Below are 129,767 nucleotides of genomic sequence, written 5' to 3'. Positions count from 1 at the left end.
ACTCACAAAATTCAGCCCCTCTCACTTTCCAAGACAATTGCTATGGGGAATTATGTTCCCTGTGCACTTCCCTATGTGCTAATCTGTCTTTTGCCTTTCTATATGACTGTGGCTCCCTCCCCACTACCATGGCCACCATCCATGTCTCTGCACTTCCTACCTTCTTTCATGTGGCCTCTTCTCTAACTTTAGTTGTGGAGTTTGTTTTGCCAGTCTTCATGTTGATTTCTGGGGTATTTAGTATGATTCGGGAGTTATGTAGTTGTGTTCATGGGATGAGGCAAGCCTAGAGTCCTTCTACTCCATGGCCATCTTTCCCTTTCTTGAACATCTTTTTTAAGTGTTTAATTGTCTTTTAAAGAAGTGTCTGGAGAAGGACAAATGATTTCACATCAGCTACATTTAGCCTGTCATGAAATGATGTGGCCACTGATATGGAAATGGGTAGATAGACTCATCTTCTTCCCGAAAAAGGCTAGATATACTTGGCATAAAGGACTGGCCAAAAAAAAGGCCCTTTGTATATGCTAGCACTCAGGGGAACAGATACAGAATGCACTATATACTATATTGTTGTTAATATAAAAACTATATTATATAATATATATACTACATCCTATATGTTATACTTATATACTATATATATATATACACGTATATATATATATATATATATATATATATATATATATATATGATCAGTATATTTACATAGTTCTTCTATCTAGAGAGCCAGAGTATACTAATGACTTTCTAATGTATATTTCTTTCCGAGCCTTAGGATACATTCATCCTAGATATTTCCAACTGAATATGGTGGCCACAGAGCCATTTATTTACATTTAAATATCAACCTTCCCCATCTTAGTAAATGGTTTTGCAATCTACCTAGCCAATCAGACTGAAACCTAGAGTTCATCCTTGATTATTCTTTCATCTCAGCTCCAATCCATCTATATACTCCATTAGCTCTACCTCTAAAATGTACTTCCTGAGTCTGACTACAGTATTCCCTCCTTATCCATGTATCCATACATTACAAAACCCCCAGGGATGCCTGAAACTGCCAATAGTACTGGGTTCTATATATACTATGTTTTTATCCATACATACCTCTGATAAAATTTAATTTTTAAGTTAAGTATAGCCGAGATTAATAAAAGTAGATAATAAGAAAATAGAACATTATAAAAATATACTGCAATAAAAGTTATGTGAATGTGGTCTCCCTCTCTTTCTCTTAAAATATCTCAGTGTGCTATATTCACCCTTCTTCTTGTGATGCTGGGAGATGATAAAATGCCTGTGTGATGAAATGAAGTAAGGTGAATGATGCAGGCATGTGACCTAGGGTTAGGTTACTACTGACCTTCTGATGAGACAGCAGAATGAGGGCCATGGCTGACTGGGGGTAACTGAAACCACAGAAAGTGAAACTGTGGTTAAGGGAGACCACTGTACTTCCTCCCATCTCCACCGTTTAAGTCTGGACCAGTCTGCCATTATTTCTCACCTCCAGTAAGGAAGCAACTTCCCATGTAGCTCCTTTGCTTCCTCTTTTGCTCCACTATATCCACCTTCTGCCCAGAAACTAACGTAAATGAGAAAATGGTGTTGCTTTGCTTAAACCCTCAAATGGCTTCCTTTAGCCACAGGAACAGACACCAACCTGTTTCAGGGATCTCAGAAGCCCTGCATTGCCTACCTTTTGCCTCTCTCCGATTGCTTCGCCCTCCACTTTCCTTTTTTCAATATGGCCAGGCTCACTGGCTTTTTATACCTAAATAGGTGAAGTATACTTCCAATCAGTCCCTCTGCATTTGATGTTCCTCATAGTTAGAATGCTCTTCTCCCAAATCATTGTATGTATGCCTCCTTCTCATTGTTCAGTTCTCATCTCAAAGGGGACCTCCTTGGAGAGCACCTATCTGCCCTTCTTTCACATTATTTTATTTCTAGTATCCATTAGTAGTTGAGTTCATCTTATATTACCTTATATTACCTTCTTTGTTCTTGTCTTTCCCCTCTATGGGGACAAAGATATTAATCTTCATCATCAGTGTATCTCCAGCTGTAGAAACACCCTTCACAGAGCAGAACTCCAATAAATGTTTGTTTACTAGTTGCTATTTTAAAAAAAAATAATGTTTATTAATTTTTGAGAGAGAGAGAGACACAGAGCACGAGTGGGGGGAGAGACAGAGAGAGAGGGAGACACAGAATCCAAAGCAGGCTCCAGGCTCTGAGCTGTCAGCAAAGAGCCCAACACAGGGCTCAAACTCACAGACCGCAAGATCACGACCTGAGTCGAAGTCAGATACTTAACCAACTGAGCCACCCAGGCGCCCTAACTATTTGTAATTTTTAAGGATCTGACGGTATTCTCTACGGTATAAATATTTAAACAGATGCCTCTGACATGAGTAAATCTTTGATTAACCTTATATATAAACTTAAATAATTTAATTTTTAATAACTCGCTATTTAAAGTGTACATAACTAGAGTGTCACTGAGATCTGTAGGACTTTAGTTCTCTTAATGCCTTCCGTTGGATGTCAATCTGCCATTGAGAAAATCTGTAGTATTATGTATGTTACATGTGTCTTTCTCTCATACCCTAGGCATTGAGATTTGGAACTTTTAAGAATCTTGAAGTTCACAAAAGTAGAAAAGTGCAATGTATTAGTAATAGGTGTTAAGTTTAGGTCTTCTTCAATAGGTCTACTGATATTTTTAAAAACAATGTTACCTCCACTCACATAGTTTATTTGCCTGTGCCTCAGTGAAAATAAAACATGTTAAGTTGCAATCTAATCACCAAAACAGGAAATGTATTGATAAAGCATCTAAATTAAATTTAAATTCAGCATAAAACATAGCATACTCCAGAGTTACCTAAGGGCAATAATAGATGTTATTATTCTAAGAACGCTGACCCTGAAAATATAGTTGCACACAATCAAAACTGTGAACTGGAAAATATCAGCATGCAATCTGTATCAAAAGAAATATATTTTAAACTTTAATAGTATATAAGTAGCTGAATTTTTTGTTTAGTGGCAAAAGAAACCATAAAAGTATCATTTTACACTCAAATAAGATGTTTAACATTCCCAAATGATTTTCCCTTATGTACATACTGACAAATTCCATAACTACATTAAAATTAAAACTGTTGGGGTGCCTGGGTGACTCAGTCAGTTAAGCGTCGGACTTCAGATGAGGTCATGATCTCACAGTTCATGGGTTGAAGCCCTGCATCAGGCTCTGTGCTGACAGCTCAGAGCCTGGAGCCTGCTTCAGATTCTGTGTCTCCTTCCCTCTCTTCCCCTCCCCATGCTCATGCTCTGTGACTCTCTCTCTCTCTCTCTCTCAAAAGTAAATAAACAATAAACAAATAATAATAAATTTGAATTAAAATTGTCATTTCAATAGATCTGTCTCTGTACTGTGACTTACAGAACTGAACAATGAGCAGAGAATAAAGGCTATGCATCCAAATTTAGTATTAGAATTTCTAGAAATGTAACCCATCTTAATGGGAAAATAAGTGAAGCTCACATCCTCTCAAATTGAAGCACTCATCCCTGCAGCTTGCTTATGGAACTGCAGATTAATAGATGTAATACTATCCTCCTTTGATTAATGGCATGGGATAAGTGTAAATTCATGTGATACCATTTTGTAATGGTGATTCTTAACATCATTTTCAGAGATTTGAAAAGTTTTTTACACACAAAGAGATTTTTTTGATGTTGAATTTCTCTTATGATGGTCAAAACAGTCAAACATTCCATATGTATTAATATGATGGAGTTTTTCCTTAAAAGAAAACAAAAACAAAAACAAAAATAAAAACTCATGATAGCACAGCAACTGCTGAGCTTCTGGGACTTCTACTGGTTTCACCAAGTTCTGAAGATTGAATCCAATTATCTGTAAAAACCCCAGGGTTCTTGTCAGAATGATGTGCTTCTATTTCTTCTAAATTATCCCTAGGAGTTCATTTGCAGGACCACTATTCCGAGTTAAGTCACAACATCTATTTTGTGAGAGAGGACAGGAGTAGTAAGTGGGAAAGGCGATGTGAATTTGCCCATTGGAAAAAGGAAATGTATGTTCTTATGTGACACAAAATACCCATGGGATGAAACATGGGAGAGCCAGCACTTATCCTGAAGGCCAGGACACAGAAGCAATAAGAAATGCTCCAACCACATCAGTTCCTTTTGATTTCTCCACTTAAATAGAGCATCTAGCAATTTTTACTCATAAAAAGAAACTATCATGTAATAAACAGAATAATTTTTTCAAATCATTATTCCAACATCTTTATTATTCTGTTATTATAGTTTAATTCATTATCAGTATTGATGAATAAGCCTAGAGATCTAATGTATTGCATGATGATTATAATCATACTGTATTAGATACTAGAAATTTGCTATGAGAATAAATTTCAGGTGCTCTCATAAAAAATAGTAATGATGCAAGATGATAAATTAATTAGCTTGACTGTAGTAATCACTTCACTATGTATACATATAGCAAATCATCATAGTGTATACTTTAAATATATGTGATTTTAATTAAAAAAACAAAATTAAAAAGTACTGTGTCTGTATTGATGATTATATTCATTAATTCAAACCTTACCATTTGCTTGCCTCTTTTAATGTATTATCTAATATATAATAATTTACATATGAATCAGATTTAACTCAGAGTATTTTTTCCCTTTTTGAAAAAGCATACTAGATGTAATTCTGAAAACTCATTGGAGTCCTGATTTGCCTTTGCTGAGAGTGGGGTTCTTTTTTTATTGTTAAGGAAACATACAACTGTCTATGTGCCATGGGAAGGGAGAACTCTGTTTCTAAACTTGACAATGGAAAAACTATAAAAGGTCCATTTTCTGTTCACAGTTCATCATCACATATGAAAATATGCTCAAAATATGAAAATGTTGCCATGAAAAAAATTAGATTAAAGCATTCAGCATGGAACTGTGAACCATTTTGATAAGTGAATTAGGCCAGGGATTTCAGATGAGAATATCCTATAGATCTGACAGTTCATATTTAGACTTGGTGATTCTGAATAAGGTTTAATAATTCAATTAGAAAAATAACTCTCCTCAATGAAAACTGCAGCAGCCTCTCTGAAAAACAATATAGAGTTTCCTCAAAAATTAAAACTAGAACTACCCTAGATACAGCAATTGCACTACTAGGTATTTGGCCAAAGGATACAAAAATACAGATTCCAAGGGGTACATGCACCCCAATGCTGCTTTTTTTATTTTTTTAATTTTTATTTATTTTTGAGAGACAGAGACAGAGCGTGAGCAGGAGAGGGGCAGAAAGAGAGAGGAACACATAGAATCTGAAGCAGGCTCCAGGCTCTGAGCTGTCAGCACAGAGCCAGACATGGGGCTTGTGACCCATGAACTATGAGATCATAACCTGAGTCAAAGTCCGGAGCTTAAGTGACTGAGCCACCCAGGTGCCCCATGCACCCCAATGTTTATAGCAGCATTATCTATAACAGCCAAACTATGGAAAGAGCCCAAATGTCCATCGACTGATGAATGAATAAAGAAGATGTGGTAGATAGATAGATAGATAGATAGATACAATGGAATACTACTTGGAGATGAAAAAGAATGAAATCTTGCCATTTGCAACAATGTGGATGGAACTAGAGGGTATTATGCTAAGCGAAATAATTCAGTGAAAGGAATTCATTCATATGATTTCACTCATATGTGGAATTTAAGAAACAAAACAAATGAATATGGGAGAGAAAAGAGAGGCAAACCAAAAAAACAGACTCTTAACTATAGAAAACAAACTGAGGGTTATCAGAAGGGAGGTGCATGGGGGGATGGGTTAAATAGGTGACAGGGATTAAGGAGGGCATTTGTTGTGATGAGCACAGAGTGCTGTATGGAAGTATACACACTAAATTGTACACCTGAAACTAATATTACACTGTATGTTAACTAACTGGAAATTAAATAAAAAGTTGGAAAGGAAAAAAAAAAAAGAAACACAAAAAATTTTAAAAATAAAGAGATCTCACACTCACACGCACACACACAAATTCCCCTCTATCCTAAGATTAAAAACATATGCTGCTTCTCAAACTTGATAATATATACAATGACTTTTCTCTTTTTTCTCTCTATAAGTACAGGAATATGTTCTCTCTCTCTCTTTTTTTTTTTTTTTTTGTAGAAAAATTTCATCTTAACCACATGGAGGTAACTGAATTTGAGAATGTTGAAGCTTAGCTAGCAGACACATTGTTTTGTTTTGAAGAGTACTTAAGCCAGAGACTATTCTATTTGTTGTTGCATTCCAATGAATTTGTAAGCCCCAAAGAGCACCATAACAAGATAGATGGGTGAAAATGAATAAATCAGATCCTCAATTATTTCCAAGTCTGTCATCTCAGAGCACTAGATTCCTGAGGAAAGGGCGTGGTCATTTTAAAAGAAGTAAAAAGTTATACTAGTCTCTGTTCAATGTTGCAAATGGCCAGTGTACTCTGATACCAGTCTTGGACTCGAAGGGATGTCAAAGCCAGTACCTCTCATTTAGGCTGAAGCAACATGATTTAATGCTAAGACCTTGGCTCTGGGCTTAGACTTGCATCTATATCCCAGCTCTCATATTTATTGTCTCTGTGCTCTTCTTTAAAACTCTTTTATGCTTGTAAAATGGTGATATTAATACAGGCTGACTCAAAGTTTTTGTGAGAAGTGAATTAAAAACGTGCATTAAAGGGCTTACCATAATCTTTGACAGGATAGGTGCTCAAAAAATAGTGGCTATTATCACTGTCTGGCAGTTACATATAATCACGTTAATTAGGATATCAATATCTACACTAGTTCATAGTTACTAAACCACACAACTCTTTATACAATTACTTGCTTCTTCTATGATTAGTGAATTTGAGATGATTAGGTGATTTATTAAATTATTAAGCACAAAATAAGAGATTCATTATTACAGCTTTTCCCACTTTTAAAAGCATTTATATAAATAGTCTAAGACAAATAGTAGTTTCTTTGTAAACATGCTAAAGGCTACAAAAGTAATAAATCCCAAACAAATACCCTGAGGCCATTTCCTCCCATGTTTGATTACACATCTGGTTCTTTCTTAGCTGTTGTTGTTTTTGTTACTTTTTAAAGTTTATTATTATTTTTTTTTAGTTTTGAGAGAGAGTACGAGGAGGGGGGGGGGAGAGAGAGAGAGAGAGAGAGAGAGAGAGAGAGAACCACAAGCCAACTCAACATTCAGCGCAGAGCCCCACATGGGGCTCAGTCTCATGACAGTGAGATCATTGACCTGAGCCGAAATCAAAAAGTTGGACATTTAACTGACTGAGCCACCCATGAGGGCCTTGTGGTTCCTTCTTAATTTTAACTGAAATTCTTGCTTTAATTTGACCTTTTATGGCAGGGCCCCCTCCTCAAGGAAAGAAAAAAAGAAAAGAAACTTCAAGGCAACCTGGCTATATGTGTATGTGACAACATCCCTCAGGACTTCGTAACATAAACCCACTTAATCAGATTGCATGTTTGTGTGTTACCATATATGGGAGACAAAGAAGTAAAAAATATATTAAAAAAACTATGCCATGTGGCGTTCAGGGCTCAGTTCTTTGGGTAAGAACCCAACTGAGCATGCCAGTAGGAATAAAGTTGCTTCCTGGAAAGAAAAGTCTCAGTGTCATGACTCTGTGTGCTAGAATCCTGCTACACTTTCTTCCTCCTTCTTTTCTTCCTCTTTTTTATTTCTGTTTTTTATGAACTTGGAAAAGACAAACTTCAATATTCAGAAACTAAATATAAAGCTGATTACCTCGAGTACTATTTATATCATATCCCAAAATGCTAGTTGCTAAATCAAATGATGTAAATTGTTTCTATCATTTCTTTATAAGGTTTTATTTCCACTGCTATCATTCATTCTTAAAGCTTTTCAAGTTTCATTTCATCCTTTTAAACAAAGGTAATCAAAATAGGACTCAGATTTCTAATGGAATGAGAGTTTAACCAATACGGAATGGAAGGAAGGATCAATTTTCAGACCCTTAGTATTCGAGTCTTCCTTACTTTACTTGGTGTTCACTTTCCTGGATATTTGTTTTTCTTTTGATTCCTTCAGTAGACTCTGTCTTATTTACATTGTTTCTTACTCTTTTGGAGGTTATTATTCTATCTCTGTAATGTGGATATTTATTTTGATCTTATAATAGTGAATTCACTTTATTTTAATGTCCTCAGACTTGATTATCTAGGTATGGATTCCCCTACCTACAGTATCATCAAGGATTTTGGATACAAAATGTCTGAAGACAGTTAACTCCTAAGATACATTTAACTAGATGACAGCTATCATGTATTGAGTATTGATTTTATGCGAGACACTTTATAGTGATGATCTCATTAAATCCACTTAAGAAAGAAGTGAATATTATACCCATTACCCAGATAAGGGAAAGGAGGCCAAGGACTGCATGTGTAGTGAGCACAGAAATGGCCTTGGAGATCATGTCTGTCTTCTGACACAAACCATTTTTCCAAATAGCAAGGGACATTTCTGCCCTCTTTTCCTCCTCTTTTCTCCTTTCCCTTACTATCTTCCTCCTCTTTTATTCTTTTTATACCTCCAGACTCTTGTATGTTTCCTTTTACTTTTTCTTTATATTATTCAAGGGCAAGGACCTTAAACTCAAATAATTCCTAGACTGAAGCTTCATTTTATTACATTGCCATAAACATATGTTCCATTCACTAAGTATCTTTAAATGAATCAATGAATAAAATAAATGAAACTCTAATGTCACCAAAATGGTGGAATAGGAGACCCCAGCCTCCATCCCCCCACAATGATCATTCATTAGACAGCAATCTATGAACAAAAACAGTTCTAGAAGAGCTTTGTAGTCCACTTAAGAACTTCAGCAACATAGGAGAACAAAAGCTTGAGAGTAAGTGCATAAAAAGGGAAAGAAAAACAGGTTCACTTGCCTACATTATCTCAACCCCAAAAAACTAACATTGCTCAATGCTGAAGGGAACTGTCCAACTAGAAAGGGTTGTTCTCACCCGCAAAAGGAGGGTGAGCATCTGAGGTTCTCCACCCTTTCAGAGCACCACACAAAGGACCTGCTTCAATTTCACCCCACCCAGAGGACAAAAAAACCTCAGATGTATAGAATAGGCTAGGAAGAAAAAAGATAAACAGGGGCTACTACAAGTACCAGCCACACAGTGGGAGCTACCTCTGTTCCCAGTGAGGGGCACTGCAAAATTCCCAGCAGCTTTCACCAGTGAAGAAACTAATTTGCCTGCAAATTTCACCAGTTTTTGCACCACAAGTATTTATCTTTGCTGTTACTAGTGGCCTCAGTCCCTCCTGCTACCCCACTCAGAGACCAGGACCCTTCCTGGCAGCCAGCCCAGGCCTCTGCAGCTATGTAACTGCTAGGAAGGAGCCTGATACAATAGATACCATTGATACAATGGAAAACAAAGGGGGGGGGGAGAGAGGACTAAACAAGTATACACGGACAACTTAGAAGAAATGGATGAATTCCTAGAAACATACAACTTACTAAGACAGAATCATGAAGAAATAAAGAATCTGACCAGACCAATAACAAGGAGATTGACTCAATAATCAAAAACCACTCACCAAAAAAAAGTTGAAAACAGATGACTTCATGGGTGAATTCTGTCAAACATTTAAAGAAGAAAGAAGGCCAATTCTGCTCCAACTTTCCCAAAAATTGAAGAGGAAGGAAAACTCATAAACTCGTTTTATGAGGCTGGAATACCCTGATACTAAAGCCAGATAAAGATCCTATTAGAGAATAAAACTACAGGCCAGTATCCCTGATGAATATAGGTGCAAAAATTCTCAACAAAATACTAGCAAACTAAATTTAAGAGAACATTGAAAGAATCATACAAAATGGACAAGTGGAATTTATCCGTAGAAACAAGGATGGTTTAACATATTTTCCCAGAGTATACATGATTTTATGTTGATTTTTATATCTTCAAATTTATGGACTACTTAAAATAACCTCTGAAAATCATTAGTAAATTTACTGTGGTAATTGTTTTTAAGTTACTGTGCATCAGACGGGGGGCGTCTGGCTGGCTCAGTGAGTACAGCATGTGACTTTTGATCTTGGGGTCATAAGTTCAAGCCCCACATTGGGCATAAACTTACTTTGAAGAAAAAAGTCACTGTTTATCTGAATAAATGTAACTACTATCTTTTTTTAAATATTTTTTAGTGTTTATTTTTATTTTTGAGAGAGAGAGAGACAGAGTATAAGCTGGGAAGGGGCAGAGAGAGAGGGAGACACAGAATCCGAAGCAGGCTCCAGGTTCTGAGCTGTCAGCACAGAGCCTGATGTGGGGCTCGAATCCATGAACCATGAGATCATGACCTGAGCTGGTCAGATGCTTAATTGCCTGAGCCACCCAGGCATCCCCAATGTAACTACTTTCTAATTTGACATCACTTATGCAGTCGTAGAACCCTGTTTAAAAGCAAACTATTATAACATTCATTACTAAGGTAAGGAAGCTCAGATGGCACTGCTTATCTTATTTTTCATCTTCCCCATGACAGCTTCCATGCATCTAGCTTAAAACAAACTCTTTTTTTTGCTTACTTTGAGATGAACAGGAATATACACACTCGGGGGACTTCTCAATATCATAAATTCAGAGAAGGTTTTGGGGAAAAAATTGATCTTCTGAACAATTGCATCATATATCTTACAAAAACACTCAGAAAAATAAATGTGCCTTGTCCATTCTATAATCCAAGATTGGCTGTTATTGGTAAAGCTAAAAATCAAAACATGTGGAGATTCATGATTAGATCCATCTTAAATGAGGTTTTAAAATATTCTATTGCTGGGGCACCTGGGTCGCTCAGTGGGTTTAAGTGTCCGACTTTGGCTCGGGTCATGATCTCATGGTTTCTGAGTTTGAGCCCCGCATCAGGCTCTGTGATGACAGATCAGAGCCTGGAGCCTGCCTCCGATTCGGGGTCTCCCTCTCTGTCTCTGCCCCTCCCTTGCTCATGTTCTGTCTGTCTCTCTCTCTCGAAAGTAAATAAACATTAAAAAAATAAAATATTCTATTGCTCATTTGTTTTTAAAATGGTTATATACTATACGGAAGAAGTAAAATATAAATACATACATACAGAGTTTCTCCTGACTCCAAACCACTTACTGAAATGTGACTCCAAACCACATGGCAGCATAACCACATAGTATTCTTCTTTGTTCTGGAAGATTCCCTTATTGCCTACCACTGTCAGACCTGGTAATGTAAATGGGATTAATGCAATACATTCTTTTTCTGTGATCCTGTTGTTCATTTGGTTGCTTGGTGACTAGCCTTACATTGTGTTTGAGCACATTTTATACTACGGAAATTGTGGTGGATAACTTGATTGGAATAAGGCAACAGACTATACTGAGACTTCTTTAATAAACTGAATGTCAAGGGAGTACAAATACTATTTGTGAAGTACATGAGCTCAGTGACTTGACACTATTCTATCAAGTACCCAGAGATTGATCACAAGTGGATCAGAATTAATAAAAGTAATTTAAGCAGCTACTGATAAGTATCTTATCATCTTCTTTCTTGGAATATGGACATCTTTGCTTAGCAAGGATGGTTAATTTTTGGCTCTGTCATTGAGAACACCAGGTGAGGGGCAATTGATATGTTTCATTCTGAATAGTCTTTATGCAAATAGGATGTGTTGGTCCCTAGGACTACCTCATCAATAGTCTATCTGGATCTTCTTCATTATTTAAGAACTAAGGCATGGCCCTTCCCCACTTTATTTCTATCCCCAACCACATTGTTATGCAATAGTTGAACACTATGAAATTATTGATGTTTGGCTACTTATACCACAACAGCGGCAATTTTATATGGTTCAGCCAAATCTATTTCTATTGAACTCACCACCTAGTACCTGTTTTAGATAATGTTCCAGATAGATTCAAGAAATCTGAGATTATTTTGAAAAACTCTTAAATATAACAACAAGAACAAAATAAACTTCTAATATATAACAGTGTGTGTCTGTGTGTGTGTGTGTGTGTGTGTAGTTCTCACAACATATGAAATATTATAGGAGTGTGGTAAGGGGAGGGACACTACCAGCAGTTTCTAACACACTCACTATGATATGTTTTATAATTTTGATACTATTTTTACATATAAAATTTCCACAAGTTCATTCAAAATAAGAGCCTTTTTGGTTACTTCCTTTGCATTTTCCAGGAGGCCTTGGCAATGGCTTTGTTCAAATGGCAGTACGGCATTTTGCCTTCACAAAAATCACTGAAATCCGCTATGGAAGCTATAAAACATAAATCATATCTCTTGTTATTCTACAACCAGATAAACCTTGCAGTTTCTTTCACAAAAGAACCTAGCATCCAGTATGAGTGTCAGCTTGTGGAGTGATTCAAATTACCTGTGTTTAAATTGGCCATGTTAATCACAGTGTCTTGATGTAAGCTGTTTATGTGTTTGTGTGTCCATGGGGAGTGTGGGGATAGGGAATTATACTATTAAGGAGTGGGGGGAGAAGAAACACTACAATGCAGGTTCTTAAATCCCTACATTAGGAGCTTTTCTGTTTGGTCACTGATCCACAGTCACTTGTAGATTCATTATTTCTCAACTCTAATCATCTTCTCCTTTGAGAGTTATCACTCTCTTCTTCTTATACAACTAGGAAAATATGCAGAAGCAAGGACTCTGAGTTTCAAGAGACCTTCCAGAACAATTGCCTAGCCAATTTTGAGAGTTGATAAAGCACATTTCTGAGGCAGGATATTTCTAGAGACCAGCCTTCTGAGTAGGTTAACAGTGGGAATTAGAGTTATTATAGACAAATGCATAAATGTCCTACTATCCAGGTTCTATGTGTTTTACAGGACACTGGCAAGAGCAGCAATAACAAAACAGCAATTATAATTGATTGAATCATCACTGTAATTTATGTGATTTGCTTATGTTCACTACAAACTTAGGAGAGAAATATCATTATCATGCCCATTTTGTAGATGAGAAACCTGAGAACCAGAGTAGTGAAGAAACTTGCCCAAGGTCACCATAGTAAATGGTAGAGCCAGGATTGATGTCTGGTTTACTCCAATGTCTAAGCTATTAATTATCATATTATGTGACTGTTCTGATTATCTATTGCTATATAACAAACTAATCTATTGCTCTATATCCAAAAACCAAGTGTTTGAAATAACAATAATAATTTATCTGCTCATAAGTCTGCAATTTGGGCTGATCTCAATGAGGATAGTTCATTTCTGTAGCATTAAGTGGGTAGCACATCGGGGGCTGAGGGATCCATTTTCAAAATGGCTCACTCACATGGCGGATATAATAGTTCAAGCTGTTGTCTTCTCTTCATGTGGGCATCTCTACAAGGCACCCAAGGATTTCTCCAACTACGCTGGCTAAATTTTAAGAGTGCCCCCAAAGAACCAAGGGGAAGTTGTGATGACATTAATGGCTTACCCTGATAAGACACATAGCTTTAGTTGTGCCATAATCACAAATTCTACCCCTTCAATAGAAGGCAACACAGATATTATCTTCCTATGGAAGACTGTCAAAGTTATATGGTAAGAAGAATGTGAGTTGAGTGATACTAGGCCAGCCATTTTTGAAGATATAATCTACTGTACCTATCTATTTGCACCTTTGGAGAATTAATAACCCCTAAGTATATGTGTAGATCCTGAGTTTTCATTTAAATAAATTCTACTTTTACACATTACAAAGCAATTTACATTACAGAAAATACAAGTATAGATTGAAAAAAAAAAAAAAAACTAAGAAAGACTCCCAAATCTCACCCACCCAGACATACAATGCTACACACATTTGGGGATATTCTTTCAGTCCCTCTTCTATATGTTTGGATATATGCCTGGAAGACACAGACATATACCTATATGATATGCTCACACACACAAATACATATATATACACATGCACACACACACACATTTTAGTCACATTATTGATCCTTAATCATTCTTCCTCTCAGCCATCAGAACCACACATATGAGTTCTATGTTCAGCCTTTTCCCTTACAATTTAGGAATGGCCATTATAATCACTAAAGTCTGTAGTACCTGATCCCCAGCAGGAAAACCTAACACTCTTCATTTACTTATAATTAATAGCCTTTCATCTTCCTGCCTTCCTGCCTTCCTGCCTTTACTGTTAAATTCACAATCAGTACTCATGCTGATAGGAGGGTCTTTGGACATAGCTCATTACATGGGCCCTACAGACAAATATGGAATTTAATAAAGGATATGAAATCAATTCATTAATCAAATTACTTACTGCAGAGCATGCTAGTATTCTACAATTAGACCACTTGAGACCAGAATATTGGGTGGAAATTATAATCAGGTAGTAGCTACACTATGGCTAAATTTAATAGATAAAACAATACACTTAGTGACTTAAATACATATTTCCATTTTAATACATGTTAGATCTATCCATGTCCAAGAGAAAGTGTTGATAAACTTTTTCTATAAAAGGTCAGAAAGTGGACATTTTCAGTTTTGCTGATCATATGGTCTCTGTCACAGCTACTCACTCTGTCATTGCAGTGTAAAAGGAGCCATAGATAAAAAGTGAATGAATGAGTGTTGCTGGATGTGGTCAATGGCCACAGTTTGCAGAGCCCTGACTTAAAGTTATGCATAATTTAGGATATTTTTATCTGAGCAACACTGAACTATGACTCATTTGCTCCAAACCACACAAAAGACTACCCATATTGCATAACAAGAAGTCCCAAGGAAGATCAGTCCCAGGTTGCTTATAACCAGCCTTGTCTCAAAGGTCTTAAGTTCTTTTCATGTTTTTTCTCTGTCACTTTCAGTATGCAGTCTAGCTAACCCCAAGGTTACAATATGCCTGCTAAGTTTCCATGTATCACTTGTAAATACAATGCTTTCTATCCAAAAAAGATACATTAAATTCTTCCCATATACTAGTTTGAAGTTTGGGAAAGAGCTCCACATAAGAAATGTAAAATTGAGAATGCTTTCATATAGATGGTATTAAAAATATGAGAGTTGAGATCACAAAAAAAGAGAAAATAGAGAAGAAAGTGGAACGAAGGGCTTAGACCATTAAGAGGTTGCATGCAAGAGGGAGTTATATAGCAAACAGAGAGGGAAGAAGCAAGCAGTTAGGTAGAAGTAAAGCCAAGAGAATGTTAAACTGTGGAAATCAAATTTTAAAAGTTTATCAAGAAAAAATAATTATCAATTATGTCTAATTTTCTTTTAGGACAAATTAGATGAAAGTTGATAATGGAACATCAATTTAAAACGTAATTGTGGGGCACCTGGGTGGCTCCATCGGTTAAGCATCTGACTTCGGCTCAGGTCATGATCTCACAGTTCGTGGGTTCGAGCCCCGTGTCTGGCTCTGTGCTGACAGCTCAGAGCCTGGAGCCTGTTTCGGATTCTGTGTCTCCCTCTCTCTCTGCCCCTCCCTGCTTGCACTCTGTCTCTCTCAAAAATAAATAAAACGTTAAAAAAATTTTTAAACATAATTGTGGTTATTGGGGACATTGACAAGGTAAGTTTTAGGTGGAGTGGTGGGGACAATATTCTGATGAAAATAGATATAAGAGAGATTGGTAGGAGGACAATTGAAAACAATTTTAAAGACAACTTTTTTGAAAGATAAAAGGGAGCAAAGAGTAGTACTTGGTGGAGAAAGTTAGATCAAAGAAGAATTTTTTTTCCTTAAAAGAGTATATTTAAGGGGCGCCTGGGTGGCTTAGGTTAAGTGTCTGACTTTGGATTTTGGCTCAGGTCATGATCTCACATTTTGCGGGATTGAGCTCTGCACTGGGCTTTGCACTGAGACTGCGGAGCCTGCTTGGGATTCTCTCCATCTCTCTCTGCCCCTCCCCACTCAATTTCTCTCTCTCTCTCTCTCTTTCTCTCTCTCTCTCTCTCTCTCAAAAATGAATAAATAAGCATTAAAAAAAAGAGAGCACATTTGATTCCACATGGGAATGACCCAGTAGAGAGAGTTAAGATCTAATGACACAGGAAAGCAGTGGTAGGATGACTGGAGCAATGTCCTTGAACAGAGGGAGAGGTGGCAGAACATGGTGCACACATGGAGGTTTGGCTTGTGGAGGAGCATAGAAAATCCATCTTGGGTAAAAGATGGGCAAGGAGTGCAGTGTAGATTCCACTAGGTAGGTATATGTGGTAAGACTTGTTTATGGCAGTGGTTTATTGAGTGTTACCATTTTATCAGTGAATGAAAACAAGGCATTATCCTTCTATGCATTTGCTATGACTTGATGATAGCAGATTATCCCTTCCCACTCTTGAGACGCAGGATTTGGCAACATGATGAGATTTGCCCAAGGGGACGTTAACGAAGACGTGAGCAGAGGCTTGAAATATGCTTGCACTGTTGGTCTTGTTCTCCTGACTTTTATTCTAAGAATATGTTTCAGTCAGCTGCTGGTCTAAGCATATGACACACAGCAGACATAGAGCTGACCTACAACTCTGAGTCAAGCACATCCTGAGCCCAGCTTAGCTGAGAAAAATGAGCTGACCTGTACGTGCACAGAATAAATTATTGATGTTTTGTCTCTGAGTTTTGGAGTCCTTCTATTAACCAAATAGTTGACAAATTTATCAGCAAGACATGTTGAATACCTATCATCTATTAAAATTTACCTCAAAAGTGAAATTTTGCATTAGCCGTCTAACAATGACAATCCTTCTCTGTATGAAAACTGAGACAGAGTCAGTAATAATGAATTTTTAGAATTATGTCACTACTTGACCTCAAAACTATCCACTTTAAAATTTAAGGACAAAAGACATTGCCAGGCTTACAAAGGCTGTTTATTTTTGAGTAGAAAAGTTTGAGAATGATGAGAAAATCAGGCATAAAAAACAAAACTGAAGAAGTGATTTTTAACCTTTTTAAAAAATCCTTATTTATTTTAGAGAGAGACAGAGACCAAGTGCGAGCTGGGGAGGGGCAGAGAGAGAGGGAGAGACAGAATCTGAAGCAGGCTCCAGGCTCTGAGCTGCCAGCACAGGGCCTGATGCGGGACTCAAAATCACGAACTGTGAGATCATGGCCTGAGCCAAAGTCAGCCGCTTAACTGATTAAGGCACCCAGGTGCCCCAGAAGTGATTTTTTTACATCTGGCATATATTGGCAAGGGTTCTAAAATTGGAAACTATTCCAGTAATGGCCTAGATGATCTTGAGCAAATCACTGAACAACTTTGCTTTCAATTGTCCTTCTGTACAACATGAATAGATTAGACATTCTCCTTTGATTGTTGATATAAAATTCTGACCAATTTTTAGCATGTGAATAAGAGACAACAAGGATGAGCTCCTACTCTCAAAGTAAGGCTGTGGGATGGAGATGGTACTAGTAAAAAGACCCCTGTCAATGGCCAAAGACAAGTTAAGGAAGATCACAAAGCTTTATTTTTCAATAAAGACTACAGGGTGATTTCTGTTGGAAACAGACAAAGTGAGAACTTGCTTATATACTTCTTTGATACAATCTATCTTCCAACATTCATTAAGTAATGTGTTGGCAACACTCTTCTTTGAATGCACAAGCCAAAGTTCAGTATCTAAAACCGCCTAATACTTTGACACAACAATTCTTCTTTACCACATTTTTCTTACTTTGCACCGTAAACTAGTTAAGAGGGGGTCACACAAACAAAGACTGGCACACTTCTTTTTCTTCTTTTTGCTCTCTGAAAAGACAGCCATAATTCCCAAGTAATATTGTCCTTCTGTGTAAGACAAATTATGAAGGCAATAGGTCACAGAGCTCACATCTATAACTTTGTGAGGCAGACAGGGCAAGATAATATTACCCTCAGTTGAGAAAAGTAGTCTACCTTCAGTCCTATCTCATACCTCTGCTATAGCTATATCTTCCCCATTACTTCCATCCATGCCTACTTTTAAGGTCACAGCTCAAATACTACCCCTTCCAAGGATCTGCTGTGACTGCTTCAGCTATTTATCACCATTTTGGTATTTTAAGCAATGGTGTATTTTTTTTAATAGTATAAAAATATGTAGTTTAATTATGTATTATTACAACAGAGATGATGCATGCCCCCAATACCATTCTTTCTTCTTTTGTCCTTCCTACTAGTAGGTAGAACTATGTGACTGAGATCTAACCAATTGTATGTGAATGGAAATGTGTAGACACTTACAAGCCTGGTTCATAAAGAACTCATATATGTGATCCTCCACATTCTTTCCACATCTCTCCTGATACAGGCGAACACTATACCCTTGACGTTCATGTGTTGAAGATAGCAGAACCACAGGGTAGAAAAACACATGGTTCCATGAATTATGACAGAGAGAATAGCCACCTGCCAATCAGGGAATCCACTTTTCCATTTTAGACTTTATGTAAGAAAGAATCATCTACTATGTAATGTCACCATGATTTTGTGGTTCATCACTTTAGCTTGCATTATAGTGAGTAGTATAAAATTTAGTACTTTGAACTGGGCTTCTACTTTAACAGTGGACTAAAATATTTGTCTTTTTTTTTTTTTTTTAGTGTTTGATATGTGTGTAATAAAGAACAGATAGAGGATGGGAGAAAGCGATTATGCTTTGGGGAAATATTTGGTAAATCAGATGTTTTTTCTTACATGGAAAGTAGATGACAGATTCTCAGAGCCATGATTCTAGAGAGATTTCTGGAAAGAGTGAAAGTTTTGTATATGTTGGTTACTTCTGACTGACCATAGCAAGAAAAGAACTGGCCAAAGTATTGTAGGTTTTCAAGCAAAGATCAAAGGGACTTGAGATCAAGGGTCATATGGGATCAGGGGAAAAAAAAAAAAAGAATCCTGAATCTTGAATAGTATGAAATGAGAATAAAAAGAGATTGAAATTCAAATTCAAAGTCCCAGTAAAAATTCTCAGTTGAACAAAATGTTCCAGCCTTGAAGTTAATAAAGCCTAATAAGGAGATACTCTCCCACCAACTCTATTGGTTGAAAGCTTAAGATAAAGTATAGAAACATTGAAAAGAGCTTGCTCTACCAAAAGGGTGAAACCTTTCATGATATTTAATCGCTCGAAATGATGAAGTAGCACAAGCTTCTAATGACAATAAGGGGATAGCGAATCAAAAAGCAGTGATTTTCAATTATAGCGAGAGCACTATACACTGCTAATGCTAATCCCTCCATAGGTGTTCTGGGAAAACTCTGACTCCAAAATTATAGTGCCAGCCTCCTGCTTTCCATTGCCCCCCACCCCAATACTTCTTTGTCACTAACAAACTCGTGATTGCCAACCTTGATGGCATTTTCAATAATTTAAACAAATATTTTTTGAATCCACCCCCTGTGCTGGGTGCCATGAATACAGAGATTAGTGGAATATGGTTCTTGTCCTCAAGAATCCCCTGCTCAAGGAAGGACATTGAATCCAAGTCAAATCTGAAAGTGCCCTATTAAGAGATGGATGGTAGCTAGGCTTGTGCTAAGCATAGCATAATATATGGGGTTGTCAAATCACTGTGTGGTACAACAGAAACTAATGTAACATTGTGTGTCAACTACACTTTAAAAAATTGAGTTACCACAACAATAAAATTACTGAGACTCTAGAAAATGTGATCAAACAGATAAGGGGGTAATCTCAAAGGTTTTAATGAAGACTCGGAAAATCTACTGTGTCTAATAGTTTGACAGCAGGAACCACCTTGAGAACTTCTGCTTAGAAAAAATTCTATAGAAATGTTCTACAGCTTAATAAAAATTAGGTCTCAGTTAAATCAACATCAGCCATTTGTCAAAGGCAACTTGCTTCCAGATTTTTTTTTGAGAATTTCCCATTAAACGCTTGTTTAGAAAGCAAGTGGATATAAACAAAGATGGAAACATCGTGTGCAGGCAGGTTTTGCAAACTGAGTGATTAAAGAAATGCCTGATACATAGGATGTTTTACGTGTAGATGCCAACATTTTATGATTATCTCTTATCCATAGTTAGGCTGCTTGAAATTTTCCAGCTTGTGCATACTCCCAAAGTCGTATTCTAAAATCCTAACAGCCTAATTATGGGATAATTCCTTTTGGCCAGTAAATTAAGCTACATATGTCAACAGAGTCAAACCTTTCATCACTGACAATTTAGAAGTTTTGTTTTCTGAGGGAGGAGCCAAGATGGCGGAGCAGCATGGAAGTTTTTGTGTGTCTCACGCCCATGAAATACAGCCAGACCAACACTAAACCATCCTCTACACATAGAAAACTGATCGGAGGATTAACACAACAATCTGCCCAACCTGAACCACAGAATTCAGCAGGTACGCAGCGCAGAGAGGTGAACTTGGGGAGCAAGAAGGCTCAAGCAGGAAGGGAGGCGCTTTTGTGAGCAGAGAGAGGACGGAGACTAGGTGGGGGGAGGGCGGGTAGAATACGGGAAAAGCAGCCCTCCCCAAAAGCAGCCGGAGAGAAAGTGGAAAATTGGAAACAGCCGCAGGGACTAAACTAAAAAGGGAGAAAGGAGAAAGGAAAAGGTTTCAATCCCATTAAGACTGTAAACAAGGGGAGCGCAAAAGCTGCAACCCCGCAACTCCATACCTGGCGGTGCTCTGGTGGGAAGGGCGAATCCCCAGGAACAGAGTGGGGTCCAGGAGGTTCTCAGGCCACACAGGGAAAAGCAGTTCCACTGCTGGAAGGACATTTGGTAGAGACAGTTGAAGCCACCTGGTCCCAACAGACCCCAGAAAACGGCCACATTCACTGGTGCTGGAACAAGGTCATTGAGGGTGAAGCCTGGTGCCAGATGTGTGTGGTGATTTTCCATAATCCCTGAAATGCTGCTGCTACACTATCTCATGAACTTTTTCTGGGGCGGGATGGCACCTGGCCGCAGTCTCAGGGCTCCAGTAGCAGCAGGGACCAGCAGGCGTTCCTGGGTGCAGCCGATATTCGGCCTTTGCTCATTTGGCCATTGCTCAGTGAAACCCTCCCGCAGAGGGGCGGAACGGGTCAAAGCCGCAGTCCTTCAAAAGTAAGGGGCCGGGGAAAACAGCCGCATCTGAGACAAAACTCAGGAGAGAGGTACTGCCGGGGGCCTGGTCATGGAGAGTGAAAAAGCGGGGAGTGGATGAGAGCTGAAGACAGAGGACAGGTGCGTGATTGCTGATCTGGGAGAACAGACTGGGTGGCTGGATGGCGCCAGTTTTCACCGCTCCCGCAGATGCGCAGGCGCACCAACGAGCACCGCAACAATGCACCCCCAGTAGGCTAGCAGCGCCATCTAGGGGAGAGCAGAGCTGTTACACTGAGCCCTGACCAACTGGGCCAACTTCACTCTTCAAGAACACAAGTCTCCCCACCGGCTTAATTTATGGACTATAAAGAGCTACATAGAATGACTTCTAGGGGAAAACGAAGCAATTTCAGTCCCACTTCAATCTGTTAGCAGGTTCATCTATTCAATTTTCTTTCTTTTCTTTTTTCCTCTTTTACAATTCTTTTCTTCTTAAATACAGAAAGAGAAAAAACTCATTTTCATTTTCAATTTTTCTTAAACATCTCTGCCTTTAGTTTTTATTACTACATTTTTTACTTCTGTGTAAATTTTTTTCAAATTCTACTTTACTTCCATCATTTTATTTTAGTCTACTTCAGTGTACTCACCTTTTCAAATTTTCAGTTTCCTTTTTTTTCTTTTTCTTCTTTTCTCTTTTTCATTTCTTTTCTTTTTCTTGAATGCAGAAAGAGAAAAACTTCATTTTTACTTTAAATTTATTTTTAAAATATATTTATTTAATTTTTATTACTATAGTTTTTTGCTTTTATGTAAATTTTTTCAAATTCTCTTACTCCCATCACTTTATTTCAGTCTACTACAGTGTATTCATTTTTTCAAATTTTCAAATGATTTCTTTTTTTTTATCTTTTTTCTCTTTTTCGTTTCTTTTGTCTTAAATACAGAAAAAACGAAAAAATTAATATTTCTTTTTAATTTTTATTAAAGATATTTTTCTATAATCTTTTTCTACTATATTCTCTAATTTTGTATATCTTAGTCTACTTTAGTGTATTCATTTTTTTCAAATTCTCAACCGATTTCTTTTTTTTCTCTCCCCCCCCCCTTGTTTCTCTAATCTTTCAAACCACTTTCTACAGCCAGACCAAAACACACTTAGGATCTATCATCAGCTATTCGATTTGTGTGTGTGTGTGTGTGTGTTTTTAATTTTTAAATTTTAATATTTATTTTATTTTATTTTATTTTATTTCAACGCTTCTACCTCATTAATTCCTTTTCTCCCTTCAAAATGACAAAACGAAGGAATTCACCCCAAAAGAAAGAGCACGAAGAAACGACAGCCAGGGATTTAACCAACACAGACACAAGTAAGATGTCTGAACCAGAATTTAGAATCACGATAATAAGAATACTAGCTGGAGTCGAAAACAGATTAGAATCCCTTTCTGCAGAGATAAAACAAGTAAAAAATAGCCAGAATGAAATTAAAAATGCTCTAACTGAGCTGCAATCATGGATGGATACAGCAGCAGCAAGGATGGATGAGGCAGAACAGAGAATCAGCTATATAGAGGACAAACTTAACGAAGCAGAAAAAAAGAGGGAGATTAAGGCAAAAAAGCACGATTTAAGAATTAGAGAAATCGGGGGCAGCTGGCTCAGTTGGTTGAGCGTCTGACTTTCGTTCAGGTCATGATCTCGCAGTCTGTGAGTTCGAGCCCCATGTTGGGCTCTGTGCTGAGGGCCAGAGCCTGGAGCCTGCTTTGGATTCTGTGTCTCCCTCTCTCTGACCCTCCCCCATTCACGCTCTCTCTCTCTCTCTCTCTCTCTCTCTCTCTCTGTGAAAAATAAATAAACTTAAAAAAAATTAAAAAAAAAAAAGAATTAGAGAAATCAGTGACTTATTAAAAAGGAACCATAGGGGTTCCCCAGAATCACAGGGGTCCCAGAGGAGAAAGAGAGAAATCGGGGTAGAAGGGTTATGTAAGCAAATCATAGCAGAAAACTTTCCTAACCTGGGGAAAGACACAGACATCAAAATCCAGGAAGCACAGAGGACTCTCATTAGATTCAACAAAAACCGACCATCAACAATGCAAATCATAGTCAAATTCACAAAATACTCAGGCAAGGAGAGAATCATGAAAGCAGCAAGGGAAAAAAAGTCCCTAACTTACAAGGAAAGACAGATCAGGTTTGCAGCAGACCTATCCACAGAAACTTGGCAGGCCAGGAAGGAGGGGCAGGATATATTCAGTGTAGTGAATCAGAAAAATATGCAGCCAAGAATTCTTTAACCAGCAAGGCTGTCATTCAAAATAGGAGAGCGAAAAAGTTTCCCAGACAAACACAAATTACAGGAGTTTGTGACCACTAAACCATCCCTGCAAGAAATTTTAAGGGGAACTGTCTAAGGGGAGAAAAGATGAAAATATATATATATATATATATATATATATATATATATATATATATATATATATAAATACCAAAAGCAACAAAAGATTAGAAAGGATCAGAGAACACCATCAGAAACTCCAACTTTATAAGCATCATAATGGCAATAAATTCATATCTTCCAGTACTCACTCTAAATGTCAATGGACTCAATGCTCCAATCAAAAGACATAGGGTAACAGAATGGATAAGAAAACAAAATCCATCTATATGCTATTTACAAGAGACCCAGTTTAGACCTAAAGACACTTACAGATTGAAAATAAGGGGATGGAGAACCATCTATCATGCTAATGGTCAACAAAAGAAAGCTGGAGTAGCCACACTTATATCAGACAATCTAGACTTTAAAATAAAGACTGTATCAAGAGATGCAAAAGGACATTATATCATAATCAAGGGGTCTATAGACCAAGAAGACCTAACAACTGTAAACATTTATGTGCCAAATGTGGTAGCACCCAAAAATATAAATCAATTAATCACAAACATAAAGAAACTCATTGATAGTAATACCATAATAGTAGGAGACTTCAACACCACACTCACAGCAATGGACAGATCATCTAATCAAATAATCAACAAGGAAACAATGGCTTTGAATGACACACTGGACCAGATGGACTTAAAAGATATATTTAGAACATTTCATCCTAAAGCAGAATATACATTCTTCTCCAGTGCACATGGAACTTTCTCCAGAACAGACCAAATACTGGGACACAAATCAGTCCTCAACAGGTACAAAAAGATCGAGATCATACCGTGCATATTTCCAGAACACAACGTCATGAAACTCGAAATCAACCACAAGAAAAAATTTGAAAAGGTAACAATACTTGGAGACTGAAGAACATCCTACTAAAGAATGAATGAGCTAACCAAGCAGTTAAAGAAGAAATTAAAAATATGTGGAAGTCAATGAAAATGATAGCACCACAACACAAAACCTCTGTGATGCAGCAAAGGCGGTCATAAGAGGAAAGTACATAGCAATCCAGGCCTTCCTAAAGAAGGAAGAAAGATCTCAGATACACAACCTAACTTTATGCCTTACGGACCTGGAAAAAGAACAGCAAATAAAACCCAAAAACCAGCAGAAGACAGGAAATAATAAATATTCCAGCAGAAATTAATGCTATTGAAACCAAAAAAACAGTAGAACAGCTCAATGAAACCAGAAGCTGGTTCTTTGAAAGAATTAACAAAATTGATAAACCACTAGCCACTTGGATCAAGAAGAAAAAGGAAAGGACCCAAATAAGTAAATTCAAGAATGAAAGAGGAGAAATCACAACCAACACAACAGAAATAAAAACAATAATAAGAGAATATTGTAAGCAAGTATATGCCAATAAAATGGGCAATCTGGAGGAAATGGACAAATTCCTAGAAACATATACACTACCAAAACTGAAACAGACAGAAATAGAAAATTTGCACAGACCCATAACCAGTAAGGAAATCGAATTAGTAATCAAAAATCTGCCAAAAAATAGAGTCAAGGGCCAGATGGCTTTCTAGGGGAATTCTACCAAACATTTAAGGAAGAGTTAACACCTATTCTCTTTAAACTGTTCCAAAAAATAGAAATGGAAGGAAAACTTCCAAACTCTTTCTATGAAGCCAGCATTACCCTGATTCCAAAACCAGACAGAGACCCCACTAAAAAGGAGAACTAGAGACCAATTTCCCTGATGAACATGGATGCAAAAATCCTCAACAACATATTAGCCAACCGGATCCAACAGTACATTAAAAAAATTATTCACCACGACCAAGTGGGATTTATACCTGGGATGCAGGGCTGGTTCAATATCCGCAAAACAATTAACGTGATTCATCACATCAATAAAAGAAAGGACAAGAACCATATGATCCTCTCAATAGATGCAGATAAAGCATTTGACAAAACACAGCATCCTTTGTTGATAAAAACCCTCAACAAAGTAAGGATAGAAGGATCATACCTCGAGATGATAAAAGCCATATACGAGCGACCCAACGCTAATATCCTCAATGGGGAAAAACTGAGAGCTTTCCCCCTAAGGTCAGGAACAAGACAGGGATGTCCACTTTTGCCACTGTTATTCAACATAGCATTGGAAGTCTTAGCCTCTGAAATCAGACAACACAAAGAAATAAAAGGCATCCAAGTCGTCCAGAAGGAGGTCAAACTTTCACTCTTCACAGATGACATGATACTCTATATGGAAAACCCAAAATATTCTACCAAAAAACTGCTAGAAGTGATTCATGAATTCAGCAAAGTTGCAGGATATAAAATCAACGCACAGAAATCGGTTGCATTCCTATACACCAACAATGAAGCGACAGAAAGAGAAATCAAGGAATCGATCCCATTTACAGTTGCACCAAAACCCATAAAATACCTAGGAATAAATCTAACCAAAGAGGTGAAAAATCTATGCACTGAAAACTATAGAAAGCTTATGAAAGAAATTGAAGAAGACACAAAGAAATGGAAGAAGATTCCATGCCTTGGATAGGAAGAACAAATAATGTTAAAATGTCGATACTACCCAAAGCAATGTACATATTCAATGAGATCCCTATCAAAGTAACACCAGCAATCTTCACAGAGCTAGAACAAATAATCCTAAAATTTGTATGGAACCAGAAAAGACCCCAAATAGCCAAAGTGATATTGAAAAAGAAAACCAAAGAAGGAGGCATCACAATCCCAGACTTCAAGCTATACTACAAAGCTGTAATCATCAAGACAGTATGGCACTGGCACAAGAACAGACACTCAGATCAATGGAATAGAATAGAGAACCCAGAAACGGACCCACAAACGTATGGCCAACTAATCTTTGACAAAGCAGGAAAGAATATCCGCTGGAATAAAGACAGTCTCTTCAGCAAGTGGTGCTGGGAAAAATGGACAGAGACATGCAGAAGAATAAACCTGAACCACGTTCTTACACCATACACAAAAATAAACTCAAAGTGGATGAAAGACCTCAATGTGAGACAGGAAGCCATCAAAATCCTTGAGGAGAAAGCAGGCAAAAACGTCTTTGATCTTGCCTGCAGCAACTTCTTACTCAACAAGTCTCAGGAGTCAAGGGAAACAAAAGCGAAAATGAACTACTGGGACCTCATCAAAATAAAAAGCTTTTGCACAGCGAAGGAAACAATCAGCAAAACTAAAAGGCAACTGACTGAATGGGAGAAGATATTTACAAATGACATATCAGGTAAAGGGTTATTATCCAAAATCTATAAAGAACTTATCAAACTCAACACCCAAAAAACAAATAACCCAGTGAACAAATGGGCAAAAGACATGAATACACACTTCTTCAAAGAAGACATCCAGATGGCCAACAAACACATGAAAAAAATGCTCAACATCACTCATCATCAGGGAAATACAAATCAAAACCACAATGAAATACCACCTTACACCTGTCAGAATGTCTAACATGAACAACTCAGGCAACAACAGATGTTGGCGAGGATGCGGAGAAAGAGGATCTCTTTTGCATTGTTGGTGGGAATGCAAGCTGGTGCAGCCACTCTGGAAAACATTGTCGAGGCTCCTCAAAAAACTAGAAGTAGAACTACCCTATGACCCAGCAATTACACTACTAGGCGTTTCTCCACGGGATACAGGTGTGCTGTTTCAGAGGAACACATGCACCCCCATGTTTATAGCAGCACTATCAACAATAGCCAAAGTATGGAAGAGCCAAATGTCCATCGGTGGATGAATGGGTAAAGAAGTGGTATATATATACAATGGAGTATTACTCGGCAATCAAAAAGAATGAAATCTTGCCATTTGCAACTACGTGGATAGAACTGGAGGGTATTATGCTAAGTGAAATTAGTCAGAGAAAGACAAAAATCATATGATTTCACTCATAAGGACTTTAAGAGACAAAACAGATGAACATAAGGGAAGGGAAACAAAAATAATATAAAAGCAGGGAGGGGGATAAAAACATAAGGGACTCTTAAATATGGAGAACAAATAGAGGGTTACTGGAGGAGGTGTGGGAGGGGGGTGGGCTAAACGGGTAAGGGGCATTAAGGAATCTACTGAAATCATTGCTTCACTATATACTAACTAATTTGGATGTAAATTTTTAAAAATAAAAAATAAAGTTAAAAAAAGTTTTGTTCTCACACTGTCATCTATAATTTAGATAAGATATGGATAAAAGCATGGACTTCTGAACTCAAATACTGCCTATACAGCTCACAAGGTTGTTTGACCTTAAGCAAGTCATTTAACCTCTATCTTCTTTATCACAAAATAGGGATGGTACTGTTACTTTCTGCTTGGGGATGTCGTATGAATTATGTATGGAAAGACCTTAAAACAATGAAAGCTATTTTTTTCTCTTAAAATATTTCTCCTTTTCAATTCAACCTTGTCCTCAACTCATGGAGTCCAGCTCAATATCTGGCGTTCTAATTGATTTTAGATATTCAGATAAATTTTGACACTAAGTCTGGAGGCTGGCATGGTCCCAGTTCACAGGGGCTCTTGTTTCATGATGAAGAAAGAAATATAGACACTTAATTTTTGTTCTTTCATTTCACATCTCTATCTCAGTGCCTAATAAAGTAGTTGGGGCATGGTAAATGCTCAATAAATATTTGTTAAATTAATGAGTAGATGAAGAATATATAATATAGACCAGGATATGATAAATATAATGGTAGTACAAAGAAAGCAAATACAGAGAAAGGAAAAATGAATCACTTCTCATAATTGTATATATATGAATGGAGAGTGGCTTAGTGAAAAAATAATTCCATTGATCCACTAAGATGATGATGAGTTTCCTTTATCTTTCTATTTCATATTAAAATTATCTAAGATCTTAATGAAATCCTATGAATTAGTTCAGTCATCTCCAATATACAGTTTGACATGGTTTTAGACTGTAATTAACACCATATTTTACCTGCTTCATTTAACATTAATAACTCTAAAAGTAAATTTAGTCTTGCACCAGGGTCAACCTTGACATTTATTCTAAAAGATAAATTCAGCATTTTCAATTAAAGATATTCACCTTATATTTGGTTTATTATCTGTCATGGTGTTGGCAGTGAGCCTGTCTTCTCCTGTATGTAGCCAATGAGGAATAATGAATTAAGCATTAGCTTTGGCACCAAGAGACTTGAAATCATTTCTTTGTTGTTCCATATTAATTCTGTGACCAAAGGAAAGTCATTAAATCATGCTGAAATTTTTTCTTACATGTAAAATGAATATTTAATTATAATATCCTGTTATTACTACTCCAGAGAGTTTCTTAAAGGATTAAATTAAATAAAAATAAAAAGTAAACTTTAAAGTAAAAAATATATATAATAAATGTTAATAATTAAAAGCATTTTATAATAACAATGCTAGTAGTAATAATACTGTTTCTTATAAACTTATGAATTTTCTTTAGGAATTCCCACTGTAGATTTTTTTGGAGTGGCTGTGTTTACCTATTCTCAGAAGTATGTTGGGATGCTAAGGTCCCCATCTCTCACTGTGTAATTATTAAGGAAATCTGGAATAATTCATGTGTCTACTTAATGCTGGCCATTTGGGGGTCAAATTTGAATATGTATTTGTTCTTGAAAAATTGGACATTATAAGCAGGGTGAATTCAGGTCTTGTGAGGCCTAAAGTTTATGTAACTTGGGGGCTGTTTTAAGAAAGAGAATAGGCAATTATGAATACAAAATGAAGTATGCAATTTAATATAAAATTAGAAAGAGAAAATAACTTAGAACAAATTGCAAATTAGAAAAAGGTAACTAATAACACTGAAAAAAGTCACCAAAAACAAACAGAAAACACCGATGATATTTTCATTAATTACCTACCTGACATACCTTTATACTGTGTAAATATCTATAAGCTCTCTGTATCTTGGTATGAGTAAAATTTTATTCTTTTCCTATAGAGTGAATAAAAGAAAAACAGTGTTTTATCTAGTATAGTTTATTTGAATTTGTTTTGTATTACTGATACTTTTTAAATGTTTATTTATTTATTTTGAGAGGAAAAGTGAGGGCATGTGAACGGGGAGGGGCGGAGAGAGAGAGGGAGAGAGAGAATCCCAAGCAGGCTCCACACTGAGCCAAAACAGCTCAGGTCATGCTCACAGTTCCTGAGATCAAGCCCCGAAATGGGCTCTGTGCTGACAACATGGAGCCTGCTTGGGATTCTCTCTCTCTCTCTCTCTCTCTCTCTCTCTCTCTCTCTCTCTCTCTCCCTCTCTCCCTCTCTCCCTCTCTCCCTCTCTCCCTCTCTCCCTGTTTGTGTGCTCTCTCTCTCTCTCTCTCAAAATAAATAAATAAACTTTAAAAATAGGTAAATAAAAGTATAATTCACATTCTCAATTCATTATATGACAAAAAATTTAGAGTCAGAAGATTTTAGGTATGTTGTCAATTTTAGGAAAATCTGTAGTGTCTTAATATATATACAATATTTGGAAGAACTTTCCACAAACTAACTCTTGGCTCTCTGTGTATGAATCAAACTTTAGTTCTGTTCTATCCTACACATACTTTTGGTGCGTGGAATAGGCTCCTATTGTGCACCTTCATTTTAAATCACTGATGGAGTTGATACAGAGCAGTAAAAGTATTCCTAGAAGTCATTCCTATACTGGGCTGGGAATATCTCACTATATGTGCATATAATTTTGAGCTGTGTAATTATATTTCACTAAACTCAATCTAAAAGTGTCTATCATTCACTTTCCCTTTAGCTAGATCACAAAATTCTCTATAGTCACTCCACTGCTCTCAACATGAGGGGAACATGTGATAAGATGTGAGTTGGAGACAGCAGTCTAAATTACATGTGGTAAAAATATTTTCTAAAAATATACGGAAGGTAAAATGGTACAGCCACTCTGGAAAACAGTTTGGCAGTTTCTTATAAAACTAAACATGAAATTACCATATGACTTAGCAATTGTACTCTTGGGCATTTATACCAGAGAAATGAAAACTTATGTTCCTATAAAAACCTATACCTGAATGTACATTACAGCTTCATTTGTAATAGCCAGAAAAGGGAAACAACCCCAATGTCCTTCAGTTGGTGAAACAAACTGAGGTATGTTAATAACATGGAATACCCCCGCGGGTTGTAGATAAAATATTTTTATGTGTCTGCAGAGTTGGGGCTCTCTGAATACATTTGGCTGAAAACGTGAGATCCGGGGCTGAGCAAGCCTTGAGAACTTAATTTACAACCGTCAAGATAGTGCAGGAACCCCAGGGAGATCTAACTAACTCCAGAGGTATTCATTTACATTTCAAAAGAAAATAAAGATCCAGAACTTGAAGATATCTCTAGGTCATAAAAGTCAGAGACACCAGAGATTATCTGCATTTGGGGAGCGATATTTACAGTACAAAAGCTACAGTGGGAACCCAGGGACCTCTACATCCTCTCTCTAAGGAGCAAAGATTTTTCTCTCTCCTTTTAAGAAGAAAGAGGGAGAGGGCGCCTGGGTGGCTCAGTTGAGGGTCCGACTTTGGCTCAGGTCATGATCTCACGGTTCATGGGTTCAAGCCCCGCATCAGGCTCTGTGCTGACAGCATACAGCCTGGAGCCTGCTTCGAATTCTGTGTCTCCCTCTCTCTCTGCTCCTCCCCCGCTCATGCTCTCTCTCTCTCTCTTTCAAAAATAAATTTTAAAAAATTTTAAAAAAAAAGAAGAAAGAGGGAGTCAGCTGTCTCTCTTGTACACGCGCACACACACACACATGCACACACACACACACACACACAAACACACACACAGAAAATCTATTTTATTCCATCCTTCCTCAATGGCATAGACTTTAGAGTTTGTCTGTATACAAATTTCGACCTTGCTTCTATCATGCTGTTACAGGGGTAAGAATTGGTGGGTGGTGTCCACATCATTGTTTCATTTTTAAGTGAATAATGTTAATCTGTCTCTGATCCAGAATACTTCATGTGCATATTCAGGACAAAATTAATTAAGATGAACACCCAAAACTCAACAACATTCACCAATATGAAGCAATGAACTGTTGAAAGATGCAATGACTTAGATGTATACTGAGGGAATGAAGCTAAGTTTAAAAAGAAAAAAAAATGTGGATCCCATAGGGAACATTCTGTATGGTTCCATTTGTATAACAATCTTGAAATAGCAATAGAGATGCAGAACAGATGAGCGGTTCCCAGGAGTGGGTATAGAAGGGAAGTGGGTATTGTTACAAAGTGTACCTTGACTGTGACGGGGAATACGGAAACCTACATATGTGATAGAATTGCATAGAACTCAGCGTGTGCACACACACACACACACACATGAACACACATACAACTGGTGAAATGTGAATAAGATCAGTGTATTCTATTGCTTTGCAAGATGTTATCATGGAAGGAAACTGGGTGAAGGAAGCACAGGTTCTCTCTGTTATTTATTATAACTGCATGTGAATCTACAATTATCCCAAATAAAAAAACTTCAATAAAAATAACATGAGCATGTGAGCCCAGCAACAGTACCCCTTTGGGGCCTTGGAAAGGCTGCATCCCTGAAGTTCATGCTCAGTCACTTTATGGGTAATTGTTTATGAGCACGAACCTGGAAGCATTGTGACCTATCCTGATCTGGTTTGACCTTTACACCAGTGCAGAGCTTAAATGTAAACTCCAGGAGGGAAGGATATTTGTATTATTCATCACTGCATCCTCAAGAGCTATTAAGGTCTGGTATTAAGCAGACATTCCAGAGAATTCATGAAGTTAAAAAAAAATCAACTGCATGTATCCTGATTTTATCTCAACAGTGCCTGGCTATTTGGTTCTTACCTATTCATACCATACCATTAGAAACCTCTAAAATAATGTATTGTGAAATGACTTATCATCAAATAAATGGGGTGAGTCCTAGGTATATGTGAAAGAGTTCTTATCCACTCCCAATACAGTGGTAAAATACCTGTAAAGTGATTTAATTTCAGACTAGGAAGAATGTCTCAAGAGTAGGCTTACAGATTCTCTGAGAATACCACCAGAGAACTAGCCCACTGAAATGTTATTTCTGTTTCCTCCCCCCCTCCCCCCCCCCCCCCCCCTGCCTTTTCTCAGCCAGCAGGCTTATCTTGGAAGTCCTGGGACTACATTCCTTAACATCTTTTGAAATTTGTGGGTTAGGATCAACATTTGAGAGGGATGAATATAAAAGCCTTAGAAAGGTTCAGTAACTCGTTCAAGGTCTTAGCAGTGAAGTTGACACTTGAACTAAGGATTTTCTTTCTCTAAAATCTATGATAATTCTATCATGAATGAACTTGTGAGCAGCATATTTACAAAAGTATTTACATCTTTAGTCCTATGATAAAATATTTCCCCCTCATAGGGTACTAAAAAACCCAAAACCTTATAATGGAGTTTGGTTTGTTTTTGCTTTCTCATTTTAAAGAGAACATCCACTAACTTAGGAAAGCTCAAAACATTAATTTTTAGAAAGATATACACAGCAGTCAGATATGATTACTGTTTCTTAATACTTATGGACTATTAACTCTGGGGCAAAAACAAACTAGGCTTTTCACTTTGTGAGGATGTCTGAAGGATGAAAACAGAAGGCAGAAAGTAGTGAGTAAAGGGGAGTGAGGAAGGCTCAGCCATTCCAGAAGGAAGTGAAGGGACCCAAAAGAAGTGTCTGGAGAAGCAAAGCAAAGGGGAGCACCTAAAGGAACTCCAAAGAAGGGTGGCAGCAAGCTTTAGAGAAGGTTATTATAAAAATGACATCGATTGCAATTGACTGACAAAACTTTCAAAGAGCTAAAATAATGAAGTTAGTTTTACTCAAACTATTAAGACAAGAAGATGGAAGGGGGAAGAATCGGAGCAAACGTGTTCTTTCAGAGCAAATAAAAGATGTGATGAAAATAAAGATCACAGCTGAACCAGTGATCAGAGACTGGTGAGAAAGACCTGGGGCCTGAGCGGAGTGGAGCTTATGTGCACACCACCTGCCTACTTCATGCTCTCTAGACTTTGAAAACTGAAGTGTGGCCTTCGTGATCATCTTCTCCAGCCTCCTATTGTGCTCCTCAGGAGATGTGCTTCTAGGAGGGGAAGTGATTTACGCAAGGTCACATTTTAAGGTCATGGAGTAGAGTCCCAACCTTGTGTGGCTCCAACATCATCTTTTTTTGTTGTGTCATAATGCCTGCTATTTTCCACTCGGATTTAAATGGCAATTAGTGTAATTAAATTTATACACCCAGGTACATGTACACACACACACACACACACACACACACACACACACACAGGAAAGAATAGAGAAGTCAGCTGATTTATGGGAAATGGCTCTGTCCAGTCTGTTGTAGTTAGTTGTTATGATGTTACATGCAAGGATGTGCACAAGGATAGGAGTTATCCCATGCCATGACCACAAATACCCCCTCATGTTCTCAAGGCTATTCGGTCTTTTGGAGCATGATCTTTGTTCTCCCCTGCCTCTCATACAAACATGCTTGTGATCTAGAAAAATAAACTGTGGGAACTTTAATTAATACACTGGATTGACATAGACATGAAGCAATGTAGTGAAATGGTTACACCAAGTGCCTCAAGTACAGATAAAATGGATTCAGTCTGCAACATCCTTGTATTAGCTGAGTGCTTTGGGGCAAGTTATAAAAGATATTTAAGTCTTGGTTTGGGAGCTTATAAAATGCAGATGATAATATCAACTCCATATAATTGTGAGCATTGAATTAAAGCCAATATATCTAACAGGCTTTGCAAAGAGCTTGGCGCAGTTCTGATGTAGAGAGAGTATTCAGTAAATTGGAGAGATTGTTACTGCTGTGAATGAGAAGAGATGTTTCCCTGAGAGGATGAAATGCTTCTATATCCTTCCCCCAAAACAGGATAATCCAGTCTTATGTCTGTCCCTATTACTTCCAAACCAAAGGAAATTAGAAGGCAAAAAGACTATCTGAGCTATTAAATAACCTTCTTCAGCAAATTTCAACTCTTTAATAACAAACATATGAACAGAGTCCCAAGACCCTCTTGTGCTTTCTATCTCCGGAGGCTACCAAGAAAGAGAGAGAGAGAGAGAGAGAGAGAGAGAGAGAGAGAGAGAGAGAGAGTTGGGGGCGGGGAGGGAGGAAGAAAGAAAAAAGAGAGAAAGAAAGAAAGAAAGAAAGAAAGAAAGAAAGAAAGAAAGAGAGAGGGAGGGAGGGAGGAAGGAAAGAAGGAAGAAAAGAAAGAAAGAAAGAAAAGAGAGACAGAAAAGCAGGCAGGGAGGAAGGGAGGCATAAAGGGAGGAGGGAGAAAAAAGAAAGAGAGACAGAGAGAGAGAGAGAGAAAACCTCCACAAAACTCCTTATCTGCCAGTCATTTAATTTCTATTTTCCCTTCCTAAACCCTAATTATCTCTTTAGTCTAATTAACTCCTGTAGAGGGCTCTGGAGACAGCTAAGCAAAGAGAAGCATTTATTTTTGAGGTAAAGCAATTTTTGTTATCCTTTTCAAAGCACTAAAGCACCTCTCTAAATTCAAGGCTTAAGATGAGTACCTCTCACTGCAGAAACCAAATCAAGCAATGTGTCCCTGCTCAGGACTGATCCTGAATAATTTTCTGACTTCTAAACAGATTTAAAGTTCAAGCAGTACAGTAAACCTCAAACATACCAGAGTGTTGGCAAAATTTTTCTCAACTAACCCAATAGCCACTTGATTTACAGTTAAATCCTTTCCTGTTCTAATACTTGTAGCCCACCTAAAAAATTAACAACCCCTTAGTATGGAAACATTTTCATTGGTATATTCTTACAACTCTCTGGGTAATTTTTAAATGAAATTTTCATTTATAACACTACTTCAGATTGAGTGGTCACGAGAGTTCTTTTTAGAGATGGTGACATTTAACCTGAAAACTTAATGACAAGAAAGACACTAGTGATGTAAAGTTCAAGCACAAAAGCGGAAGTGAGCTACGTTTTAAGGACCATAAAAGAGCCAGTGTGGTAAAATATAGAGGGGAAGGGGAAGGGGAAGAGTGGTAGGAGATGGTACTGGGGTGGGTAGAGATCATTGTGGCTGCTGTGAGGAGAATGAATTGTGGCAGGGAAACTAGCTGAGAAGAGTTACATTTGTGAGCATGAAAAATGATGGTGGCTTGGCCTAAGGTGGGCATATTGGATCAAAAATATATATTGACTTGGGATGTAGTGCTGGGAAGAATCATTAGGATTATTGAATGGAGAGGGTGAGACAAAGTGAGGAATTAAAGATGGCTTCTAGATTTGAGACTTCACAACTACAGGGGCAGTGATGCGATTTATAGAGATATTCATGTTGAATGAGAAGTAGAATATTACATTTGGCTGTATTCCCCCTGCCACCTCCCAGCATTTTGTAGGATAACTGAAATATAGATATGTTGTTGACATCAGGAATTCATACATTTAACTAATATAAAACAGCCTTAATTCAATGGTTTGCGTGTATAACTCTGATACATTTATCCCCATAGCTTATCCTGAGAGGCAGGATTTCAAGCTGATTAAGATGTAGACTCTCTCATGAGGCTTCCTTCCCTCCAAATTTTCCTCTGCTTACCTCAGTGACCTTGGGGGCTACTTCTTAATCTCTTCCTTCATTAGTTTCTTCTCCTATGAAATAAGAATTGTTAATAGAATGCATCTCGTTGGTTAAGATTAAACATGTTAATGGCTGAAACTTCAGGGCAGTGCTTTACATAAAGGATGTGCTGAAAAATATGATTATGATTAACAGTACATTTCTTACCATATGAGCATCCACTAGCATATATTAAGATAATGTTCTTTCTTTAGGTTTATTCTCTGTTTGCTCAGGGTGTGATACCTAAGGGCTTCCCTCCCTTCTCATCCTCTGACACCTTTCCTGTGGCCACGTTCTCTAGGTAACATCTTCATTTAATTATAAAAATAGCTAGCACTGAATTGTTAATTCCCTTGGACTAGTAAGGAATGTTTATATACCATTTAAATTAATTTATCTCATTAATCCTACAAATAGGCTTTTAAAAATGTTTATTTATTTATTTTGAAAGGGAAAGAGCATGAGCAAGGGAGGGGTAGAGAGAGAGAGGGAAAGAGAGAGAATCCCAAGCAGGCTCCACACTGTCAGTACAGAGCCTGATGCAGGGATTGGTCCCACAAACTGTGAGATCACGACCTGAGCTAAAATCAAGTATCAGACGTTCAACCGACTGAGTCACTCAGGCAACCCTGAAATAGGTTTTATAATCCTCATTTCACAAATTTAAAAAAGAAACTTGAGGTTTAGAGAGGACAAAAAAATTGTTTCAAGCAGTAAGTAACTAGAACTTGGACCAGCCTCAGAACTATATGAGTACGTGTGGACTTTAAGAACACAAAACAAATGAACACAGAGGGAAGAAAAGAGAGAGGTAAACCAAGAAACAGACTCGTAACTATAGAGAACAAACTGAAGGTTGTTGGAGGGGAGATGGATGGGCAGATGCATTGAATAGGTAATGGGTATTAAGGAGGGCACTTGTGATGAGCACTGGGTGATGTATGTAAGCGATGAATCACTATATCATACACCTGAAATAATATTACAGTCCATATTAACTAACTGGAATTTAAATAAAACTTGGAGGAAAGAACAACAATGATGAATGAAGAAGTGTGTTTTGATCACCTCCTGTGGCCACTTCTAGTTAATTTTCAAATCTTGTATCTCACACAGCAATGGACAGCCATATGTTTCTTTGCTCTATCCATCAGAATGACCACATTACCCTTTATGAGATGTTGCCCCATGCATCTCTGACCTGTCCACACCTCTGCTGGTCTTTTCTCTCAGCCACCTTACCCATCCTTTTCCCTATGGCAGAAATTCCCACAATGCCTCTGATATCCATCCCATAAGTTGACGTCCTTGTCACCCTTTCCTTCCCCCCTGACAGGAATGTGCCATTTCACCCCATTCTGGGCCTTTTTCATGCATCTTGGCTATGGAAATGGTATTCAGGACCCCTACTTTGCTTTATAGATGGTCATCCTAGCATCCATGAACATTCCCTGAATACTGACAGAACCTCTTAAGCACAAAACCACAGTCATGAATGTTTATTTGTACAGAATACTACTTGCAAAACTGAAGTTTAGAAAAGTTTCTTTTTTTCACAAGGCAGACAGAGGAAATTAGTTTTATTTGTTTGTTTGCTTTTTTTTTGGCGGGGGGGGGGGGCTGTCTCTTGAAAATATATGTGAAAATACATGTTTAGAATCAATAAGCCTAATTGATAATTTTATTGGAGAAAGACTAGCAAAGTGGATGGGGTCCAACTACTTGAGCTCTGTTTTCATTGCCTGTCTCACCCACATCCCATACCCTAATGAACTAGACAACTTTTTTCAATGCTATCCATCAGAAGACAGAATAAAATTATAGAAATACAAGCTCTCTGTGAGCAAAATGTTTAAATGCTGGAGGACTTTAAAAAGATTCATCACCTCAAGAGTAGGTATAGAGGGCAGAGTTAAGGCAAGACAGAGAATCTGGTCCTGAGAGGTGGGGAAAGAGCTACAGTAACAATGTCACTTAAAAGGAATGTTCTAGTGTTCCAACAAGAATTCTCAAAGACATAGGGAAAGAATATAATAAGACAGTGGAAATTCTGAAGTGGAGCAGGGTAGAATTACATATATAAATTTTAAATACCATATGCAATATTTGAATATCATTTTATAGCTGGAAAAATTATGGTTATTCTCATTATGTAAACTATGGGAATGTAGAGTGCAGAGAAATCTTGACCAACGATACATAATTCAAATAAAGCCTGAGAAACACTGCTTTAGAGGAACTATGTGCTTAACTAATTGACTGACTCCATAAATAAATCATTTGATTAAAAGTTACCATTGAGTATATTTTCCTGCTCAGAGCAGGCAAAGTTATAAATTGCTCAGCAGAATCCTTGTGATAAATTATTATTTTTCTGTAAGAGAAGAGATAGAGAGAAAAGAAAGGCATGAGCCTTTAGAATCCTCTTATCCTAAACTAGTGCCCCATGATGCTTGCACTTAGCATGATGAATAATCTTTGATTATATGAATAAAGTCAATTGAACAAAAAAGAAAGCAGCCATGTAATGCATGCTTGGAATAGGTCTCATTGAAGAGTCTGGTGTTCAATAATGCCTGGATCCATTGAAATAATTTCCTGCAATTATCAACAAATCTGAAAGTTCAGTCTCTTTTTTCTTTAAGACCAGGGGTACAGTATAGCCTAGTAGTAAGACCTATGCTTAGCACTTGACTTGAGTCTACCAGGCCTTGACTTCTGGTTCCACAGCTTGTCTGCTCTGTGACCTTAGTGAAGTAACTTCAGCCCCTTACCTTCACTTTCCGGTATGTAATACTCAGAGAAATAGCAATGACATTACAAACCAGTTGTGAAAATAAATTGAATTAATGCAAGTAAAATATTTACTATATTGTCTAAACAAGTTAAGCTCTCAATACATTTTAACAGTAATCATCTGCTCTCTTTTCTCCTTTACATATATCCTGGAATAAATGAGATATTCCAGTAACATGTGGCTCATGTATTTTGTCTCCTCTGTAAGACCAGCATTATCCTATGATGAGAACCCCACTTGATGTTAGAATATCTAGGATTTGAATTCTTAGTCCAAAATGTACTAGATGTATGAGATATGAGACTAGGAGTGTCATACAATCTGAGTCTTAGTTTTCTCATTTGTATTGGAGCTTTTGAGTTAAATGACAGGTGAATAACCAGTAAATACCAAAAGAATGCCCTCTTCCTTTATTTAGTCTTCCTTCCCTAAATATTATTGGCATCGTAATATTAATAATTGCAACAAAGGTTTAATATTTGACTATGAACTCACAAAATTCCAAGGCTGCTACCTTTTCCTCATTCAGTGTTTGGTGATTTCTTAAGGCAAGACAGCTCTGAATTATCAAATACTTGTATACTAATCTTCTTTTCATGGGATTTGAATTAGAATATTTCTATAAAAAAAACAAATGCTTTATGTAAATAATGCTACATATGACATAGAAGATGAAATTATACTTCTCCACTAAGCTTACAGTAGTGACATTTTTTTTTGAGGCTCGGCATACGGTTCCAAAATTTTAGTAAAATCTAGATACTTTCAGTTAATGAGGGGACACTGAATATTAAAAAAAATTCAAGATCTTATAAAGAAAACCATGCTCCCAGTTCATCTTCTATCCTCATAAAAGTATAGGTTTCTAAATTTATAGTTTTCTTTTTTATAGCCATAAATTTATAGGTTTCTTTTTTTAACTTCCAAATAGGATTTCTTTGAAGAATGAATTTTATGCCTAAAGGTAAAAGTTTGAAGAACACAGAATATGGAGCTAAACCACATTTATATGTCTCTATACCTTTTAATCTTGTTTTCTTCCTTGAGTTCAGTTGTCTGTTATCACTTCTATTTTTAGATGTGTGTCTCTATCCGTTTCCCCTTCTACACTGCTTTTGTGCTTGCGAATTGTGAAATGCTAAGAGACAGAAAACCACATACATGTACCTGCTGATTAAAATTCAAATATCTGAGCAAGCTTCTAATGAAAACAAACCAAAGATTAGAAGCTTTCTAAAATATTCAGATGGACACTCACATATAATGACAATGATTATAATGGTGATAAATTAGGTGTTTGTAATTATGTCCATACATTGTTTCTCCTGCTAAATATTAAACTTAGTGAAGGCAGATACTATTCTCTGTATGTCATGTTATGTTTGTTTGTTTGTTTAATTGCACATGCTGTGCTTGACAAATAAAAAACTAAGTATTTTTGTCAGACTAGTTTCTATAGGGTTGAGATTGACAAACTCAGTAAGGGCTGTTTATCCATTTCTGTGAATTTAAAAATATTAAGACATATATCCATATAAACTGTCCATGATGTATCTATTGCATGTAATATTTGTGAAGTCATTCCTCACTTGTGGCAAATATTTATCATATGAGTGTGGATTTGATATGAAGAATAGGCAAACACTCTCTAGTTAACACTACAGACTATAGCTAGTGATTGAATTGGATAAATCATTAAAATGAATTTTGAGGTACGGTGACAAAGCTATTGACTTTTTTAGGTTTCTATAGCTTTTGACTTGAACTTAACCCATATAATCTTAAACAAAAATAGTGTTTGACTTTTTTTTAATCAAAAAAAATGTTTAATGTTTATTTTTGAGGGAGGGACAGAGAGAGAGACAGGGAGACACAGAATCCAAAACAGGCTCCAAGCTCTGAGCTGTCAGCGCAGAGCCAGCCCGACTTGGAGCAGGAACTCAAGAACCATGAGATCAACACCTCAGCCAAAGTTTGAAAGTCCAACGCTTAACCAACTGAGCCACCCAGGAACCCCAGTGTTTGACTTTTAACTGAGGATTACTTGGATATATTCAAAATCAATTTGGATGTTAAAGTGATTGAATTTGTTTTTCAAGAATCTTACTACTTGTAAATTTCCAGCTTCACTCTGGAATTGTTTGATCTCTGAAGATTTAAGTCGTAAGTTGCCACAGTAAAATATTTTAGATTCCCTTCATTCCAAATACAGACTACCCAAGATATAATCAGGAAAGATATGAAAATTTCTTGTCTTTTTATTAAAATTATATCCTTGGTAAGGGCTAACTTACTTATACATATTGAACAGATATTACCAATACGATAGCAACAAGATAATGCCTAACATGTACTAAGCTATACAAGTTGTAATATTTATTATGCTCTGTAAACACTGTATTAGTATCTTCATGTGAAACTCCCTTAGAGTTCTTTAGGTGCTTACTGAAAGGAAAGACAGAAGTGCTATTTAGGCCCAGGCTACTTTGTCGTAATGTAGGGCTATCAGATTTATCAAATAAAAATATATCACACCCCGTTAAACTTGAATTTGAGATAAACAATGAATAATTTATAACAAGAATTTCTGTGTATGAAATAAAAATAAAAATAACTTTATAATTCTTCTTTTTAATGTTTATTTATTTTTGAGAGAGAGAGAGAGAGAATGAGAGAGGCTGAGCACAAGTCAGGGAGGGGCAGAGAGAGAGGGAGACACAGAATCTGAAGTAGGCTCCAGGCTCTGAGCTGTCAGCACAGAGCCCAACGCGGGGCTCGAACTCACAAACTGTGAGATCATGACCTGAGTCAAAGCCAGGTGCACAGCCGACTGAGCCACCCAGGTGCCCCAAAAATAACTTTATAATATGCAATATTTGGGATATATTTACACTAAAAACTTTGTGTATTTCAAATTCAAATTTAATCGGGCATACTATATTTTATCTGCCAATCATGTTTTTTAAGTTTTACTGAGATATAATTCATATACACTTTACCTTTTTCAGGGTACAATTTGATGAGTTTTCAGATACAGTGTTTTAAAATCATTATCACAATCAATTTTAGGATATTTTCATCATCCCCAAACAAAACTCTGTATCCATTGGTAGTCACTGCCCAGTTCTACCCATCCCTATGCCATCCCCTGGCCCCAGACAACCACTAATCTACATAATCTACATTCCACATAGAGATTTGCCTATACTGGATATATCATATAAATGGATTTTATATATATATATATATATATATATATATATATATATATATATGTGTGTGTGTGTGTATTTTAATTAGCTCCTTTCAGTTCTCAATGTTCTCAAAATTTCTTTATGTTGTAGCATGTGTCACATAGTGTGTACTTTATTGCTGAATAATATTCAACTCTATGGATATACCACATTCTGATTATTCATTAATTAGTTGATGGACATTTGGGCTTTTTCCACTTTTGGACTATAATGAATAACTCTGCTGTGAACATTTGTGTACAAATGTATGTAAGACTAGAATTGCTAAATCATATAACCCCATATTTAACTTTTTGAGGAACTGATCTCTCTGGAGATCTTGTAGATATCTGTCACTCCAGTGTCCTGCTTCTGAGGAGTTCTTGATCCTTGCTCACTCCTTTGCCTATTCTGCAATTCTCATTTTTGTTTTCCTTTTCAGGTAAATACTATCACTCCCACATCAAAAAAGAAAACTAAACAAACACGTTGTCATAAAGTCATGTGTTAGTAAGATTTTATCAAAGTCACGGTGAGCAGAAGAGGAACTACATTGTCATGAATCACAGTCAGCTTAAAACTCAGTTACTAGCTAAGCCCGTTTTTAAATCTCTCTCTGCCTTTCTCCCCTGTAGAAACTTGGCCTACGGCCATTTTAATTTGAATCACTTTTACCTGTTTGACTTCTGCTCCTCCTTTATCACAGATCTCTACCCACTTTTTTTTTTTTTTTGCAGTTTATAAGTAAACTGTAATTCTGCCTCATCCCATGCCATCCAGACTGTCCTAACGAATATATCCATTAAAATGATAAGTTTCTCTTCCTAAGACATTTTCTGTGGTAAAGTCCAAAAATAACTATGTTGTCGTTCTAGCAAATGGATATTTTCCTTGAGCAATAACTATTTATGTTCACACTTATGGTTCATTAGGTGAGTGAGAGATTCGAAGTATCTTAATGGTCTACATGTAGAGTGAAAATAATACAGAGCTGAATAAGGTAGGGTTCTTACCTTCAAACAACCCACATTGTTAGGAAGGATTCGTTCACTATTAATGAGAGAAAGTAAAATGATGAGTAATGTATTACAGGCATATTAAAGAAAACCATGAAAACCTGGAGATTTTTGAATAAGTGTTTTTGTTGTTATTGCTTGGCCACACTTTCAACTCTAACTTTAGCTCAAATATTCAAATAGATACAATTTTAAAACAATGGCACATACAAATTAAACACCTTGGAAGCCCAGAACTAGAAAATACATTTGTTCTGGGTTCCAGGATTAGAGTAAACGAAGCCCAATGCCTTAGCCTAATGAAATAAAAATATGTGGTACGTTGCTGGGGTGTGTATCTTAAATAGCCTGGTACTAAAGCTTCCAACGTTTCTTCAATGGCAGAGGGAAACAATAGTTTCTAAGACATTGGCAGTTTTCTCTTGGCTAAACCACTAGACTTAGTTCAATGAGTTAAAATAAAAAGAAGGAAAGAAAAATCACGAACAATGAAAATATGATAAACAGATTCCAGCACCCACTTTTTAAAAAATGTTTTTTTTAATGTTTATTTTTGAGAGACAGATACAGAACGTGAGTGGGGAAGGGGCAGAGAGAGAGGGAGACACAGAATCTGAAGCAGGCTCCAGGCTCTGAGCTGTCAGCACAGAGCCCGATGTGGGGCTCGAACTCACAAACTGTGAGATCATGACCTGAGCCAAAGTAGGACACTCAACCGAGACACCCAGGTGCCCCTTCCAACACCCATTTTTTTTTTTTTTAAAAAAAAGCTGAGCGGAGGGAGGAACAAACTAAGAAAGCTAACAAAATGCAGTGTGGACCCTCACATCACACAAGATGCAATAACAGGGAGTGAACAGACCCTCCCGCCCTGAAACAGCCAAACACTGGGAAAAGTGCCTTGAGGAAGACTTTCTAGACATTGGATACCAGGAAAGAAAGAAAGGATCCCTGACAAGTGGAAGCTAAATGCAGCGAGCTTCAGGATTGCCCCAACCTACTGTCTGTAAAAATCTCCAGGCAGCAATACAGCGAGGGAACCCAGGCAGATTACTGAGAGAACTAAAGAGCATGTGGTTCTGAGAAGCCAAAGGACCAGAATTCACAGAGCAGAGGACTGGAAAGGAGAAAGCTGCACAGAGGAAGAGCTTTTCCAGAGTTTACTCAGGGGCATCTCTTGAGTATTCAACTGAGTACTGACACACCTGAAGACCGGAGAAAAAAGAACACAAGGAGATGTAGAGGCTCATATAGGAAATTGCTCCTTCCTTCTTATGAATATTTACCTTACCTTGTTCCTTATTAGGACATTTCTGTAACTTTGAAACTCACAATGTATTTGTTTATATTGGCATTTCACCTAGTAGGTGATGAGTGCTTTGAATGTGCAGAATTAAGCATTAATTCAAGTCAATATATATTCTAGGATATATACAGGAACCAGTATCATTTGTGTTCCTTTGCAATTATATTCTGAATTTCTGTTAATTATATTTCATGTCTTCCTTCTTCTCTTAGATCACTTTTTTTTTGCTCCCTCTTTTGCTTTCTAGATAATTTTCTCAAATCTCTTCTTCACACCGCTGATTTTCTTTTCTCCAGTTTAAGTCTAATCCTATTTGCTTCTGATACCATTTTAAATTTTCCAATGATATAAATTATGATATTAAATGTTTTGAATTTCTGTCTTCTAGTTTGCCTTCTTCTTGGTTTATAGTCTGTTAATTATAGGTAGTCATCTCTTGTTTTTTATAAAGACATAAAGACGTGATTTAAAATATTCCTTGGGAATATAATTTTTAGACCATTTTCTTTTTCTTGGGAAAACCTTCTAATGTGAATTTCCACTTTATTTTTTGATACTGTTTATGTCTTATATTTTACTTCAGATTTTTTTTAAGTTTTTGATTTTTTTCGTCTGTTTTCACATTCTGAGTTGGTCACCAAATAATCCAATACTTCTATTTACAGAAGAAACATGGGCTCTTCCTTCTCCATTTCTGTCCATATGGGCAATTTTCCCATCAGAGTTTAAACTCGTATAATGGCTGATATATGTGCTTTTATAAATTCTGTACTTCAGCAGCCTGAAAAAAAGTGAATAAAACTGTCTCCAGACATTTACAATCAGAGAATTTTGATCTTCCAAGCACTTGATTTATATCTTGCTTTATTTTGTTTGGCGAGTTTACAACAACGGACTAGGGCCTACATCTATTGAATTGGAGGAGTAAAATAAACGATCACTTTTTCCAGACTTCCAATGTAAAACCATGCTCCTCTAAATCCAGAGGGAACTGAGTCTGCTACTACAAGAGGGAGCCAAAGAAGAATAGTGATAAGAGGCCATTTGACTTTCCTACAAAGTCAGTTCAAGTTTTAAGTGCATTGGGTTTGAGGCAGAGAAAAGGGCTTCAATCATGGTGGCTCACATCTCACACAAAAGCTACCTGTGACTCTAACCTTTGCCCCAAACCGGAAGTATAAACATTGGAGTTTTTCAGAATCGCCCCTCTCACTTCTCACTATTCTCACTCACTTTCTGATGTCTTCCTTCAGCTGAATCTCAACTTTACTGGTAGTCCTTCTCTGAAACATACGGAATGTGGTTGGCATCATGTCCTATTTTTTTCTTTACTGTTCTTTAGTCATTTCTGACAGTTTTCGGGAAAAGAACTAGTGAGCCTGTTTTTATACTCTCTTTTTCCCCCAGAGAATTCTACTTGATTTTTCTAGGTAATACATTTGAGATTCCTCATCTTTACCATCAAATCAACTCCATCAGGCAAAGTGGTAATAATCATGATTTAAATGCATTAAATTTGAAGAGCCTATTCATTTTAAGTAAATTATAATCTGAATTGAGTTTGTGATTTTGAAGAGCAATAGCAGAAGTATTTTGTGTAAAACAGTGGTACTTAACTTTTGTCGACAGGCAACACAATTCTGTCAGTATTGACTCTCGTTACACACTGATTTTCAACACTGGAGGGGTCAGGGTGGTGGCTGTATAATTTAGAAGGTCAGTAATAGAGGCTCTGCTATTCTGGAAGTGGGGAATGAAATCATGCTCCTCCACTTGAGATTCACTGAATAAAAATGTATCTTTTTCCAGTATTATTCATATCACCCTTGGGATATAGTCTTGATACCCAAATGAAAAGATAATGGCAGAAATTAGGTACCACATGGTTGAAGTGACAGTAATTGGAATTGCCTTAGAGAAGGCAAACTTTAGTGATATGAAAGGATAAACTGTGTATTTGTGAAGATGGCGTAAATCCATTCAATATGGACTTGGATTAGAGAGTTAGCGGTTAAAGGGTTAGTGGGAAAACTTTTGAAGAACATAGTCTATTTTAATACAAAATAAAGATACTTCTTGGCCAGTATTTTCTGGAAGTATATAATACAGGTTCAGAACATTGAGTATTAATTACAATGGGAATTCAAGTGCTGGGTTAACAGTTGTCCAACCTTGAATGTATGAAATTCTGTAACATGAAATAAGACACGAAGTATTAACTGGGGATAATTAATAAGCAAGTTGAAAAAGGAAATGTAGCAGAAGTCTTGCACAGAGTCCGCACCAAGGCTTTTCTTTCCAGGGAACAACTTTATTGGTGCCAGCACCGCTCGGTTGGGTTCCTACCCGAAGAACTGAGCCCCGAAAGCCACACGGTCTAGTTTTTTATACATTTTCTACTTCTTTGCCTCCCATATATGGTAACACACAAACATGCAGTCAGATTAAGTGGTCTCATGTTACAAGGTTGAGGGATGTTGTCACATAGACAGGTTGCCTTGAGGTTTGTTTGTTTGTTTTCTTTCCTTAGGGGGGGGGAACCTACCACAGAAATAATACGAGATTAGAATAAAATCTAAATACACTGTCTTCAGGGTTTTAGGGTGTCTTCACTGAATAAGAAGAGTCTAGTTTCATCATCTAAATAATAACAACTGAGAGAAGGTTGTAAAGAGTACTTACTGAAGACTTTTAGGAAATACTTAAACAGTGCCTTAAAATAATGAATTGCAGACAGAACAGATGACAGATTAGAATAATTGCTAACATTTCTGTATTGAAGAATATATTCCCATGTGGATTGTATCAGAAAGATGCAGATATCTTTACACTATATAGATTTGCTATAGAAAAACTTTTAAAGAGATTTAGAAGAATGGTGATAAGGTGAAAAATAATTCAGGCATAAAAAAGAATATCAATAATAAAGATAAATAGAAAAACTAAAATATATAAAAACATCACCAAATAAGAAAAGGAGCAACAGGAGCTAAGTAGAATCTCATTTGCTCAGATCACACATTCTATTCCTATCGCCTTGAAACACCAAGAGCTGGATGTTTTATTTCTCATGAAAACTATATTTGCCTTACGGGTCTCTGGAAATACCCAGTGTGCACAGAGTAGCAGCCATAACACGCTGTGTATGACAGAATATGGTGGCACAGTTTAATGATTTTATCACTAGGTGTGTTTATTACTTAAGGAGACAACTTGTTCACGTACTATATTAAAATATGCTGTGGAAGCTTGGGGTGGCAGAAGGGTAGATGTTTAATGTGCTGTGTTTTTTGAGCTTACTTTGGCTGGATTGTGTGTTCCATTTCCGGATGAACGTGTAGAGACTTGTTTTCCATTCTGCCAGAACCAGTTGCTTAAGAGATAAAAATATATCGACACGCTAGTCTATCCTCAAGAAGCTCATGGTTGCCCAAACAAAGGAATACAAGTAGTTACACAAATATAAATAAAAAGAAACTATACAAGAGAAAAAAAATTGTATAAGGCAGACCACTCAAGGAAAAGTTTGGGAAGTACTACACAACCTTCATTAAGGAGGAGATATTTGAGCTAAGCCTTGTTCAGTCTTTGATAGATTTGAGGAGATAAGAGAGCAGGATATTCCAAGTCAATAAAAAAAAAAATTGAATTAAATTAAGGTACATGGACAAGCAAACCCAAACTGGATGAGGAACATTAAGTAAATCAAGTTGCTGGAATTGAATGTTTAATGCCTTTACTTATAAGCAATGCTATTTTGAAATATTTCTATTCACAGATTTTTGATAGTATCAAGCATCAACCTCTATTCTCCAAAATCTATTTTCTGTGCAAAATTGGTAAATTTTATCAGCACTTTGTTTTATTGTCAATTAATATCATTTGTATCAAGCCATGTTTAAATTGAAAATCTTAGAGTTATTCTCATTATCTAAAAAAAAATTCTACTCTTAAAATACTGTGCACACACACATTTTATCATGCCACATGATAAAGTTCTTTATCATACAAGAACTTAAAAAAAAAGAATCCTCAACCACAAAGTCTATAAAAAAGCTTCTAAATTAATCCAATAATGCTTTTTAAAAAATAGTATGTATTCACTAAATAAATCAGACAGGGGGCGCCTCGGTTAAGCGTCCCACTTCGGCTCAGGTCATGATCTTGTGGTCCGTGAGTTCGAGCCCCATGTCGGGCTCTGTGCTGACAGCTCAGAGGCTGGAGCCTGTTTCAGATTCTGTGTCTCCCTCTCTCTCTGACCCTCCCCCGTTCACGCTCTGTCTCTCTCTGTCTCAAAAATAAATAAACGTTAAAAAAAAATAAAAATAATCAGACTGAAAATGACAAATACTATATGATTTCATTCATTCATAGGATTTTAAAAAGCAAAACAAATGAACAAACAAAAAAGAGACAAAAAATTAGACTCTTAAATACAGAAAACTAACTGGGTGGAGGGACACATGAAGTAGATAAAGGGAATTAAGAGTATACTTATCAGGGTGCCCGAGTGGCTCAGTCAGTTAAGTGTCTGACTTTGGCTTAAGTCATGATCTCATGGTTCGTGGGTTCACGCCTCACATCAGCCTCTGCCCTGACAGTGAGAAGCCTCCTTGGGATTCTCTCTCTCTCTGTCTTTCTGGCCCTCCTCCCACTCATGGTTTTTCTCTCTCTCAAAATAAATAAATAAACCTTAAAAAAAAAAAAAAAGAATACACTTACCATGGCGAGCTGTGGCTATTGTATAGAATTGTTGAGCCATTATATTGTATACATAAAACTAATGTTAACACTGTATGTTAATAATACTTCAACTTAAATAAATGTATTGAAAGTATTCAATGTTGGCTTCACTTTTTTATGAACATTTATGAATAAAAATATTAATATTAATGAATAAAGAAAGCAAAGTATTGACTATGAATAAAAGAAGCAAACACAATGATTGAATACTTTCCATTTCTTTCTCAAAAAGAATTGGGTTATGTACCCAATTTGCAGAAGCAAACTGCTGATCAATATTTCTCATAAAGCAAGACAAAATAGAAATCTACACAGATAATTTTTTTTAAAAACCCACTTAGGAACCAATCACAGTGAATTAAACCAAATTATGCCTTTTGTAAAAAACAAAACAAAACAAAACAAAAAACAAGTACATTCTCTTCACTGATGCTTCTGAATTATTTTGAAAAATTATCAAACTTCAAGAAACCTGTGTAAAGGAGATAGTGAGCTTTGAATATAATTAATGAGGAAAATAATCGCACTTTACATTGAGCTCACATGCTGTCATCCCTAGTTTGTAATTATATTGCACTAAATGTAATGAGCAAATGTACCAAAAATAAATCACTAGAGTAGAGAATTAACCAACTGGCTTCTCCCAAAAATAAAAAGCAACTCAGTGAAAGAGGTTTGAGTATTTTTTCTTTATGTAAGTTCTTAACCAAATGCAGCAAATTTGGATACTTAATAAGAACAGATTGCAGCACATTTTACAATTCGGCAATGTCGATAAAGTAAATGTAAGTAACTTGCTAATCAAACTAAAGTCAACCTTACTGTATTTTAGAACCCATACCGAGCACTGACTTGAAGCTATGAAAGAGTTTTTGGTCAGAGCTATAAGGGATATAGTTTTTTTCCTATTGCATCCATATTTACTAACATACATGGGATTATTCAAAAAACTGTTGAGTAGCTGAGTGTTTTGAGGCAGACACGGTGCTGGGCACTATTAATTATGAATTTTAAAAAAAGAAAGAGGGGTGTCTGGGTGGCTCAGTCACTCAGGTCATTATCTCGCCATCCTTGAGTTTGAGCCCCACCCTGCATCAGGCTCTGTGCTCAGCTCAGAGCCTGAAGCCTGCTTCAGATTCTGTGTCTCCCTTTCTCTCTGTTCCCCCCCTCCTTGGAACTCTTGTCTCTATCACTCTCAAAAATAAATAAACATAAATTTTTAAAAAAATTTAAAGAAAGAAAAAAAAAAGCTTTATAAAAGAAAGAAAATAGGTAGAGAATAACCCTTATCCTCCAGGAGTTCAAGATCTATGAGTTCAGGATTTATAACCTTAAGTGTTTTGGAGACTATAATGTGTAACCCTCTGGCTCCTTTCCAGGGCCCAGCTGAATCTAGAGCAGCCTCACCCATATGTAGGTAAATCACAGCTGGAATTCCTACCTTCACATGGTTCTCTGTGAAGGAACTGTTACAAAGTAGGCCCCTATATTGGCTATATTCAAAATAACTAAAAAAAGTAATAATAACATTCTAAAATGGGTCCACCTATAAAAGGGCTTCCATGAGTATATTTTGTTTTCTTTTTTTTTTTTTTTTTTAGTTTATTTATTTAATTTGAGAGGGAAAGAGACAGAGACAGAGAAAGAGAGTGAGAGAGCAAGAGCGAGAGAGATGGGGGAGGGGCAGAGAAAGAGGAAGAAAGAGAAAATCCAAAGAAGGCTCCGCGCTGTCAGTGCAGAGACCAATGCAGGTCTCAAACCCATGAATCTTGAGATCATGACCTGAGCTGAAGTCAAAAGTCAGCTGCTTAACCGACTGAGCCACGCAGGCACTCAAGTATGTTTTCTTTTAGAGTTGTAAAGCCAATGAACTTTTTGGGCACTTTGACCATCCCTTCTCTACAACTCCTTTCTCTTATTGTATTGAAATTGTGTGTCATGCCAGGATCCACTATGAGAATGAAATCTCTGAAAAACATTTTTTGATCTTCCATTTGTAACACAGTGTTTGCCATACCATAGGTGTCTAACAGTTGCTTAATGAATACAAGAGTAAATGCATGAGAGAAGGAATTACTTCATTTAACATATCAAATAGTAAGATCTTAGTTTCCTCTTTAAATATACTCCAAAAAAAGAATATGTTATAAATCTACTGGGTCTCCACAAGGCAGGAGTGATGGAATGAGTACACTCTTCATTTTGTAGTTCCAGGAATTATCATGCAGGGACCACAGAGCCAGAAGGTGAATGGAGAAAATGCTTTCTTTGGGTAAACAGATCTCTCCCTATACCACAAACGGCCATAGAGTAAATACTCAATAAACAGGAGCTCTTCTTATGAACAGTTACACTGTAAAATAAAATAGGAAAATGTAGGGAAAGGAGCAATTACATCTGCCTAAAGGTATCCAGATAGGCCTCAAGGAGAAAGTACATTCCAAATCTTAGTAAAAGGGCTACGTGGGAATTCCTCAGGAAAGAAGTCCAGGTACTCTAGAAAAATAAACTTGATGGGCAAAGATATGGACACGGTTCTATCTCCTGGTGTTCATCATCCCCACCTGTTTAGTGGACATAACAGACATAGTAAGCATCTACCTAATATTCCATGGGCTGCCCCACCTCTCCTTGTAATTAGATTGAGTAAACGAAACTGGGTGTTGATCAATGAATCAGGCAGGGATGATACAAGCTTTTCCCAGTCCTGTTCTGCCCCTTGAAAACATCCTGGGTGAAACTTCAGCTCCTTTTCCCCTTGCCAAGTTGATCTAAGAGTCTATATGCTGAGATGATTGAATCATAGGTTTGATGGAGCCTACATCCCTGTGTCTCAGAATGAAGGCAGCCCTTCACTGGCATACATTCGGCCCTGCATGAACAGTTAAAATATTTTTTGTGTGAGGGCTAAGCCACAGGGCATGGTAGATGTAATTTTCAATATGGAGTCAGACAGTTCAAATTCCAGTGTACTTGATCCAGAGATCTCAGTGTATTGCAACAGCTAGCATTATTATCCTGACTAATGAAAATAGCCCCTCTATAACCCCTCATCTTTACCCTTAATGCTGAACATGTAATCTTCCCACTCAACAGCTGCAGAGAGTTGAACAAAATTGTTTCCAAATTAAGAGAGATTACAATACAGTAAACCACAGGCTAAGATGGAACTAAATGGGCACCTTTATAAATACCTGCATTCTACCTTTTCACTGGTGGAAAATAATTCAGTCCTTCAATGGCGAACATCAGAGGACTTTTCCATTTAGTAATTCATTAACTTCTAAGTATTAATTGCAAGGTTTTCAATAACACAGATGGATTATGAATAGAAAATAGGCACAAAGCACAATATATTCAAAATAATTAAATTGTTATGGCTTTTCAGGGCAGTGGAGCTATTAAAATATAATTTTTTAAAAAATGAGACTGGAATGAGAATGTGATTTCACAGGCATAATTTGAAATAGTACAAGTACTTATTCACCATGTGCAATTACTTGTAAATACAAATTAGAGGGAGATGTGGCACAGTTAAAGTACAGTAAAATTAGATTTATGGAGCCTTTCCTAATGTGCAAACAAAAAAATAAAAGTGTCTAACCACTTCGTTCATTACAATTTTTATAAACCTATGCTAACCAGGGGAATGTGATATACCATGAATAATTCAGAAGGTAAAGCCAAATAAAAATAAAAGTTTGTGCTAATAATCCTTCAAAAGGAGATTAAACAATTGAATCAGAGTCCACCCAGAAAAACAAACTCTCATTCATACAGAGATCATTTAGTACTGGTACAAGTTACCCAAGCAGAGCATAGGTGATGACCAAACTGAGAATACACCAGCAAATGACTAATACAGCTTTTCTTGAACTTTTGAGGGGAGTGGGATCCAATTTTGCTGAACCCCGGCATCACTTAGATGGATACCTTTTAAAAAACTTTCACCCATTTTGATCTGTGTATTATTTTAACACCTTTCAGATGAATGAAATATGACCTGAAGAACTAAGTGATATGCTCAAGTCACCAGCTAGCAAGTGTCACAGCTGGAATTTGAACTGTCTGACTCCATATTGAAAATTACATCTACCACGCCCTGTGGCAATGGTTCGGATGGTTGGGAGAAGGGGGCTAGACCAAATTTGGAGACTTTCCCTAACTCTGAGTTTCCCTAATAATAATATGAACAATTTCTTTCATAAAATAACCAATTAATAGCACCATCCCAGGCTGTTATTTTATATCCTCATAAACACAAACCTTGTAACTGAAATAAGGTTTAGCTACACAGATGGAGCGCATTCTAGAAACTAAGGAGGCAACTTGCTTAAACAACAAAGGGAAACCCCATGATTTTACTTGTTTGTTTTACACCCAAGCCTATACTGTCAGTCTCGGAAGTTACAAAGTGGTGTACTTTCTCAACTGACTTTTTCAAGTTTTATGTTCTGCTTGTCTCTGTTCCCAACTCGAAGTTGCAATTATCTTCTATGAGGATATTTGGGGGAGGAGTTATATTAATTGTCTGAAATTAAATTTTTGTTAAGGGGTTTTTAGGAAAGATTATTTGCTCAGCATTCTGATAAGAGATCTTTTTCGAAGAGATCAAAGGACCTGGAAACCAAGGTTTATGTAGAAGACACTGGATTAATACCAAGCTTCAATAACCTGCTAAACCCACAGAAATTCTAAGGGTCTCTCGGAATAATCAGTAAAATCGCTTCTCGGCCTTTTGGCTAAGATCAAGTGAATAATCGGTAAAGATTTTAGTGAAATTTGACAGAATTGGACTCTTAGTTAAAATCTCTTCTTTCCAAAAAAAAAAAAAAAAAATCCGCTATGACAGACTGTATAGAACTGCTCTGTCTTTTGAGCTACCCAGTGGGATTTTTTTTCCTGTGCAAGAAGAAAGCTAGCTTCAGGGTCTAACGTAGCTCTGCCTCCATGCGCCTTTGTCTTTCTGCAGTGGCTACTTCCATTACTGGAGTGGAGTTCACAGGCATCAGGCTCCGTATGTATGTAAGTAATGGGAGTATCATGGAGCCATTGATCTGGAAGGAACCAGCTCTCTCATCATGGAAATAAAAAACAAAAACAGAAACAAAAACAAACAACCAAAAACCTAAGCTTAGTTGTACTCAGTCACTGGCTATTTAGGGATATGCTTCCCAACATCTACTCCTGGGTATTCTTTTAACTACGCTATACCCGGCTTTAAGCATTTTGATCAAGCAGCTTCTAATTAAATGTAATTCTATTCGAAAAATTAAATGTTGTTGTTGTTGTTACCCGGGGAATTCTTCCATTGGCCTATAATCACTCTTTAACCTAAATTTCCATTGAATCTTACTGAAACATCTCTGCTATTTTCTTATTTTGTTTTTATTGTCCTTTCTTTTACCTCTCCCTAATCTCTTTTTCTCTGCTATAATTAGTTTTATATTTCTTGTTTTCAAAGAGTTTCCTTTTTTTGAAGTTTATTCATTTATTTGGAGAGAAAGACAAAGTGAGAGAGCAGGGTAGGGGCAGAGAGAGGGGGAGAGAGAGGATCCCAAGCAGTCTCTGTACTCAGTGCAGAGCCTGATTAGGGCTCAATTCCATGAACCATGAGATCATGACCTAAGCAGAAATCAAGAGCCAAACTCTTAACCAGTTGACGGAGCCAACCAGCTGTGTCTCAAAGAGTTTTCTTTAGTGAATACAATACAAAATATATCCTGTATTTAATTCACAGTATCTACTTCTGTTTCTCCACTAGAGATAATCTCTAGTGCAGATAATATATTAAACTTTGATGTTTTGGCGGTTTTTTGGCAGGGGGAGGGGGCACTTCCCCAAAAGTGTTTCCACCTAATACCTTTATCTATACCTATCTCACTAAAAATTAGTTAAAAGTTTAAAGCAGAAACATTGAAACATTTTTTAAAGCTATACAACTACATACAAGAACTGCCACTCACATCTTTTCAAAATAAATAACTTGTATTTTAGCAAGCAAATCTGAGACTTGTGATTCAAAAGTGGTGTGACTGTTTTATCCATTTTTCAAATGGCTGCTTTGATAAATTATAGATGCCAGTTTTCTCAAATGCACTAAAATGTGTCTTATAAGCATCTTTCAGCTAAAAGATATGTACACATACTCGCTCCAACAACCACTGGCAGGCTTGCTTGGAAATCTGGTAGAACGATGCTGTTACCTCCTGCCTTTGCAGTCAACTCCCTCTGGGTAGAGTAACATGTCAAGATTACAGTTTACGATCCCAAAGGCACAGAACATTATATATTGGATCATTTAGAAGTCTGGCCCTTTAATAAAGTGTTTTCCAACGTAACCATGCTGTAAAGGGCTTAAATTACATTTCTCACCATCCTTTAAATGGTATGTAATCCTTGAGTAGATGGCGCTCCTGGGACACACACATACATGAGTTTAGCTTACTTTTAGGGCCCTCATCCAATGAGAGTGAGAGAAATGCTCCTTGAATTTTTCAGCACTTTCTGTTTTCATGAACTATTAATGCAGTGTTTTAGAAACTAGTTTAATTAACAGGCAAGAGCAGCAACAACTATTAGTTCTGCTGCTTGCTTCTCATGACTGAAAAAGTTCCATAGCAATCAGATTTCTTCCCTGAGTCTGAGAAATGCTCATGAACGCACAGCCAACACATTTAGGGGAACTGTTCAGAAAGACTTGAACTGAAATGAAAAGTTGATGAGCCTAGTCTAGAATAAATGAAGTAGTTACCACCGGCAGTTAAACTAGTATAGGCTCAAGGAGAATTTGATTTTGGTAGAGGTAGGAAGTGAAAGTCTAAATTAGAGAAAGAGGGCTGAGTCTAAAACCCGGAGGAGAAATCAGTCAGTTTAAATGGTAGGAAAGCCAAGAGGGTCACAAGCTAAGAAGCTGATCAGAGTGGAACAGAAACTAGAATATGGCCTGAAGTTGTAGGACATATATATGTATTGTTGTGGTGTGAGCGAGTCTGCACACCTGAAGACTTCAGGGGCAAGGCAGATGGTCACTTACAATCACTACAGAACTCAAAGATTCTTCCATGGACTCATAAGTCCATGGGGACTGTGACATAGTCCTTCTTAGTGTCATCTCTTCTAGCTGTTGCAGTATGTTTGACCATTGCATATGAAACTCATGATGCTTGAGAGAAAGGAACAATATCTCAGGAGGAGAATGTTCTACTCTTGCTATCACTCATTAGTTCTGGACACCCCGTTTAGCCAGGTGAAACTCTGACACCGTTATCCAGCTGCAGAACACGCTCTGAGCAACATCACTTAAAAAAATGAAAATCTGAGGCATGCCTGTGTGGCTCAGTTGGTGAGGTATCTGACTTTCGCTCAGGTCACGATCCCATGGTTCATGAGTTCAAGCCCAGCGTTGAGCTCCGTGCTGACAGCTCAGAGCCTAGAGCCTGCTTCAGATTCTGTGTCTCCCTCTCTCTGCCCCTGCCCCGTTCTGTCTCTGTCTCTCTGTCTCTCTCTCACAAATAAATTAACACTAAAAAAATAAAAATTTGAAAAACACAAATCATACTATCTACTGTAAGGAAAAGAGTACTGCTTAGGGATATAAAAGGTTCTAAAAACATGAATTATTTTTCCTCTTTTCATGCAGTAATTTATATGCAATTGAAAATTAGAAAAAGGATGAAAATACGTTGGATGGGAGAATATAGAGAAAGTAAGGAATATAGAAAATGCCAAATGATAAGGACGCATGTTTAAAAAGAAACAGAATGAGGGCAATATCTCTCATAAATACAGATGCCAAAATCCGCAACAAATATTAACAAACCGAATCCAACAACACATTAAAAAAATCATACACCATGATCAAAAGGGATTTATTCCTGGGATACAAGACTGGCTTAATATTCACCAAACAATCAGTGTAACATGTCACATGAATAAGAGGAAGGATAAAAACCATATGCTCATTTCAATAGATGCAGAAAAAGCATTTGACAAAGTACAACACCCACTCATGATAACAACCCTCAACAAAGGAGGCTTAGAGGAAACATAGCTCAACATAACAAAGGCCATATATGAAAATCCCACAGCCAACATCATACTCAAAGATGAAGAACTGAGAGCTTTTCCCCTAAGGTCAGGAAAAGGACAAGGATGTCCATTTTGACAATTTTGATTCAACACAGTATTGGGAGTCCTAGCCACAGCAATTAAACAACATAATGAAATAAAAGGCATCCAAATTGAAGTAAAGCTGAGAAGTAAAACTCTCACTATTTGCAGATGACATAATACTATAAAGAGAAAACCCTAAAGACTCTACCAAAAAAACTACTAGAACTGAGAAATGAATTTAGTAAAGCAATCTTGAAAAAGAAAAACAAAACTGGAGGTATCACAATCCCAGATTTCAAGATACGCTACAAATCTATAGTGATCAAAACAGCATGGGACCAGCATAAAAATACACACATAGATCAGTAGAAAAGAACAGAAAGTCCAGAAATAACTCCACAATTATATGGTGAATTAATCTTTGACAAAGGAGGCAAGAATATACAATGGGAAAAAGTCTCTTCAACAAATGATGTTGGGAAAACTGTCCAGCAACATGCGAAAGAATGAAACTGAACCACTTCCTTTCACCCTACACAAAATAAACTCAGAATGGATTAAAGACCTAAATGTGAGACCCAAAACAATAAAAATCCTTGAAGAGAGCACAGGTCATAATTTCTCTGAAACTGGCTGTAGCAACATTTTCCTAGATATGTCTCCTGAGGCAAGGGAAACAAAAGTAAAAATAAACTATTGGGACTTCATCAAAATAAAAAGCTTCTGCAAATTGAAGGAAACAATCACAAATCTAAAAGGCAGCCTGCTGAATGGGAGAAGATATTTGCAAATGACATATCTGATAAACAGTATCCAAAATATATAAAGACCCGATACAATACAACATCAAAAAACAAATAATCCAATTTAAAAATGAGCAGAAGACATAAACAGATATTTTTTTTTCCAAAGAAGACATCCAGATGGCCAATGAACACATTATATGATGTTTTACGTCATTCATCATCATGGAAATGCAAATCAAAACCACAATGAGATATCACCTTACACTTGTCAGAATGGCTTAAATAAAAAACACAAGAAAGAAGTGTTGGCAAGGATGTGGAGAAAAAGGAACCCTAGTGCCCTCTGGGTGGGAATGCAAACTGGTATAGCCACTGTGGAAAATCGTATAGAAGAGGTTCCTCAAAAAATTAAAAATAAAACTATCCTAGATCCAGGAATTGCACTACTGGGTATTTGCCCCCAAAATCCAAAAACACTAATATGAAGGGATACAGGCACCCCTTTGCTTATAGCAGAATTATTTACAATAGTCAAACTATGGAGCAGACCATGTGTCCATTGATAGATGATTAGCTAAAGAAAAGATGGTGTAGGGGCACCTGGGTGGCTCGGTCAGTTAAGCATCCGACTTCAGCTCAGGTCATGATCTTGTGGCTTGTGAGTTTGAGCCCCGCATCAGGCTCTGTGCTGACAGCTCAGAACCTGGAGCCTCCTTCAGATTCTGTGCCTCCCTCTCTCTCTGCCCTTCCCCTACTCACACTCTGTCTCTCTCTGTCTCAAAAATAACTAAAGCATTTAAAAAATTAAAAAAAAGAAAAGATGTCATATGTATATACATATGTATACATATATATGTATATATATATATATATACATATATATGCAATGGAATATTATTTAGCCATAAAAAGAAATAAAATCTTGCCATTTGCAACAACATGGATGGAGCTAGAGTATAATGCTATGTGAAATAAGCGAGTTAGAGAAAGACAAACAATACCATATATATGGAATTTAAGAAACAAAACAAGTGAACAAAGGAAAAAAGAAATAGAAGGAGAGAGAGAAACCTGGAAACAGACTCTTAACTGTAGAGAATAAACTGATGGTTACCAGAGGGGAGGTGCTTGGGCGATGGGTGAAACAGGTGGTAGGGATTAAGGAGGGCACTTGCTGTGATGAGCACTGGGTGATGTATGGAATTGTTGAATCACTATATTATATATCTGAAAGTAACTTAACACTGTATGTTAACTATACTGGAATGAAAATTAAAGACAATACAAATAAAATATTACATAACACAGAATTTACCATCTTATTCATTTGCAAGTGTATACAGTTCAGTGGTGTTAAGTAAATTCACATTGTTGTACAACCATCATCACCAGCCATCCCCATAACTCTTTTCATCTTGTAAAGCTAAAACTCTACACCCATTAAACAATAACTCCTTATTCTCCCCTACCCCTGCCCCTGATAATCACTATTGTACTTTCTGTCTCTATAACCTTGACTACTCTGGGTACTTTGTATAAGTAGAAATCATACAGTATTTGTCCTTTTGTGATTGGCTTATTTCACTTTGCATAATGTCCTCAGGGTTCATCCATGTTGTAAGATGTGTCAGATTTTCCTTCTTAAGATTAAATAATATTCAATCATATGTATGTATCACATTTTTTTCCCATCCATCAACCCATCGATGGGTACTTGGATAGTTTACACCTTTTGGCTATTGTGAATAATGCTGCAGTGAATATGGGTGAGCAAATATCTCTTTGAGATCCTGATTTTGTTTAATATTTACTTTCTCTTTCTCTGGGCCTAGGCAGTAATGTACTTTCTATTGTCCTGGATTATCTAGACATAAGGAAGTACAGTATCAGAATCTCAATGGATGAAATTTGGGACAACAGAAAACCAATAGGTAAGTTTATTATTAAAATATATCAGAATAGGGGAGCCTGGGTGGCTCAGTGAGTTAAGCATCTGCCTCTTGATTTAAGTGCAGGTCATGATCTCATGACCCCACGTTGGGCTCTGCACTGACAGCAAGGAGCCTGCTTGAGATTCTCTCCCCCTCTCTCTGTCCCTCTTCCACTCATGCACAGTCTCTCTCTCTCGGTATCTCTCAAAATAAATAAGTAAACACTTACACAACAATAATAATAAATATAAGAGCTCCCTGTATGTTCTTGATTGCGTTTCTCAAATTTTAATTGACACATACTCACTGCTGGGTCTTCATCCAAGAACTATTGGTGAGCTAGATATAAGATCCATAATAGGTGTGCAAAAGGTGCTGTGCAAGTATTTGTAGGAAATAATGGTCTTCACTACTAACTCTGGAAAGTTTCTAAAGAAGACCGAGTAGGGGCGCCTGGGTGGCGCAGTCGGTTAAGCGTCCGACTTCAGCCAGGTCACGATCTTGCGGTCCGTGAGTTCGAGCCCCGCATCGGGCTCTGGGCTGATGGCTCAGAGCCTGGAGCCTGTTTCTGATTCTATGTCTCCCTCTCTCTCTGCCCCTCCCCCGTTCATGCTCTGTCTCTCTCTGTCCCAAAAATAAATAAACGTTGAAAAAAAAAATGAAAAAAAAAAAAAAAAAGAAGACCGAGTAGGAGTTTTCCAAGCACTTAAGCAGAGTCCAAGAAAAGGTATGTATCCTTGACAAAAGGCAACATAAGGACAGAGAGGATTAAATCACTTCAGAGAATGAGAAATAAAGAGCAGACTATTATAGCTAATAAATATGCTGCCAAACAAAATGTTGTGCAAAAGGATAAAAGGCCGATACACTGGAAGTGGTCTTGAATGCCATGTGGACTTGTTATACCTCAGCTGCTAAAAAATTGGGCCATTTATTTAAGATTTCAATGCAATAGAAATTTGTTGCTCACATACAGTTTGCCCAGTGTGATTCAGATGAGCAAGGTCGTCCTTTATGTGGTTATTTGGCGGTGCATTACTCCCCCAAAACGCAGAGCTTTGCCACTCCCACTCCATTCCGTCAGTCAGAATGAGGCATATGCCATCACCCCTAATTAAAAGAGAGAGTGCACTTTAGCTGTGCACTCAAGCGCAAGGGAGAATGAATTTATAATGTTAAAGTACATGTATGTAGCCAGATAAGCAAAGTGGAGCTTTAAGAGTTAGTTTTTTTAAGAGGGAATAACAGGAGAAAAGTCAGAGAGGACATCTGTGCTGTGTACAATGAACCAAATGAGCTGATAGTGCTCTGTGATGATCTTGTTCTCTGTTGACATCAGTGTAGAATATGATTGGCCAAATGCCAGTTGTGTTCTCCCTCTTGTCACTGAACCAATATCATTTGGTGACTGTCATACAACCAGCATCAAATAACTAGATATTTTACTTAAGTAGCCACATTGTCATTGCTCCTGGGAAGCTAACTTCAAGCCCCTTTTCAACACCAGTACAACCGATCTGACTTTATTTTAGATTCTAAATTTCAAGTGGAAATGGAAAACAATGGAATTAGATCTCCTCCATGACAGGCCAAAGGATACAAGAACAGAGGGGAATCTGAGTACTGAGTGACTGGATTTTATTGCTTTGGTTTGTTTTAACCTATATGATATTTTGACAACTGTTTTTCTGTAACTTCTAAAAAGAAGGGCTAAACTTACTATGTGGTTCAAGATATCATTTTCCCATCTGCAAACATTTGGACACACCTCTACCTAGGCTCTTAGAAAGACTTCTTTCTAATATCTTTGAAAGACATTCAAAAATTGAAAGTATTTGTCTGGATTAATGTAGAGAAATTCTAATGGGTCAAAGAATAATAATGATGTTACAATGATTAATCTAAATCTTACTCCTAGAACATTGCCCAAATCTTCACTTGTACTGATTGTGAAATCCTTTTAAATACATATTCATTTTTAAAGTGTATTTACTTATTTTGAGAGAAAGAGACAGAGAGAGAGACAGAATGAGCAGGAGAGGGGCAGAGAGAGAGAGAGAGAGAGAGAGAGAGAGAGAGAGAGAACCCCAAGCAGGTCCATTCTGTCAGTGCAGAGCCAGATGTGGGGCTCAAACCCAGGAAGCATAAGATCATGACCTGAGCTGAAACCGAGTCAGATGCTTAACTGACTGAGACACTCAGGCACCTCAGCCTTTTACCTATTTAAAGACAAATGTGTTCCCTCTAAGTTATGCCAGATAAAAATCTAAATATCTATATTTATTTTGACCATTTTCAAATGTCATGGGTGCGAGGGCCCTCACTATCCCCTCAACAACTCCTGACTAACAACATTCCACTTAATATTTGCTGGCAAATATAAGCGTCAATCCTCCAGATGTGGGCTGAACTTGGTGTAGAAGCATAAGACTATTTCCTTCTTTTTTAAAAAAAAGATGAAGTATAATTAACATACAATGTAATGTTAGTTTTAGGTGCACGGCATATTGATTGGACAATTTTATACATTACTCAATACTCACCAAGGTAAGTGTAGTCATCATCTGTCACCATACAGATAATATTAGTATACATAATACTCACAATTAGTATCAATTGTAATTAATATTACCATGTTATTATTGTAACACTATTACAATATTATTAACTATATTCCTTATGCTGTATTTTCATCTCTGTGACTTATTTAGGATAATTTCCTTCTTTGCCTTAGACATCATATTTAAAAGAACTCAATCCAAATAATATTACAATTTTATATTAGCTCATTATATTGTTGATGCATTTTGAATATTAGTTTATGTTTTCATAGATGTTCCTCCTGTCATCCCAACAGCTCTAAATGGTATGTCTCTTATTTCATAGATGAGATCACTATTAATGATGCTAAACATTTTTTCTCCCTGTTCCATAACTTCTAAGAAAATCCAAGATATGAAACCAGATTTGTTTGCATCTTTGCACTACAAACTATTTCTTACAGTTCTTTCCTCCCTCCCTTCCTCATTCCTTTCCTTTATTCTTTCATTTATTCAGCAAAATTGTGAGCATAAATTGGATCATAACTAGAGTTCAGTCAAGTAAAATATAAAATATCTTTCCATGTTTCTAAAATGAAAATTATGTGGTTTTCTTCTGTACATATCTCTAGAGACACAAGAATTCATCTCAGTAGTTCAGATAGATTGATAAACGATATGACCTTAAGATAGGTCTTTCTTGTCTTTAATTATGGTGCTTTTATTGGATAAATAGTTTAATTACAAACAGTGTAGAAAATACTACTTATGTTTAATTCACCAATTTTAAGCATGAGCTACTTCACATTTTCAAATATTGCCTGATAATAACATAATTTGTTCTCATTACGTAGGCTAATGCTTTGCATCCTTCTCAAATCTCAGAAGGAAAGGGATTCAAAGTCTTTCATTTCAATGATGCAAAGTGTTCTTGCACTTCAAAATTGATATAAAGTGATCAGACAGATTGAGATATATTTTTCTGAATAATACCATCAAGGAACAAACTGCACTTGAAAGGCACTGGGTAACTGTTAGCATCAAAACAATTTTTTTTTTCATGGACTGTTTCTGGTTAGTATGCTTCCTCTCCTGATGTTCCACCGGATATCCAAAGAGATAGGAATAGTCATGTCAATTACTTGAAAAGAAGGTAGATTCTGTTTCATAAATCCATGTAAATCTGAGTCATTTTCTATGAGACACTCATTAATCTCAAGCTAGTGCTATGGAATTGATTTATAATCTGACAAAGAAGCCCACCATGACGGATGCCCAGAGCTACAAAATAAACCTGCACTGCATTTCATGATCTACATGTTGGTTCACAAATGCACTGTGATGTTCAAGGACTGATTATCCTTATTTAGCAGTGACATTATTCTTCTCAAGCAATATCTTGTACTTTTCTACTTATCTGTCTTACCCTGGCTGATCATCTGAGTACTCTTGCATAATCTAGTGAATAAGCACGCTGGGAAAAGTCATAAATAATTGAATATTATGGATACAGTTGTTTGCCTTCTTAACAGCAAAATAGTCCAGTTTTGCTCCTTGTTGGCATCACCTGATTGACGCTCAATTTCTATATGTGTAGCTCCCCCACTGCCCTGTTTTTTGCTTTTCCTAAAATGCCCTTTTCTATTTAGATTTTAACTGCTCTATAGGACAATAATGAGCTAGGAAGGTTTACTGGACTTGGAATTTCACTTTCATATATGATCACTCTTTAAAACATCTCTGGACATACTTAAACTCTGTCTACCCTGTGAGTAGGGGCCCTGTGATGCCGTAGGCCATGAGTAGGGTGACCATATATTTTATCTTCTAAACCAGGACCAGAAGAGGACAGAGTATTCTATTTGAAATTAGAGTAGAGCAATAAATGTACACAGCCAACTGGGGTGTATGGTCTCGTAGATTGAGGGAAAGAGTCCAGATGTTGGGTTCAGACATTGATTTGAATCCTAGTTCTGCCTCCTACTGTCTGCATGACCTCATGCAAGTTATTTGAATTCTTGGACCTCAGGTTCTTATCTAAAATTAGAATAGTGCTTAGGCTTATCATGATATGTGAGGATTAAATTAGATAAAAGGCCAAAAATAATGTCTAAAATTAAAAATGTCGTTATTAAACGTACCTATGGTTATTGTTACCATTTATATTCTTAGTACTCACAATAGTATCTGATATATGGAAAGTTTTCAATTAAACTATGTTGATACACTTACAAAAGAATAGATGAATGAACGTGTACATCAAGAACTGAATTTCAGTCAGAATCAAATAAAATTATGGTTACTTTTTATGAATAATCATATGAGTCACAGAAGAGCTGGTAAACACAAAGAATGTACCAGGAAGCAATCAAGCCAGCCTTCAAGAAAGTATAAATCAAATTCAAATTAATATTATTCAGTAGAAAATTAATCTGTTTCACTTCTAAATGTGTATTAAACCTCAGGACAATTTTAATTGTGATTTCTATTCACTTGAGTTAAGCATGTAAAAGATTTTTTTTATCATTTGGTTATCAAATATTTTTGTCATTGTAACTTTTCTGTTTTAAAACTGTGTGAATTCAGGCAGGCTAGCTTATATTGCTTAAACAAATAAACACAACCCAACAAGGATTTATTTATCATGCGTACAAAGTGCACAGTGGTTCTGCAGGACTCAGCAGGGCAACTGTCCTGTCATCCATAAAGTAACTGTGTGACCCAGGCTGCTTAGGTCCGTCCCCTGGCTCTATCTTAACATGAAAATTCCTCTCTGATCTGTTTGATAAGGGACAAAAGATTGCCGCAAAGGCTCACCTCTGTAAATAAGTGTTTCAGCATGGAAATGTCACATGTTATTGCTATCACAAGCCATTGGCCAAAACCAATCATATGATCCCACCTAGCTACAAAAAGACTGAGAAATACATGCCTCTCAACTGTCCCGTAGGAACAGATAATCAATATGTGTGAGCATTAAAAATTTCTAGCATGGGGCGCCTGGGTGACTCGGTTGGTTAAGCATCCGACTTCGGCTCAGGTCATGATCTCGCGGTCCGTGAGTTCGAGCCCTGCATCCGGCTCTGTGCTGACAGCTCAGAGCCTGGAGCCTGTTTCAGATTCTGTGTCTCCCTCTCTCTCTGCCCCTCCCCTGTTCATGCTCTGTCTCTCGCTGTCTCAAAAATAAATAAACGTTAAAAAAAATTTAAAAAAAATTTCTAGCATAGGTGTGTTATCACCAATTTTGAAGAAAACTATAGAGAAACAATTCTTTTAAATATAGCATCCATCAAGACATTTTGTCTGTTTTGTGAATTAATTTCTTCCTTCATCAAGGTGTACATAGTGTACCTTATATAATAGCTATGTTGCATACTTCTTTATTTCTTTAATGTTATAACGTAATATGTATATATATCTCCCCAAATAGTCAGAATTATAATTTTAAGAGTTGTATAACATTCCATTCAGTTAAAATACCAAAGCTATTAAATCTAAACATATAATTTGTTTCTACTTTAAGCTATTAAAGTGCTGGAAAAATATTTGAATTAGTTAAGAAAAGCAGTAAAATATTAGAAATACATGAGGATGGGACTTGAGTAAGGTTAAAAAGACACAAAAACCTTGAGTTATACCAATAATGGAATACTTTGATATTTTAAGCAAGCAGCAGTGATATACCAAACTATAGTCATGCTGAAATGATTCGGAGTAGTTGTGATTGAATTTAGCAAATGTTTAAATATATAAAATGAAAAACAGAAAAGAGTTTTAAAATGCTAAATCTTCATGCCCATATTAATAACACCATTATTACATGGGAGCAAGGGTCAGCTGACATTTCATTGTGAACATACCAAATTTTGATTTTATAATTGACATTTGGTTATATCTTATTTTTTTTTTTAGTTTGGCCACCCATATCCATTCATCCCTGTTTTCTTTCATAGATACTTCCCTACTCACTCTTGGTCCTTAATATCTGGCGAGGATGCCACCATACACAGCTCCAAAGCAAAGTACGTGACTGAGGCCTGGGGTAATTAGGACTTTATATCCTCTTGCCACAGTGTGGGAGGACAACTGAAGTCAAATGAGAAGCATATTCACTTTTCCCTATTAGATCTTAAACTTTGGGAAAGCAGGTGACAGAGCATCTGAATCCAGTCTTCAGATTTTCATAAATTAAGTTTTGGGAAAAAGAAACTACAGTTTTTGTGGCATTTTGGCTTTGCTTACTTCTTAAGATCCAGATTAGACACACCTACAAAATAAGCCACTTCAATTCAGACTCCACACACACACACACACACACACACACACACTTCATTTGTATTATTTATTAAAATTTCACATATACATAACTTGGAGATTAAAGTAGTTTTATGTTCTATTTGAAAACTTGCATTTTGAGGGCCAGGGCCAGGCCACCCCAAGATGGCCAACTTTGGTATGAACACTTTGAGTTAAAAACAATCCAAACCCAACAGATCCAGAAAAATCTCTTTACCCATAACTGCCTGCTTTACCAGCAAGAGAGCTATTAACAGAGATACCTCTTTGTATAAGAAACCTATCTGCATAATAGGACACTTTTGTTTTCTAAACATCTTTCAAGTTCATGCTAATGGTCTTTCTCTTCTTTGTATTCCTCAGATCCTACACTTCTCCTTATTGCCTGTCTTTAGAATTTCCATGTTTGTGTTCCTATAGGAACACTATTAAATTTGATTTTCTCCTGTTAATCTGTCTCATGTCAATTTGATTCTAAGTCCAGCCAGAAGGATCTTGAAAGGCAGAGGAAATTCTTCTTCCCCAACACAGTCCTACATCTTTTTCTGCCTCCCCACTCATTTCCATCTCCCCAGATGCAACATTTTCACTTCTCTTCTGAGAAGTTTGGAATTTCCTTCTCTTCAAATTCATTGGAATTTACTTCATGTTTCTAAATAATTAGGGTATATTGTTACTTCTTGATTTTACACCAATAAGCAATGGCTTTGGATTTATCATTATTATGATTATATACCTTTTTCACCTCCTATTGCTACAAAAAAACACTCCCATATTTCTAAGAATTATGGCATAATTATAGCAAAATACACAATGTATCGATTATTATAAATATGTGTATTAGTCAGCTACACTGCCATCACAGAAAATTTATTTTCTTCCAGTTCACGAGGCTGAGAGTCTGAGATTAGAGTGCCCACATGGTCAGGTCCTGTGGAAATCTCTCTGGCTTGCAGATAGCTGCCTGCTCACTGTGCCCTCACATCGCAGAGAGAGAGAGCTCTGTTGTCTCATCCTCTTCTTATAAGGGAACCATCCCTGTTGGATTAGGGCCTCACTGTTATACCCTCATTTAACTTTAATTACCCCCTCAAGGTCCAATTCCCAAATGCACTCTAACTGGGGGTTAGAGCTTCAGATAAGAATTTTGAGGAGACCCAGATCAGTCCATAGTAAAATGTAAACCATGTTCACTGGGTATATATATCTTCACTGTAAGGTCTGCTCATTTAGCCAACATGGAAAAAAGAGGAAAAGAGCAACATAACTAATGCACTCTTTAGAGAGGTAATAATATTAACTTAATTGAAACATTTTTGTTCAAACACATATTACTCTATTTTTAATAGTTTTAATATTTATTTCATTGAAGCCTTTTCTCAAGAAAGGAGAAAATAAAAGGCAGGCACATATATTTCTTTTCCCTGCTTTAATTGTTTCCATAGAGATGTAGGGTTCTCAAAGTTTCCTTAATCATATCGTTCAGGTTAAGAATTGTTTCACATGTTAACATTTTATTGTGCTGCAAGAATATCACAGGAATTAACAGAGATCACTAATACTTTTTTTTTAATTTGGAAACAAATTATTCATTTAATAAGACTTTCAAATGTGAGAGGTAAGTTAATCTTTTAGAGCCTAGGTACATAGAGTTGGATTAAGTTTTATTCTTAGTTCTTCAGTTCTTGCATGACATTGTTTTATTTTGTTTAATAAATGAACACAGCTTCAGATAATCATTACTGATTACCTAAATGTATCCAATATTCCTCCTTGTCCCATCTTACTGCAGCCTCCACAAGTAACTATGTGTATTTGTCACTTGCCTATTGTTGTTGTTGTTGTTTTATAGGTCTCTGACATAATAAGGAAATGGAAACAATATTTTTCTTAGGTTTTCTTGACTTTGTGCTTGATCATAGAGTGTCATGTGGCATGCAGTATTGGGGAATTTGTTTTTTTCCCTCACCATCATGTTACTGAGATTCATCCATAGTATTTCACATATGCCTCTGATTTATGACAGTCCACTACACGGCTGTACTAATCTATTTATTTATCTGTCCATGGGCATCTGGCTCTGGATTCCCAGCTACTATGTAGGCTGCCCATTTTGGGGACTTGTATCTCAGCTATCTTGGCCCTACCTAAGAGGATCCCACTGCCAGTTCTGCTCTCACTTTTGGTCACCTCAGCCTTGACTCTAGGATGTCATGCACCAGGCTCATAATGCTTGTTTATTGCTTTTTGAAAGGATAAGTATTGGGATGCCTGGGTGGTTCAGTTGGTTAAGCAACCAGCTCTTGATTTTGGTTCAGGTCATGATCTCATGGCTCATGGGTTTGAGCCCCAAGTCAGGCTCTGTGCTGACAGCATGGAGCCTATTTGGGATTCTCTTCCTCCCTCTCTTTCTTTGCCTCTCCCCTGCTTTCTCTCTCTCTCTCAAAATAAATAAACACTTAAAAAAAGAAAAAAAGAAGGGATAAAGATTATGAGCCATGTTGCCATTAAGTAGGATTGGACTATACATTCATCCCTCACTTTTTTTTTTAAGTTTATATATTTCTTTTGAGAAAGAGAAAGAATGTGAGAAGAATACAAGCAGAAAGAGGGGGAGAGAGAGAATCCCAAGTAGGCTCTGCACTGCCAGCACAGTGCTCTATGCGGGACTCAAACTCACGAACTATGAGATCATGACCTGAGCCAAAGTCAGATGTTTAACTGACTGAGCTACCCAAGTGATCCTCATCCTTCACTTTGAATAAGAGTATGCCCAGATTACATTTTGGCAAAGTTGGTATAGCACTGAATATCTTCCTTAGAAAACTAGGCATGCTTCACTGTTTGTGGTTCTTAAATAAGTGGTTCATAGCTATACATTACAACCACCTGGTCTATGCCTGCCCACAGCCCCAGACATCCTCATGCAATTTACCAAATTACATTAAAGAGGACCAAAATTAAATGCTTATATCCATATTTATTGATAGGGAAACTTGATATCATTGTGGAAGACATTACTAGTGATCATCAGTATTCTTTCTTTTCTTTTTCCTAGAAACCTGAATAGGTCCATATGACCAGATCCTGTGAAAGGGCCCAAATGTGTTATTTTGGATGAAATGTATTAAAGATACTAATTCCCTAATATTATCTAATAGCCTGTTGATATAAAAAACTCAGCACTTATCTCAAAAATATATTTTGTACCTGGCTTGGGTAAAATCCTTGCATTGCTAAAGTTGATTGCTGGGTTGAAGTGGTAACTGAATGACGGGTGCCTGGGTGGCTCAGTCAGTGAAGCATCCGACTTCGGCTCAGGTCATGATCTCACAGTTTGTGACTTAGAGCCCCACATTGGGTTCTGTGCTGATAGCTCAGAGCCTAAAGCCTGCTTCAGATTCTGTATCCTTCCCTTTCTGTGCCCCCCCCAACCCTGCCCCGCTTGCAATCTGTGTCTCTCTCAAAAATATATACACATTAAAAATTTTTTTTAAAGTGGTAACTGAATGATTTCTTAGTTATATACAGTTATATTTCCCTTTCTGAAAAAAATCCCCATGGTGTTACTTTGTAAATTTCTAAATCCCCATCAATAAGATAGTAAATCATTTTAGCATTGATTCTAATTTTCACCTAGGTTGCAGCATGATAATTTTCTAATGTTTATAGTTTATTTACATTTACTATTATGTTTTATCATATAAAGCTTTTTTTCTCATTTATTGGGCTATTTACTTATCAGAAATACAGTCCCTATTACAAAAAGCAGTAAAAATTCTAAGTCATTTCTCTTTGAAACCAAATTACAAGAACAGGAGTTTGTTTAAATGTGTCTTGATCTAGATTCTAGAAAAAAAAGTTTTACACACAGTTAATAGGTTGCTAGTTTACTATGATGTGCCATCTAAGGAAAGCAAAGGTGTTGGAAAAGGGGACTTAGGTAGGGAAAGAGGGAGAGCATAGTATGTGAATTATCAAACTGGCTACTGTTTGGCATGAGCAAGCTGACTGCTAGTTTGTTTGGTTTTTGAGACGCCAAGTAAACTACTTTGTCTCAGACCATCTATCCAACAGGTAAAAGAGATAATTTACCCACCAGCTTCCATCTCTCATCTTTAAGACTTACTGTTGACATGAGAAAAAAAATGTGAGCTGTTGTGGGCTCGTGTGCCCATGGAGTTGGTCACCAACATGGCTGAGACAAAAGAAGTGGACAAGGGGGCTTCAGATATTGCGACAACTGAGAAGACCAGACAGAGTTGGCACAGAACAGGGGACTGACACAAAAACCCACCTCCAACTGACAAATTTTATTTCTGGCTTATTGTCTCTCTCCTCTCTTACTGTCTCATTCTTTCTCCTCAAATCCTGTCAATAATTGGATTTGTATAGAGATATAATATATTTTTATTAACTGCAATCATTTTTTGGATGCTCAAATCATCTACAATGTTGGTCAACGTACATGGCTTCAAGCAGGATCTGGTGTCATTTTTGACACAACTCTACAGATTTTTTGGAACTTTCCATTCACAAAAAACATCCTAGGCACCTTTGTACTCTCCTTTCCCCAGATTGGGAATCAGTTATTTTTCTATGGAACTCTAGTTCCTTTTAGTGCCTTTTAGAATGGCAGGAAGGAATCAAACACTAGGCTTAGATAAGCTCACTGTTTGAATGACATTGCTTTCAGACCTGGGTACATAGTTAGAAGACACTTAGAAGATGTGTTTTAAAATAATGAATTCACACTGATAAATACAATTCAATTTTAGTATAACAGGAGGTTCACTTAAATTATTTGAGTTTTCTGTTTTTGAATTATATCTACCTTCTCTAGCACTGAAAATCGGGACTCAAAATAATTAATATACTTAATTGCTTTATCTCATTATATAAAGGAAACAGTTTCAAGATACAATCACCAATAAGACTACTATTAATTAAATCACTGACTAAGATGAAATCAACCTTTTTATCTGTGCTTACAGTACATTTCACTAAGGATACACAGTCAAAATTGTATGCTGTGAATTCCCATTCTTTGTGTGGTTACCCTTAAAACTGATAAGCAACTGGGTTAACTTGTTTCCATTTATTCTTAATCTCAAGAAATTATTTTGTTGTTTTTTTTTTCTTGAGTAGTAACACATTTGTATGATCCAAGAGTCTAAACTATAGAGATTGTTATATAGATTCTTTCCTCTTGTTTATATCCCTGCCCTAATCACTCTATTCTTTACTTCCCTCCTTTATTAGTAAATTTCCCTACATATCAGCTATCAGCAGGTGAGAAGTGAGAAATGAGTGCTAGCAGTAGGTGACAGGAAGGTTTTAGAGTAGCTGTCCAGGTTTCTCAGCTCAAGGGCTCCCTCTTCTGTAAAGCATCAGGAAGTTTACTTAATAAATGTGCTTTGTTCTTCGAATTTCCAAATCTTTTCTTCTTCTTCTTCTTCTTCTTCTTCTTCTTCTTCTTCTTCTTCTCCTTCTTTCCCAGTTGTTCTGTCCTGCTCATTTTTATTCTCAGCTTTCCTCCCAGTGGTTATACTAAGGATGTGCTCTCCTCTCTGAGTGACATTGTATTTGCTGGGTTTTCCAGGCTCTGCCACTGCTCATGCTACTGCTGTGTTTCTACCACTTACCACAGCAGCCTTTCTGATGCGCCCTGGTCCTGCCTCACAATTGTTAACTTCCAGTCTAAGCCTGCTGCTTCAAGTACATCCCTGTCCCCCTATATGACAGCAAAAGAGGATTCAGTAGGCAGAAAGGGAAAGGTTTGGACCTAAGGTCCCTGGATGGGGAAATACACATATTTTGGAACAATGCTGGGAGTATCTGACACAGAAACCCCCTTGGGCACAAGGTTCTTCATAAGAAGTTAACAGATACCACCACTCCCCCTCAGGTTTCCCTCAGGAAATTGACAAAAGACCTGACTAAAAATAAGTGCACCATAAAACCTATGACCCACAAGGGACAGTATGTCCATAGATCACTCCTCATACAATGGAAATGAGGCAATCAGGAATGGACAACCCAGCAACTATATTATCAAGCCAATAAGGGTAGGACCTGAGAAGCAACAAGAAGGAAGGGAAGTGGAGGGTGGCGTGGGGGGGGTGGACCAGAACCTTATAAATCAAGGACCCTTGACTACTGTCATGGGTATTCAACTTCAAATGCCCCCTCTTTGTAGAGAGAGCTTTCTTACTTTCTAATCTTATACTCTAATACACTTTTGCCTGCTGCTCATTCCATGTTCATCTCTTCATTCCTTAAAGAGGCAAGACAACAAATCCCAGATATTGAGGTAAAAAATCCTGCAACACCTGCATACACACTTTTTTATGGGGGTCGGGGTAGAGAATGAAATTGTAGGTTTTCTTCACTTGAAGATACTGATGGGTTTGTTAGTAAGAGTATGATAGGGAAAGACAAGATAATACAGGCAGAGAAAGAAAGGTTAGGACCTGAGGTCTCTGGGTGGGAAAACACATACTTTGGGAGTGTCTGACCATGAGCAAACTCTCTAACAGACACCAACCAATTCCCCTCAGGTTCCCCTCCAGAATTTGACCATCAAAATACTTAACTAAAATAAGTAAACCATAAAACTTATGTTATATGAGGCACAGTATGACCATAGTCTGACTCCTCACAAAATGGAGTGGAGCCAATCAGGAATGGACAGCCCACTACCTAAAGTTATCCAGCCAATAAGGCCAAAACCTGAGAAGGAATAAAGGGGAAGGGAAAGTGTGGGCGGGTGACCATAACCTTATTAAAAAAAGACCTTTGCCTATAGTCCCTATGCCCCCTCTCTGTAAAGGGACCTTCATACTATTCTTCCTTTCTGATCTTATACTCCAATAAACGTTTGCCTGATGCTCATTTTATTTTGTGTCCACCTCTTCATTCTTCAAAGAGGGGAGACAAGGAACTCAGGGAATTGAGGTAAAGAATCCTGCGACAGGAGGGGAGGAGCCAAGATGGCGAAACAGCATGGAAGTTTTTTTTCGCGTCCATGAAATACAGCCAGACCAACATTAAACCATCCTCTACACATAGAAAACTGATCGGAGGATTAACACAACAATCTGCACAACTTGAGCCACAGAATTCAGCAGGTACGCGGCGCAGAGAGGTGAACTTGGGGAGCGAGAAGGAGCAGGAAGAGAGGTGCTTCTGCGAGTGGAGAGAGGATGGAGACTGGTGGGGGGGTGTAGAATACGGGAAAAGCAGGCCTCCCCAAAAGCAGCTGGAGAGAAAGTAGAAAATTGGAAAACAGCTGCAGGGACTAAACTAAAAAGGGAGAAAGGAGAAAACTGAGGGTTTAAATTCCATTAAGACTGTGAACAAGGGGAGCACAAAGGCTGCAACTCCGCAGGTCAATACCTGGTGGTGCTCTGGTGGGAAGGGCGAATCCCTAGGAACACAGTGGGGTCCAGAAGGTTCTCAGGCCACACGAGGAAAAGTGGTTCCACTGCTGGAAGGACATTTGGTAGAGATTGTCGAAGCCACCTGGTCCCAGCAGACCCCGGAAGGCGGCCACATTTGCTGGTGTGGGGGCAAGGTCCTTAAGGGTGAAGCCTGGTGCCAGATGTGTGTTGTGCTTTTCCATAATCCCTGAAATGCTGCTGCTACACCATCTTGCAGACTTTTTCTGGGGTGGGCTGGCACCTGGCTGCAGTTTTGGGGCATCGGCAGCAGCAGGGTCCAGTGGAAGTTCCTGGGTGCAACCAATATTTGGCCATTGCTCATTCGGCAATTACTTGGTGAGACCCTCCCACAGAGGGGCTGAACGGGTCAAAGCTGCAGTCCTTTGAAAGTAAGGGGTGGGGAAAACAGTCGCATCTGAGACAAAACTTGGAAGAGAGATACTGCCTGGACCTGGTCACGGAGAGTGAAAAAATGGGGAGTAGACAAAAACTGAAGACAGAGGATGAGTGCTGATCTGGGAGAACAGACTGGGTAGCTGGGTAGTGCCATTTTCACCGCTCCCGCACATGCACATACACACCTATGAGCACTGCAACACTCCACAACAGTAAGCTAGCAGCGCCATCTAGTGGAGAGTGGAACTGTTACACTGAGCCCCGCCCAACTGGGGCAACTTCGCTCATTAAGAACACAAGTCTCACTGCCTGATTAGTTTATGGACTATAAAGCACTACATAGTCTGACCTCTAGGGGAAAATGAAGCAATTTCAGTCCTACTTCAAACTGTTAGCAGGTTCATCTATTCAATTTTCTTTCTTTCTTTCTTTCCTTTTTTTTCTTTCTTTTTTTCCTTTTCTCTTTTACACTTCTTTTATTTTTCTTGAATACAGAAAGAGAAAACATTCCTTTTTATTTTCAATTTTTATTAAAATATTTTTCTTTAATTTTTATTACTATATTTTTTACTTTGGTATAAGTTTTTTCAAATTCTATTTTACTTCCATCATTTTATCTTAGTCTACTTCAGTGTATTCACCTTTTCAAATTTTCAAACGATTTTCTTTTTTGTCTTTGTCTTTTTCTTTTTCATTTTTTCTTTTTATTTAATGCAGAAAAAGAAAAACTTCATTTTTACTTTCAATTTCTATTAAAAATATTTTTCTCTAATTTTTTCTACTATCTTCTTTACTTTTGTATATAGTTTTTCAAATTCTATTTTACTCTCATCATCTCATTTTAGTCTACTTCAGTGTATTCATTTTTTCAAACTCTCAAACAATTTCCTTTTTTTTTTCCTTTTCTCTCATGGCCCTTTTTTCCCCTCTAATCTGTGAAACCACTTTCAACACTGAGGCCAAAACATACCTAGGATCTAGCATCATTTATTCGATTTGTGTGTGTGTGTATTTTTAATTTTTAAATTTTAATATTTTTTTAAAATTTAATCTTTTAATTTTAATTTTTCTACCTCATTAATTCCTTTTCTCCCTTCAAAATGACAAAACGAAGGAATTCACCCCAAAACAAAGAGCACAGGGAAACGACAGCCAGAGATTTAACCAACCAGATACAAGCAAGATGTCTGAACAAGAATTTAGAATCATGATAATAAGAATACTAGCTGGAGTCGAGAACAGATTAGAATCCCTTTCTGCAGAGATAAAACAAGTAAAAAATAGTCATAATGAAATTAAATATGCTATAACTGAGCTACAATCATGGATGGATGCAGCAGCAGCAAGGATGAATGAGGCAGAACAGAGAATCAGCGATATAGAGGACAAACTTAGAATAATGAAGCAGAAAAAAAGAGGGAGATTAAGGCAAAAGAGCACGATTTAAGAATTAGAGAAATCAGTGACTCATTAAAAAGGAACAACATCAGAATCATAGGGGTCCCAGAAGAGGAAGAGAGAGAAATAGGGGTCGAAGGGTTATGTGAGCAAATCACAGCGGAAAACTTTCCTAACCTGGGGAAAGACACAGACATCAAAATCCAGGAAGCACAGAGGACTCTCATTAGATTCAACAAAAACCGACCATCAACAATGCAAATCATAGTCAAATTCACAAAATACTCAGGCAAGGAGAGAATCATGAAAGCAGCAAGGGAAAAAAGTTCCTAACCTACAAGGGAAGACAGATCAGGTTTGCAGTAGACCTATCCACAGAAACTTGGCAGGCCAGAAAGGAGTGGAGGGATATATTCAGTGTAGTGAATCAGAAAAATATGCAGCCAAGAATTCTTTATCCAGCAAAGCTGCCATTCAAAATAGAAGGAGAGAGAAAAAGTTTCCCAGAAAAACAAAAATTAAAGGAGTTTGTGACCACTAAACCAGCCCTGCAAGAAATTTTAAGGGGGACTCTCTGAGGGGAGAAAAGATGAATGCATACATATATATATGTGTGTGTATATATATATATATATATATATATAAAATCATAAATATACATGATATATATATCATATATGACATATGATATATATCATAAAAATATATATAGATATTCATATATATATTTATAAATATGTATGCAAATAAATAAATAAATACCAAAAGCAACAAATATTAGAAAGGATCAGAGAACACCATCAGAAACTCCAACTCTACAAGCATCATAACGGCAATAAATTCATATTCTTTCAGTACTCACTCTAAATGTCAATGGACTCAATGCACCAATCAAAAGACATAGGATAACAGAATGGATAAGAAAACAACATCCATCTATATGCTGTTTACACGAGACCCACGTTAGACCTAAAGACACCTTCAGGTTGAAATTAAGGGGATGGAGAACCATTTATCATGCTAATGGTCAATAAAAGAAACCCGGAGTAGACATACTTATATCAGACAATCTAGACTTTAAAACAAAGACTGTATCAAGAGATGAAAAAGGACATTATATCATAATCAAGGGGTCTATAGACCAAGAAGACCTAACAACTGTAAAAATTTATGCACCAAATGTGGACGACCCCAAAAATAAATCAATTAATCACAAACATAAAGAAACTCATAAATAGTAATATCATAATAGTAGGAGACCTCAACACCACACTCACAACAATGGACAGATCATCTAATAAAAAAATCAACAAGGAAACAATGGCTTTGAATGACACACTGAACCAGATGGACTTAACAGATATATTCAGAACATTTTATCCTAAAGCATTGAATATACATTCTTCTCCAGTGCACATGGAACTTTCTCCAGAATAGACCATATACTGGGACACAAATCAGTCCTCAACAGGTACAAAAAGATCAAGATCATACCCTGCATATTTTCAGACCACAACGTTATGAAACTCGAAATGAACAACAAGAAAAAATTTGAAAAGGAAACAAATACTTGGAGACTGAAGATCATCCTACTAAAGAATGAATGGGCTAACCAAGCAGTTAAAGAAGAAATTAAAAAATATATGGAAGTCAATGAAAATGATAAAACCACAACACAAAACCTCTGGGACGCAGCAAAGGCGGTCATAAGAGGAAAAATAGATAGCAATCCAGGCCTTCCTAAAGAAGGAAGAAAGATCTCAGATACACAACCTAACTTTATGCCTTAAGGAGCTGGAAAAAGAACAGCAAATAAAACCCAAAACCAGCAGAAGACTGGAAATAATAAAAGATTAGAGCAGAAATTAATGCTATCAAAACAAAACAAAACAAAACAAAAAAAAAACAAAAAAAAAAAAAAACAGTAGAACCGCTCAATGAAACCAGAAGCTGGTTCTTTGAAAGAATTAACAAAACTGATAAACTACTAGCCAGTTGTACCAAAAAGAAAAAGGAAAGGACGCAAATAAATAAAATCAAGAATGAAAGAGGAGAGATCACAACCAACACAACAGAAATACAAACAATAATAAGAGAATATTATGAGCAATTATATGCCAATAAAATGGGTAATCTTGAAGAAATGGACAAATTCCTAGAAACATACACTACCAAAACTGAAATAGGAAGAAATAGATAATTTGAACAGACCCATAACCAGTAAGGAAATCGAATTCATAACCAAAAATCTGCCAAAATACTAGAGTCCAGGGCCAGATGGCTTTCCAGGGGAATTCTACCAAACATTTAAGGAAGAGTTAATACCTATTCTCTTGAAGGTGCTCCAAAAAAATAGAAACAGAAGGGAAACTTCCAAACCCTTTCTATGAAGCCAGCATTACCCTGATTCCAAAACCAGACAGAGACCCCACTAAAAAGGAGAACTAGAGACCAATTTCCCTGATGAACATGGATGCAAAAACCCTCAACAACATATTAGCCAACCGAATCCAACAATACATTAAAAAAATTATTCACCACGACCAAGTGGGATTTATACCTGGGATGCAGGGCTGGTTCAATATCTGCAAAACAATTAACGTGATTCATCACATCAATAAAAGAAAGGACAAGAACCATATGATCCTCTCAGTAGATGCAGATAAAGCATTTGACAAAACACATCATCCTTTGTTGATAAAAACCCTCAACAAAGTAAGGATAGAAGGATCATACCTCGAGATGATAAAAGCCATATATGAACGAGCCAACACTAATATAATCCTCAATGGGGAAAAACTGAGAGCTTTCCCCCTAAGGTCAGGAACAAGACAGGGATGTCCACTCTTGCCACTGTTTTTCAACATAGCATTGGAAGTCTTAGCCTCTGAAATCAGACAACACAAAGAAATAAAAGGCATCCAAGTCGTCCAGGAGGAGGTCAAACTTTCACTCTTCACAGATGACATGATACTCTATATGGAAAACCCAAAAGATTCCACCAAAAAACTGCTAGAAGTGATTCATGAATTCAGCAAAGTTGCAGGATATAAAATCAACGCACAGAAATCGGTTGTGTTCCCATACACCAACAATGAAGTGACAGAAAGAGAAATCAAGGAATCGATCCCATTTACAGTTGCACCAAAACCCATAAAATACCTAGGAATAAAACTAATCAAAAATCTATACACTGAAAACTATAGAAAGCTTATAAAAGAAATTGAAGAAGACACAAAGAAATAGAAAAAGATGCCATGCTCCTGGATAGGAAGAACAAATAATGTTAAAATGTCGATACTACCCAAAGCAATCTACATATTCAACATGATCCCTATCAGTGTAACACCAGCAATCTTCACAGAGCTAGAACAAATAATCCTAAAATTTGTATGGAACCAGAAAAGACCCCAAATAGCCAAAGAAATCTTGAAAAAGAAAACCAAAGCAGGAGGCATCACAATCCCAGACTTCAATTCCCAGATTACAAATCTGTAATCATCAAGACAGTATGGTACTGGCACAAGAACAGACACTCAGATCAATGGAACAGAATAGAGAACCCAGAAATGGACCCACAAATATATGGCCAACTAATCTTTGACAAAGGAGGAAAGAATATCCACTGGAATAAAAACAGTCTCTTCAGCAAGTGGTGCTGGGAAAACTGGAGAGTGACATGCAGAAGAATGAACCTGGACCACTTTCTTACACCATACACAAAAATAAACTCAAAATGGATGAAAGACCTCAACGTAAGGCAGGAAGCCATCAAAATCCTCGAGGAGAAAGCAGGCAAAAACGTCTTTGATCTTGCCTGCAGCATCTTCTTACTCAACATGTCTCTGGAGTCAAGGGAAACAAAAGCAAAAATGAACTACTGGGATCTCATCAAAATAAAAACCTTCTGCACAGTGAAGGAAACAGTCAGCAAAACTAAAAGGCAACCGACAGAATGGGAGAAGATATTTGCAAATGACATATCAGGTAAAGGGTTAGTATCCAAAATCTATAAAGAACTTATCAAACTCAACACCCAAAAAACAAATAACCCAGTGAACTAATGGGCAAAAGACATGAATACACATTTCTCCAAAGACATCCAGATGGCCAACAAACACATGAAAAAAATGCTCAACATCACTCATCATCAGGGAAATACAAATCAAAACCACAATGAGATACCACCTTACACCTGTCAGAATGGCTAACATGAACAACAACAGGTGTTGGCGAGGATGCGGAGAAAGAGGATCTCTTTTACATTGTTGGTGGGAATGCAAGCTGGTGCAGCCACTCTGGAAAACAGTATGGAGGCTCCTCAAAAAACTAAAAATAGAACTACCCTATGACCCAGCAATTGCACTACTAGGCATTTCTCCACGGGATACAGGTGTACTGTTTTGAAGGGACACATTCACCCCCATGTTTATAGCAGCACTATCAACAATAGCCGAAGTATGGAAAGAGCCCAAATGTCCATCAATGGATGAATGGATAAAGAAAAGGTGTTATATATATACAATGGAGTATTACTCGGCAATCAAAAAGAATGAAATCTTGCCATTTGCAACTATGTGGATGGAACTGGAGGGTATTATGCTGAGTGAAATTAGTCAGTCAGAGAAAGACAAAAATCATATGACTTCACTCATGAGGACTTTAAGAGACAAAACAGATGAACATAAGGGAAGGGAAACAAAAATAATATAAAAACAGGGAGGGGGACAAAACAGACGAGACTCATAAATATGGAGAACATACTGAGGGTTACTGGAGGGTTTGTGGGAGGGGGGATGGGCTAAATGGGTAAGGGGCACTAAGGAATCTACTCCTGGAATCATTGTTGCACTACATGCTAACTAATTTGGATGTAAATTTTAAAAAATAAAAAATAAAATTAAAATAATTAATTAATTTAAAAAAAAAAGAATCCTGCAACAGGAGTGGTACTCAGTAGGATTTCTTAAAGGATTTTTTGTTTTTGTAGCATTTTAAGGAGAAAACATGATGGGATTGGAGTCAGAGCTGTAACCATGCTCCTATAGGAACAGGGAACTCCCAAGGATTTTCAAGGCTTTGCCATTAGAACTATGTCTCGCCGCTCTGGAAAGCAGTGTGGAGGTTCCTCAGAAAATTAAAAATAGACCTACCCTATGACCCAGCAATAGCACTGCTAGGAATTTATCCAAGGGATACAGGAGTACTGATGCATAGGGCCACTTGTACCCCAATGTTCATAGCAGCACTCTCAACAATAGCCAAATTATGGAAAGAGCTTAAATGTCCATCAACTGATGAATGGATAAAGAAATTGTGGTTTATATACACAATGGAATATTACGTGGCAATGAGAAAAAATGAAATATGGCCTTTTGTAGCAACGTGGATGGAACTGGAGAGTGTGATGCTAAGTGAAATAAGCCATACAGAGAAAGACAGATACCATATGGTTTCACTCTTATGTGGATCCTGAGAAACTTAAAAGGAACCCATGGGGGAGGGGAAGGAAAAAAAAAAGAGGTTAGAGTGGGAGAGAGCCAAAGCATAAGAGACTGTTAAAAACTGAGAACAAACTGAGGGTTGATGGGGGGTGGGAGGGAGGAGATGGTGGGTGATGGGTATTGAGTAGGGCACCTTTTGGGATGAGCACTGGGTGTTGTATGGAAACCAATTTGTCAATAAATTTCATATATAATAAAAAAAAAAAGAACTATGTCTCTCCTATCCCTTCCATGTAAACTATGTTGGAAAATGGAGAAGCCAACTGCAGGAGGCCTTGCATATCAACAACCAGGGTAAAGTCATATATGCTGCCTGAGGCAGAGTCAAGGTAGGAAGTGGAAAACACCCTGGTTTTATTTTAGATATTTCCTACAGAGCGACCACCTAAAGCAAACCAAGTGCCCTCAACTCTGTTAACCATGCTAAGTGTCTTCAACGTGGGGAGAGAAATGTTAGGCATTGAAGTAGTCTTAGGGAATGACAAGTATTTCTACCATCTGGAACAAGGTTTTACATTCGGCCCCTTAATTCAATAATCTAAATGAACTCACACAATTCTCAGAAAATGTTCTCATGTTTTAAAAGAAAATGTACATACTAAAGGAATATGGGAACCCATTTGATGTTGAAATGATTTTATCACAATTAAAAAAGAATTCTAGTCCTTGCATATACTCTTTAAGGTGTTTGTTTCTGATGTGGATTCCCTAAATAATTAAAAATTAGAATAAGGTAGGAAAAATAATCTTCCCTCTCTCCTTCTAGGTTAGTGGCTGAGATACCCCTGTAACAAAAGACAGGGTAACAAGAGAAAAACAGAAGCTTAATAGTATGTATACCTCCTGTATACATAGGAGAAACCCAGAAAAAGTGAATAACTACCCTAAATGGTCTAAGCCACCACCTAAAATACCATTTCTAGCTAAAGATAAAAGAAAGATTTTGGAGTGGGTGGGGAAGGCCAATTTGGGGAGGTTACCAGGAAGAGTATAATAAACAAAGGTAAAGTTGTTATGCAGATGTAAATCATTGCCTTCCCCACTGATAAGAATTTCTGGAGACCTGGTCATCTTTCTCTGTAAGGAGACACCCTTACAAATGAAGGTTTCTCTTATAAATATAAGTGTCTTTTACAGAGGGTAATTTCTAGTCAGTTTTCAGTGTTTTTGATTTTTTAAAAAGCAGCCTACAATAATTCTTATGCCAAAGAGGTATATTTTGAGGTGACAAATTCTGTTCCTCTTCATTAGTGATGGTCCAGCAACAGCTCAGAAAAGTGAAACATCATAGCTGATCTATTAACATGCAGCCCATTAAATCAATTACACTACCGAGTTTTATTTTTTTGGTGTTATTCATTTCTTTAGTTTCAAAAGCTAAAGTGGTTTCATCTGACAATTTATTAAGAAAAGAGGGAGGGAATTTTTCCAGAAATTACCCAAAACAAGTTGGAAGCCTATATTTTTAGAACAATTTAGTACCTGTTTTAGTCTGGGTCCTCTGGGAAGCTGACATCAACATGTAATTAAATGTGCAAGAGATTTATTAGGTGAACTGCTTGTGAGGATAAATGGGGACAGAGTCAAGGCAAGTGATCAATGCATGTTTGATGCATGTGGAAGACAGAAGGAAAAAAGGACGCTTGGGCAGAAGTACCTCCTTTTCCAGGGCAGTTCTAAGACACTTCATCAAGGTCATCACGGAGTCCTTCAGCCAAAGTCACCCTTTAGGAACAGGTCTGTCATAGTCTTCTGCTGTGCTCAGTCATTGCCTGTGTAGGAGAGTACATGTTTTACCCCTCTAGTCTTTAGGCTTGTTTGTTTGTTTGGCTGGTCTATTAATTAAATTGACATAAGACAGATTAACAGGAGAAAAAAATTAATTACACGCATATGGAAGCCCCATAAAGAATATGAGACAAGTCAGTCAGTTGAGGCTTACATGTCACTGTGAGCTAAGGGATAGGATTGGGGCCTGGGGCTTCCAAGGGGAGGAAGATAATTTATAGGACAATAAGAAGCGCAGATGTTTGGTAATTAGATGTTTGCCCTGTCACACAGATGGATCTTTCAGATGAAAATTTATCTCTGGCAATAACTCTTTTTCTGAATCAGGCTCCGAGTCTAAATTCTTTTGGTTAGTTAAAGGGAAAGGTATAAGTTTTTCTTGAGTCTACTGGGTCTTGATTGCTTTCAATTCAAAATAATCTGCATGCCAAGGGGACATATTTTGGGGCCATGAATTTTGCAACTCCTCACCTGGGAGCAAGCAGCCTTTGGAAATATGCACATGAACTGGGTGCTGGTGGATTCAGAGCACAGCACTGGAGTCCTAAATCAGTCACTCTCCCGGGAATTAGGTAGCTCATTTCCCTGCCAACCGTTTATCTAGTGTAAAGAAAGCATGCTACATTATCTAGGATTACAACATACTATCTGTCTTTTATGCAAAAATCCAGAATTAAGTGCAAAACATACCAACTTAGAAGATGTTTACATCTACAGCCAGAATAAGAGCCACTCCATTCTTCTGCACATTAAACATCTGCCTGTGGTCTACAAAGTTAAAAGTATTGAAATGTGCCAGGGAATCAAGTTGGCTATGAAGATCACTAACTTTATGAATGGGAAAACGTATGAACACCTCAGATTATAGAAATAGCAGTTTAAAAAATGTGATATATGGATGGAACTGGAGAGTGTGATGCTAAGTGAAATAAGCCATACAGAGAAAGACAGATACCATATGTTTTCACTCTTATGTGGATCCTGAGAAACTTAACAGGAACCCATGGGGGAGGGGAAGGAAAAAAAAAAAGAGGTTAGAGTGGGAGAGAGCCAAAGCATAAGAGACTCTTGAAAACTGAGAACAAACTGAGGGTTGATGGGGGGTGGGAGGGAGGGGAGGGTGGGTGATGGGTATTGACGAGGGCACCTTTTGGCATTAGCACTGGGTGTTGTATGGAAACCAATTTGACAATAAATTTCATATATTGAAAAAAAATGTGATATAGTTACTGCCTGACAAAACGAGAAGAGAGTTTTGAAGGATTATAGCATACGTGATTCACGGAATTCTTTTTCAATTCTGACCCCACTGCCTTGTGCTGTTAGCAAATTTATTAGCCAATGATAAATCAACAAAATAACACCTTCAACCATATGACAAGCACAGGGCAAGGAGCCTGAGTGTCAAAGTCTCGGGCCAGGGAACCAATGCTGTTTAACTATATTCCAGTTTAGGTGAGTTTGTTCCCCTGGTGGCCTCTTCCACCATCTTGGTGTTCTGTCACCCCTAAACTCCAAATACACCCCAATAATCAAGCCCCTGATGATTCACCTTCCTGCTGCTTCTATGACTGCATCCTACCTTCACCTTGGTTTCACAATAATTTTCTTGGACTATTTAACAGTTTTCCCAGGAATCCACAGGGCCTGCCACGGTATTCCACACTGGCATTCCTCACAACTTATTCCTATCTGTGTATATGTAGATGCTGTCTCTTAGATTGGCATTCATCTATTTACAATAGCTTATGTGGTGCCTATTTGAAATTTTATTGATTTTGGGCCTAATCATCATGGGATGATTCTGGGGTCCTTTCAATCAAGATAAAGGAAACATGATTCCAGATGGAGAAGGGTGATTCATCACCTCCTCCTCTTTTTTCAGTGCTGAAAGAGCAAGTATAAAATGGAAACTTTGTTTTTTGAAGGTTTGTTAGAATTCATCTTTAAAATTGTCAGTGGAAAAATGTTTTAGTTTATTACGCAATCCAATAGGAGGAAAAAAAAGAAAAGGTAGGAAGTGCTGGAAAGAAAATAAACAACAAAAAGAATCATAGAAAATAAAATGGGGTTAATTAATCAGTCCATCAATTAATCTGATGATAATTTACTGAGTAGCTACCATCAGGTCCAACATTACACAGCAACAAAACAAATTTCCAACCGCTGATAAGAGAGAAAAATAAGTGGAATAATGATATAAGACTAGGCAACTGATTTTATTAGGATGGTCAGAAAGCCTCAAAAAACCTGATATTTGAGTTGAAATCTGAATGACTGGAGGTAAAAGCATTCCAGGCTGGTGGATCTTCATAGATTATGTCAGTGTCTCTGGAGATCACAATCTGACTCCACCTTCATTCTACGTCTCTGCTTGTAGAGCCATTTTTCTTATATGTATTCTCCAAAACAAATTAGGTTAAACTGTCCATAGTATTTTCTTAACATTGTTTTAATCTTCTTGGTATCTGTATTTATTTAATACTTTAGGTCTAAAATGACTAGCTTTTTATTCTTTTTTTTGTCATACTTCAAAAAGTTTGAATATGTTACTTTATTATCTTTTAAATCTTTATTTTTATTAACTCTTATGTTTATTACATCAACTTCAACTTTCCCTCTATTAGCCCTTTCTTATTCTTTGATGGGTTTATTTTGTTTCTAACTCAATATGAAAGCATGGTTCACCGACGTGTAATCTTGTATTATTAATACATTAATATAAGGCTGTACATTTTCTCCCTCCTTATGTGTGGGCCTTTGCAGTCTTCCTGCTCATAGATGTTGTTCCATTGCTATCTTGACTTCAGTAGCCGTATCTGTATATTTTCCTGGAAGCTTTTAAGACTTTATTTGTATTCTTTGTCACTCTGTCTAAATCTATTAGTTTTTGTTTGTTTGTTTGTTTTAACTTATCCTCTTCAGGACAGAGTGGGTTCTTTTCATCAGACTCCTTCTTGAGTACAGATCGCCTGTGGTCTTGTACACACCTATATCCCACGTACTTCCTCTGGGCTGCCAGTAAGTCAGATATTCAAACTGCTAGATGCCTCCACGTTTTGCCATCTTTCTTTCACATGCCTCATCTCTCTCCAACTGTGGTGCTTTCTGGCTTAACCCTTCAACAAGTTCTTCCAGAACGTAATGCATGCTTCTTCTCAGGACATTCTGGACTTCTGTGTTTAATTTCAACAACAGTTTTCATTTTTGAGATTTATCACTTTTATTCCTTTACTGCTAATCATTCTTATTGTAGGACTTTGGTCTATTCCTGCATTCTTTCATCCATTTAATGGTAGAACACATAGACGTAAAAAGGTGCTGGCCACCTAGGAAATAATGTCAGCTCTTATGATTAGTGTTTTCATGTTTATGTGAAAGTCCAATTCTGCCTCCTCTATTAGTTAACATTGTTTAAATTCTCTCTCCGATGTTGAGCTTTGTATGTGTCTTGTTTTATTTATTTATTTTTTTATCTGTTAGACATCTTGACTGTATCTTCATCTTTGGGAATATATTTCCATTTCGACTATGTTTTCTGTTTGTGCAAACTGCTTAGGGAGAATAAAATGTGTCCTGAATTCTGGTATAGTTTCAGAAAAAGCAAGAATCCAGTACCTTAATGGTATTTTCAGTGCTAGCTTTCTTACATATGGGTCCTCCATATTTCTCCCATCCTTTACCATCCACAATACCCTGCTTCTCTTGCCTGATATCACTCACTCATGCTCATGTTTGAAAGCTTACACTAGGAGTTCACGTGCTTGGTTACTACTATTGTGGTCTCTCTGGCGTCATCCACCTCTTAGCATCCATTGTCTCCATGAATACAGCAGTACAACAGTCATGGATTTGGTTTTGCCTTTTGCCTTTGTCCTATTTTTTGTGACTTCCCATATCATCCTATATAGTGCCCATCTCTGAGAGATGTCTAACTCTTTTATGGTCAGTGAAGTGGTGAAATGTTCCCTTTTTATACCTTAAGTGCTTGTTTTTTGGCTTTTTTTTCAAAATTTTTCTGAATCTGGAGTGTAGAGAAGATTGTAGCCTATTCTCAGCCTGCCATCTTCAATGAGAATTTAGTACAGAAAATTTTAAAGTTCTTAAAAGCCTTTGCAAAACTAATACCTGTAGAATTAAAATTATTCAGGTCATACAATACTACAAGGTATTTATCAACAAATTTTATGCCACAAATCTAATTCAACTAATACTATATATATATATCCATCCACCCTTATCCATGGGGAGTATGTTCCAAGACCTCTAGTGGATGCCTGAAACTGCAGATTGTACTGAACCCTATTTATGCTATGTTTTAATTTCCTATACATATGTATCTATGATAAAGTTTAACTCATAAATTAGACACAGTAAGAGATGAACAACAATAATAAGATACAATAATTATGACATGCCTTGTAAAATAAATTATGTAAATGTGGCCTCTTAGTCTCAAAATATCTTTTTGGACTATACACAAACTTCTTCTTGTGATGATGTCAGATGATACAATGTCTATTTGACAATATGAAGTGAGGTGAATAATGTAGGCATTGTGATGCAGCAACAGAGTGCTACTGACTTGATGACAGGTCAGAAGGACTATCATCTGCTTCTAGACTTTCAGTGACTGTAGATACCTGAAACCACAGAAAGGGATAGTGCAGATAAAGAGGGTCTGCTATACACAGAATTGAGTATTACTTAACAAAAATAATATACTATAATTAGGTAGTGTTTATACTATAGGTATACTATACTATACTATAGGTAGTGTTTAATAGGTAGGTACTATAGATAGTGTTTAATATACTACAATTAGGTAGTCCAGGAATGTTGTCATAATTCAGGAACTATATCAACATAATCCATTCAATCAATACATTAAAAGGAAAAATCACATAACTAGAAATAGATAACAGGGGCGCCTGGGTGGCTCAGTCAGTCAAGTGTCCGACTATTGGTTTAGGCTCAAGTCATGATCTGATGGTTAGTGAATTCAAGCCCCCCATCAGGCTCTGCACTGATACCATGGAGCCTGCTTGGGATTCTCTCTTTCTCCCTCTCTCTCAACCCCTCCCCCACCCATTCTCTGTCTCTCTGTCTCTGTCTCTGTCTCTCTCTCTCTAATAAAAAAAAAAGAAATGGATGACATAAGGTCATTAGATAAAACTTACAGGGATTCTAATGAAAATTTAAATAAAATAGGAATGTTTGGAAGCAAATGATTTAGTAATTATCACACAGCAAGAAATAATTACTTCATTGAATTTCCATGTATTCAGGGCATAACTTTGGCTCTGCTTGTTTCTGTTCAATTTTGTTCCACATATCCTCCTCATTATTGGATCCTGGCTAATGTAGTAGCCTACCTACTCTGAAATCAAGTGTGATTTACAATTGAAATATTTTAGTTTTAACTCATAGAAGTAGAAGAAAATGAATCTTAGCAAAATCATGAAATGGTTCTTAAAGCTTCTGTTGAACATGACATTCAGTGACTCCTTCAACTTCAACTGCGAGGTACTGGAAGTCAAATGGCCATGCAGAAGGCCATGCATACTCCTTATAGGAAGGACAATGAGAAAATGGGAAGGAAATGCCAATATAAAAAATAACTCTTATGCCAAAACTAACAGCAAATGCTAACCTTATTTCTATGAAAATGAGGAATAAAACAGAGATGGCTGCAATCAGCCCTACTACTCAACTATTGATAGAGGATCAAGTTAATGCGTTAAGAAAAAAAAATGATCAGTTTGAATATTTAAAAAGATACACAGTATTATCCTTCTTTGATAAAGATACTGTGTTTATAAAATCAAAGATACTTTGTCAAACAAAAAGTGATAATTATTAATGTGCCTGGACACAGATGACTTAAAGAAAAAAACATACTTTATAATAGTGGGGGAGAACTATATTTCATTCAGAATGTAATACATCAAAGATGCAGAGTCATTAGGAACAAAAATATAAAATTGCATTAAATTTCTTAAAGGAAGACTAAAAATTGGAATAATGTGCAATTTTGTTGAATAAGATTGATTATCACAAATAACTAGAGTTCAAAATGAATACATAAATGAACAGAGAAACACATTATTTATTTGATATATTGCATGTAACTTAACTGATGTATCTTATATATTTGCAAGATTATTTGTGCTTCTCTGTCTTCCCAACTTGACTGTAAGTTCTATGAGTCAGTCCTGCTCACCATTTCAGCCACAACACCTTGCATGATACTTACAAGAGCACAATAAATATTTGTTGATTGGATGAACCACAACATCATTACCATGAACGGTTTGTTGTACAACCTGAGACTAAGCGCTTCATGTAGTTCTAGCTATGCATTATTAGGCCTATTAGCAGGTTCCTTGAATAATGCTAGATAGAAAATATAGTTGTGGAAAATATAGTGATGAGTATTATTTGTTTGAACCCCTCTCCCACTATAATGTCATAAATAATGAAAGGAAGGAAGAAAGGAATACTTGCCTTGAAAAAACATCCTTTTTAATGAAAGTAACAGCCATATACACCGTTGACCCTTGAACAACATGGGGATTAGGGGCACCAAACCTCTACATAGTCAAGAAGCTGAATATAAATTCTGACTCCTCAAAAGCTTAACTACTAATAGTCTATTGTTGACTCAATCAAATAACATAAACCATAACATAATAATGTAAGCAGTGGATTAATACATATATTGTATATGTATTATATACTGTATTCTTACAATAAAGAAAGCTAGAGGAAAGAAAATGTTATCAAGAAAATCATGAAAAATGCATTTATACTATTGTACCATATCAAAAAAAATCCACATAATGGTAGACACGCACAGTTCAAACGTGTGTTCAAGGGCCAGTCGTATAACTAACTGTTATGTAAGATAGAATGATGGGAATGGGAATAGAACAGTTCTAATGTGGTGGACGTAAAGTAAGATTAGTAACTGATTTTGTTCTGGGAGAAGGGTCAGTTTTTATCTATTAATCAGATCTATAAATAATGAGTAGAAATTCAATAGTCAAGAATGTTTTGAAAAGCCTATATTAGAAGAATTAAATTTACTATCAATTTAAATCAAAGTATAAAATTAGAAAAATAAATGTAATGAGAAAATGTATCAATACATTTATTAACTCTAAAGTCAGGCATGATTTACAATTAAAATATTTTAGTTCCAACTTTATAGCTGGATATACCTTTCATGACTGCCTTTAACATCAATAAACCAAGATGAGAGAAAATTTCTATGTGCATCATTTTTCTTTGATCTTTTGCATGGCCTCCACTTTGATTTTCCTTTCTGTCTCTCTCTTGGTATATCTATTTCTCTTTTCCCCAACCTCTTTTTTCATTTTTAAAATATTCTCACTTGGTAATAAATTATTCGGTATCTCCTTTTTTTTCTTATAGTCCATGAGGAGCTACATATAAAGTTAGTAAAGATATTACTATTGATTCCCTTTTAATTGTAGTGTAGATGGGAAATTTCTTGGTATGAATTTGATGGAATTATCACACATACTATTGTTCAGAGAAATAAGGCTCATTTTGTCAAAAAAAATAAGGGATTTTATTTTTAAAGGACTACAAATTATATTGCTATTCATTTCCTAAACATCCTAGACATTCTTATAAATTCTTAAATCTCTGTGTATTTAAAAAGACAACTTTAGAAAAGTAGATTCAGTAATTCAATATGTGATACCTTTGAGTAAATACATAATATATGGCTTTTAATACTTTGCAGATGGATCTACATACAATGTATTTGGAAGTGCAGATAACTGCAGAATGCTTGGTATTTTTAAAAGATTATTTTCATATCTTTAAACAGGTTACAGAACTCTGATAAAGACTCAGTTGATGACTATATTCTCATTCCTTGGCCACATTGTGATATTAATTCTTGCAAATTAAAAGAGATGATAATTTTCAATAAATGAACTAAGAGACATTAGATCTAAGTTTGTGTTTTAATTTCCCACATTTTTAATTAGTAAAAATACAACTTGAATCATTGCCTGCTTAAAACAAATGATGAAATATAAGTTTTTTTCTATAACATATAAAGGCATTTCCTCAATATAAAATTTTCTTTGATTTATAAAGATGGTTTCTGTACAATGTGACAATGCCATATATTATTGTGGTTTTTAAACAATTTATTTTCCATTTTCTATTTTCATAAAATGCAGCATTAGACTTACCTTCTGAGGTATACTGTCTTTGTATTTTACCTTGCCCCTTTTTTTTCTTACCTGAATTATATAGTACTCCTATATCAACAGCACCATGAACAAGTAGACAGAGTTCAGCTATTGCCTGAGAATTTTAGATTAAAATATTTATGAGATCATTGTGCTTTATAAGGTAATAAATGCAATGGCAGACCATTTACTGGCTGCCTGTCCATCTGTTCCTACAATAATTCAAATCTTGAAAGGAATACCATCCTGAGCTGGAAGAAAAAACTACTGTCAGGTGCCAAACCCATGTTTTTCCTTTTATGTGTTAATCTGGCCAGTAATAGCACTTTTACCCAGGGTACCTACTTAGAGAGGGAAAAATAAATCAAAATTTGAAAATGTTTTGTTGTAAGAATGACCAAAGTCAGAATAGAGTTCTTCAGACCTTATTCATTTTTCAAAACAAAATGAAAAGACCAATAATGAGAATGAAAATGAAGTCTAAAATTGAACTAGCATTTAAAGTCTCAACTAAGTTTCAAAATTAGAAACAGTTTTAAAATAGCAGAATTGATTATTCATAGAATATTATAAAAATCACGACACTGCATTTTTTAAAATGGTGAGAAAAGACTTACAGTTTTTAATGAAATTAAGTCATTGGCTTCTGTCAATTCTAGTTAAAATGTATTTCCTACAACTGTGCAAATGCTATATTTGTTGGATAATGACAAAATTCATAGTATTTTGCTGTCTTAGAAACTGATAAAATAACTGCATAGTGTGTGAGAATAATAAATTGATACATATGTACAGATATTTAACTTCAGTTTTCCATGATTGCTAAAGAATAATATGCTAAAAATAAGAAAGTACTGGCCTATTGGTTCTAAAATTTCTAACTAATTTTATCACCCAGAGTTCAATCACAGAAACAGAACTCCTGCAATACACACACTGATTACTAGGATTAGATCTTACACAATTTAGGAAGCTGGTTAAATAGACTTTGGGAGGTTGTTGATACTGTCTGGTGCTGAAGTCTAAAGTCAGCTGGGGAGGCAGTAAGGAAAGGAAGAAGGACATCCAATGGGGACAGCAGAGATTAAAAGAAAATTGTGAGGATAGGCGAAATCCACGTGGACAGACTGGACCTTGTGTGGATCTCCAACTGCCTCTAAGCCTCTAAATATGATGATGAGGCTGTCCTGCAGATGAAGCTGGCATCCTTGGCTCTGAGGAGAACAAACACCTGGTCCAGGAGCCGCAAAGGTAAAAGAGGAGACGAGCAGGAACTGGAGTTGCCATGGGTCAAATGCTGAAAAGGTAAGTGATAACATCTGAAAAGGTAAGTGATAACAGCAGGTAAGGGATAACAGGTGTGAACTGCCTCGTGCCTACTGACCTAGTCTAACCTCATGTGTGGGAAAAGAATACAACTACTATTTCACTACTGTCTTCCAATTTTCATTAACAAAATCTAGCTCAGACTAAACCCAGAATGATAAAGGGAAGGGATTTCTGAGAAATGTAGTTCTAGCTATGCTAAATTGACACAATATAATTTCAGTACAATTCACCGTTGTCAACTTGACATTTACACACACTTTTATTAGTCATACTTAAAATAATTTCTTTTTTTTTTAATTTTTTTTCAACGTTTATTTTTTTGGGGGGGGCAGAGAGAGACAGAGCATGAACGGGGGAGGGTCAGAGAGAGAGGGAGACACAGAATCGGAAACAGGCTCCAGGCCCCGAGCCATCAGCCCAGAGCCTGACGCGGGGCTCGAACTCACGGACCGCGAGATCGTGACCTGGCTGAAGTCGGACGCTTAACCGACTGCGCCACCCAGGCGCCCCTTAAAATAATTTCTAAGTAAAACAATAGCGCAATTCTGCTTCCATACAACATAAGGCAACTGTCCCTTATACAATCCTCTCCCCAAAATGAGATACAAAGTCCCTTTATCCATCCTTAGGTGATGTTCATTCCTCTTCTACCTCAGGCACATTCCTCTTTGATATCTTATAAATCAAACTATGATACAATATTAACTACTATTAATACTTCTTATTTTAGATGCTAGGCAAATGTAAGAGGAAAAGATTTAAAAAGTTAACATATATACAAGTAAGTATATGCATATCAAAAGGAGAAATACTATCCATAACTATTATAGTTCTCATTTCTGCCATTTGTCATGTGATCATAATTGTTATTTATAATTACATTGTTTTCCCACTTTTTGCTTCAGCAAGCACCTTGTCCAGTTATGATTTTAGTTGAGGTCATGAGCGTCCCTCTTGTATGATTGTTTTCATTTTCCAGTGACTTTAATCACTGGGTACGGAAGTACTAAGAGGGGCCCCAGAGGATCTCCTACATTCTAGACATAATTCTCTTTACCCCATTACAGCCAAATTTCTCAGATAAGCAGAATCAATCATCTCAGACAGAACACCATTACTCTCTTTGCCTACTGATTCACTAATATGAGGAGCCCAAAGAAGCCAAGTGGTAGTTAAATTTTGATTTAATGGAACTATTGATGTAGGCCTAGGTTTAAATATTTCTCCCTTGGGGAAAATCAAGACAAGCAAGTCGAGAGGTGTTGAGTATAGGCAACAATAATGATGTTAGTGGATCTCAGTGTAATAGTGAGAAGTCACTCCTATTTCACTCCTTGTTTTCTGGATTTGTGAATACTAATTATGAGAGAAAGAGCAGCATATGACGGCTGCTGCTGTAGACCATTTGTCGCATCCTAAAGGACAATACCCAAACCCCGCAAGGTTTAGTCATCCAGTTGGCATCTCAGAAGGCCATGGCATCACTGTATCAGGACAGTTGCTTCAGAGTGATGGGGGATCATGAGAACAATACATTTCATAAGCATCTCTGCACTTCTGTTCTATAAAACAAATCTCTTGATCAGGAACTATGTTGTATGAAAAGAGGTACTCCTTAAGATCACAGATGGGATTTGGGAGAAGGATTGCAGGCAAGAAAAGCAAATCCATATGTACAATAAATGTCTCTTCCTTTGAGAACAAAGCCCTGCTCATCTCTTGATGGAAGGATGTAGGTGGGTGCCCTGGAGAAGCCCTACTGGAGAGTGTTTTTCTGTAGATGTACTTGATAGACACTATCTTGCCACCCATCCCTTCACTGTCCTCATTCCTCATGCATTAAAAATATCTTTTTTATGAACTCTGTGCTTATCTGCTACAGGCATTGATGCCTTTGTAAAATCCTGATCTTTTTTGTTCATGACATCTCAGTGGAGGCTTTAGAAATGATTATGACTCATATTAGAGCAGATAGCAGACAGCATGAGAAGGAGAAAGCTGTAAAAATTATATTTTCATGTAAGTTTCTTCAGCAGCATAAATTTATCTTTATTATTTGCTTAAAAAATAAATCAATATCTACCCATTCTGGGTTTAATCTGAGTGCTTTGAATCTGACACTGGATTCTTTTAGATGCGCCAAATTCTATCTCCTCCCTAGTATGGTCTAAATTGTGTCCCCCAAATGTCATGTTGAAGTCCTGACTCCCAGTTCCTCAGAATGTAACTTTATTTAGACATGTGGTCTTTAAAGAGGTGATTAAGTCAAAATGAGGTCTTTAGGCTGGACTCTAGTCCAATATGACTGGTGTCCGTATAAGAGAAGGAAATTTAGAGACAAAATGATGTGAGATGAACACATGTAGAAGGTCAACAATGTGAAGACACAGTGAGGAGACAGTCATCTGTAGGCCAAGAAGAGAGGCCTCAGGAGAAATCAAACCTGCCAATACCTTGATCTTGGACTTGTAGACTCCAGAAATGTGAGGAAATACATTTCTGTTCTTTATGCTACTCAGTCCATGGCATCTTGTTATGGAAGCCCTAGGAAACAAATATACTACCCAACTGGTACTGAATGTTTTATGTGCATGTTTTCCCCCTTGCAAGGTCATAAACTACTGGAAATAGTTACTGTGTCTTTTCACTTTGCATCATCATCACAGCAACATGTGGGACACAGCAGTTCCTCGATAAATATTTAATAATAGAAGGAAAAGAATTCTTAGATTTTGAAGCAACAATTATTTTAAGTTATAAGTATCTATTTTAAACTTGGAACAATATAACCATGAAAATTTGGAAGTTATTATATTTTTGGAGCACACCTCTTTCATTTAAAAAGATTGACAAAGGGACACCTACATGGCTTAGTTGGTCAAGCGTCCAGCTCTTGATCTCAGCTCAGTTCATGATCTCACGGTTCATGGGATCAAGCCCAGCATCAAGCTCTGTGCTGATAGCGTGGAGCCTGCTTGGGATTCTCTCTCTCCCTCTCTCTCTGTCCTTCCCAACCCCCCCCCAAAAAAAAACAAATAAATAAAATTTTTAAAAATTTGCAAAATGTTATATGAAAATAATAATACAAATCCATGAAGGCTTTACAAGCAACATTTGGGAGAAGTAATGAGAATCAAACAAATGGTCCTTCTTTAGATGTGTTTGTAAAGAAGTCACAAAGCAGTTACATGTCTTTCTCTTTTCACTCTGCATTCAATCCTTCACGCATTCAGCAAACAATTATTAAGGGACTGCTTACCTGTGTGTTGGTTACTAGGACTGGAGAGGTAAAGGGATGGCCATTCTTTCAAGAAATAAATTATTTTATTTTGCTGAGTAATGATTTGGCAAGTTTACATACATTAACAAAAAAAGTCTATTGAAACTACTTCAAGGCAAAGCCCTATATCCAGTAAAGGCATCTTAAATACTCCATACACTGATAATAAAAGAGACCTGAATTCACCTGAAAGTTCTAATGCCCAACTGAATTTACTCACTGCCTTGCCCCCCAAAATAGGATCCAGATGACGGAGAGTGGTGGTTGGTGGTGGAGGATAATTTCTACAGGTTTTCCTCTTGAACTCTGCTGTCCAGCCAGGCAACAGTGTTGTCTAAGAGCAGCATCACATTTTTCGACTGAAAATCACAGCAGACGTCACTTGGTACAGTACAACATGCCATCCGGCCACATTAGCAAGACTACAATGAATTTTTAGCAACATATTCTCTTAAAATCTTGTAAATTACATCTTCAAAATGTCTTCCTCATTAATTTGCTCTTCTTTAACAACAATATCACGTTGATTAGCCTTTTTAGTTCCACTGTCTTGTAATAAAGTTCATCGTCCATGCCACCATTTGGTTCTCCCGCCAAAACACAGATCTGATTATCTCATTTCCTGGCTCGAATCTTTCCAGGTCTTGTTCTTGTCTACAGGATGCCAAACAAACTTCTCGGCAAAGTAAACCAGACCCTTCATATTCTAGCACCCCAGATTCTGTATTCTTGCTCCAAACTTTCTCTAACACATTGGGTAAGTAGCCACTGACAGAACACAATGTGCTCTCTTGCATCCCTTTGCCAATGCATCACTACGGCCAGAACTGTATGTGCTCTACTTCATCTGCTTATAAATATATACTCATCCTAACCTCATTCTGCAAAACATTTAGTAAACATGAGGTCTTAAGTATTGCACCAGAAATGAAGGATAAAAGATGATTAGAACATGTTTCCTACATTCCAAGATAGTACTAGGGAAAATATGCATGTAAATAAATATAACTTTGCAGAAACAGTTTTAACAAATACAATAAAATAATGTATGAGAAGAGGAAGAACGATGGAAAGTTAAAAGGAAGGGACTTTGGAGGTAGAATTTAAAACGATGTCAGAGGGGGCGCCTGGGTGACTCAGCCGGTTAAGCCTCCGACTTCGGCTCAGGTCATGTTCTTGTGGTTTGTGAGTTTGAGCCCCAAGTTGGGCTCTGTGCTGACAGCTCAGAGCCTGGAGCCTGTTTCGGATTCTGTTGTCTCCCTCTCTCTCTCGCTCTTTCTCTCTCTCTCTCTGCCCCTCCCCCACTCGTGCTCGCTTGCTCACTTGCTCTCAAAAATAAATAAACACTAAAAAAAAATAAAACGATGTAAGAGGCACACATGTGAGGACAGGTGGAGGTTGGAAAGGACACAACAGGCAGAGGAAACAGAATACACAAAAGCATTGAGATGAACAGCAGGAAGTGGGCAAATCTGGCTTGATCTTCCCGAAGATAAATGTGCAGAAACAGAGGCGGATAAAAGAGATACAGATTCAGCTTTGTATTGTAAATACATTAATATCTCTTCTTTTTTTCACCCACAGTGTTCTTTAGATATAGTATGTGAGTGAAAATTAAGTTCTATGTCAAAGCCTTCTCATCTCAAATCAGACACCAAGGCACCTTTATGTTCACATCTGTTATTTATTTAACTGTTATTTACAACATGTATGTATGTTTATAAACATGTGTGTGCTTTTTTTCTAAAGTTCACTTATTTGTTTTGAGATAGAGTGTGTGAGCAGGGGAGGGGCAAAGAAAGAGGGAGAGAGAATCTGTCAGCGCAGAGCCCCATGGGGGGTTTGAACTCACAAACTGTGAGATCATGACCTGAACTGAAATCAAGAGCCAGACGTTTAACTGGCTGAGTCACTCTGGTGCCCCAAAATGTATGCGTTTTTAATATAGAATTTTTCTCATTACAGACTGTTTCAAAATACTATTCAAACATGAGACCAAACAGCTTGGGAAAATATCTGATAGCTAAATATTTTGTAAGTATTTTAGCACATCTCTAATTGTTTTTTGCCTGATCGCACTTAGTTGCATGAATTTCAAAAATAATGAAAGTGGAAACAATGTATAATGGCTGATTTGAATTTCTAATTATAAACTATTTTAATACCAGGAGGGCTGACTTTTAGGGGAATATTATAAAGGCAAACAGGAAGTAGTTCCACTTATTAGAGTTCTTGTGAAGTTTGTCTAAAAGAAATATAATTGATGCTCTTTTGGAAGGACAAAATGAATGTTCTGTACGTAGGAATTGTAATTATGGCTAAACAGTTGACAGGTCATAAAATAATATATTCATTACATAAAGTTGCAATAAAATATTAATTTCAAGTCCAGCAATCTGTCTTTATGTAGAACGTATCTGATTACTCACCAAATGTTCTTGTCAGATGAGCAAAGTTTTTTTTTCCAACTCACAAATTACCATCAGTTAAAGGCTTTTCACTGAAACCTCTCAAGATGCAAGTCCAATATGCAGATTTCTTATTACAGCTACTGAGTAGAAACAGAAGTCTCCAGTTCCTTCATTTTTCTCATACTTAAAAGTTGAAAGAGCACCTGAAAAATTATGAAAAACAAGAAGTTGAACTCAAGAGTTACTGGAAAAATTCAACAGTAGTTAGAAATTGAGCTCTGATCCTTATATGACTATTTGAAACTGATGATAAACTTTCCTTTTATCTTTTTAATCTTTGAGACATGAACTGACCACAAGCCTCCTCTCCAGACCCATCTGTCTCCAACTCCCCTTGCACTTAACATTTGCCAGCCACAATGACCTTCCTTTCATGCCTTAAGTCTGTCACCATTTCTGAGACTTTCACAACCTCTTTCCTCTGTCCAGGCGCACTGTTTCCCTTCTTCTCCCCTTTTATTAAGTAGCTACAACTCAGCTCATGTGCCTCAACCTCAGTATCCCTTTTTGGCTGGCACCTTCTCTGGATTAGATCCCCTCTTTGCATTACTCACAGCACAAAGTATTACTTGTTGTGTTCCTTGTTCATACATTGACAGCATGGCAGAGAGGTTCAAGAGTGTATGTTCTGAAGTCAGAACACAAGGGTTTAAATTCCAGCCATGCTGTTTATAAATTGTGTAAGGATGGTAGGGGTAAAGTTTAGGGCATAATATACACACACCTACGCTTCTAGAGACAATATATCTAGGATCAAAGCCTTAGTCTTCCATTTACTGGCCTGTGACATCTTGGGTAAGTCATTAACTTCCATGGGCCTTGGTTTCAGCAACTATAAAATATGGTTGTTAATACTGTACCTAACTTACAGTACCTGTCAGATAAATGTCAACTATCATATAAGATATATGAAATTCTTACATAGGCAAGGATGTAGTTTAATACCTGGCATATATTAAGCAATCAATAGCTTTTTTGATATATTTGTTATATTTGTGATAAAATATATACCCCATTATAAATATATCACCAGTTGTGTGTTTGTTAAATGTTTGCTCCCCAGCTACACAGGAAGATTCATGAAGATAACAATGATATCCATTTATGGGGTAGTGTATTCCCAAGACCTAACCCAGCATCTGGTATACAGAACATGTTGAATAAATATAGCTAGTCAATAAATAAATACATCTCTCCTTTCAAGTGAAAGTTATGAAATCAACTAACCTGCAGTAACTTTTTGGTGCTCTTGTGAGATTTCAATTAAGCAACATATATTAAAAACACCTACCACACTGCCAGAACTACAGTGAGTATTCAACAAATGTAATTTGTTTCTCTTCTTCTCAGGTCACTAAGAAAGCCTGTATCTCTTCAGGGCACCACATTTGTGATCTCTGTCAATAATATGCATCTTCACTGTGTCATTAGGACAACTTCCAGAACATGAAATACTGTTCTTTTATAACTTTAACTAGTTATGGTAGTTTCCTTGGGAAAATGGTTGATGGAGCTCCTTACACTATAATTCCAGAAGTTTTCCTTAAACTTATTTTTATAATTTGCTCTTTCTGTAGCTCTTTGGGCCACCTTGGAAAGTCACACTGAAAAGTAAGACTAGACCAGGTGATCTCTATCACATATTTGCACGTATTCCCTGTGGAAGGGACAGTAAATTCTCAGCAATCATTGGAAGAACATGAATGTCCCCAAATGACATTGTGTAAGCATGCAATCACACACACACACACACACACACACACACACACACACACACACATACACACGAGTCCTAACTGAACTAAAATTTATGTAACTCTTCATTTCGCTGACATTTTTCAATAGCTGCTGTTCTAACCAAGACTTTAAAATCGTTTTAAGTCATAAGATGCTGAATGTGGACAGCTGCACTTGTCTCTTCCTATATTTGAAATTCAAGGGCCACAGAGCTTCATTGAGAAAAAGCACTGGGAAAGCTTTTATCTCTAGCATGTTGAGAGACAGGTTAGAAGATGCACTTGCACCATTAGGAAACCACAGGAGGCCCTGAAAGCCTGTCTCATCTTTGACCTCTGCTGGTGGAACAATTCCTGGTCGTGAGCCCCTTCCTCCACGGGTATGCTGTCAATTTGTCTAGTTCCTTCAATTTGATGACTTACCCTCTCCTGCAGATTTACTTATCAACGACTGGTCAAACTTGACTTGCTGGTTTATAGATGTTTTCTGAACATTATTTGAGATGGGTCAACAATTCTGCTCCAAATTTAATGACTGGCAGTCACAGGGTTAGATCACTATAAGGATAGTTCATAGACTATCCCTCTGTCACTTAAAATTTACTTCAGTATCAATATGTGGTTGACATTTACTAAGCAATGTTTAATAGGAGCCAGATGCTTTACTGAGTGATTTGTATACATGCTGTTTAACTATAATAACCTTGAGACACTGGTATGGTGAAATGCTGTAGAAATTTTCGTGGTGATGGTTACACAACTATGTAAATATACTAAAAACTATTGTACAATTTAATAGCATGAGTTATATGTCTGTGAATTATTAATAAAGCTGTTATAAAATCAGTTGAGTTATTTTTTCTTTTCTGCCTCTGCTGGACAGAGAATCCATAAACATTCTAGCACAATCTTATTCTCTCTGGATCTTCATGCTTACTATACCTTTATACCCTTCATTCTCCCACTTAAAACAGATGGACACTTTCACCAATAACTTACTCACATGTTTTTGCTTCTGAGATTGTTTTTACCTATTTTTCTCTCTGAATGAATACTCTTCTTGCACATATCCATATCCCTGAATCCTCTAGTCATGTCACAGAAATTGAGAATCTACTATGTCCTCAGCACCAAGCAAGGCACTGGAGACATTTTTAAATAAAATTACACAAGTAATAGAACATATTTTTAAAAAATCCTTTTCACCCTGTTAGAAGGGAATTTCCCTCTCCTTTGGAATTCTCTAGCACTTTACTGAAGCATCCCATAGCTTGTATTATTCTCTGCCATGCCTAATGATTGTTTGCATCTCTTATGAAACTTCCTAGCTATTCTGTAGACTTCTGGTACAGAGACTCACATCTAATTGTACATTTCTCAAGCCACATGATGCTCTAGGTGGAATATTACGACTCCTAGTTAAGATGTCCTTCATAAGCAGCATATACTTCTTTATACTGACTTACTTTCAATTGCTCCATTTACATGTAAAATAATTAAAGATAAGGCTAAGTTCATAACTATCAACTTTTTGCTTATTTTATACTAGGCCAAACTATTTTAGGTTAATTTTTATTACTTTTGCCTTCTTTTGAATAATGAAATGTTTCCCCCTCTATTAATTTCTTTGCTATAAAATCTGTTTCAATTTTTTACTAGTGGCTCTAAATATTATTACAGTATAAATCTTTACTTATTAAATCCAATAAAAATTTTACTTTTTTCTTTGCTAATGCTAAAAAATTAAAACATTTTAACTTTATTTACCTCTCCTTCTATTTCTTATTATTGTTAACATATATAAAAGGTATACATGCATTTAAAACACACAAGACTGGGCGCCTGGATGGCTCAGTCAGAAGAGCAGGCAACTCTTGATCTTGGGGTTGTGTGTTCGAGCCCCACGCTGGATGTAGAGATTACTTAAAAATAAAATATTAAAAAAATAAAATATATAAGACATTACCATTTGTGAAGAAAAATAAGACTCAGTTCTTCCTCCCGTTTTTTTTTATTCTTATACTAAAACCATACTCGGCACTTCTGAAACCAGATGTACGGGTTTTTTTCCCCACACCAAGCAATTCTCTGTGGCACCAACTGGGTATTCTACAATTTAAATTAATTCTGACACTCTCATCCTCGACATAGCATCACTCCAGAGCTCAGGTCCACAAGACAGCCTCCCCCTACTTCATATGCCAATTGTTAAGGCCAGGTATTACCTGTGCTTATGACCAATCACTTATAAATCACAGATTCCAAGGGCCATTTCTTTGGATTCGATTAATTGGCTAGAGTGGCTCACAGAACTCAGGAAAGCAGTTGTCTTATTGTTTACCAGTTTATTATAAAAGGATATGATAAAGGATACAGATGAGTATCCAGATGAAAGGGACATATGGGGCAAGTATGTGGGAAGAAGCTTAGAGCTTCCATGCAGTCTCCAGGAGCACCACTCTCAACCCTTCACAAGTTCAGCAACCAGGATTCTCTCCAAACTCCATACTTTGGGAATTTTTATAGAGGCTTTATCGTGGACACATGATCAATCATTAATTCTTTCCAGCCCTTCTCCAGAGAATGGGCTAGGGTTGGGCTAAAAGTCCCAAGCTTCTAATCATGACTTCTGGTGACCCAGTCTCCATCCAGGAGCCCACCAAGACACGTGTCATTAGAACCAAAGATGCTGCTACCATCTAGGAAATTTCAAAGGCTTTAGTTCAGTGTCATGAACCAAGGTCAAAGACCTAATATTAGAAAAAACGATGCGCCTAGTGCTCTTATCACTTAGGAAATCGCAAGGGCTTTAAAATCTCTGTGTTAGGAAGAAAGGGCAGAAATCAATTGTATATTTTCTATTATTTAAAACTAATTTTTTAACAGTTTTAATATTTGGCCTATGTATTTACATTTGCCAACACATTTGCACTATCCTTTTTCTATATCCCTTCTACAATATGTTTTTTTGTCCAGGACCATTTTCTTTCTGCCTCAAGAGCTCTCTTTAATATTTCCTTCAGTCCTGGTTTACTAACAAAAATTATCAGTTTTCATAGGTCTGGAGACACTTTTATTTTGTCTTCATTTTAAAGGATCATTTTGCTTTGTACAAAATTTACATTGAGTTATTTTCTTCTGACATTTTTATTTTTTTAATGTTTATTTATTTATTTGGAGAGGAGGGGAAAGGCTAAGAGACAGAGGGAGAGAGAGAATCACAAGCAGGCTCCATGTTCAGCATGGACCCCAATGCAGGGCTCAATCCCATAACTATGAGGTCATGATTTGAGACAAAACCAAGAGTTGGAGGCTTAACCAAGTGACCCACCCAGGCAACCCTCTTTTGACATTTTTTTAAAATTTTTTTTAACGTTTATTTATTTTGGAGACAGAGAGAGACAGAGCATGAACGGGGGAGGGTCAGAGAGAGGGGGAGACACAGAATCCGAAACAGGCTCCAGGTTCTGAGCTGTCAGCACAGAGCCTGACGCGGGGCTCGAACTCACGGACCGCGAGATCATGACCCAAGCCGAAGTCAGCCGCTTAACCGACTGAGCCACCCAGGCGCCCCTCTTTTGACATTTTTAATATGTTATTCCTATGACTTCCTGTTGCCATAATTTCTGTTAGAGGGTCAGCTTAAGGTCTCACCGTTCTTCCTTTAACATCATGTGTTCCCCCAACTCACTCTCACCCCCATCATGATTACTCTTAACAGTTGTTTATCTTTGTTTTTCAATGATCTTCTGTGTTGCACCTATGTATTATAGTCTTTGTATTGTTAGTCTTCAACTTCACAGAACTTCCAGAAAAAATGTTTAGTCATTATCTCCCCAATATTATTTCTGCTCTGCTTTTTTTCCAGTCTTATGAGGGGAATCTATTTAGACATTTGTTAGATCTTTACACTTTTACTCACATATCTCTTAAACTCACTTTTATGTTTTCCTTTATTTTTTTTATCTCTGTGCTTCAGTCAGGCATTTTGTATCAATAATTCTTTTTGTTCACTTTTTCTGATCTGTGCTGCATTTATCCTTCTGTCAAAAAAATTATCTTCATTTCATACGATGTGTCTTTTAATTTTAGAATTTACGTTTTATTCCTTATTTGAGATTCTGATTCTTCATCTTTTAATGTACAGTAAAACTCTGGTTTGCGAGCATAATTCGTTCTGGAAACATACCTGTAATCCAAAGCACTTGTATATCAAAGCAAATTTCCCCATAAGAAATAATGGAAACTCAGATGATTTGTTCCACAACACAAAAGTACTCATAAAAAAAATGATTACAATACTGTAATACAAAATATAAAGAAAAATAAACAAATTAACCTGCATTTGCCTTGAAAATCTTCATGACTGGTGTGAAGGAGACAAGAGACGGGGGTTTATTGTGTCAGACGACTTTCACTATCACTAACAGTATCACTGCTCTCTATTGGCTCAATAGAATCCTTTTCTTTTCGTGCAACTTTAACATGGAACCTATCCAATGACACTTCCTTTTGCCTCCTTTAGAAGATTTTGTGAAAGTGTGAGATTGCATTGTTGTAAAACAGATTCATCACTCACACTGCTACAGCTTTATTTATGTAATATTTTCCTACAAAATTTTGCACTGTTTCCCCGTTTACACATCTCCCTAATCTTATCTGAAGTGAGGGATTCCTCCACCTCTTTTCCTCCTCCTCTGCAGATGAGATGCAGAAGTAGACTCCTTATAAAATCTTGCAATTTCAGACACTTGCCCACATCACTCGTACTTCTCAATTATTTCCTTCTTAACTTCGACTTTAATCATCTCTTTCTTCTTAGTGCCTTTCTTTTCAACCTTTTTCTGCATGGGAGCCATGGTATACACTCACACGGATATTGACTACAGTACAATATTAATAAGCTTTTGTCATATAATGTATTTAATGTAACTGGCAATAAGGAAGCAGAGGAAAGGGTCTATATCTGCAGGCAGCCTAACCCAGAATGAAGCAAAGCATTCTTAAGCTCACTCATATGAAAAGCAAAGGGCTATCCATAGGTGCTTTGAAGTGACAAAAAATGTACTAGTGCCAGTTGTGGGCACCTTCCAGTGTTTTGAAAAATCACTGATTTCTGCCAAGTGCAGAATCATGACACCAAGCATCTGAGCATGGGAGATGATCCCCCACAATCCCACAGTGAGGGAGAGAGAGAGAGAGAGAGAGAGCGAGCATTGGCTCAGTCGTGATCATGTGAACTTTTGGCATTATGTACTACCTGTATTGCAAGACATTGCTCATTTATCAAGTTAAAATGTATTAGAAATATTTGCTTGTCTTGTGGAACACTCACAGAACAAGTCATTTGCAATCCAAGGTTTTACTGTATTTATTTCTATTCATTCCTATGGCCAAATTTATTTTAAATTCCTTGCCATCCATCACCTAAACTTACATCATTTTTAGTTGTTTTCATTGTTTGTTTTTAAACTTGGTTTCATTTATGTTCCCTGTGTTTTGTAATATATGGTAATTTTTGATTACCAGAAATGGTATATAAAACAATAACAGAGGCTACAGATATTATACTCTTCCATAAAGGGTTTACAACTCTCTCTGCCAGGCTAACAGAGTGGTGGAAGATTATGACCATCAATTCAGGAATGTGATGAGGCAAGGACTGTTCACAGTACTATAAGCATCATTCTACCACTGACTTGTCCAGAGTCATCTATAATATTGCAATGACAGCCCGGGGCAGTCTATAAGTTTCCACCTTAGAATAGGCTGCAACCTCTAATTTGTATCTCATGATTTTGCTGAAATTCTATTTGGTATGTTGGTAAAATTATGTTTAATTTCTTAGTATCCATAAAATATAGCCCAGATTTCGGCAAATGTTCTGAGCATAAACCCAAGCATGCGCCAAGGCCAAGGTCTTCAAAAACCACTGTTTTTTTTTTCCCTTTGGCCCTTTCAACATTCCTAAACAAATACAAAATTTGAATCTCAACTGCTTGGAGTAAGCAGAATTGGCAAATCCCCCTGGGGAAAAGTGGCTACAGAATTAAGTGTACCTCTTTAAGATTCTTGCCACGATGGTGACTTCGTTGCCTCAGTTTCTATTTCTTCAGCATCTAACCATTATACTCATATAAATAATGTCTCTGTTTCATCCATTTTTTGCTGTTCTTGGTGGGGGTTATAGTATATGACTAGCTTGGTCCATCCTATCTTATGACAGAACTATAAATGAAAGTTTTTATATTTTTAATAAATTATTCTATTCTCTTTGTCATAAAACTAAATCACATAGCATAAAATAAACTAGGGGTAACACTATAAAGTACCTGTCAATATAAGATGATTGTAACAAATTCAAGAATACTTATATAATTCTTATTGCCAAATCATATTCTGCCAAATTGAAGCATCTGTAAGAGAAATACCAATTCATAACATTTACGAATGAAAATGTCCAGAAATTGTATTTCTAAAAGTCTATCTCTATAAAGCTAAAGTACATTAGCACATTTCCATTTAAATAGAATTCAGGAGCTCTAAGTTAATTTTAAAAATCTATCTTCATAGTCATGTGGAAAACACCTTTGAATTGGTATGAAAATAATGTCAGATTTCTGCACAAATTTGAAGTAAAAACAAAATGCAAAGTTGGCATAAAAAGACTCTAGCTTTTTAATATTTGATACCTATTCAAATAAATTAACTGAAATAAAAATCCTTTCAGAATGAACTATACGTCATAAATTGTTTTATGTTTTTAAGATTTAGGGTTCTAGAGAATATGATTCAGACATCATTTCTTAATATGACTGTCATTTTATAAAAACCCTTTTGTTTTCAAATAATTGAACAAAATAACAAATATTTTGTAAAAATGGACAGTGTTATAAATCAATAGGAATTAAATACTTCACATTTTAGTATGAAAATTCTGTGTTTCCCCTGCTGTTCTCTCTCTCTTTTCATAATAGATATGAATTTTAATATTCTTTTTGGAGAAAAAATGATGAAAAAAACATGATGTCTGTTATTTTTATCTAAATACATAAAAATGGATTTGGGCAACTAATGAAAGTCTAACTTCTGAAACATTCTTATACCAGTAAGGTAAAGGTAAATGATTTGGCTTCTCAGCAGATAATTTCAAATTTCAAAACTTTTTCTGTCACACTTAAAGATAATTAAAGTGCAGTTTTCTATAAATTAGGGATTATTATAGTTCATAACTCATTCAATTCATGAAATAAGATATACAAATATAAAGTAATATAACATAATTTGGCTCTCTATAAAAAAGTTGTTATAATTCTTATCATCATCACTTTGGTTATTACTATTATTTATGTCACACAAATTCATCACAGTGGCTGATCAAAATCTGACTGAAAGTATATAAAACTGAAGCTGTGACAAGTTGTAGCAAAAAGATAAGAGAAGGTACGGCATGTGAACTGATTAAGTTACAGAAATCAGAGATCTTTGCATTTTATCCACATCCTTTACTACCTCAACAATTTGCCTTCCGTTTTTAGAGACTTCCCATAAGGGACCATAGTTTGTATCTTTTGAAAGGAGTGAGAAATATGCAACTATGAATATGGAAAACAAAACTGTATAGAGATATGAGTGCTGGGGGATATATGTGCTTGGGCAATAAACACAATTTATGAACATTATTGGCTATTGTAACATTGAATCCCCACTATCAAATTAACCATCAAAGGACCAAGAAGACATTGTAATATTATTGCCCAAGCCTCATAGAGGAAGGACCTAACTGCTGAGAGGTTAGTAACTCGCCCAAATTCGCAGCGCCAGTAATGTGGAAGCTGGGTTTCTCTGGCTGCACTTTTAATTACTCTCATCCATTCCCAGCAGAGTTCATTTAACTGACTTAGCGACTTTTGCAAATACATTTCACAGTGCACATGGTTCAAAGCTATCTAAGAAAATATTAAGAAATTCAATTATTAACCTTCAAAAAGCTACTATTTCACGCCATCTGGTTTGCTTATGAACTCAGTCCAGACAGAAAAGTGCTATTTGGAAAAAAGAATATAGTAAATACAGTAACAGAGATTATAATAAACCTGCATGAGAAAAGGTTTGGATTATTTTTGCTTGTTTTCTTTTTTTAATTATTTTTAATGTTTATTTATTTTTGAGAGAGAGAGAGAGAGAGACGGAGAGAACGAGTGGGGGAGGAGCAGGGAGAGAGGGAGACACAGAACCTGAAGCAGGCTCCAGGCTCTGAGCTGTCAGCCCAGAGCATGACATGGGGCCCAAACTCATGAACTGCAACATCATGAGCTGAGCTGAAGTCAGATGCTTAACCAACTGAGCCAACCAGGAGCCCATATTTTTTGTTTGTTTTCAATGTCTGATTATTTTTTAATGTCTCTATATGGTATGAATCTTTCTGCAACACCATAGGAAGATATGACATGTGACAATCCCCATTAATTTGTTTAATGTTAGAATAACTGAAGGTGTATGAGTTTCGTGATCATACTCTACCACATTTCATTCAGCATTAAAAATCTCCAACTTGAAAGGACCACATATTAAGATAGTCTCAATACTCAGGTTGAAGTTATGATAAAAAATTTGAAATTGTTAGAGTTCTAAATATGGCTTATTGCTTTTCATAATTATACTTCAAGGTTTTTGAAAATTTATTAACCCCTCATAGTAACCTTTGGGAATACAGAATAAATTACACACTTACACTTAAAGCATCAGGCCAGGCAGAAAGTAAAATGCATTGAGAAATAACAAACCACTGAGAAAAATTATTCCTACAGTTTTTCATTGACTAAAAAGTAAACTTATTCTGAATATAAAAATTCAGTCATATTTTGAAACACATATATATCTTGTTAGAATGTTGGCTCAGGAAAAAAAAAACAACAAAGAATGTTGGCTCAGAATGTTCTGTTAGATGTTGCTTTACTAACTGAGGCATATTGAACGTGTGGTAACGTCTCAAAAATTTTAGCTATCTATCATTAGCAGCTATTACCAAGATGCTATAAAGTGATTTATTAAGATAACTAATAAGATTTTAGCCTATCCTTTCAAAAGATGCAAATAAGCTTTTTAATCTTAAATATTATAGCAAAATAAATTTATATGTAAAATATACAAACTGCTTGTATGTAAAATAACATAAAATAAAAATATAAAATTCTAAAATTGTATAAGACATGTGTCATCTAATTAGCAACTCAATTCTTTCACAGAGAGTAAGATTCATACTTCAATCATAGGCAATCATTTGATTTTCAGATTATGTTCAGCAATGAAAAAATACAGAAGTTAGTGCAACAATCTGTTATTGTACAAGAGACATACAAACTCAGGGGTTTTTAAAGCAAAGACATTTCTTCATTTGTGCTGTGGCACTGAAATCAATCTCATTTTTATTTTAAACACAAGACATCAAACTTTTCTCCCCTTAAACATCTCTATGTCAGTAAAATTCACAATATCCCACCTGTGCCAGCACCACTTTTACAAGAAACTGATTTTCTCTCAGAAAAGTAAATCTAGAGAATAGTGTGGGTATGAAGGTTTATGTCACCGCTAAGTAACAAAAGCTAAATTGATTTGGCACTTCTTGGTAATTTAATTCATGAGAAAGCCGAACCCACTCTTTTGCACTTTTCGTCTATTTCTGTAGAGGAAATGCACAGCAGGAGAAAGAGTATGTCTCCCAGTCAGCATACCTGAGTTCTAGCCTTTTGTCTGTACCTGGAATAACCGTTTGTTTGATGATTTTGTTTTTTTCATCACAGCTACTTCCAAGTTTTAATACCTCCACGTTATAACAAAAGCAGGGACTTCTGTATCGGAAATGCTTGCTTCTAATTTAGGCTTTGTTCCATCCTTCTGGGACACTTGTTAAATAAGGTGATAATGCTAAACATCAGATAAGTCATCCGCAGCACTGTCTAGCAGGGTTACTGTGAACATCAAGTAGGACAAATTCCCTGACTCTACTTTCCCATAGCACCCTTTACTTCCTCTTGTGAACACTCATCTCAATTGCAATGAAATGTTTCATGCATTTGAATCTTCAGTCCTTAGAATAGTGCCTGAGAAATAAGACATTCAATAAAACCATTGTATATATAGTTCTATTAATTATATGTAAGTATTTAAGATAGATTTTGGCGTGTAGTAAGAGCTCATTAAATGGACTATTATTTATTGTTCCTCCATAAATGAGTGTCCTTAGGCCAAATATGCTTCCACAAATAAAGAATTAACAGATGACAGAGCACCTGGGTGGCTCAGTAGGTTAAGTTTCGGATTTGATTTTGGCTCAGGTCATGATCTCCCAGGTCATGAGGTTGAGCCCCACCTCAGGCTCTGTGCTGATAAAGTGAGCCTGCTCGTGATTCTCTCTCTCCTTTTCTCTCTGCCCTTCCCCTCCCCATCACTCATGGGCATATTCTCTCTCTGTCAAAATAATAAACTTAAAAAAAAAGAATTACAGATGAGAAATTAGTTATTATTCTCAAGAGTTAGCTATTCAAAATTATTTCTTTAGCATCACCTTTGTACTGCTTCATGCTCAGAACTGAAGGGAAGAAATGCTCATAATATATTTTTTCCATTAAATCCAGTAACCATTAACCCTTTTCTAGAAATTACATACGCCACACAGAGATGAGCCTCAAACAAGTCAGATTTTTACCCCCACTTATCATAGCAGTTAATGGGGGCTGGAGGGAGAGTTGACTGACCCACTTAACCACACAGCATGTCTCCAGAGATGGTCATTGAGTCTCTGTAAAAAGCCAAACTAAAGTGATGGAACTTTTGAGTCATAATTCAGCTACCCTCTGGCTCTTGCAAAAACAGCTAGTTCTTAGAAGAAAGAAGCCAGATAGACAATGCGGAAGGAAGGGAGACAAGCAAAGGCAAGAGAGGACTGAAGGGGATAATTAAAAAACCCTTCAGTTTCTGCTTCCAACCCTCTAGTCTTGGGTCCCACAAAGTACCTCCTATACTGAAAACTTTACAGTAAATTCCTATTTTAGTTTGTTTTTATTAGGGTTGTTGTTTCTAATTGAAAGAGTAATACATTCAAGCTTATTTATTCCTCTTCAAAACAGCAGGGATACCATTATCAATAGTAAATGTCACACACTCTTCTCTAGCGCCTTGAAAAATGTTCCTGTTTACCATCTGCTGTTACTGCTCATGCTAGTATGTGTGTCCTTGAAACACTAGACAATAACTTTATCTCTATCATTCCCTTTTGAAATATTAATCAGAGATATCATTGGTTTTATTGTAATGCAGTCAGGACAATTTATCGGGTATAATTGGAAAGTTCTAAATTTATGCCTGTCTTATTAGCCTCTTAATTTGTTAACAAATTGAGAGCTCGTTGAGATCTAAATGGGGGCACAGAAAACATTAATCCAACTTATTCTAAATATAAAGAAATCAAAGTTTGCAAAGGTGCATTTCACTCTATTCAGTACCTTTTGCACCTGACCACATTCATCTTGCATTGTATGTTTACAAATTTGTTATTCATAACAACAGAGTAAATCATGTTTTTTAACTGTCTTTTAATCTGCTGAAGGTCAGAGGTTTCCAGGTTTCAGGAAAACAGTAGAATGTTCAGACATTGAGATATTGCATTTGAGGTGAATGAAGTTCTTTAACTTCTTTTCTTTCCAATTAAAATCAACTCAGGAGATTGGAAGGAAGATGAATATTATGCACCATGAAATTCAACTGAAATAGAACAGTATTTTAATTATATTCAATGAATTATTAAGAATTTTTCAGAAACAAAGACTACACAGTATAGTCGGTGGAAAATTCATGAGAAAGGACTGTGGGATCTGTATTTACATCTAGCAGTGCCACAAAATTGTTCAATGAGGAGCAATTTACTGTGTGAGAAGAGAATAAACGATCTCAAAAACCACTTCCAACTCTAAAAATAATTTATATGATACAAGAAATATAGTTCTGAGGAATTTCCTTATCTGTTTCATTCATTTCTTTAAAGCAGTGCAATTTCACTACTTTATTTGCCATTCTACATTTTTAATCCCAACAAATGCATGTTCTCTGAAGCATCTTTAAATGAGACCAAGTGGTTTTTAATGACTGATGATCAAATAATCAATTACAGATGCGGCTTTATTGTATTGGGACTCATTTACATGATGAATCTTCTAATCATTGTTAAATAATAATGCACTACCAATTAGGCATTGACATTTGCCCACATGGTTTCATACTATTTAATTTGCTTATTTCTCATTGCTGCCACACCTGTACTTTCAGCTAGTATTAGTTCATTTTTAAGAGTCTTCTAACTGCAACAATTAGTATTCCAAATTTAAATTAATTTAGTGTCCCCAGGAGGAGCCCAGGTATATAATGTTAATTTGTTTGTGTTTATGTGGTTCGGCTTTTCTTTAATTAACTAGTTCAGACAATTTCCAGTGGACTCAAAATGATCATGTTTGTTGAGATTTAGACTTAAGTTACCATAGTGAAATATTTTAGTTTGTAAGTTAACAATTTTATCCTGGATTATTATATTCATTTAAGTCTGGGTTTTCAATTTTAGTGGCAATCACTATACTGTAAAACAAATCAGTAATTTGCATAAAACTTTCCTTTATTAGGAGCTTCTTTATTAGAAAATGAAAAAAAATGGTTTAACTGCTTGATTACAACATCAGTTTAACTCTTCAAAAATATTATACTATTGATATACTGGAATAATTTGACAAATATTTAGTAATCTAGTATTGTAGAGCTTGAACAGTACACGGTCACTTAAAAGATTTCCAGTCTAATAGCTACATGAGGATGTATAGGAAGAGACTTTGACACCAACTTTTGGAGAAAAATAAAACTCTTTAAAACCACGTTCCTCTGGGGTGCCTGGGTGGCTCAGTCGGTTGAGCATCCGACTCTTGATTTCAGCTCAGGTCATGATCCTAGGGTTGTGGGATCAAACCCCATGTCAGGCTCTGCACTGAGCATGGAGCCTGCTTGATCTTCTCTTTCTCCCCCCTGCTCACGTTTGTGTGCTCTCTCTCTTGCCCGGGCGCGCTCTCAAATAAAAAATAATAAATAAATTTTTAAAACCACTTTCCTCCAATGCCTTCACACACTTAGCACAACATTATTCCCAATAAACCAATATATGTGCTTTTAGGAATTCTGTATTCATGTAAAGATTGTGGTATATCCCTGTCCTCGATCTTTTATCATTAGCACCTCGAAACTATGCACAAAAGGCCCTCAGCTATGTCCAAAATACTAACTCAAGTATGGATAACCTGTTACCATTCAGAAGGCTTATTGCAAAGAATCCCTTTTTTTCTTGACATTAATACATACTCTCAGAGTTGTATGTAATCCCGAATTAAAAGGAAATAATAAAAGGTAAAACACTTAGGGAACTTTGAACTTTTGAAGGTCATAGTTATAGAATGTCATATTTTAAAATGTCTTCTGTTTCTATTTTAATTGCCTCATTACAATTTACGAATGCATTTGAATAAGTGTAATATTTATTTTTGCTTTTACTTTTATATTTAAAATTGTATTCGTCAAACATTTTGCTATCACCTAAATAAGCTAAGTTTCAACATCATTTAACAAAACTTTTTTTTTCCAGTTTGCAAAATAAAACATGTAAACCATGTAAAAACACTTTGGTCTTTTTTTTTCTTTATTCCAGTTAATTAACATACAATGTAATATTAGTTTCAGCTGTACAATATAGCAATTCAACACTTCCATATAACACCTGGTGCTCATCTTTAAAATTCAATAGAAAATGTAAATGACTTTAATTATAAAATCATACAAAAATAATGACTGAAAATCTTCCCCCAGACCAGTCAACTTTATTCAAATGTTTAATACTAAATTTGAGTACTATCAATTACATAAGTATGTTTTATTTATTTTAAAAAATTCTTTGCCTCTATATTTTCATAAAGGTAGACTGCTCTATTTAAGAGGGTATTTCAACTGCATATGTGTATTCATGTTCCTTCGTTTTCTCCAAAATGACCTGCTTTGGAAGGGCAAGCACAGAAGTTATCTAGAGCTAATGCATATTGAGAAAATAATAAACACTGTAGTCTTCCTCTGTATGAGGAAGTCTTCTCTCATTAGTAATATGTCCTGATATTTGTATCATGCAAAGATATCAAGTAATTCATTCCATAGAAAGAAATTAGTATATCTAGAAAATTGCAGTGATATTAGGTAGAAAGTATTCCTTAAAAGAAAACATCTATTCAGGTGATGTTTCTATTTCTACCTTAAATTCCTGGACTCAAGGATGCTTAGGGCCAGTCTTTGCAAGTCAGGAAAATATTGGAAAAAAAACCTTAGCCATTTGTTGCCCCAGTGCTGTTGTCCCTTAACCATTCCCCCATTTGTATTATATTGCACAAATATAATCTCAGTAAGGTTGCTTAGCTTCATCACTAAACAAAAATATAATGAGTCTTTGTAGGATGACTTAAAAATGAAAGAGATCCAAGATACATTGCATGATACATTCTACATGATGTATGTATATTAAACACTGTGTAGATTGAATGTTTATCAGAACTGGGTGACAAAAAGGGGAGGGAAGAGACCAGACATGAAAATATAGCCCTAGAATAATGTTGACATGGAAATCTATGTGGGCCACAAAACCATCATGGATAACATAAGACCATTACTAAGAATGATTTAACAATGCAAACTTGAAATGTATGCAGTTCGATATAATGTAATGAATCTAAGAATTAAAGAGCTGCAACCATTTGTCGAAAGACACTGTGCTAGGCATGCTATCTGTATTATACTTAGTGTCTTATTTCATCAACTCAACAGCCATTAGAAATAAGCACCATTATCATTGTTCCCTTGTTACAGATCAAAATCCAAAGAAGAGAGAAATTAAGTGAATAGCTCAAGATCATATAATTAGTAACTGTGAGAACCCTAGTTAGTCTGCTTTTAAAGCCCAGAAACAGACCCATACACTCTCAAGCTTAATAAAATGTTAATGGTTATTTAATGCAACCTTCCATTCATGTATACAATAGCCACATCCATCACTTCCAGTGATGGTTAGCCCATTATTTGCCTTTTACTTTTAGTCAGTTTTTCTCTAAATTTCAGTATTAGTGAGTATTACTAGGTGCCAGATATTCTTCCCAGTTTTAGAGACTCAATAGCAACACGGTAGACGTAGTCCCATTCCCACAGAACTTGCTTTTCAACAAAGGAGGCAAATTAATTAAGGTGCTATGATAGTGACTGACAGCTATTTTAGACTGGGTGGTCATATATGTTTTCAAGGACATAAATGCTGAGACAATTACAACAAGAGGAAACCAAGCATATGAAGATAAGGAAGAAGAACCCTCAACAACCCTGCAAAATTCCCTAAGTCAGGTAATTAAATTGATATATTTCAGAAACAGAAAAGATGCCTGTGTCTCTGAAGCAAAGTGATGAAATGAAAATTAAAAAAAAGTCTTAAGAGAGGTAAACAGGAAACAGAAACATACAAAGCTTTATAGATTCAATTGATAATTTATATTTTTATCCTAAGAAGTAACATTCTTAAGCTGAGGAAAGGTGTTACATATTTTATGTTTTTTAAAAGTCTGTTTTACCGGGGACAGAAAGGAACTAAGAGATGGTGGTGGCTTGGACTAGGGTTGTATCAGTGGAAATAGAAAAACGTGTATTGGGTCAGGACACATTTGCAGGTTAACTCTAAAGGAGTTGGTTATGGATTAGGTATAGAGAAGAAAAAGGGGAAAAACAATCAAGAAGTAATCTTAGAATTTAGCTTGATGAGAGAATGTGATAATTGTGATTTATAAATTGTGATTTATTACATATATGATATATATACATATGATAGATAGATAGATAGATAGATAGATAGATAGATAGATAGATTTGATCATTTAAATGGACAAAATATATTTCTCATATACATTTGGTCTTCATCCACAGTTCCTAGCTTACAGTTTTCCAAACCCTTGGAATTTCCTGAGGCTGAGACCAATGGGAGCACCTTTTGATATGATATTTGGTATCTTGCCCTTAGTTTCTTAAATCCATTCAGAGCCAGGAAAGTAAAATGGGTGTCTTGTGACTCACAACCACAATTGGGTGTATGTTAATGAGGTGACTTTTGGAAAGCACCTATGAATAGGAGCTATTTGCCAAGGGAACCAACCAGGTATACAAGACTGGAACATTTAGTCCTACACTTCGATTTCCAGGCAAGGGAGAGGGACTACAGTTTGAATCAATCACCAACAGCCAATGAATTAATCAATCACGCGTATGTAATAAAGTCTCCATAAAAAACAAATGAAGGGGTTGAGAGAGCTTCCAGGTTGGGGACTCAGAATCATGCCACCAAACTGGACTCCTAACTCCACAAGGAAAGGAGCTCCTTTGTTCATGACCTTGCCCTATGTATCTCTTCATCTGGCTGTTGATTCCTATCATTTAAAATCCTTTATAATAAACGAGTAATCCAGTGAATAAATGAGCGTCCTGAGTTCTCTGAACTGTTCTAGCAAATTAATGGTACCCAAGGAGGGGGTCCTGCAAACCTCTGATTTAGAGTCAGTTGGTCAGACGTACGGTAACAGCCTGGAACTTTAAAGGTCATCTATTCCAAATATCTATTCAATGTTTGCTTTCCCCTGTGTCAACTTCTCCAAAATGGTTGTCCAATTTGCTTACTCCCCTGTAGAAATGAAGTTCCCGTTTATATAATGTAACACACTAACTTTTTTGATCATTGTCATTATTAGACCACTCCTTGTATTGAACACAAAGTCAATTTTCCTGTAGTTCCCATCAATTGGTCTTAGTTCTGCCTTTTAGGTCCACACAAAACAAGTCTCATTTCTTTTCTACTGAGCATACTTTCCAGTTTTTGAAGACAGAACTCATTTCCTCCCAAAAGTCTTTTCTGCAGTCAGAACATATAGAATGATTATTAATGATATTTCTAAGTTAAAACATTTATGAAGGTCATTGATCCCCCCCTTTTTTTGGTAAAGATTAAAAATGAGGATGTTGTCATTCCTCAACAAATTGTTAAAATCATTTCTGCTTAAAGAAGAGAATGAAATTCTAAGTAGGATATTCATGTTTACTTATTTCTACATGAAATGTAACATTTCATGAGAATAATCACTCTATAAGCTGAATAACTAAGGACTCAGTTTAAGTTGACAACTAGGCTTGATGTTTAAATTTAGATTCATTGGGACCTTAAAACCAGTGCATATTTAATGTGATATAATTAGGCAATAGGAACTAACTTGAAATAAAGGGTACTACTAACCTATATCCAAAATCATTCTTGAAATTAATGGAAAACAATTAGAGTATAAGGAGTTTAATTGTAGGTCTACTCCATTTCGTTTTCATTTATTTTAAATTAAAATTTGGAAATATTCATACATTTACAGAAACATTGCAAAGATAGTACAGTTAGTTCACATACATTCCTCACATAGTTTCTTCTCCTATTGTTAACATCTTACATTGTATACATTACATGTATTGAGACTAGGAAACATTGGAACATTATTATAAACCAGATGCCAAATTTTATTTGGATTTGACCAGTTTTTCTGTACTAAACCAAATCTAAGATAACACAGTGCATTTAGTCATTATGTCTCCTTAGTGTACCCTAGTATTTGATAGCTTCTTTGTCTTTTCTTGTTGTTTATGACTTTGACCATTTTGAGACAGGCTACTTAAGGATTTTATAGAATGTCCTTCAAATTGTTTGACGTTTTTGTCATGATTAGACTAGGGTTATGGATTTTTGGAAAGAACATCAGGAGTAAAGTGCCCTTCTTGTAACATCATAGCAGAGTTTACACGATATTATTGATGATGTCAACCATGATCATTTGGTTAAAATAGTGTTTGCCAGGTTTATCCACTACAATGTTAATATTTTTCTTTATCATACTCTATTATTTGGAAGTGAGTCACTAAGTCTAGCCCACACAAGAAAGGGGAAGGGGAGACTAAATTACGCTTTGGTGTATCTACATGTACCATTTGAAACCAATAACTTTTATTAAAGTTATTTTTTCATTGTTCTGGTCTGTTTAAGAAAGGCAACGTTTGCCAAAGTAGAATTAAGTAGCTACATTATCTTTTCCTCTAACATTTAAAACGTGAGCTCAAAGGTTATACAATATTAAATATCCTTGTGAAATTGTAAAAGAGCATGAACTATACACTCTAAATAAATTTCATGTTCACAGATACTAGAGGATATGTAGTTAATATTAAAAGTTCAACATGTCTTATCTTTATGTAAGAACAATATGCCCAGAATACCAAATCTTTTTACATTAAGCAAAAATGCACATTAGAAGCATTCTCACATAATAAAAGAAATCGGCTTTATGAGAAATTCAAATTGTCTCCAATATATACATAATATATACAAATATACATAAGCTTTCAATTTAATATCTACTCACTGTCAAGGAAATAATGTAACCATGTAAATATGAGACAAACTCTGTGGCTATTTTCAACATTTCTGCAAAATAAGGATCTTTTTTTCAGTCATAAATACCCACTAAAGCTTAATTTATTATTCTTATTACTTCCAAAGTAAACCTATAAGAAAATTGAAGAAAATCATTTTTAGATCGTTGTTTAAGTCTTCTGAAAGGTAAAAAGTAAAAATGAACACATAAATGATATGATCAATTAGGACTTGAAGGAGCCCGGTAGAAATTTAAAATCAGTAGGTCAGTGAAAGCAAAATAAAGCTAGATCACCCAATAGCACGAAAAGGAAAGAACTATTACACTCTTTGGGAATTTATTGTGGACAGCATATCTGTTGGGTCCACAGTGAAAGGCAAAACAACACAAAAACATAAGAACAGTATTATTTTGCACATTAGTTGACCATATATTACAAATGCGTTAAGCGAGAAAGATGTTCCTGCAAACAATATACTTTGGGAGCCAGATTTCATTTCAAAATGGATGATAGGAATACTTTGAACATGTATTTTGTATAATGTTTCTCAGTCTTAGTTTGCTGATGTTTGTCAAGCTAGACTGTAATTATGGAATTTTTATAGGACATTGAGATCGACTTTTTTCCCCCCATTTTTGGTAATGTTAACTTTGATCACATAGATAAGGTGGAGCTCCACTGGTTTATTCACTATAAATTTTCTCCTATAATAATGTCTGAGAAGGTAGTTTGAGAATATTTAAATCTTCTATTCCTCATTAAACTTTCACAAATTAGTTTTAGAAAACAGGGAAGTCTCCTACCTAAATTAATTACTACTTAGAAGCTTGCAAATGGTCATTTTCTAGCTTCATCATTTCCTTATAATTTTTTTTGTTGGCAGGCTACTATGAGAGCATTTGCCAATATGCTGATTGTGTAATGGGACGTTACCATGGTTTTAATATACAACTTTAATATGTATTTCCTGATATCCTGTGGATATCAGCAAAGTTGAACACATTTCATATGTTGTATTGCTTATCCTTTTATTTCTGTGTGTGGGGTCACCTCACTTGTCCCCTCTTTGGATGAGATAGAGTGAGACTTTATTCTTCTTGCTGCCCTTCCTTACATCTTTAGAAAAGTAGCCCAGAAAGAACAATTGATACCATTTTTTTTAAATCATGAGAACAATTTAAATCTTTGAGTTTCTTCAAATTATGTAAAACCCAATTTATATGACCTCTTTCCCCTTCATCTATATCTTATTCAGAAATCAGAAGTGCAGATTTTATATCCTTCTATACCCCTTGAAAGAACACACTTTTATTTTCCACTTAATACAATTTGTTGTTCCTAATCTCTTTAATGCTATGTCTAATTTCTTGCCTACTAAACATGAACTTCATTTAAACAAGCTCACTTTTAATTAAAATCTCTAGCTTTCATGGTTGAGATCTTTTATCAATTATGTGAAATCGTGAATATTATCCATAAATGAAAATCCATCGCAGAATTAAATACTTTCTATATAAGGGCATTGATGAAGCTAAAAAAATCATTGGGAACTTACATATAATGACTACATTTATATTTGTTGGTCCATATTTCAATTGCCTTCATCCATATCCCTTAATGGATGCAATCTTAAATTATTTAAGTATTTAATATTTTTTTCTGTCCTTAAAAAGTTTATTTCCTTGCTTGCCAAAACCTGCAGATCTCTCTTAACTAGATTATAATTTCATATGAAAATTTTAATTTTGAAGAAAATACTGATTAATAAATACTGTTATCAATATATAAAAGAATCTATGGCCAACATTTATTCAATGTATCTTGAAGACTCCCTATTTTGAAACGCTTTTACAGATACTGGGGAAAGATAATGGATTTGATGTGTTTATTCTCAGTTCATTTCCAATTATGATTTTCTTAATTGGCTTCTTTATGAATATTAACATTTGCCACAGCACAATAACTGGAGAATTATACTGTGTAACAAAGAGAGCTGGATACGTAAGAGAGAAAAAAGTAGGTCAAAGATTGTGGCTCAAATAATGACACTGACCACCAAGACTTCTTTATCTTTATAGTTAATATCCAACTACATGAATGATAAAATCACCCTGACAAACAGAATTTGAGACATAGAAATAGTCTATGATTCAATTACCAGATCTTCAAAGGCTGTAGTGAATGTGAAGTCTTTATGTGACTATAATAAATAGGCATATACAAAAAGTATGAGGAAAGGTCAAGAATGTTAATGAATAGGTTTTTTTAATATGTTTATTTGTTTCAAGAAAGTGAAAAAATAATAGCCTTCACTCTGGTTTTAGTTCCTATATGTACAGACCTTGTAAATTGTCACTCCTATGCTTACAACAAGAAAAAAACTAGATGAATTAAAAATAAGTGATTTTTTTTGGATCTATCAGAAAACTGAGGTCACAGAACAAACCACCACCCTGATATCTGGAGACACAAGCATATATAATCACAGCTAACTTCTGATTTTCATAACAGAAATCCTGAAGCAATAAACTAATTAGACTTAAAAGCTAATTTTGACTAAGTGATGGAGGCTGAGCGCAGACTATCATGAGAAACTTCAAGGGGCCATGATTTTAGGAGGAATCCCTTACTTTATGATCATCACCCTCTGTAAGTCCACCAAGTTCTTAAAGATCCAAGAAAAGATCCTTTTATGGCACTAGGTGGGAAAGGTGAAGAGCAGTCACTTATGACCCATAGCCAGAACCTTTTGCATGAGATAGGCCTATTTTGCACCATCCCAACTAGCCTCTGTAACAGTGGATTACATCTAGAAGAGCTACAGAACACAAACTGTCTCTGAGGAGGAGTATTTAGGGAAGTCCAAAGTAAACATGCGAGCCAATAACAAGGACATGAGAGGAATTTGAAGACTTAAGGCAACTTAGATAAGGCAAATGTTAAGCATATTGCAATTTGTAGCCTCACACTACAAAACATAAATCTTCACACTAAAGATTTATATAAATATAAATTTAAATATAAAATATTTAAATATAAATATAAATTTAATTTAATTTTTTTAATTTTTTAATTTTAATTTTAAATTTAATTTTAAATTTTTTAATTTTAAATTTTTTAATTTCTTAAATTTAATTTAAATTTAATTTAAATATAAAATATTTATATCAATATAAATATATATTGATATATATATATCAATTACTAAAAACTAGTGCAACCTATCTGGCCTTCAATAAGGAATTACAAGGTATATGAAAATTCAAGGAAAAAGACACTCTGAAGAGACAAAGAAAGCATCAGAACCAGTATCAAATAAGACACAGATGTTGGAATTAGTAGAGAGGGAATTTAAAATAATTATAATCAATATGTTAAGGGATGTAAAATAGATAATACTACAGCATAGATGAGTTACGTGGCAGAGATAATGGAAACCCCAAGAAAGAAACAAAGGTAAAAGCTAGCAATCAAAAACACTGTTAATAGAAATTAAGAATGCCTTTGATGAACTCCTTATCAGACTGGATATTGCTGAGGAAAGAATCACTGAGCTTGAAAATAGTTCAATATAAATTTCTCAAATGAAAATGCAAAGAGACAAATAATACAAATAAAACTAGAACAGAATATCCAAAATTTCAAATTCTATACCATACATGTCATTAGAATTGCAGGGGGAGAAGAAAGAGATGGGGATCCATACATATATATGACAAGTACTAATAGCTAGAATCTTCCAAAATACAGAAGCTAACCCAAGGGTCAGGCAGCTCAAAGAAAACCAAGGAAGATATTCCCCACACTCCTGCATAAAATTACAGGCAGAACCAGTGTTTTCCTGACTGAACATCTAGTCACCCTGCATTAATTACAATAATGTAAAAGTTACACTTTCCCTGATCTTACCAACACTTCTATAAAAGACAAAGGCAAGAGGCACCATACTCGTACTATGTTGTGTTCCAGAAGGCACCCATCACATAGAAATCACTGCAAATAGTGCCCCTGGAGCCGTGTAAGGAGGTGGTCCTGGTCCTTACTCTAAGCCAGGCAATTTCTGAAGGGCTTGAGCCATATTAATTCACTTACTATTCAAAACCTCTGAAATGCCTGTTAATTGATTTTAAAATAAATTGTGAAATCCATTTTAAATGGATTTATCAGAATATTTATCCTTGGAGAAACAGATTGATTGAAAACTCGCCCAGAGTCACACAGCTAAAGTTGGTAGGCAAGGGTTTGAACCCAACAGTCTAGCATTCCAATTCTTATTTTAATCATTGCACTATACTCCACACTATCAATTACTTTTCTCTAATATAATATTTAATTACTAATTAATGATCAGGACAATACTCTGAGATATAAAACTTTTAGGATGCATAATACTCCCAGGATGTATTATATTCACATAATTTCTGTTGCATTAATAAGGAATATGCACATAAAGTGATAGCTTGTGAGTTGGGACTATTTCACAAAGAATAGGTTAAAATGACAGACTTTGTAAGTCAGAGCTTCACTTCTGGCAATTTTCTTTTGAATTATTTAAAAAACTTAAGAAGCCATATATTTTTTAGAATTATACTCAGGCATTCCATATTCTTGCTTCGTATTTCCAGGCTCAATAAAAATGGAAAGAGAGATTCATGTGAAGAGATTCACACCTTCCCTCCTCCTGACAGTCACTCTGCTAACAACTCTTTGAACTAATATCACTCTCCACACACTACAATATTCTTCCAATAAATTATTTCCCTAAAGGAGGAATTCTACATAACCTTGGTTTAGAAAATCAGATCAAATGTGAAGTAAAACACATATATATTTTCCCTGGTTCTATAACATTTTCCTTGTTTATGTACCATGCGTGTTTTCAAATCCAAACCTTACTATGCAAATCATCCAAGAGAAAAGCAGGTGCATAATGAGAAGAGAGTTAAACTTGCATGTATGTTGGGAGGAAGCTACTTAGAAAACAGCAAGAAGAAAAAGGAAGCTAATGAACATATCAAAGATAAAATTTTTAGCATGAGAGTAGCTCCTTTCATCTTCATTTAGCTTCTAGCTTTTCTACATTCAGTCTAATGCACAATTTATGTCATAACCTGAGCAGTGAATGCTAACAATGTGTTCCTCTTTTTTCTTTTTTTTTTTTTTTTCACAAGAATCAACGCCCTGTCACTTGCTAGGGAGGCCCATTACTACAGAAGTTGTTATTTGACTTCCTGGACTGGTTGCTTTAGGTAGTGGATTTCTTTAGCTGACTGCTGCAGATTGTGGGCCACTGTTCTATTTTTATGAATAGTCTAGTCATTGTCCATTTACACAGTCAGTGTCTGAGGTGTATAAAGACCCAGCCCCCTATATCCAATTTTGGACAAATATGAAAAGACTTCCAACTCTAAATGTCCCTTTAGGAACAGCTCCGGATTTTAGTGGAATTCTCCGTCACCCCAGGCCTGCTTCCTTTCCATTCCATCCATTAGGTATCGACACCAGGAGCACTCCCTATTAAAGACCTGCTATCCAATTTCCATTACAGAATCTGCTTCCTGGGGAACTCACCCTGCAAAATCCATAAGGGCTTCAGCTGCTGCAGGCCTTATTTACCTGTTTCAAAGACTCTAAAGAGCTCAATATACTGGCACACCTCTAGCCTCTGTGTACCACATCAGTGTACTGAGACCCACCAGTGCCCAACACTACTATCGCCTGGAGAGAGAAAGAGAGAAGAAAAAGACTATTACGGATGGAGTTCAACCTACTAGGAAGTAACTCTGAAGTTACTTAGGGGAAAATCATTGCATGCAGCAGTCAGCAACTAGCTACCTTGCTCTATTTGCTGTTCAAAGAGACCAGAGAGACAACAGGAATGTATAAAAGCCATCGATTCTAGTTACATTTAGGGATTTATCAGAAAAATTATCCTTCGATATGAACTGTTGTGAGAACACATCATGTACATAATCACATAAATAAGCAGTAATAAGAGTAAATAACAGTTGTCTACATGTGAGTGAATGCTTTAGATTTTCTAATACGAAAATGTAAACATGTTTTAACCAAAGGCCTACCACACTCTCAGAGGCTTGAGATCTTTGCTGTTGAAAATAGCCGTTTTCAGAGTGGTAATTATCTTATGGGAATTGGGATTTCCTTTCTCCCAAGAATTAAAGAGCAAATGAGTACACTCAATGAGGAAAATAAAGTAATACATAAGAGAATCAAGAAGCTGGTGTGCTAGAATATTATGGCTCTGCAATTTTACTTTTATTGTTCTGTTATCCTTCTCATGTATACTGGTAGGGGTCCTCAGGAAAATCCTCACTGTGTAAGATTTGAACCCCCCCCCCAAATGAATGCAGACTTTAAGACCTTCCCTTTCTAGTCACCGTATCTTAAATTATAACCACAATGATGCACATTTTTTAAGACAATAGTTTAAACTTAGGTATAAACCTATGTTTTCATTGTAAACACGTAATAGGCTTTTAGTGATACAATCTGAAAGAAATAGAACTTCACTTGTTCGTGGGAAGCCAAGCCTCTAAATGCCTGGCTACTCCCGATATAAAAGTCATGGCTACAAGTAAACAACATAAAGGGTGGGTCTTCTTTCTAAGGCAGTAACTGTTAATGCACTTAAGGAGCTAAGAAAATTGCTCTGCAGAGAACAGTCTTTTAGAAACTCATTAAACTCCAGGACTATGTCTCAGATATAATCTAACTTACTACATTTAATGGTTATATGTAGTATTTTCAGCGTTATACTCAGGGAATAACAGCTTGCCAAGGTAGGACTTTTGTTCCCCATATTTGTCATTGAACTCCTTCAAAGATTTTTAGGAACATAAGATTAAAAAGAAAGGTTGATCTCAAATGGGTAAGTAGAACCACATCTGACTTGGTTACCCATACACATTCACTAATTAGATCTCTCTTGCTAAGTGGAAAACTCATATTCAGGCATATTTTTAAGTTACTTTCCCAAGTAGTTTGTCGTTTCTGTATGAAAATTATTCATTCTAAAGTCATCACATAAACATTCTACAATGGGCAAAGAATCTGGCAGTTGTCTGCCATCATAAATACGTAAGAACAAAACTGATTAACTGAGGATGAAAATAAATGAGAGCCCAATAAAACACATACCTTAAGATTTCTAAAATTATTACAAGTAGTACTGAAAAAACCTTTCAAAGTAAAATATTCAATGACAGATTCTGGCTATTTTTCTATTTGGTACATGTCTGCCTCTCATTACCTTTGTAGGTTCAAGGAAGACACAAGTCAATGAACAGAATTACGACAACAACATCCTATTGCCCTTGAGTGCAGACCATATATAACATAATGTTTCATGTTTCTGATTTATTTCTCGTCCCATATATAGTAAGATGACAGAAGGGGAGTTGAAAATATCCTCGTATTTCCCAGAGTAATTGTCTTTGATTAAAAAAAAAAAACATAAGGCAGAGTTTTAACCACTAACCAAGAATATAAGCTATTCTTTCATGACTCTAAAAATAATGACAAGTTTTCATAATTTCCCAATGGCTGAAAAATGATCAATACTTATCATCATAGCCATAAAATTGGATTATCTAATTCTAACAGAGATGTGGTAGTATGTCTCAAAAATTATTTTGCAGCCATTTCTTCCTCAGCAATTATGATCTTATAAAAAAATCATGCTATCATGAAAACTACAGTAACTACAATGCTATTTACGTGAGATCATCATTGCATGGTGTTTTAAAAATTAGAAAATATAGCTGGAAGAGCTGGCTTTGTTACTCTCTCAGCTAATATTTCTAATCTTAAAATACTGGTCTGATGCTTAAAATTTGTCAACCAATTATTTTTCTACATGAAATTACCTAAAACCTAAGAACAAAACACTGAAGTTTTCTTACTTCCTGATAGTGCTCTTTAAGTGCCTTAAAAAGTTGTTCCCATAATCTATGTTTTCTTTGGTTTAAAGACACAAAAGTTAGAAGCAGCTTTGCTTCGGATCCTGTCCTAGACAGGAAAAAGGCCCAGCAACTAACCATCCATATAGATAAGGTTGCCCAACATCCAATCCTCTCTGGCAATCTGGAGCTGCCTGAGTGCACTGGTTCTCAAAGCAGCCAAACACAGATCAATTATTAAAACAGAATATAAAGACAAAAAGAGAACATGCTGGTGGAGTACCCCATGGGTAAATGGTAGGAGAGTTGTAAAAAGCAAAATTTCTGCAAGATTCCTCTCTCTCTTTTTCTTTGTATAAATACATGTGCAAACAGGTCTTAAGAGAAATAACTTCATTATTGATCTACTTCCCAAGTACTTGTGCAAGACTCTGTGGTCTCTTTATACCTGAAATCCCATCTCAGCAACTTTGAAGGTGACAAGTTTTGTTCTTTTTAATTGTGTTTTCTTTATTTTACAAGCCTTGACCTTATGAACATCACATTCAGCCTCTCTACTCATTAAGAGTGATTTTAATCTGTTCTTGTTATCTCCAGAGAGGATTTATTCACTTTAAAAATTAATCAGTTACTTGATTCCTTTATTTCATAGACTTTTTAGCCTCTCATTGGCACCCCTTCCAAAGAGGTGAGCAGATTGAATGGAAGAAAGTGAAACAGAAATTAATCACAGCCCGATTCTCAATATATGATAGAGATAAACTTCATTTATAAAATGAAAAATTTGGACGAGAGGCTATGGGGTATAGGTACTCTAGGAGGCAGAATTTAAATGGAGTTTAGGATTCAGTATATTTGTTAGGGAATATCTTTGGAATCAATACATATGGAAGGGAGAGAAAGGAAGCAGCACTAGGCAAAGTGGGCAGTTGAGATGCAGGCTTGACTGGGTCAGTGGGCTCCACCGGGAATCCGGGGCTGCAATGGCCCATCAGAGTCGTCTCATGCGTGATAGAAATAGCTAGGTTGTTATACCTCTGTCTTGATCACTCATTGGATGTTGGCCACGCATGAAAGGGCATGAGCTTGAGTGAGGTGGCAACCCCTGGAGAAGCTGAGAGTTGAATGCTATCCACTGACAACACTGCCAGCTGCAGAGGCAACAAGTATTTTCTTAAAGGGGGATCTGGGTGGTAAATCTTCAAGTCCACAATGGACCCTCCCGAAGGTACTTTCTAGTCATTCTCCATTCCCTCACTTCATTTTTTAAGTGTTTATTTATTTGAGAGAATGAGAGAGATACAGAGAGAGAGAGAACACACGCATGTGAGTGCATGAGTCAGGGAGGGGCAGAATGAGAGAAAGAGAGAATCCCAAGCAGACCTCAACTCCTCACAGTAGAGCTGGTCAGGTGCCATATGACCCACATGCTTTAAGCAAAGACTAAATGAAAATCCTGGCACAGGCTGTGTGGGCTCTTTATGTCTAGGTAAAGGAGTGTGTGGGGATCCTGGGTGGCTCAGTCAGTTGAATGTCTGACTCTTGATTTCTGCTCAGGTCATGATCCCACAGTCATGGAATTGAGCCCCACATCAGTCTCCATGCTGAGCATGGAGCCTGCTTAAGATTCTGTCTCTCTCTCTCTCTCTCTCTTTCTCTCTCTCTCTCCCCCTCTGCTGCTTTCCCCACTGCATGTATGTGTGCTAGCTCAAAAAAAAAAAAAAAAAAAAAGAACAAGAAGAAGAAGAAGAAGTGTGTCAAGCTCAGCAACCACTCCTAAATGGTGGTAGAGTAGGGATGGAAACATGGCACGCACAAGACTGCCTTCCCCTGCAGTCTTCTTCTCTGCATTAATTCTATAGTGTCTCTAAGATGCTTAATCTCCTGTAAGATTTATAAGGGAAAAAGTCCAAGATTGTTCACAGTATTAGAGTATTCAAGGGTTTTGCAGAAGAATCCATCCCTTTGGAAATTTCTTGTAATCTTAGCTGATGCCTTGTTTATTATGGAAGCAATATCTTGAATAAAATAATAGACAGGGATTCAAGATAATATGCTCTCAGACAATATAAACCCAATATAGACAAGGATAGTTTAATATTGCCTGACAGTATGCGCTTTTTTTTCTTTTCCTTGGGTAGAACTTATTTCTTCTCTCGAAGTATTTTTATGTCTCGATTCATTCTCTTTTCTCTCTGCAAGACCTTTGAAGCAGCGTTATCACTTGATGCTAAGTGATAGTTTTAGTTCTCTCTGCTCTGCTCAATAGCACAGATTTCATAAACTTAATTAGATTTTGCTTTTATCAATTTACTTCTTGAATTCAATCAGTTTCTAAGAACATATACCCTGGAGCACCAAACACTTGGTAATTGCTTCAATATCTGATTTTTGATCCACTTATTAACAATTCTAAAATGAAAAAAATGAAAAGCTGCATATTCTCTTTCCTGTTAGTGATATCTTGGGGTCAGTGGGGAGAATATATGTTCAGAAATAAAGAGTTTGGCATCAAAATTTGCTGCAGATCTTCAACTTAGTAAGCTCTTACATGGTTCAGTGAGTGTTACTTTTTGAAAATATGTAAGTGCTGCTAGAGGCCACTGCTTTAACAGCACTTTGTTAGCACTAAAGTAAACCCCTGGGGCTCCTTTATGGCTATGTCTTATTGCTTCAG

At 36.4% G+C, this 129,767-nt stretch overlaps 1 long non-coding RNA gene across 1 annotated transcript; it reads right to left on the bottom strand.

The window, feature by feature from the left end:
• Window positions 1-28,706: 28,706 nt before the first annotated feature.
• On the bottom strand, window positions 28,707-84,538 carry LOC109492058. Its single transcript, XR_002736294.2, has 5 exons — window positions 84,026-84,538; window positions 83,424-83,538; window positions 36,280-36,332; window positions 29,518-29,591; window positions 28,707-28,847 (listed from the first exon to the last, which is right to left on the bottom strand). It is a non-coding gene; the product is annotated as an uncharacterized LOC109492058 (long non-coding RNA).
• Between the last annotated feature and the right edge of the window lie 45,229 nt (window positions 84,539-129,767).

Source organism: Felis catus, chromosome D1, assembly GCF_018350175.1.
Source record: "Felis catus isolate Fca126 chromosome D1, F.catus_Fca126_mat1.0, whole genome shotgun sequence".
Classification (NCBI taxonomy): domain Eukaryota; kingdom Metazoa; phylum Chordata; class Mammalia; order Carnivora; family Felidae; genus Felis; species Felis catus.
Note: the sequence above shows the minus strand (reverse complement) of the source record. Positions and strands in the feature narration are given on the sequence as shown.